The sequence below is a fragment of the Acomys russatus genome, chromosome 4, assembly GCF_903995435.1.
Source record: "Acomys russatus chromosome 4, mAcoRus1.1, whole genome shotgun sequence".
NCBI classification, from domain to species: Eukaryota; Metazoa; Chordata; class Mammalia; order Rodentia; family Muridae; genus Acomys; species Acomys russatus.
This window is the reverse complement of record NC_067140.1, coordinates 63,407,813-63,547,918: the sequence shown is the minus strand read 5'-3', so window position 1 is coordinate 63,547,918 and position 140,106 is coordinate 63,407,813. Positions and strand designations below refer to the sequence as shown.

The 140,106-nt window shown below is 50.8% G+C and overlaps 4 protein-coding genes and 1 pseudogene across 7 annotated transcripts in view; 3 read left to right on the top strand and 2 right to left on the bottom strand.

The window, feature by feature from the left end:
• Window positions 1-16,460: 16,460 nt before the first annotated feature.
• LOC127188163 (coiled-coil-helix-coiled-coil-helix domain-containing protein 2-like) lies at window positions 16,461-16,954 on the bottom strand (annotated as a pseudogene).
• Window positions 16,955-27,305: 10,351 nt separating this feature from the next.
• Prom2 (prominin 2) lies at window positions 27,306-40,425 on the top strand. The gene is made up of 24 exons (XM_051144580.1): window positions 27,306-27,706; window positions 28,223-28,272; window positions 28,651-28,853; window positions 28,955-29,075; window positions 29,316-29,379; window positions 29,646-29,735; window positions 30,046-30,248; window positions 30,564-30,638; window positions 31,557-31,620; window positions 31,830-31,989; window positions 32,259-32,411; window positions 33,313-33,436; window positions 33,820-33,911; window positions 34,042-34,126; window positions 35,922-36,068; window positions 36,924-36,995; window positions 37,674-37,766; window positions 37,892-37,945; window positions 38,216-38,296; window positions 38,461-38,529; window positions 39,234-39,323; window positions 39,485-39,591; window positions 39,908-39,980; window positions 40,139-40,425. The coding sequence occupies exons 1-23, from the start codon at window positions 27,475-27,477 to the stop codon at window positions 39,969-39,971; spliced, it is 2,493 nt and encodes an 830-aa protein (XP_051000537.1). The 5' UTR covers window positions 27,306-27,474; the 3' UTR covers window positions 39,972-39,980; window positions 40,139-40,425.
• A 7,279-nt stretch (window positions 40,426-47,704) lies between these two features.
• On the top strand, window positions 47,705-115,250 carry Kcnip3 (potassium voltage-gated channel interacting protein 3). Of its 3 annotated transcripts, none has more exons than XM_051144581.1 (9): window positions 47,705-47,852; window positions 57,496-57,661; window positions 105,700-105,820; window positions 106,275-106,344; window positions 106,757-106,827; window positions 111,329-111,436; window positions 111,764-111,868; window positions 112,485-112,547; window positions 113,406-115,250. In XM_051144581.1, exons 1-9 carry the CDS (start codon window positions 47,750-47,752, stop codon window positions 113,451-113,453), a joined length of 855 nt encoding a protein of 284 aa, XP_051000538.1. In that variant the 5' UTR covers window positions 47,705-47,749; the 3' UTR covers window positions 113,454-115,250. The 3 variants fall into 3 exon arrangements, with proteins under 3 accessions (XP_051000538.1, XP_051000539.1, XP_051000540.1); XM_051144582.1 differs by having other exon boundaries at window positions 105,696-105,820; XM_051144583.1 differs by lacking the exons at window positions 47,705-47,852; window positions 57,496-57,661 and adding an exon at window positions 88,056-88,576 and having other exon boundaries at window positions 105,696-105,820.
• Window positions 115,251-126,311: 11,061 nt separating this feature from the next.
• LOC127188162 (fumarylacetoacetate hydrolase domain-containing protein 2A) lies at window positions 126,312-135,684 on the top strand. Of its 2 annotated transcripts, none has more exons than XM_051144579.1 (8): window positions 126,312-126,382; window positions 129,673-129,923; window positions 131,233-131,449; window positions 133,406-133,465; window positions 133,725-133,887; window positions 135,090-135,198; window positions 135,277-135,364; window positions 135,487-135,684. In XM_051144579.1, the coding sequence occupies exons 2-8, from the start codon at window positions 129,679-129,681 to the stop codon at window positions 135,547-135,549; spliced, it is 945 nt and encodes a 314-aa protein (XP_051000536.1). In that variant the 5' UTR covers window positions 126,312-126,382; window positions 129,673-129,678; the 3' UTR covers window positions 135,550-135,684. The 2 variants fall into 2 exon arrangements, with proteins under 2 accessions (XP_051000536.1, XP_051000535.1); XM_051144578.1 differs by lacking the exon at window positions 126,312-126,382 and adding an exon at window positions 127,261-127,358.
• Window positions 135,685-135,854: 170 nt separating this feature from the next.
• LOC127188161 (glycerol-3-phosphate acyltransferase 2, mitochondrial-like) overlaps window positions 135,855-140,106 on the bottom strand; it is a 5,487-nt gene continuing 1,235 nt past the window's right edge. Inside the window, 14 exon segments of the mRNA XM_051144576.1 lie at window positions 135,855-135,937; window positions 135,939-135,986; window positions 136,252-136,307; window positions 136,589-136,654; window positions 136,736-136,856; window positions 136,947-137,078; window positions 137,347-137,424; window positions 137,582-137,730; window positions 137,819-138,077; window positions 138,152-138,222; window positions 138,684-138,802; window positions 139,048-139,130; window positions 139,285-139,407; window positions 140,049-140,106. The exon segment at window positions 140,049-140,106 is cut by the window's right edge and continues 155 nt beyond it. Of these exon segments, the coding sequence (XP_051000533.1) occupies window positions 135,869-135,937; window positions 135,939-135,986; window positions 136,252-136,307; window positions 136,589-136,654; window positions 136,736-136,856; window positions 136,947-137,078; window positions 137,347-137,424; window positions 137,582-137,730; window positions 137,819-138,077; window positions 138,152-138,222; window positions 138,684-138,802; window positions 139,048-139,130; window positions 139,285-139,407; window positions 140,049-140,106 (1,432 nt within the window). The 3' untranslated portion in view covers window positions 135,855-135,868.

Genomic DNA, 140,106 nt, shown 5'->3' with positions numbered 1-140,106 from the left:
ACAAAATTAAAATGATAATTGATATTTGAGACAAATCATTTCATGTTTGAAATGTATATATGTGTATTTTCCTTTTTCTTTTTTGGTGTTTTGAGACAGGGTTTCTCTGTGTAGCCTTGGCTGTCCTGGACTCACTTTGTAGACCAGGCTGGCCTCAAGCTCACAGCAATCCGCCTGCCTCTGCCTCCCTGTGTGCTGGGATTAAAGGCGTGCGCCACCACGCCCAGTTTATGTGTTTTCTCAAAATGTCATACCTATTTGAGAGTGGCAAGAATTAGATAGAGTGGGTGCAAAAGTGATCTGTAAACCATTAAGTGCTATATAATCATTAAATATTATTGGTATAATCATTTATGTGACTTGTCCACCTATATCCTTTGTGAAGGAGTAGCTCAATAAAAACGGTGATCAGTGTAATGGAGAGAGTCTCTGTATCTTCTTCTAAGACTAAGTTTCCTTAAGCAGTAGTGAATACAGATAGATAGATAGATAGACAGACAGATAGATAGATAGATAGATAGATATGAATCTTTTGTAATAAGCATATTTTTCATTTTAAAGGCATTTAATTTTTATTTATGTGACTATGTGTGTGTATGCACATATATATATGCCTGTGGGTGCCCACGGAGGTCAGACACCTCAGATCTCTTAGAGCTGGAGTTAGAGGTAGTTGTGAGTTATACAAGTGGGTGCCACGAGTTGCCCAAACCATAGCAATGCCAGAAAGTGGGGTTCCTAGATCATCTGGTATTTCTATTTTATAATTTCTGTGCAGTCTCTATGGTGTTTTCTTCTTCCCTTGCATTTGACTGTATCTGCATGTCTAAGCAAAACACCTTTACTCCACCCAAGAAATCAAATGTCAGTGTAAAATACTCTGTCATGGGGAATTAGCTTATCTACAGTTTCCCCTGCCCTGTTTCCAATCAGTAATGACATATATTGCATTTATTTGCTTTGCCTCTTATAGTCTCTTTCAGCCTAAAGTGGTATTTCTGCCTGCTGTAATTAGAGTCTCAAGTGTACTTCCAAATAGCTCATGTTGAAGACTGGGTCTGCAATGCAACGTTCAGAGGTCAGACTTTGGGGAAGTGATTGGCTCGTGAGAACACTGATGGGTTAATTCATCGATGGATTCATAGTTAAGTGGGTTGAAAGGAGGGGTAGAGCCTGGGGGGCAGTGCCTGACTGGGATGTGTTGACTCAAAGTTTTATTTATTTATTTATTTATTTATTTATTTATTTATTTATTTATTTATTATGTACACAGTGCTCTGTCTGCAGGTACACCTGCAGGCCAGAAGAGGGCATCAGATCACATCATAGATGGTTGTGAGCCACCATCTGGTTGCTGGGAATTGAACTCATGACCTCCGGAAGAATTGCCAGTGCCCTTAAGCGCTGAGCCATCTCTCCAGCCCCTGACTCAGTTTTCCTTACCAAAAGATTTTATTAACAACTTATTGACCGAGCCTACGTCAATTATAACCTGATTAACCAAAATAGTAGGAAATGAAGATTAATTGACACAATAACAAAACCTTAAGGATATCAGTCCTGAGGAACGATTCTCTGATTGGGAGCTGCAGGATTTCTCCCACTGGAACTGGGGGTAACCAGACTCCAGAGCCTCAGCAGAAGCCGGAGCTCTGGAGCCTTTCCTCAAGTGGTTTTCTCTAGGAGCATCTTGAAGGGCAGCGGTGAACAGCCAAATCTATCCCAAGTCTCCAATCCCCGCTGCCGCCAGTTCTGGGCTCATTTATATATCTCCTCCCAGAGTCTGTTCACGGGCTCTTTTTCATCTGGCAGCAATTAAGCTCCTTCACGAGGTGGCTGCTCTTCTAGTGAATTAACATCACCTGTTCTCTCACTAGACTGTTCGATCCCACGCTTGGGATCCTAAAGAACAGGTTTCTCTCCTTCAGGGATGCGTCACTGTGGACACTACTTTGAAAGGTAACTGGGCTGGCTAGTTTTGTAAAGGAAAGAGGTGCACACATGTAACCCCAGCATTCCTACTGGGAAGGGGAGACAGGAGTATCCGCCAGAAGCTCATGAGCCAGCTGACCTGGAGTAAGCCATGTAACAGCAGAAATCAGAGAAGCCCAGCTTCAACAAGGTGAAGAGAGATTGGGCTTGCAAAAATTGTCCTTTGATGTCCACATGCATAGCATGGCATGTGCACACCAACACTCACACATAAACACACACTTTGAGATTTATTTCTACTTCAAGTGTATGGATATTTGACCTGCATGCATGACTGTGCACAATATGTATGTAGTGCCCACAGATACCAGAAGAGGGCGTCAGATCCTCTGGAATTTTAGTCGCAGGCATTCATTAGCTGCTGCAGTCATTAGCTGCCAAATGGGTGCTGGGAATCAAACGCTGGTCCTCTGGCAAGACAGCCGGTGCTTTTAACTGTTGAGCCATCTCTCCACACCTGCATTTACATTTTAAAACTTTTAAAACTTTAAATCCAATTACATCATTCCCCCTCTTCCCATACTCTTCCCATGTCCCTCCCTCCACCACCCTCCCATGTACCCACCACTCCCTCAAGGGGCAAGGGCCGTTAGTTTGGTACCCAGGAGTCACTTGGGGGATTCACAACTATTTTTAACTCCAGATCCAGGGGATCTTCTTCTGGCCTCTGCACTGAACCCATGTGCAAATCCATACTCAGATATACATGTTAAGAGTAAAAATAAAAACGATTTTTAAATGGGCTATCTGAAGTGTTGGCAGGGGCTGGTGGGGATAGAGCTGAGGGCCTCTCAAAGGCTAAGCGTTCAGTCTGCCATTGAGTTACATCCACGGTGCCTCTGAGTGTTTCATCTGTTTTAAATTTCCCATTTTCATTCACCTATGGGAGCTTGGTAGACATACTCCTAGTGTTGCTCTCAGATACAGCCGCGTTTATTTATCAGTATGTGTTCACAGTGGAACATGAAACCTCATGTAGTCCCATATCGTATGTACTTTATTCTTTTTTTCCCCAGATTTTTAAAAATCACTTTACAGCCTGATCACAGTCCTCCTCCTTCCTCTCCTCCCAGGCCCACCTTCACATCCCCTCCGCATCGCCCCGTCCCAGAGAAGGGGAGGCCTCCCATAGGTACCAACCCACCCTGGTAGATCAAGTTGCAGCAGAGCTGGGCGCATGCTCTCCCGTCAGACGAGGCAGCCCAGCTATGGGAAAGGGATCCAAAGGCAGGCAACAGAGTCAGAGACAGCCCCATCTCTAATTGTTAAGGGACCCACATGAAGAACAAGCTGCACATCTGTTACATATGTGTAGAGGCCTAGGTCCAGCCCATGCGTGCTCTTTGGTTGTTGGCTTAGTCTCTGTGAGCCTTCATGGGCCCAGGTTAGTTTACTCTGTGGGTCTTCTTGTGGTGTCCGTGGTCCCTCTGGCTCTCTCCCACTTCCACAAGACTCCCCAAGCTCTGCCTGTTGTTTGGCTGCAGATCTGTGCATCTGTTTCCATCAGCTGCTAGATGAAGCCTCTCAGAAGACACTTCTGCTAGGCTCCTGTCTGCAAGCATAGCAGAGTGTCATTAATAATGTCAGAGCTTGGCTTTCTCCCATGGGGTGGATCTCAAGTTGGGCTAGGATTTGTTGGTCTTTCCCTCGATCTCTGCTCCATCTTTATCCCTGCACTACTTGTGGGCAGCACAAATTTTGGGTCAAAGGTTTTGTGAGTGGGATGGTGTCTCTCTCTTTCTCCTCTGAAAGTCCCACCTAGCTACAGAAGGTGGCCTCTTCAGGCTCCATATCTCTCACTGGTAGAAGTCTCAGCTTGGGTCACCCCTACAGACTCCTAGAAGCCTCCCCTGTTTCAGAGATGCCCCCTCCCCACTCTTGATCCCCACCCCTGTTCCCTTTCCTATCCCTCTCCCACCCAGTAGACATCTACTTCAGATGTCTATTTTATTTCCCCTTCTGAATGAGATTGAAGCATCCTCCCTTTGGCCCTCCTTGTCACTTGGCATCTTTGTGCCTGCAGATTGTAGCCTGGTTTTCCTATACTTCATGGCCAATATCCACTTATAAGTGAGTACATACCATGTGCATATTTCTGGGTCTAGGTTACCTCACTCAGGATGATATTTTCTAGACCTATCCATTTGCCTACAAATCTCATGATGTCCTTGAAATAGCCATGATGGCTATTGCGAATAAAGTTGCTATGAACATAGTTGAGTAAGTGTCTTTGCGGTATGGTGGAGCATCTTTTGGGTCTATGCCCAGGAGTGGTATAGCTAGGTCTTGAGATATAACTATTCCCAGTTTTCTGAGAAGCAGCCAGATTGATAACCATAGTGGTTGTACAAGTTTGCACTCCCACCAGCAATGGAGGAGTGTTCCTCTTGCTCCACAGCCTCACTAGCATGGGCCGTCATTTGAGTTTTGGGCATTTTATTCTTATAGCCTCCCTTTGACCCGTTTCTTTTTTGTTGTTGTTGTTTTTGTTTCTTGAGACAGGGATTCTTTGTGTAGCCTTGGCTGTCATAGATTCGTTTTGTAGACCAGGCTGGCCTCGAACTCACAGAGATCCACCTGCCTCTGCTTCCCAAGTGCTGCAATTATAGGTGTGTGCCACCACACCCGGCTACTTTGGCATATTTCAATTATTGACCTTGTGCTCTAGAGCTGTCACTGAGTAAAAATAAGGGTTCCCTAAATGCAAGCTCTGTGATGCTCTGGCAGGCAACCATAATAACTATGATGGCTTAATGACCAAGAAGTAGTGTATACAGCATGGATACATTGGACAAAGAGGTGATGCATGGTCCTCCTGCGGAGGATGGAGCAGAGGGGCATGACAGTTCATCATGCCACTCAGATCAGTGCACGACTGGAAACACAGGGCTTGATTATTTCTGGGATATTTTTCATTTACTGCTTTCAAGTGGTATTTGAAAGTGAGACTACAGATAGAAGACCCACTATGTCTGTGTTAGGAATTGTTTCCCATCATTCAATTAATATATATGACATATAATATAATATTATATAATAATGGAGGGCCAGTGAAAGGGCTTGGTGGATAAAGATACCAACCACCAAGTCTGATAACACTAATCAATCCCACATTGACATGTGGGTATGTGCCCAAGAGAAATGAAAACACACTTACAAAAGACTTCTGTATGCATGTCACTAGCTTACCATTACAGCAGCCCAGACTGGAAATGGCCCAAATGTCCATCAGCAGTATAATAGAAAACAAATTACAGTATGTTCATGCAATGGACCATTAGTCAAGAATAAAAGAATGAGCCTTTGATACACAGATGGATTTCACAAACATCCTGCCTAGTGGAAGGAGCCAGAACCCGCAGCACAATGCCATACCACTCCCTTCATGGGACTCTCAAAAGGAAGCGAAAGTGATGGATAACAACAGAAAGTAGAAAGGCCGTTGCTTCTTCAGGAAGGACTGTCTGAGAAAGGCATGGCGATCTTTCTAAGGTGCTTCAAAAAGGAATGAAGAAGCCACAGGGTATGGTGGTGTGTCCCTGCTATCTTCACACTCAGGATGTTGAGGCAGGATTGCGAGTTTGTGGCAAGCCTGTGCTAAAAATGTGGCTCTGTTTCAAAAAAAAATATGGAAATATCAATAGTAAAGACCCACGATTGGTTTAACTTTGGAATAACTGGAGCTGCCTGCACATTAATGGGCTCCTAGGATGCTCCCTGGGGGCTCTGTTTTAGTTTGCTGCTTAGGATTCCTATGCCCACGGACTTCCATGTCATTCTCGTAATTGTCACCAGATGGCAGTGTCAACCAGTCAGTCAGACACCGGAGGCCGCACTTGTGGTCTATTCAAAATGCCACAGAGGAAGAGGATGCAGGCAGTCCTGATGAGACTTGATAGGCTGGGGTCAGTTGGTAAGGGAGAAGGGCTTCCCCTACTCTGAGAACTAGGGGAGGAGAATTGGGGGAAGGAGTGAGGGAGGGTGGGACTGGGAGGAACCAAGGGAGAGGCTACGATTAGACTGTAAAGCGAATAAATTTTTAAAAATAAATTTAAATTACAAAAGAAAAAAAGATATGGAAAAAAGTGACTGAAGATGACACATTAGTCACACTGCCTATTTAATCCACCAGTCTCAGCCGGAAATGGCCTGTTTGCCTAAGACGCTCTGGTGCAGGGACCCAAGGGTGCTGTGGAGGGCTGAATAATAGCAGAGTTCACAAATACTCCAGTGACATGACCTTCTTCCTGACAGGTGGCACATGTGCAGCACAGACCCCTGTGAAAAGGTTTGGAAAATGTGTGTGTGTCTTGTGGGACGGGTGGCAGGGGACGGTGTTTCCCTCTGCAGCCAAGAACAGTGGCACATGCCTGCAACCTCAGCTGCTCAGGACGCAAAGGCAGGAAGATCATAAAATCAAGACCAGCCTGGTCTACAGAAATACTCCAATGCCAACCTGGGCAGTATAGTGAGCTCCTGACCCATTAAAAAGATGTTAGGGTCAGTCTGGCCAAGTATCTCAATGGTGGAGTATCTGCCCAGAGTAGCTATGTGTTCAAGTCAGATTCCAAAGCAGGGGTGGCCACCCCCACAGGACTGGTCTGCCAGCCTTCCACTGTGAATGGGGGAAGGGCTCAGAAAGTCCCAGACCTCCCAGAGGAGGTGCAAATACTTAATGGTTGCTAGGAGATAGAAAGTCATATTCCTTAGTGGTCTAGCCGTTGATAAGGTAGCCCTTCCTCAAGTACACACCCCCAATCAGCTGTGTTCGAGGACCAACACTAATTAGATGCAGTGGGGTGCACTCAAAGACAGTAGAGTCAGAAGGGGCTTTTGGGATGGGGAGGTAGAGAGGTTAGGAGGGAGGGAGGGAGGGGAAGAAAAGAAGATGATGGAGGGAGAAATATTATCAAAGTACAGTGTGTGTGTGAGAGAGAGAGAGAGAGAGAGAGAGAGAGAGAGAGAGAGAGAGAGAGAGAGAGATTATAAGAGTCAGTTGTGGTGGCTCACACCAGTAGGATATCCTGAAGAGGTGGAGGCGGAAGCACTACAAGTTTCAGGACTGGTGAATGGGTTCAGTAGGTAAAGGCACTTGCCTCCAACTCTTACCATGTGAGTTTGATTCCCAGAACACATGTGGCAGAAGGAGAGAATCAATTCCTGCAAATTGTCTTTATTTCCGTGTGTACGACAGGGCATGTCCCCCATTAAACATATAAATAATATAATTTTTAAAAAAAGAACTTGTGGGTAATTGCTGGCCATTGTTGAGCACATGCCACGCCCCCCATGCACAGCTGAGATTGCTGAACACACCTGACAGCTTTAAAATGTAGGGGCAGGCCGGGCGTGGTAGTGCACGCCTTTAATCCCAGCACTCGGGAGGCAGAGGCAGGCGGATCGCTGTGAGTTCGAGGCCAACCTGGTGTACAAGAGCGAGTCTAGGATAGCCAAGGCTACACAGAGAAACCTTGTCTCGTCTCAAGAGAGAGAGAGAGAGAGAGAGAGAGAGAGAGAGAGAGAGAGAGAGAGAGAGAGAGAGAGAGAGAGGACAGAAATTAATAAACAACTTTCAAAAAAAATAAAACAAAATGTAGGGGCTATTGATATCTCCATTTTTGAGGCAAAGAAAGAGATAGCCAGGGCTCTCTGTTGTCCACTGCCAGTGGCAGGACAGCTTGGTCCTGATTGACAGGACCATAATCAGGGCAGGAAGATCTGATGTCCTGCTGGCTTGTGGACCGGGAAAACGATACGATACATACTTGACGTCACAGTGTTTTGTGTTCCTTCGAAGCTCTTGAGAAGGTCCCCAGTTCAGCCTTAGTGCCACCCAGGTTCATGCTGACAGGCAAGCCAGGCTTTCCCCGCCAGCCAGAGCAAGCCAAGACCCTTCCAAGGTCTCACCATCATGGCTGCCTACACATGAGCTGAAGAAGGACGGCTGGCATCCCAAAGTGCACACGGGAAAGACCGTGAGGCCTCGACCCTGCACAAAGAAGTATGGCAGCTAAGGGATGCTGAGAGTCGGGGCAATAGTCTTCTCCCCAGCACTTGGTTATCCAAAACCAAATGGTCAGCCCTGGAAACAAGGGCCATTATACAGGTAGCATCAGATGCACAGTATACAAGTCACATTATCCAGACTAAGCGGGCTATATTTAGGAATATGCATATGTATACTCATTTACATATGTGCGTGCAATACCAATTAGTGAAAAAGAGGCCATGAATTTGGAAGAAGGCAAGGGGCTTCTGGAAGGAGGAAAGGGAAGAGAGAAGTGATGCTATGATACTATAATCTCAAAATGGAAAAAAACAAAACAAAACAAAACACCCAAACAAGCCCTAAAAGCAAAGCATGATTCTCTCTTGTGCATTCTTAGCCCAGCTTTGCACCTTGACCCTGTGAACAGCTGCTGCTATAGGCGGCTCGCCGTTTGCATTTAAGGGGTCGGAGCTGCAGAAGCACCCACTATTCTCCTGGGCTTTCAGCCTAGGGTGGCTGCATCATGGGTAAAGGAAGGTGTGTGCTGGCAATGGCCTGGTGATTCCTGGCAAAAGGAACCTGGAATTATTTTTAGCTCTGTAATCCTCACTTGCCTCATTATGGGGGATGGCCTGTTCCCTGATAGACTAATTGTTTCTGAAAGATGCCCTTTCCCAAGAGATAGCTTCCAGTCACATACTTGGCTTTGGGTTCTCTCTCTTTCACACACACACACACACACACACACACACACACACACACACACACACACCATCCTCACTTTGTCCAGGGATTCTTAAAAGGACTCCAAATTATAGCTCTTTGATTTAGCTTTATAAACACACACACACACTCACACACTCACACACATGCACACACTCACATACATATATACACACTCTCACACATACATACTCTCTTACATAATCTCTCTTACACATGCACACACTTATACTCACACACACACACACACACACACACACACACACACACACACACCTTAACTGTACTGGTTTCCTCCCCCGTACACAGCTCAAAGCAGGCTGTTCCTGGTTGACACCCGCAAGCTGTGTTTCTTGGCCCCCATATCTCTCTTTCTGAGCACGGCATGAGCAGTAGCCAGGCCTTCACCAGCAGTTTCCCACAGTATCAGCTCTGTAAATTTGTTTCCTTAGACACACCTAGAGGACTAGGGTTTGGAGGTAGATCCAGCCTAGAGTGAGAAGATGGCAGCACTCGTTGTTCCCTGCTTGTCAGACAGAAAGAATGAGCTCTTGGAATCTTGGGAGGGGCCCTGGGAACGGGGCTGAGGAAGCCCCTCTTGGGACCTCACATGAGACAGTTGCCAGAAGCTCCTGACCTGAGCCTGAAGACTCTGAGCCTGGAAATGGACTCTTACAGTTTGGATCCTGAACATCCACCAAAGGCCTATGTGTTTAATGCTTGCTTCCCAGCCCACGGGACGTTGGTGGTGGGACCTTCAGGATATGAGGGCTAGGAAAAGGAAGTTAAGCCATTAGGGTCATATCCTCAAAGGAAATATTGCAGTCCTGGCCTCTCTTCCCCCTTTCTTTGCTTCCTGGCTACCAGGAGGCGAGTAGCGTGTACTACCTCACCACAGGCTAAAAGGCAACGTGGCCAGGGGACCATAGACTGAGACCTCCACAGCTGTGGGCAAAACAACCCTTTTCTCTTTATAAGTTGGCTTTTCTGTTTCAGGAACAAAAGCTAACCATTGCACAGCTCCTCCATGTGGCCCTGCCCAGCCTGGTCTGCTGCTCCGAGACACACCCTCTTCCGTGGTGCAGCCACTGATAAGTTGCCAGTGCTCCTGTGACTCTCATCCATGCTCCTGTGAGCAACTCTAGTGAAACTCATTAACAAAAAACTAAACAAGGCATGAAAGTAGAGGGGGAAGTAGTTGGGAAGAGGGAGAGATCAGTGTGTGTGTGTGTGTGTGTGTGTGTGTGTGTGTGTATGTGTGCAGGGGAGACTATAACTGGGGAGGAAGGGGAGTGAATATGAAAATAAGACATATATACATGTGTAAAAACTATCACAATGAAACCCAGTACAACTTATAATTAATATATGCTAATAAAACATTAAAAAAATTTTTTTTAAAGAAAGGGCTTCAAGTGGAACTATGGAAAACAATTAAATCATGAGAAAGGAGGTGCATCCAAGCAGATAGGTATTCTGGCACCCTGGGGCCCCAGTCCAGATAGTACAGTTAGAGGCTTAGCTGGCGGAAAACTATGGGAGGGCATTCAGGTCAGGGGACAGCATGTACTTACAGCAGGGAAGAGGCTTAAGGGACTGGAGTGTCTTGGGGACAGGGACAGCCTCATTGTAGCTACTATTGGTGATAGACTGTGAGATTGGCCAGCCTTGAAGAAACCTAGGATGTTTCCCACTGAGAATCCAGGAGTCTGAAGGAGGCTTCAAGGACCAGTTAACTCCAGGCCTTCATCAGCCAGGTTATGTTTCTCTTGGGTCCAGGTCAGTGGCTGATGCTAGTGGTCGGAGGGGAGGCGTAGGCTTCTCCCCTGCTGTCCTACCTTGGAATCAGATTAACAGAAAACAAATTAGTAGTAATAAAGCATGCAAATGCAATATAAGTTTTTTCATGACACAAGAGCCTTTAAAAGTAAATAAAGAACCAACAAAACCAATATATGGGGCAGGCGAGATGACTCAGCAGTTAGGACATATTGTTCCTGCAGAGGACCTGGGGTCAGTTTCCAGCACCCACATGGTGGTAGTGGGGGAGAGGTGTGCCTCACAACTTCCTGTAACTACAGTTCCAGAGGATCTAATGCCTTTCTCTGGCTTCTGAGGGCACCTGCATGCACTTGGTACACACACATAGACAGGCACATAAACCTTTTTCTTTTCTTTTTTTTTTTTTTTTTTTTTTTTTTTTTTGTTTGTTTGTTTTGTTTTGTTTTTGGTGTTTCAAGACAGGGTTTCTCTGTGTAGTCCCAGCTGTCCTGCATTTGCTTTGTAGACCAGGCTGGCCTGGAGCTCACAGAGATCTGCCCGTCTCTGCCTCCCAAGCGCTGGGATTAAAGGTGTACGCTACCACTGCCCGCCCATAAGTATTTTTAAAAAGGGCATGTTTTGCATGGTATAATATTAAACAAGTGAGGCAGTGGTGGGAAAGAGACTAAATTAGTGGGGCGGGGGTGGCTAAAGAAAGACACACGTAGCCAAACAGTCATCTGTAGAGAATTCTCCAGCTGGTGATTCTTCCTTGAAGTGTCTTCCTTTCTTCCTGGTATAAGGGCGGCACCCTCCTCTCCTGCAGGGGTTCTAAATCTGCCATTTTGAGTAGCAGAGAGATAAGCATTCCCTATTCGTATACGCTGTTCTTTAAGCTGTCCTTGAGAGGATCCCTCCGTCAAGGGCCACGCTGTGTGGATGGCATGCTCCACTGCTGCTCCCGTAGACTTAGCTCTGGGAACAGTGAAGAGGAGAAAAGAGGAAGTCTTGGTAGATCCAAGGTAGGGAGAGTTGAGCAGGCGGTGAACAGCTGGTTAAGGGAAACCAACCGTTGGTGAGCAACTGGCTATAGGAGCCAGCTGTTGAGGAGAGACTAAGGAACTGAGGAAAAAAGAAATACTGAGACCCCGAGGCATGTATAGTACAAACTGAAGGTCTTAGAGCACAGGAGGACTTTATCTTTCTGTCTCTCTCACATGCTTACTATCTCTGTAAGATTGGGTCCTAGTGTGACCTGATTCAGGGGTATTGAAATGTTCAAGGGGTAGGGGCCAGTGGGAGGTTACGGCTAGCCACTTCCCACCCCGGTTTCCTATCTCACCCACTCTGTGATGTGATCGTGACTCTAGCAGCCATGATGTCAAACATCCAAAGTGTCCTGGCCAGAGCCAGTGCTGTGCTGGTTAGAGTTTTAGCCTCCAAAACTCTGAACTCAACAACTCTTAGTTGGTTAAAAACCCAGCTTCAGGCATTTCATTACAGTAACAGAATAATACAGACTTCACTCTTGCTTTGCTACGCTTTAGCCAGAGAATGCATTCTTTATTTCAACCAATACACACTGTTCTCCAGCGCTAGCCCACAGTCTCAACCCAGCTATAAGAGAGGCTGTAAGTCCTCACCTTCCCAGCACATGGGAGAGAAGGAAATGGGCCTTGAGGCTTGACTACAGTGGTCACCAAACATTTGGAAGATAACATTACTATTATTATTGTTGTTGTTATTTACATTTTTAAATTATCATTGTTGTTAATGTGCTTATGTATGTGTACATGATGTGTGTGACTGTGGGCATGCATGTGACTCAAAGGACAACTTTTGGGAGATTGTTCTCTCTCTCCATCCTGGTGAGGCAGAGTCCCTCTTACTTCTGCCCTGTTGCTTCCTCCATGCTAGGGGCCTGTCTCCATCTCCAATCTTGCCATAGGAGTGCTGGGATTAATGACATATGTCACCACCTCTGGATTTATATGTATACTCCATATTTTAATTCAGGTCAATCAGGCTTGTGTGGCCAATGTTTTTACTCACTGAGCCACCACCTTATTAGCCCAGACTTTTTTTAAAATTAACAATTTATTTATTTATTATTATTTTTATTTATTTAATTATTTATTTTTTTGTGGTTCTGGCCATAGAGCCCAAGGTCTTCTGTAGGCTGGGCAAGCACTGTACCAATGGGTTTCTTGGTGTTTTTTGAGACAATATCTTGGTTAAGGTTACTGTTGCTATGATGAACCTCCATGACCAAAACTTAGCTTGAAAAGGAAAGGGTTGTTTGCCTTACACATCCAGAGTCACAGTTTATTAAAGGAAGCCAAGGCAGGAACTCAAACTAAGCAAGAGCTGATGCAGAGGCCATGGAGGGGTGCTGCTTACTGGCTTGCTCCTCACGGCTTGCTCAGCCTGCTCTCTTATAAAACCCAGAATCTGGTCAGCCCAGGGGTGGCACTACCCACAGTGGGCTGGGCCCTCCCACATCAATCACTAATTAAGAAAAAAATGCTCCATGGGATTGCCCACAGCCAAATCTTGTGGAACATTTTCTCAATTGATGTTCCCTCCTTTCAGATGACTTTAGCGTGTGTCAAGTTGACATTAAAGTAGCCAACACAGAGTCTCACTGTGTAGTTCAGGATGAACTCATAATGCTCCTGCACCACCATGCCTGGCTAAAGGAGAACTTCATTGTAAGGGCATAGAGTTGCCCTGAAGTGTTTTGAGTAGGAAATGTCGTCACCATATGGCTGCAAACTGTTCTTCATCATGGTGTAGCCAGCACACGAGCATTTAGACCACAGAACAGGAAGGTGCTTGCCCTGAACCCACTGGGCAGTGCAGAGCCTGGAGATGTACCCTAATGTTGCAGGAGCTGCTTAGCCTGGAGAATTTCTTTTGCTGGAGTCCTAGAGAGGACCCCAGAGGCCTCCCTCGCTCACTCAAAGCGAAGTCCACCATGATCAGGGTGCTCCGGGAAATCTGACATCCACCCAGGAGGAACCATATTAGAGCCTGACTTGGTTGAACCTACATCCTTGAGCCTCCAGAGTTCCTGCCCATATCCTGCTGCCTGACTTCCCAGCAGGCCGCGGACCTCAGGCCTGCTTCCTGCTGCCTGGCCTCTGGATTGCCCATTCCTGCGTAGTCTCTCTGGGCTGCCTGCTACCTGCTGAGGCTTGCCCGTGCTGGGGCTCTGGTATCTGTACCCACCTGCTTATCTAGTTCCTGCTGTGGCAGGCAGCTGCCACCTGGTTTGCCAAATGTCTGTTCACTCCTGAACTTGCCACCTCACCACTTCACACTGATTTGGAAGTGATTTGTGTGGCTGGCCACTCTATTCCAAGCCCACTCCCCCCTGACTGCCTAGCTCCATAGCATAGCTCTTTCTTTCCGGCCACTGTCAGCTGATACCCCCATATTGGGTCCCATCTTCATTTGGGCCCATACTTTCCTCACCAAAGCGCATTCCTGGACATCCAGATACCATCTCTTCTGTCAGTTTGCAGCCAGTCACACCACAGCTCCCCATCCTGTGCTCCATCTGCCTGGGGTGGCTTTCCACCCAAAGTCTCTTGGCTTCCTGTCCTGTGCCTGTGGGGCCAGGAGGACCTGGCTGTGAGAGCAAAAAAAAACCTGTCCCGGTTTCCCTCAGCCCTGCCCCATCTGGGAGAACCTTGCTTCCTGGGCACAGCTCGCCCTTCCTAAACCCGAGCAACTAGCCTTTCTTCTCAGTCAGTGAAAACAGCAGTAGTTCTGGAAAGTGGGAGGCCAAACCGCAGAGGTCAGCAAGGTCAGACTTCTGTTTTCTTGGGAAGTTGAGGGTCCTGTGGGTAAAGAGAGCAAAGATATGCAGTAAAGAAGCCTACCTCGGGAAGCCGCAGCTCAGACACAGAGTAGATTTGAGCGCACCACACCCAGCTCCCAGAGCGACAAGCAAAGGGCCAGGCATGTGGAGGTGTCCACTCTCTAGCCCCAAACAAAACCTCCTCATGTTTTCACCAGTTTGGGCTTTCTTTTTCTTTTTCTTTTCCTAAAATAATTTATTTAGTTGTACTTTATGTGCATTGGTGCTTTGCCTGGGTGGGTTTTCAATAACAGGGTCTAAGAAGGAGGAAGACTTAGCACACTGCTACTGTCTGACTGCCTTCCCTCCAGAGTCCAGGCATAAAACCCTAGTGGCTGATGGGATGGTGTTAAGAGGTGGGGCTTCAGGCTCTGTTGGTAATGTTTGCTCAGCGCTAGGTTTGACCACTAGCACATCAAAAACAGGGACAAGGTGGCACATGCCTAGAATCCCAGCACTCAAGGGGTGGGGACCGGAGCTGCAGAAGCCCAGTGTTATCCTCTGCTACATACTAAGTTGGAAGTCAGCCTGGAATATATGAGATCCTGTGGGGGCGTGGGGCGGGCGGAGAACGAGAGACTGGCGGGATGGCTCAGTGGTTAGTTAAGAGCACTGGAGAATTTTCCAGAGGACCTGGGTTCAATTCCCAGCACTCATATGGCAGCTAACTACTGTCTGTGACTCCAGTTCCAAGAGATCCATGCCGTCTTCCAGCCTCCACAGGCGTCAAGCAAGCATGTGGTACATAGACACACACGCAGGCAAAAACAAAACAAAACAAAACAAACAAAAAAAACCCACCCCCACACATAAAATAAAAATAAATATCTTAAAAATTAAATTAAAAAATGATGGTGGGGCTTTTAAGGAGAGATGAAGGACCTCCATCAGGAATCGACGAAGCCCTTATAAAAAGGGCCTTCAAGGTTAACAGGGTTTAACCGAATATTAATCAAAAGGGTTTTCAAGGGAGCCGTTTTGCCTCAGGGCTACTCCTGCAGAGAGTCACACAAGGATGATGTCCACACGCTCCACAGCATACAGGCACCCCAGGAGTGACAACATGGGGAAGAGAAGCTGGAAATGACACAGATTGGATAATGTCATCATCTTCAGACCCCACGCCGAAGACGCCTCCCCCCTCCCTGACCTCCTGGGGCCCTGGGCAGCCTTAAAAGCAAGTTCTAACCAAAGAGATAAAAGTCCAGGGTTTGGGGCCAACGTCTCAGAAGGTTGCTTAGGGAATGTTCCCTCAATCGGTAGGGAGACCAGCTCCTCGCAGCCTGGAATGTAAACATGGTGGCTACAGAACGCGTGGCCAGCTTTCTCCATGAAGCAATCACAAGTTAGACACCGAAGTGTATTTCCCCCCCAGTTCTCTAGGCTGACAACTTCAAGGTCAAGATGCCATCATAGAAGATCACCCAGGCCAGATAGGAGTTGAAGAAGACAGTCCCTGGTGCTTCAGGGGTCCCCCACAGCTGGCCTTCCCTGCTAGTCCACTGCCCTACCCCCTCTGAGAACAGTCCTCCCCGAGTCTACACCCTGCTTGCTCTCCCTTCTGGGTGTGCAGTGCTGGGCCTGAAACCTGGCATTCTGAGGACTTATCCTTGCCTGCCTGTGGTAGACAGGAAGGGCAGGTACAGATGGCCAAGGCAGGAATGGTGTCTTGATAGCCCTTCCACACCCTGTGCAGAAACCTCAGAAGGCTAGGAAGTAGGGTGGCCTTGTTCCCTCAGGTAAAGGCTGCTCCTGGCATGAGGGTCTGTGGTGCCCCAGATCTCGGTCCTCTTCTGCCACCAGAACCCCGCAAAGCCTGCATCCTGACTCTGGAGAATCTCATTTGGGACCTCAAAGGTGACCCTGATACCTTGCAGCTTGGTGAACATCCCATCCCTTCTGTGGCTGCCAGGCCTTCTCTCTGCTCCTGTCCCATCCTTTCTTTCTGCCTGAGCAATTATATTAACCCACTTTATATTAACTCACAAAACACAAGGCCAACCACTTGCCCAGCCACCAACACTGCAAGCCTCAGTGAACATCTGTAGTAAAACTCTTTCATGGCCGTTCTGAAGCAATGGAGCTTTAGAAATAAGGGTCCATATTTGCACTATCAAACTTAGTAACGCCAATTTACATTTCTTCAGTTTGAATTTCTTGATTAGATTAAACCATTTGCAATTCTGCACTGCCAGAGCACCTCGTTGAAGCCCTCACACAGCTTGACGTCACTCTGATTCTGGGCACACTCCAGACACTGCTTGATCTCAAGAGAGCAAGGCCCACAAGACTGCTGGTCCAGCAGCTGGGATCCCTGAGGCTCCTGGTTAAGTGATGTCAGGCTTTGTGGGCTCAGCGTTACCTCCTCCACTGAAGCCCCCAGTGATGGCGTGACCCAGGGTGTGCCCCACGGCAGAGCCCACAGCCACACCCGCTGCAGTGGTTGCCATCTGGGCCATCAGGCCTGGCTGCCGGGGTGCAGCGGCAGGTGAGCCAACTGCAGATGGTGCAGCTGCTGCTGGAGGCTGAGCTGCAGGTGCTCTGCTGGGAGCGGCCCTCATTTGAGGGGCCCGGCTGGCCGGAGGGGCCACCCAGGAAGTGCGGCTTCGGCTTCAACGCGGCATCCTTCTCGCTAGGAGTAACCTCTGTCTTCAGAGACGACTAACTGCAAAACTCCCACCAGCGTCCAGCAATTTCTATCAAGGAGAAAGGAAGAGCGGAGGCGGTCAAGACCTGCTTTTTGACTAAGGATGTGAGGGGCTTTCATGTTGTCAGGGAAGACAGGTGACCTTAGAGGAATGAGTACCTTTGCCACTGTTTTGTGGTCTCAACAGCGTAGAACACTTTGTATTTTGAGACACAGTTTTATGTAGCCCAAGCTGGTCCCCAGCTCACAATGTAGTTCGGATGACCTTGAACTTCTGATTTTTTGCCTTTATGCTGGGATTACTAGTGTGTACCACCATGCCCAACTGTAACAGCTGGCATTTCTTTGGGTAAAGACATATAGCACGGCCGGATGTGGTGGCGCACGCCTTTAATCCCAGCACTCGGGAGGCAGAGGCAGGCGGATCGCTGTGAGTTCGAGGCCAGCCTGGTCTACAAAGTGAGTCCAGGATGGCCAAGGCTACACAGAGAAATTCTCGTCTCGAAAAACCAAAAAAAAAAAAGGACATATAGCATGGAAGCCTCTCCCAATTTCATGTTTTGGGGCGTGGACAGCTGCACAATTCCTACACTATATTGTCACTTGCAGGGGAATGTGCCCACACTTTATGTGTTTTGAGATGGTGTGTTTCGGTGAACAGTTATATCAGATAGGTGTATCTGTCCCAAGAAGATTCTCATTTTGCTGCGTGTGTGTGTGTGTGTGTGTGTGTGTGTGTGTGTGTGTGTGTGTACGTCTCACCCTGCAGAGAGCACTAGCTGCATGGGAAGGGAAGGGCTTCCGGGATTTGTGCCCATCCTCATCAGTTGTGGCCATGATCCAGGCTTGGTGGCCACCAGGTATATGAAGGGGCAGAGGGTGGATGTGAGTACCAAATGAGAGTCGGTCAAGTCTTTTGACTGCATCCAGAAGCCAGCGTGGTCTCTCACTAGCACCTCCCCCACCCACCCCCACCCCCCCCCCCCGCCTTCCTGTCCATGCTCTGGGCCTTCAGTAGCCCCTGTCCTCAGCCCAGGCAGCCTCTCCTGGTTCAGTGCCCTTTGACCCTGCCTGGAGGCCAGCCTGTACCCTACCATACCTTGCCATGGTTATCTGTAGAGTGCACCCAAACTGCATGGCTGACCTGCATCAGACAGCAGCCCTGGCTCTGTGGCCTGACCTGTGACATCTCAGCTAACTAGAATTACAGAGCTGTCTTAGGTGTCTCACCTCATTATTGACTCTGAATTGTGGTCAGCCAATCCATTATAAACTCTGTCTCCACAGACAGTAGACTCTAGAATCTAAGAATCTGTGGTTTGGTCATCGATTTCTCAGGCCTGTATGCACTGCTGTGTGCTTGAACCCATCCTTCCAGTTGGTCAAGATTCTTTGAAACTTTTGCCCTGTCATATGGCTCTGTGCTGTCACATCCACCCACCCCCACTCCCCTGATGGTTTTGCGTAATTAAGCATTAAAAAAAAAAATAATTTCTAGGTGTTGAGCAGAGACAGGCTCTGAGGCTGAGAAGACGGCACCAACAGGAATTTCTTGAGAGATTTGGTGGTAATAGGGTGGTCTGTCTCAGGTTTTCTTCTTTCTTTCTATTCATCCCAGCTGGCTGCACCTAACCTAACCCCCTCACTCTATCTGGGTGGGTTTGTCATCAAGATAAATGCTTTCTGCCAGCCCACTCTGAGAGAAGAACCCTTGCCCCTACATCCTGTGTCTTCCCCAAACACGCCAAGGGAAGAGCGTGTGACCCTTCCTAGCTGTGCTATCACATCTCTTAGTGTTGAACACGGTCAGAGGACTGTTCACATTGACAGTACTCCTGAGAGTGCGAGAGATGCTGTGTGACAAAACTTTTACCGAGAGATGCGACACATACATTTGCTCACCCCAGATAGGGAACCCATGGTGATCAACGTGTGGATACCACCAAAGTCCAACATGGCTGACCAATGAGTTTTATTACGGTTACTTGCAGGAATATAGGTGAGGGATTACTTGCAAGAGCAGGAGTGACTCAAAGACAACTGTATCATCCCAGCATGGTGACAGCTCACACAGCTGGAACACACTGCACAGCCTGCAGGCAGCTCAATAAGTTGGAGTGTTTTCCTTCCAAGTGACTTAATTGGTCTACACCTCTTGCAGGCAACTTCACTGACTTCTCTTTCCTCTAGGCAGCTGGTCTGGTGTCAGAGTCTGCTTTGCAGTTGGGCCTGTCTGAAAGTCTTCTTTGCTTCACTCATCTGAGTGAGAGGGACTTAGCTTTTTTTTTTTTTTAGATTTTTATTTATTATGTATACAGTGATCGGCCTGTATGTGTGCCTGCAGGCCAGAAGAGGGCATTAGATCTCATTATAGATGCTTGTGAGCTACCATGTGGTTGCTGGGAATTGAACTCAGGACCTCTGTAAGAGCAGTCAGTGCTTTTAACCTCTGAGCCGTCTCTCTAGCCCCCTGGACTCAGCTTTTATTGCTTACTCTGGCAGGGAGAGGCTTAGAGAATTTGTTCAGTTTCAGGGACTTCCTGAAGCTATTTTGAGTTATTTACCTTTCTGTTTAAGGAAAGTCCCTGCACGGTGGAACATTGCAATCTTTTTTTTTTTTTTTTTTTGAGACAAGGTTTCTCTGTGTAGCCTTGGCTGTCTTGGACTCGCTTTGTAGACCAGGCTAGCCTTGAACTCACAGCAATCCTTCTGCCTCTGCCTCTGCCTCTGCTTCCTGAGTGCCGAGTCCCGTGTGCCACCACTGCCGGCAAACGTTGCAATCTTGAAGGAAAATTTTACACAACACACAGGCCCAGATTAGAGAAGATGTTGCTATGGTTTCAGTAGGCTTGACTGTTCCCAAGGACTCATATACTGCAAGCTTGATCCCCAGTATGGTAATGGTCGGTTAACAGAGTCCTTAAGAGGTGGTGGCCACATGGAAATGACTCAGTCATTAGGACCACCACCCTTCCTTTAGCACCATTGTGACCAGTAAATAGAAACAACTTTTTAAAAGGAGACAATGGAAATTAAAATTTTTTTATATGCTGGTACATTTCCAGGCTGTTTTACAAAGAAAATTTATGTTACATTAGTATTGTTTTTAACAAAATCTCAATCACTCAGTTTTGCCAACAAAGACTTGGGAGCCAGATGCTGGGGTGAAAACCTGTTAGCTTAGAGAGGCAGAGAAAGCATCCAGCTGGCCTTCCTCTACAACAGATGTCCCAGACTGGGGGGGGAGGGAGCTGGGGGGGAGGGGAGCTCTTCTTTCTCACTCTGGCTCAAAAACCCTCAAATGAATGAATGTCCCTCCCTTCTGCTTCCTGACAGCCTCTCTATCCATACTCCTGACTTCCTTTCCTCTGTTCAGTCCCGGTCAACTGGTTGATTGCTTCTCCTCTTGACCTAGGGTTAACTTTATTTAATCCTGTTTACAATGCCAGAGGCACACCGAGATCCCCAAATCCAGCGATAACCCCAGGCTGCCTCTTTGTCTTTCCTCTTCTGGTCCAAGCTGCTTTGTGGCGGCAGTGTGTGTCAATCACTGTCTCTTCCAACCTCCTGGAAAGAATTCTTTTAAAAAGTGTGATTGCCGGGGTTACCCACATAGGCATTGTGAGCCTGGAGCTCGGCACTCCGCCTCCTCCTCTCCCCTTGGGTTAGGTCAACACTATAAAAAGTGTCTTTCAATCATACATCAGAGGCCGTGGCTGCATTTGCCCTCTCCGTCAATTCATCTTCTAAAGTGTATGTGGCTTCTCTCTTTATCTTTGCCTAGAAGCCATCTTTAGACTCATCCTGGTACATATAGACAACAACTGAGCCAAGATACCTTGCCCCGGCGTTTACCATCAGGCCACTTGACTTGGATGACATCTCCCTCCGCAGGAGGGCCCTGCTTTACACAGTCTTGCCTCAAAATATCCTCTGGAAATGTGTGTCTGAGGAAGACATAAAGCCAACCCGAATGTGAGGCCCAAAACTTGTGAGAAAACCATATCTGCTAGTCAAACCGTCATCAGGAAGCATCACAGCTGTAGAGTGATGACTGTGACATTGCAAACCTTCTATGGAGCTGTCTGATGATGGCTCCCTCAGCTCACAGCTGTAGAGGACTTCAGCCCATCATAGCAGGACGGCTCTACTCATGGTGGTTGAATATGTGGCAAAGGCTGTTCACAGCCTGACAGACCAGGAAGCAGAAAGCAAGGTAGCAACCAGGCACCCATATCCCCAAAATAGCATCACCTGAGAACCACATGTTTAAAGCATGAACCAGCTGGCTACATTTCAGATTCAAGTGGTAGCATTCTTGGATGGGATTAAGGTTGATCTCATGGAGTTAGTTCTTTCAAGAGTAGGCTGTTTTTTGTTTTTGTTTTTGTTTTTCAAGACTGGGTTTCTCGTATTAGCCTTGGCTGTTCTAGACTCACTTTGTAGACCAGACTGGCCTCGAACTCACAGCAATATGCCTGCCTCTGCCTCCCAAGTGCTGGGATTAAAGGTGTGTATCACCACACCTATCTTAAGAGTGCGTTTTTTATATGAGAATGTCTAGTCTCTCCAGTCTCCCATTTCCTGTCTCTCAGTGTGATCTCTTGCGCATGAGCTTCCGTCATTGTGGTGCTACCTGTTAAGAAGTCCTCCCTGGAGCCAAGCAGATGCTAGCACTGTAACTGGAATAAGCCCCTTTTCTTTCTTTCTTTCTTTCTTTTTTTTTTTAAGGATTTAAATATTTATTATTTATACATTTTGGAAACTAGAAAGAGCAGCGAAAACCTAAGCTTCCATTTAAAAGCAAACCTGTCTTTCAGACACTTCTAGCTAGATGTTTTCTAGGATGATTCCACAAACCTGTCCCCTCACAATCTCCATCCCGAAGCCCCTTTTCTTTATAAATTATTTAGTTTCGGGGAATCTGTAATGGCAACCCCAATTGAACTATGACAATGTTAGAATAGACCCAAGGCTCATCTCCAACATGTCTTCATTATCTCTCTTGGGCTCTCAGAGGGGCTGCTGGGGTGGTACTGGACCCTCATGTGGCCCCTCAACCTCAAGGCTCTACAAAATGGACTTCTATTTTTGTCTTCTTCCTCAGAGGCTGTGACTGCAGTGCCAGGAGAGGAAAAGGGCCTGAAATTCGTCTCAAATGTGGCTCAGGTCCTGATACTGAGCCAAACCCTCTCGTGACTGAGAAAAGAGAGGCAGTGAAGGAGGTTCTGGGCAACCAGAAGGACGTGGTCCCAAGCCAATAGCCCCGGAGAGGTCTGGCTTGGGCCAGAAGGTGCTGTCCTCCTATCTGACACCGTTTTTAGGACATGGTGACTGCCTCTCACATCCTAGGGACTCAGGTGGCCATGCTGAGAGTACAGAGCCTACCTAGGGAGCTTGTGCTGCAGGAATGAGGTTTTAGCTGGCCCGAGGCCTCAAGGTCGTCTTAGAGGATCTAGTTGATATTAGGTTGCTGCTTCTAGAAGCTTACACTGCCATGAATAACCAAAGCTCAGCCATTTCTGCCTGCATGGGCCCTGGCTCCCAACTCTGGCCACTATAAGCTGCTATGGCCCCTGCATACCCACCTTCCAGCACATGCTCAGTAACTAAATGGAAGTCACGTCCGGTCTGTAGTTACTGTCAGAGACCCTGAGCACAGTACCCTCTCTTTACTGCCTGATGAGGATATGACGATGACATTCCCAAGGATAGCTGCTTATCAAAGAGTCTCCTTCAGTGCTGCCCACTTGCTTGACCCCTCCCTCACAGGTGCTCTCTTTCATATAGAACTTTAGTCTGGGGCTTGCCTATCTGTTTGATTTATTTGCTTTTAAATTGTGTTTGTTTGTTTTGAAGGAATCTTACTATTGTACCCAGCCTGGTCTCAAACTCCTGGGCTCAGATCATCTTCCTGCCCCAGAATTCCTAGTAGCTGAGACTACACAGGTGTGTGTCTATAGCCAGCTTCCCCCTCCCTTCCCCCGCCCCTGCAGACAGAGTCTCACTGTATAGGCTAGGCTGCCATGAAATGCGCCATCCTCATCCTCTCTACCTCAGCCTCCCACGGGTTAGAATTGCAGCTGCACAGACATGTACCACCTCCTGGCTCTACCATTTATTCCGAACTCACATTCTGTCTGAAGACAAGACAACCCTCCCTTAAGCACGGCTGGATGGAAGCTTTCAATGTCCTGACAGTGTGTAAGGGGACCTGTATAACCATCCTGTTTCCCACTTTCAGTATTTAGCAAGTTATATGAGGCTCAGCAAGTAAAGGCAGTTGCCACCATCCGGTGGCCTGAGTCCCATCCCTAGGATTCACATGGTTGAAAAAGAGAACGAATGCCAGGCAGTGGTGGCACACGCCTTTAATTCCCACACTTGGGAGGCAGAGGTAGGCAGAATTTTGTAAGTTGGAAGCCAGCCTGGTTTACATAGTGAGTCCAGGACAGCCAATGCTACAGAGAAAAGCTATCTCAAAAATAAATAAATAAATAAATAAATAAATAAATTAGGGAGGTAAAGAGATGGTTCATCATTACAGCCCGCTCTTTCAGAGAACCTGAGCTCAGTCCCCAGCACCGTACAGGGTGACTCACCTGTAACTCCAGCGCCAGAGAATCTGATGATGCCTCTGGCCTCTGTGGGTACCTGTGCACTCACTCACACACACACACACATACACACACACACACACACACACACACACACACACACACACACACGCAATCACACACACACGTAATTTAAAATAATAAAAATAAATCTTAGGCAGGTATGATTGTGTATATCTTCAACCTGCGATTAGGAGGTAGAGACAGCTCTCTGAGTTTGAGGCCTGGTCTATATAAAGAGTTTCAGGCCTGCCAGGGCTACATAGTGAGACCCTTTCTCAATAACAACAACAACAACAACAACAACAACAAATCATCTTTTATTATCTATTTATTGATTTATATTTATATTTTGTTTTTGGTTTTGGTTTTTTTTTTGAGACAGGATTTCTCTGTGTAGCCTTTGCTGTCCTAGACTCACTTTGTAGACCAGGCTGGCCTTGAACTCACAGAGATCCGACTGCCTCTGCCTCCCGAGTGCTGGGATTAAAGGTGTGCGCCACCATGCCTGGCTTATTTTTATTTTATGTACATTGGTCTTTTGACTGCATGTATGTCTGTGTGAAGGTGTCAGATCCCCTGAACAGGAGTCATACACAGTTGTAAGCTGTCAAGTAGATTCTGGAAATTGAACTTGAGTCCTTTGCTTTTAGCCAGTGCTCTTAACCACTGAGCCATCTCTCCAGCCCTGTTGTTGTCTTTTAAATGGACTTTGTCCTAGATGCTTTTTCCCAACTGTAGGCTACCTTAAATGTTCAGAACTCCATCCTTTTGCCCTGTGACCCCCACCTAGCCCAAGTATGGCTAGAGTGGAGAAAGTGGGACTGAGCTAGCCTGATAATGCACTATCCCACTAAGGTCTGGCTTTGTTGTGGCATTGGTTCCTGATCTGGAGACCAACTTAGGAAAGTCCTTTCCCTGCCTCAGTTTCTCTACCTGGATTATCTTTATAACCTTTCCTGGCCTCAGGCTGAGGAAGAGGCTTGTATGTTTTGTTTCTTTCCTGGGGAAATCTCACCTTCAAAGTGCTACATTTTTATTACAGGCATTTATGAAAACAATGGTGGCAGGCAGTGATTGTCTTAATTATGATAATTAAGGAGAGAGAGTTGAGTGGGCAGAAGAGGGACCTGCTTATTTACCAAGTCCACAGAGACTCCAGTCTTCCCCTGCCCTCCCCCACAACCCCAGAGCTGCAACACAAATTCCCATACCACTAGTTTACCCAAATCAGAACACACACACACACACACACACACACACACACACACACACACACACACCTCTTTTTTAAATCTCCAATGGCAGCCTCTATTTGTCCAGTAGGTGGATTACGTCGTGTTTGGTAAGAAGCTATTTCCATCCTGCTGGAAACAGGGCTAGAGTTAGATTGTGATAGCCCGGGAATCATCCCAACAGCAGAATCTAGGGAGAAAGGGGACACAGGCTAGCACCGAGGATGATGGCCTGGGCTGGGTGGGAAAACCTGTATTCAGCTTTCCAGCACAGTGGGGGGCATGGGAGGAGAGGGAAAATTAGTCAAGGTGTCTCCCTTTGCATACCAGGGCTCCAGGTATGCTAACTGGGTACCAGGACACCACAACCCACTCCTCACTACAGCCTTGATCTTCTTCTCTGAATCATCCTTTAATGAAGTCCTGTTTTCAGGGTGCACCCCGTTATTAAGTGGACCATGCCTTCCATGACGGTGCACTATTGTCCTCCCAACTCTGCTAGAACTGTGAGGGTGACTGTGGGTTGCTGCTGTGAGCTCAGCCCTGACTCACACTCAGACCAGTCTTTATCAGTAACAGCCCATGTGCCCCACAAACCAGTACTGAGCCAAGCTGGGTGCCCTCCAGGGAAACTCACACACCATCTCCATTACTTTTTATTTGTAAAGGCAGCATTTCATGTGGCCTGGGCTGGCCTGGAACTTGCTATTTCACTGAGGGTGACCTTAAACTCCTCATCCTCCTGCCTCAAACCCTAAGTTCTGGGACTACGGGCTCTCACCAGTTTTTTGTGATGCTGGGGATGGAACCCCGGGCTTTGTGAAAGGCAGTCAAACACTCCAGCAACTAAACTACATCCCCAACACTTCCTGTCACTTCTTTACCCGCCAGTTAACCTATGCTTAAGGCCCAGGGCTGGAGATGTGCAGGTGAGCGGAAGAGAACTAAAAACTGCTGCGATGGGTTAGCAAGGCTGCTCAGCTGGTGCAAGCATTTGCTGCACAGTCCTGCCTGACAGGCTGAGTTGGGACTCCACTTCTTGAAATCCAGATATGGCTGGGAGAGTAAAGGTGGTGGTGTCAACCCTGCTGCTGACTGGAGTCTGATTCCCAGGACTCAGATAATGGAAGGAAAGAACCAACTCCTGCCAACTAACCACCACAGCCCCCCCCCCCACACACACACACACATACACACAGAGTAAATAAATAAATATAACAAAACAATTGGTTTTAAAGCCAGACATGGTGGCAAGAATCTGCAATCTAACAACACTCCAAGGTCAAGATGGGAAGTTGAGGCAGAACTACCCAGACACTCCAGCCTAGGGCCAGCTAGCCCAGAGAGAGCATAACGGCAGAAACTAAAGAAGCCTTGCCTCTCAACAAGGTGGTGGCATCCTGCGCTCATACACACAGAGAGAGGTAGACTGAGTAAATTTTTTAATTAGTTAAAAAAAATTTATATATTATATATGTATATGTTTGTTTGTTTTTCAAGACAGGGTTTCTCTGTGTAGCCTTGGCTGTCCTGGACTCAATTTGTAGACCAGGCTGGTCTCAAATTCAGAGATCCACCTGTCTCTGCCTCCCCGAGTGCTGGGATTACAGGTGTGTGCCACTGTGCTCAGCAGTATAATATACATAGGTTAAACGTATATATTATAATACATGCATTATTATATGTATAGAATACATGTTATATGTATAACTAATCATGATATATATATGTACATATATATATATTCATTCTTTCTACTGGAAAGAATCGCTGTTATGTGTCTTCATGTCTGTAATAACTGTTTGTGCTTATTAATGCATAAAGATCTATCCAGGCCAAAAGGACACTTCTCACTCACTTTGATGACTGCCCGCTGTGTTCTGGGGGATGCTTCTTTCAGCAGTTCCTCAGTCATGGCCTTCCAGGTAGTCCATGAATAATGCTACAAGAAACGTCCTCTTTCCATCAGGAGTATCTCTCCATCACCTGCTCAGGTACAGGATCCTGAGTCCTTCACAAATCACAGATCTTTAGGGACATAACTTCCGTCAAGTTCTTGCCAGTTATGACCAGATGGCATGGCTAGGCCAGAGGGCATCCCTCTGCTCTCCCTAAGGACAGTGCCTGCTCCAGATTGGCCTGGCAGAGGTCACTTCTGGGAACAAAACAGTACCCAGAGGAAGTAGGAAGAGCCATGCTGGTTCCTGGTTTATGGGTCTGGTCTTAGGACCTCTCCTACTGGCCAGGGTTTCACTCCGTGGCCATCTTTAACCAGCCCTCAGGTTGGGCTGCTGGAGTTGAGTGTGGAAAATTCTGTTTGAAATTGGGCGGTCCTAGATAATCCAGAGACTCTAAGGGACCCCCCGGACGGGCTCCAGGCTGCCCCTGCACAGCATGTCGGGAGGGGAGAGAGGTACAAGCTCCACTGAGATCGCCAAGGGCTGCTGGGCCCGGCCCTGCCCCCATCCGGCCTCCGCCCCTGCCCTTCCTACGCTCCCGGCGGACGACCTGGTAGCTCCGGAGCCCAAACCTGTCGGGCCGGTTTGTAGAGCCACGGGGACCGAGAGAAGAAGGCTGTAGAAGGATGCACGGCCTGGCCCGCACTGTCCGCCGCCGGAGCCTGTGCTGCCCACCTGCCCGAACTCATGACCCGCACGCCCGGCTTCATGGTGCCCCTGCTGGGCCTGAGCCTGGCGCTGGCCCTTAGCCTGCCCGGAGCTGTGGCAGCCGACTGCCGGTCCGACCACCTGGCATTCGCTCAGGTGGCCAGGACGCGATTGTTGGCCCCTCGTGTTCGCGCGCCGGGGCCCCTGGACTCCCTCTATGGTACCGTGCGACGATTCCTCTCCGTGGTTCAGCTCAACCCCTTCCCGTCAGGTGAGTGTCCCCTCCCCCAGCGAACATCTTCAGGCACTAGGTCGCAAGCTCGCCTCTGTGCGTCCTGTCCACAAGCATTCGCAGGCTGAGGTTTGCGGAGCTACGCAACCTTCTTCTTGCCCCTACGTTCTGAGATTCCACAAGCCGCTCTCTAACCTTCTTGTTTGACCTTGGACCAACTCCCTTTCCTTTCTAAGTGCAAGAACAGTATGTTAAATCATGTTTCATTGTCCCAGTGCCATGGTGTCAGGGCTCAGGAGGGCCAGAAGAGGCAGGAGGAGGAGGGGGTGGACTACCTGGCCAGCCACAGGGCCTACCCAGAAGGGTCCAGAAGGTCGGCTTGAGGCCTTCTTCTACCAGCTGCCTCTCCTGCAGCGTGATGAGGCCTGGCAAGCTGTCACAGCCACATGACACTGCTTTCTCAAGAACCTTTCTTAGCCTGACAGTGGGGACAGGCGAGACACAAGGACAAGGCAGTGGCTATCCCCAAACCCTCAGCTTGCTTCCTTTCCCTAGAGTTGATAAAGACCTTGCTGAATGATCCGTCTTCTGTGAAGACAGATGAGGTAAGTGTAAGCACAGAGGCACAGGGGCTGGGGACCGGAGTTAAGGGTGAGCAGAAGGGGCCCCCCCGCCTTGCTCAGTTCAGCCCACCTTGCTGAGTGTTTGCCGGAGTGAGGTCCTAGGCACCCTTTTCCCTTCTGAGCTCAAGCCCCATATCTTCTTTTTACTCACAGTGGGGTCTGGAGTGGTCCTCACTGCCCTTAGACCCGAGTTGCTTCGTCTGTACAATGGTAATTAGCAAGGATGCCACTTACCTTGTGTGTCCTGTGTGGGCTCACTAGGGCACAAATAGAGGCACACAGGCATTCTCCCCACTCCTGACTTCTGCTGAAGAAGGAGAAAGGCAGGACAGCCCCCTCATGCCCTGCTGCCTTGCCCAGGTGGTTCGGTATGAGGCAGGCTACGTGGCGTGTGCTGTGATTGCCGGCCTCTACCTCCTGTTGGTGCCCACCACCGGGCTCTGCTTTTGTTGCTGCCGCTGCCGCAGGCGCTGCGGGGGCAGAGTGAAGACGGAGCACAAGGCCATGGCCTGTGAACGTGGCACCCTCATGTCCTTCCTGCTGCTGACCACGCTCGTACTTCTGTGAGAGGCTGCCTAGGTCAGGTGGGGGGACTGGATGGTGGCCCTGTCTGTGCTCCTGGGCACATTGCAAACCCTTTTTCCTTTGCCTCCCCTTCCTGCAGGATTGGTATGGTCTGCGCTTTTGCTACGAACCAGTATACACATAGTCAGACAGGCCCAAGTGTGGAAGCTGTCCCCGAGACCCTGCTCAGCCTAAAAGGCCTGGTCTCAGATGTTCCTGAAGTGAGTTCTTAGTATACACCTCCCGTGTGTGTGTGTGTGTGTGTGTGTGTGTGTGTGTGTGTGTGTGTGTGTGTGTGTGTATGTCCTGCTTCAAGCCAGATGTGGATAACCTTCAAAGCAGAGAGGGTAGCCTTTCCCATGTGCACTTAACTGCCCCCTGATGCAAAGTCCCTGAAATCCCTAACTGTTGGACTTTGTTGAAGGACAGGGAACATGGCTTACTCCCCTGTGTTTGCTTAGGAGTTACAGGCTGTGGCTGAGCAGTTCTCCGTGCCCCAGGAGCAAGTCTCAAAGGAGCTGGATGGTGAGGGTTACAGTCGGTCAACTCCAGGTCCCTCTGCCCTGGCCTTCCTCGGGGGAGGGGGGGGAACCTCCCAGCTCCCTTAACCTGGACTCGGGAGGGGGGTAGAGGGAGGGGACACTTCACAAAGAGGGATCTCCCTGTGTAGCAGCAATACTACTGCAGGACAAGGAGGCCAGGGTTCATGGGCCTCAGCCATGAGGATGTCCTCAGCTCCTGGGGGGTGGGGTGCAGGGGACCAGCCCTGTTAAGTGCCCCATGTTGTGCAGGTGTCGGTGAGAACCTTGGGGACATAATTTATAACCAGCTCAAGAGCACAGTGTACCCAGTGCTAGCCTCAGTGCACAGCCTGGGTCAGGGTAAGTAGGACCAGTGCCCTATATGTGGGTGGGTCCAGCAGGTGTTCTTTAGGAGCCAGTTCTCCCATCCCCCACCCCGGTATTTCAAGCACTTACCCCAGCTCCACCCGAACGTTTCTCCTTCCATTATGCTGGGATCCTGTATGTGGCATCCCTGCCTACTCCCTGGCCTCATGTACCCAGAGGCAGTTTCCATTGTGGCTATTGACAGTTTATGTCCCTTTAGCCAGGGGGAGGGTGCCTCTTTTTCCTGGGCTGCTGAGGGCACCAGGAAGCGAGGAGATCCTCAGGCCATGTGTGACTCTCTTAGCCCTGCAGGTCTCCATAGATGACCTTCGAGCCCTGAACACCACCTCAGTGGAGCTGCAGGAGGGTCAGCAGTACCTGCAACCACCTGTGCAGGCACACCAAAAACGCCTGCTCACGCTGCTTCAGGAGAGCCGGTGCCAAGGGAACTGCAAGGGAGCCCTAGGCCGGGCCAGTGCTCTGCAACTGGGTGCTGACTTTAGCCAGGTGCAGGCCCTGAACAAAGCCACTGGGACTTGGAAGGACTGACCTAGCCTGCACCTTTGTAGCATCCTAGTGATCAGGGGGCCTTCTTTCCTTGGGCTATGCCGTCCTTTCCAGGGTACCCTGGGGGTTAAAGACCCTCCTTTCTTAAGAGTGAGCCAAAGCTCTCTGTGCCACACACTGAGCCCTACGCTTCATGTGTAATAGCTTCCAGGGTTCTCTGGTCCCAGTTTTACATGTGAGGATGCTAGGGGTTCAGAGGCACCTCCTTTCTCCTATAGGGATCTTTCCCATGTCATAGACACGCCCCATTTACAGGTGCCCTCTGTGGATGATGTCCTGCATCAGCTGAACGGTGTCCCAGAGGCCAACTTCTCCAGCATGGTCCAGGAGGTAAGTGCCTGTCTTGGTTACCTGGGTTCTTGCTCCACCTGCCTGGGAACTAACAAGGGAAGGGCTCCAGCTGGTTTCACTCTCTGGAACAAGAAGAACCTAGTTAAGCCGGATGGTGGTGGTGGTGGTGGCCCACATCTTTAATCCCAGCACTTGGGAGGCAGAGGTAGGGGGATATCTGTGAATTCAAGGCCAGCCTTGTCTACAGAGTGACTTCCAGGACAGCCAGTGTTATATAGGGAAACCCTATGTTGAAAACTCCAAAAAGAACCTGCCTAAATTGAGTCCACCCTCAACCTGGGCCAACCTGGGCTAAATAAAGGCTTGTTGTGCCTGTCCCCAGTGCACAAAGTCAGACGAGAGTGGCAAGTCTGCAGCTCAGAAAAAGTTGGGCTCCCATAAAGGATGGGGGTCTTTGGGCCAGAGGGGAGCAGGTGCTTTGGCTGCACCCTGGAGGGCAGGCCTGCTCTCTGGGTGGAGACAGCCAAGGCAAGGCGGGGGTGGTACCCTATGAGTCAGAGCCTGTGACCCAGGGCCTGGAGTTGGGGAATCGGTGAGTCAGTTATGCTGGGAGCCTGGGAAGAAGAAAGCCAGGCTAAAACAGATGTAAGGTTGGAGCCCGGGTGAGGGAGTAGAGCTGGCTGTGAAGAGGGGATAGGTGAGACCGGGCGAGAGAATGAAAACCACCCGTTGTCTAGGAAGCGGCCTTGAGCAGAAGCGGGTATAGGACTTCATAATGTGCCATGTGCGGAGCACCTCAGGCAGGCAGGAGAATCCATGTTTGCAAGGGCAAAAGGAGCACTTCCTTTGCCTGGAACGTTGACTAGCAGCACTCTCCCTCTGGGCCTGTGACTTTGAGACCCCAAGGCAGAATTCCAGGCAGAGAACAATAGACCACAGCCTTGCTTGGCCTTGCAGGAGAACGCCACCTTCAATAACCTCCCGCTCCTGGTTGCACTGCAGACAGCCAATGTGGTCAAAGGTGAGGGGCCTGGCTGGCTGCCTGGCGTGCTACCCCCCACCGCCACACCTCTTCCAGGGAAGGCTTGCTGGGAGAGGAGTGAGCTGGCCAGTGATGGGGGTGGTGGCTATGTTCCCTGTCTGGTGGGCTCTCTGTGAGTCCCAGAGATTTAGCCCTGACTCCTGGGTGCCCTCTATACCTTCCTCTAAAACCCCCGTGACTTTGGGCAGATCTGAAAAACACACTGGCTGAGCAGCCTGAAGGTGTGAGGATGCTGGCCCAGGGGTTCCCAGGTTCAGAGGCGGCTTCCCGTTGGAGCGAGGCACTGGATGGGTGGGAACAGCACAGCCGCCCCTACTTGCAGGAGGTGCAACGATATGAGGCATACAGGTGAGTAGCACTTTAAACCTCCGTCCTCTCCACTTCCCTTCCAGCCTGACAAGACCACTGCCTCCTTTTAAGCCAAGAACCCTAACTCCTATGTCTCCCCAGAATGCGTACACCTAAACCTGAGCCTAAGCTGTGAGACCTCAGGAAATGTGTCTGCACTTCCAACTTCTAAAGACCCAGTCTGGGGCCTAGAGGCCTAGGTCCCAGGCTAGCCCTCCGGTGTCAGCTGGCTTTCTTTCTCAGTGAGCCCCATATTCTCTCTGTGACAGGTGGATTTTGGGATGCGTGCTGTGCTCTGTCATCTTGCTTGTGGTGATCTGCAACCTGCTGGGCCTCAGCCTAGGCATCTGCGGGTTATCTGCCAGGGAGGACCCCAGCCACTCGGAATCCAAGGGCGAGGCTGGAGCTCGCTTCCTCATGGCGTAAGAAAGGGCTGGGAGTAGGGAGGGAGTGGTGGGGGGAGGGAAGGGCCCTCTCATTGCTGGATTGCAACAAGAGTGGACTTTGGCAGGTCAGGAGGATGAACCCTGGTGCTGACCTGGTCCTCACTCCTTGAGAGACTCTGGGTAAAGCAATGACCTCTCTGGGCCTCAGTGTCCTCCTCTATCTAAGGGGATTGGGCTAAAGCAGGGAAAGTAACAGGGCAAGTAACTATAGTGCTCCGCCAAGCCCACACGCAGCTTTAGAAGCCTTCGAGGCAAGTCCCAAAGTCACCAGGAGGCAGCAACAAAGGCAGAATCTGCTTGTCATCCTTAAGCTAGACAGCTTTTAAGGCCAGGGCTGCCATATATGGTTGGCCAGGCTGTTCATTCCACAAGATGCCTGGTCAAAGGGATTCTTAGTGAGGAATTGAAATCTACCCCACCTTTTACTCTCCAAGCCCCCATGGCCTGGCAAGGGGCTGGGCCTCGCTTACAAAGAAGTTCTGTAAGTCGGTGGCACCAGCCGAAGGGTCTTTACTATTCAGGGTCTTTGGAGTATTATCTGTGTAGATTGAGGCATGTCTCACCAGGCTAGTTACTACTTAGAAAGGTTGGCCACTGGAAACTGCTCAATTTCATGGGCCCTAAGTCCAGAAATGGCTCTTTGTACAAGCAAGTGTCCTTCCTCTAGGCTTCCAGGGCAGCAGAGCCCAACAGCAGGATGTGGGTGGCTCAGGTGAGGGTGCCAAGGAGTCACCAGGAGTGATAAATTCTCCTTTGCCCAGGAGGCATGCCTTGTTGCCAACCTATGGCCTATGCTGGATCCAGGATGTGGGTGGGGACAAGCTTGGTTCAGGACAGTCAGCTTCCACATTCCTTCAACCATGTCTCTCACCTCCAGAGGTGTGGCCTTCAGCTTCCTCTTTGCAGCACCCCTTATCCTCCTCGTCTTCGCCACTTTCCTGGTGGGTGGCAACGTGCAGACGCTGGTGTGCCGGAGCTGGGAGAGTGGAGAGCTGATTGAGGTGGGCCTGGGCCTGCTCCAGCTCAGAGGGAGTCGAAGGGTGATTGGGCCAAGAGATTGAGTCAGGAGGAAGGGGATGAGATGCCAGGGAGGTGGGCCAGATAAAGGGATACCCATGAGCCTGAAGCCCCTGAGGTGCTCCCCGGGTCTCAGCAAGGAGTCCAGATGGTGGTACCCACCCTCTAACTCTGAGTCTGGGAAGGATACTGTACCAGAGGTCCTGCTTCCGCTATTGCCAGACTGATGGGCAAGGTACCCAGAAGGAGTCAGGAGTCATTTGAATGAGAGGGCGGGTTTGGTTGGAGTAACAAGGGTGGGCACCAAGCATTAGGGCAGCCTTGCCCCTTACCTCTCTATGCTCCATTTCTTCTGGCCCACCTGCAGTTTGCAGACACCCCGGGGAACTTGCCCCCATCTATGAACTTGTCCTACCTCCTTGGCTTGAGGAAGAACATCAGCATCCTTCAGGCCTATCAGTGAGTGGGAGGCCTGGGCTTGGCTCTGGGAAGAGGAGGAAGGTGAAAAAGCGGGTGTCCCCTCGGGGTGATGCCAGCCCCACCTGCCATCCCCAGCAGCTCTTTGTTGATGTGGATCTTTCTTCCCCAGACAGTGTAAGGCAGGGGCAGTACTCTGGAAGGTTCTAGAGCTCAATGATTCCTATGACCTGGATAAGCACCTGGATATCAGCCAGGTAAGAGCACCTTCTAGAAGGCTGTTAAAACCCTATCCTGCACATCCCTTTACTCTGGAGCATCATCTATGAATTAAAAAAAAACTCTATCATAGCACCCCAAGCCAGAGACCTTAGCAACCAACTCAGCCTGGCCAGGGCTTGAGCTATGGAAGATTCTGGGGGTGTGAGTAGGCATGTGAGGCCATCACTGAGCATGTCCTCCAGGTTATGGGAGGAGAGGACAGTGACAATAAGTGTGTGTATGAGGGGGGGGGTGTCCTGGTGAGGACACATACCAGGTGACATGTTCTAGCTGGGAGTGGCATGGAAGTGCTCCTGAGCTAGTTGAGTGACACTGGTGGACAGCTCTCTGGGGCTGTTGCTAAATTTTCAGAACCAGTTGGCGGCAATGGCAGATTCTATCCCGCCCCTTGTCTGGCCCCAGAATTTCAGGCTGTCTGTCCTCCCAGGACTTAGGTGGTTTGTTTGGCAGCGGTGGTGCAGGGGGTTAGAGTGGAGCTGGGTGCAGAAGTGTGGAAAGGTAGGGTGGATGTGGCAGAGGACAGAAACACTTGTCAATATCAACAAAAGAAAGCTTCAGAACCTGGGAGAGGTAGCACTTTAGACTATGGCTCTAAAGATGTGTGAAACATGCCTTCTTTCCTCACTCTCTCCCTAGGTAAGGTAGGGAAGAGGGCACCTAGGAGCCATTTCTCTAAGCATGTCCTAGGAAACTCTCTCTCTCTCTCTCTCTCTCTCTCTCTCTCTCTCTCTCTCTCTGTCTCTCTCTCCACTCCCCTCTCCCCCCTAAGCCATGGCCAGGGACATTTGCTTAATATCAGCATCTTTTCCCTCCAGTGTTTTTAACTAGACACAGTTGTCCCATGACTGGAGGCTTTGCAGCAGAGCCCTGGGCACAGGAGGTCTTCAACCTTGCTGGCTGGAAGTCATCTCAGTATTAAGTGATCTCAGCCTCAGAAGGGAGTGCAGCTTTAAAAAAAAAGTATGGACCAATGAGGCTTCTGGTTCTGAGGGACCAGAAAGTTCTTTGAGGCTTTGTGATTTTTTTTTTTTTTTTTTTTTTTATCAAATGTGACCTTGAAAAAAAATTCTCAGAAAAGACATCAAAAGGCCAATTACACACAGATCAGAGAGATAACATGGACCATGCAGGGCACCAGAATGTCTGCTGCTCCATGTCCTGTCCCTGTCAGTGATGCCTGGAATGCTGCTACTGAGAGAGCTGGGAACCCCTCCCCTTAGAGGAAGGTTACCTAGTAGGGTGGGAAGAGGTGACCAGAGATGGGCTGCCTTTTCTGATATTGCCGCTGGAGTCATGAACATAAGATAGGCCAGTGCCAGATGTCTTTCCTGAAAATGTGGATATGCTCACTCACTCCCTCACTCAATCCCAAGTCTATAACTTGTATCCCACCTGCCACATGACAGACTCTGCTTCAGATGAGGGGCCTTAGGTAGAACAGTCAAAGTCCCCGATATGATTGAGCTAATGAGCTAGGATTACCAAGTCTAGGAATAAATGATTTTAGAGTATTAGGTGCTGTGAAGACCTTAATGCAGAGGATGTGATAAAGAAAGACCAGAAAGCTATTTTGTATTTGTGGCCATGGGAAGTGTATGCCACAGCCCAGTAGACACATGGTCCCTGGGAGCAGACTGGGACTCTGAGTAGAGATCACTTGGAAGCCTAAGAAGTTTTGTCTAGAGTAGGGGCCCTAAGTGATCCAGGTGATGGCCCTCAAGCCAAGTGACCAGGGCTCAGCAATGTAACTCATCCTGTCCTTTGCCTCAGTATACCCACAAGCTTCAGCAGAAGCTGCAGAGCTTCAAAGTGGATGTGGAAGAGCTCGACCTGTTGACCCCCACTGCCCGCCAGGACCTGGAGGCTTTTCAGAGTAGCAGGCTGGAGAAAATCCACTACAGAGACTTTCTTGTACAGGTCAGTGAGGGACACATCTGGTGCCCCAGCAGGATGTGACACCCAATGGAAGGGCCATTCTGGGTGTGTTTTGCCTCTTTCCAGCTCTCCACAGCCTCTTCCCCCCTGGAACTTAACTCCTGTTAAGGAAGTACATAGGCTTCCCAAGGTCCCTCTAGCCGGGCCATGTGTCGCTGTTCGTGGTCCTGAACCCACTGCTGCTAAGAATGGTGGTGTGACACTGACTTTTTCTTTCTTTTCCCCATGTAATATGGGTGTTTTGCTTGCATGTATGTTTGTGCACCACATGCATGCAGTGCCTGTGGAGACCAGAAGAGGACGGCCGATTTCATGGGACTAGAGTTTCAGATGGTTGTGAGCCACCGTGCAGGTGCTGGCAATCCAACCCAGATCCTCTGGAAAAGCAGTCACATCTCTCCAGCTCAACCATGACTTTTCTTTGAGGCATTCCAGAGGGCATCTTGGGTTTTTTGTTTTGTTTCCATTCCATTAGAAACTCTGAAATACTTCATAGCTTCAGTTTGAACTCACTATGAGACCTCACAATAGACTTACTGGGGCTGGGGATGTGTGTGGCTCAGTTGGTAGAGTGCTGACCTTTCATGCACAGAGCCCTAAGTTCAGTCCCCAGTACTGGATAAAGCCTGGTGTGTTAACACATGCCTGAGAGGTAGAAAGAGGAGGATGTGTAAGTTTGAGTTCATCCTGGGCTATGTGAGATCTTCTCTGATGGGGTGTGGAAATGAATGGGCTTCAGCTGGTGCAGGACACAGTTGACAAGCTGGGAATTCAGAGGCTCAGGGTAAGTGGGGACATCTGGGTTCAGCCTTCTGAGTGTCTCCTGTCTTCCCTCAGATTCAGAAGCCTGTGGTGAAGACTGACGTGGAGCAGCTGGCACAGGAGCTAGAAGGACTGGCCCAGGCCCAAGTGAGAAGGGAGCAGAGAGAGACCCTTTAGCCAGACAGCCATTAAGAAGAGGATCTGGGCAGCAGGGGCTAGGAATGCTGGGATTGGAAAGGGGGCAGGGACAGAGGCTAGGGCCTGAGGCTTTTCACCCTACAGTTGGCCTTGAGAAAGCTCTGCAGCATCAGTTCCCCATTCAGGCCTTACTGTTAATTTTCTGTGTGGCCTTGGACACGCCCTTCCGAATCTCTCGGGGCCCTCTGTCTCTGCATCTCAGATCAGACAGAAGAAGTATTTGGCCTAACCTCACACAGCCGGGCCAGCTGCAGAGTCTACCGGGCAGGTGCCGAGAAGACCCCCTTAATGGGCACATCCACACAGCGTGGGAAGCTACTCTCTGTGTTTACAGACATCTCGAGTTTCTGAGGTTCCCTTCAAGACAGCTGAGACTCCACAGCCACCCTGACCCCCGGTAGAGCAGGGAGCATTGCCCAGTTTTAGCAGTGGTCTCTACAGCTTACTTGGTGCTGTGGAAGATTTGGTGGCATCCAGCTTGGGACGGACCTAGAACAGGACAAACCTGGGCTTGGGGCATGTTCTGTGTGTGAGCCCAGAACTCCCCACTGCCTTTAGTGTATCCTGTTAGAGGCCTACTCTTCTTATTGGCATGGAAACCTTTCTGGTCCTTTTGTCTGCCCTCAGAATGACTCTGTAATGAGGCAGCAGCTACAGGAGGAGGCCAGAGAGCTCCAGCGCCTCTACCAGGAGAAGGTTGTCCCCCAGGAGAGACTTGTGGTAAGTTTGGAGGGAGTCTGGGGCCTGAGGGAGAGGAGAGGAGGGATGGAGAGAGGGGCCAGCCATGTTCTCCATTTCTTGCCTCTGAGTTTTTGCCTGTAACATCTCCGATTCTTCCTCCACAGGCCAAGCTCAACCTCAGTGTCAGGGCCCTGGCGTCCTCTGCCCCAAGTCTGCAGGTAGCTAATGGGAGTGGGAAGGTGGGTCATAACAGACAATAGAGGGAAACAAGATGGCCGCTCTAAGATCTCTGTCCTGTCCTGCCCCATTAGAAGGCCAAGAGGGAGGAAGGAAAGGGGTCAGATCATTAAGGACCTCTTTCCTTGGCCTCTGGGTCCTAGAGCCAGCCCTACCCCTCCTCCACTGAGGTGATATATGTGGTATAATGTAGCCTGGATAGATGGTGAGTGGACATATGGATGGCTGAGCTGGCCTATTGTCTCCTGCAGGTGGATACCTCAGACGTTCTTGGCAATGTCACGTCTCTAAAAGGAGTGCTGCCTGTGCAGATTAGCCACATCCTGAAGAATGTGAGTTGACGGCAGGGTATCGCCCTTAACCCAGGCTTCTCCTCCAGTTCATTTCTCGTTGTGGCTCCCATAGGAGCCAAGCTTGTCCTGATGATGCCAGACATGGAGGGGTGTGGAGAGGAGGCAGGACTCTTGCCAACCCAGTGCTTCTCTATTTCCTGTAGGCCACCGAGTGCTTTCTGAGCAGGGAAATGGGCTACTTCTCTCAGTATGTGGCCTGGGTGAAAGAAGAGGTAAGTAAGGGCACAGAACCCTGCCTGGCCCTCAAAGTGTACTCACCCCAGTGAGCCAGCTGTGGAGCCCTTTGGGGGTGCCGTAGGCCATAGGCCTTTGCATTTGGACCCAAATTCCCAAACCTGCCGTCTGTACTCTTGCTCACAAAGTGGATGCTGCCCACCCCACTTCTACCCCCAGCCCTTAGCGTTCTAGAATATTCCATTGCCCCCCCCCCCATGCCTCTCCATGGATGGGTCCCTCATTCTGCTTGTCTAAGGCCAGCCCTCAAAGTCCATCTCCTCCTGCACACCCTGTGGGCCACAGCTTCCGGGAATGGTCTAGACTTCACAGGGGGTTGGCTTACCTTGAGTATCTATGTATGTATGTGCACATGCGTGTGAAGCCAGGCATGTTTGTGCCTCCCCAGCAAGGATGGCTTAAAGCCATCGTGGGGGACATAGTGAGGCTTACATAAAGGCTGGTGAGTAGATGCAAAGGGTGAGAGCTGAGCAGGATGCTCAGTGTCCCAATCTTCCTGTGGACCCATGACCATTATGTCTGTGCGTGCACCTGCCACTCTGTGTTCTAGTATGAGGTGGCCCCCCAGGTATGCCCCCTGAACGTGTTCCTATTCCTATCAGCCTCAGCCTCAGAATATGGGGTATACATCTGTGAGTCCAGGTGTCTTCACATTACAACTGCCTCATGTTTGGCGCCACAGGTGACTCAGCACATCACCACCTGCCAGCCCCTCTCTACAGCCCTGGACAATGGCCACGTGGTCCTCTGTGACATGATGGCTGACCCGTGGGTGAGTGTCCCCATCCCATCATGGATACAGAGCTCAGTGGAGAGAGGCAGAAGGAAGGCATGAGGCCAGGCATGTGGAGTCACTGCAGGGCCTCTGGGCACAGGGCTGGTGGGAAGGCACCAGGTGCAGCCTGGTGGACTGATGTCATGGCTCCCATCCAGAATGCCTTCTGGTTCTGCCTGGGCTGGTGCACCTTCTTCCTCATCCCCAGCATCATCTTTGCTGTCAAGACCTCCAAATACTTCCGTCCCATCCGGAAACGCCTCAGGTGAGGGGCTTGCCAGAACCACAGTGGGCATCAAATATCCAGGAATTCTTTACAACCAATTGGACCACATCCTGTTCAGAAACCTCCCAGGCAGAGAAAGGTTCTGGCCCGCCTCTAAGGAGTGTTAGGGCCTGACAGTTCCCGCAGAAGCCTGCCACATGGCTTTCTTGCTGTGACACCCGCTTGGGGAATAGCTTCCTGGGACTTCTCCTCCTCTCGGGGATTCCTGAGTCAGGGACACCAAGAACTCCAGTTGTCCCTGTGTCAGGGCCGAGGGCGTGTGCTGGGGACTCATTTTAGTTCTGTGATGTCACAGCTCCACCAGCTCCGAAGAGACACAGCTTTTCCATATCCCCAGGGTCACCTCCCTGAAACTATAGGACCCACTGGTGAGTTCTACCTCCTATAATCCCTCAGTGCCTGAGCTGAAGGGGGCCGAGATCTGGGGTCTTCAGCATCCAGGAGGGCAAAGATACTTAGGGTCTGGGCCTGGGCGCGGAGGGACCCATCTCCCATGACCACCTGTTTCCTTTTTAAATTATAACAGGGCAAGGTAATCCCTGGGGGCTTCCTGTCCTTCTTCCTTGTCTCAGCCTGGACCAGAAGACTGTAACTCATCTCAGAGCCCAGGATGGCCTCTAGGGCTGGCCTGTCCATTCCTCTTCTCCACCCATGGGAGCTCCTTCTCCAGCCTTTGGGGACAGAGACCCCCTCCATCTGCCCCATTTCTTTCTCCCCTCTTCCTTTATAAGTTCTTTCCCCCTTGTCTGAGTTTGGTCCCCTCACCTGCCCCAATGTCCTTCCTGTTTCCTCCTCAACCCTCTGCTTGCTCTCTCCAGGAAGATCCTCCCAGTCCCCCCCCCCCCGCACCCCTGCACCCCACATGCCTTTACCTTGTCCTTACTGCCACCTTGCTGGCTCCCAGGCCTCCTTGCAGGCAGCAGACATCATAGTTGAGGTCATGCCCCTGAGCTTTCTGTAGTTCTAGTCTGGACCTCCTGTTCCCAGTAGGGTAAGACAGGCCTGTTTGAGGGTTGAGCTGTTTGATCTGCACCCTGGGTTACAAACGGCAGTGCTGGCCCCATCTTCTCTCTGAGCATTGCCTCCTAAGAGAGGGGGCTCCCCCTTTGCATGGGTGGTCCCAGTGTCTTGCCCAGGAAGGATCTAGTAGTGAGAACTTCCTGCAGATAGGAATTAAGACCACCCCTTACCCATCTCTGCATGGTCCCTGTGTGTTGGACACTGGGTCCAGAAAGGACAAAGAAAGAGAATATGGACCAATCTCTGTTTCGTTAGCATGTTCTCACTTCCCTAAGCTTGGGTTCTGGGTCCCTGCAGCTGGGTCTCTAAGGCTGAGGCTCAGTATACAATTGGCATTTAATGAGCATTTGTGGGAAGAATTCCAAGGCCTCTCTGACTGCAGGCCTCTTGGGACTCAGTGGGAGGAGCAGAGCTTGCTAGTCATGTGATTCACAGCCTGGTTCTGATGCTGCTAGCTGGGGCACCTCAAATATGTTACATAGGTCCCCCGAGCCTCGATTTCTTTTGTTATAAAATGTATGTAGGGTTGTGAAAGTCAAATATGATGATCGGTGGAGACCTTTGACAGGGTCTGATGCTGAGCAAGTGTAGCTCAGGAAGTGAAAGCCAGGCTGAGGGCCGAGCCAGGGTCTGGGCAGGAAGGAGGGATGATGCCCTTGATGATGGTGATCTGCTCTGTTTCTGGGCCTGTTGATGTGGAATTGCATGTTATGAACCAGCAGCAGTTTTGCTGCTAGAACAGAGTATGGTGGTACCTAGTGTACTAAGCCTCCTGCAAGTATGCTCTCAAACCAGCATCCTGGGAGGTTACACAAGTGCTTTTTTTTTTTTTTTTTTTTTTTTTTGGTTTTTCCCCAGAGGTTGGAAGTTTTTGTTTTTCAATTATTACTTGTTTGTTAACTTGAGGGTGAGGAAGTGACACCCTGTATTTTTTAAATGCAATTGATGAGATTTAAACAAATGAAATAAAAGCAATTAAAAAATCATTCCCAGTTCTCTGTCAGAATTGCTTACCTGAGCACATTAAACCAAGTTATTTTGAACTCGATTCTCTCACATAGATGGAAGCCCCTGGTGAACTGCTCCTAGTGGCTACTGGGTCCCTTGTTTTTGTTAGTTTCATCTTGCCTCTCCTGTATGGTAGAGTTGGTGGAATGTTGGTACTCTTGGATCTGAAAATCTGTCAGAATAGTTGGAGGCCTTGGATGATAGCATCTTCCATGAGGATGTTGTGTGCATCTAAGCAGTGGCGGGGACCCAGCAAACAGGGTCACCTTAATCTGTTGGCAGGGCTCAAATACTTCAAAAATCTCTGGTGAGTGAGTCTGTGCCAACTCTTCACATCCCTAGAATAAAGCCTTGTGGGGCACACCTCTCTCTAATGAGCTTGGCTTTTAACCAGATGTCATTTAAAGCTCTGCTCAGCATCTTTTGGAATGTGAACACATCCTAGGATGGAGATAGCCCACCATTGCTGCCATGCCTGCTTTTATACGATGCTGGGATTCAAACCCAGGGCTTCGTGCATATTAAGCAGTCATTCTGTCAGATGAGCTGCATCTCCATTCCAGCTCCGTGGTTCTCAACCAGCCCATTTGCTCCCTATAACTTAAACAGATATAATCGCAAATGCTCAAAAGGCATATACATCACACATTCTCTTTTATAAGTGGTGTCTAGCTGGGAATTAGTCCTCGAATTGAGCACCCAGAAACCTCACCATGGCCCTTGGACACTGGTTTGGAGAAGGGGTTGTTCAGAGGTACACAGGGACAGGGTGGTACTGGTGTTGACAAAGAGACAAAAATAGCTGTAGAGGGAAACATATGCCTATTTTCCTGGTTTAAAATGCTGGGTGTTACCTGGCTGGAGCTGCTTCATATAGAAACTGAAACCCCCTCACTGTGGCAGTCATCTGCTGTCACCACACTCCAGTTTATTATCTGTGGTTGAGCCTGATGAAGCTCCAGGAAGTTACCTGGTTGCTTCAACGTCATTGAAGTTAGATTCAGGTGCCCTGGGCCTGATCCTGGATGTGTCCTCTTATATTCTCTTCAGGTCTCCATCTCCTGTGTGCACGTGGGAGGGAGGCCCTGTCTCGAGAGGTTTGAGTCAGATGTCCTTTGATGTCCCTGTGGCAGGAGGGATGACAGATTGGGGGCCTTGGGAGTTCTGCCAGATGCTCCACCTGGTCACTCAGCACAGGGCCCTGTGGCAGATTCTGCCAAAGAAGCATCGTGTGGGTTAGGGCATCTGAGGTCCTAGGTGAACAGGTCTGGGCAGCTCAGAGGGTACAAAGTATGGGGCCACATGGCTGGGGCTGGAGCAGAGTGAGGTGAGACTGTAAGCCTGGGAGTGAGCGTACTAGGCACTATGAATTAGCCAAGAGAGAGGCGGGCATTTAGCTACCTGGTTTAGAAAAGAAGACTCAGAGATAAGGGATGGACAGGATCCGCTGATGCTGGTGGCACTCCAACACTCATCGGCGTTCCCTTGGGTCAGCCTGAGGTCCTGCTCGTTGCTGGCCAGGGACAGTGTCCCTCCTAACATTGATCAAGAGGCAAAATCATTCCCTTACCTCTTCGGGCCATGTAGTGAGCTAGGAGGCTGGCAGCCAGCCTGATGGAGCTAAGCCTTTCCTCCAGGCAATTCGTCCTTCCCTGAGTATCTCGGATATGGTGCCCGCTGTGTGGGGAGTACTTCACACTCTGCAATCTTACAGACACTGATAAAGTTGCAGACCTGGGTAAGGGGAGTTGGAGAGGTGGGGAGTGAGACCTATTCCAGGCCTCGCCACTGCCCACAGTGATGCGCATTGAGCCCTCATCTGCATTCAGTGTACCAGGGGAGGCAGGGCCAGTGGAGATTTGAGGGAAGTAGGCTAAGCCTGAGGGTGAGGTGAGGTGCCAGAAGGCGTAAAATTAATTAACTAATTAATTAATTAATTAGAAAAATAAAAAATACTAAAATAAAAAAAAGAACAAGAAGAACAAGAAGGTCAGCAAGATGGCTCCGTGGATAAGGGAACTTACGGCTAAGCCTGATGACTCGAATTTGATCTGCAAGACCCAAGTGGTTGGAGAACCAACTCCCACAAATTATCCTTTGACCACATGTCCCTTTCCTGCCCCCTTAAAAAAAGAGAGCAAGTGGGGTTCATGGGTGTCTCCGCAGTTAACAGATACTTCATTCTTCCTCTACAGGGTCACTGTTAGCTGTGGAAATGGCAGAGCTAAGGGGAGGGCTACTGGTCCAAATGAAGGCGTCTGTGAGAGTTGGCATGGGGCCACATAGGTTGGCCCTGTTCCAGGCCCAGTGAAAGAAACAGGCATCAGGCAAGAGCAGGTGCATCTACCCCTAGGCGTTAGAAGCTGCTTGATAGCCACGATTTCCCGCCAGCCACCTGGAAAGATAGGCCTGCCAATTGAGAAAAGGCCTCCGTCACATGGGCCTGTAGGCAAGTCTGTAGGACATTTTATTGATTAATGGTTGAGCCGAGAGGGCCCAGCGCAGTGCAGGTAGTGCCACCCCTGGGCAGGGAGGTGTGGGTTGTATAAGAAAGCAGGCTGAGCAAGCCAGTCAGCAGTGCTCTTCTATGGTCTCTGTGCTTGACGTCCTGCCATGACTTCCCTTTGTGTTTGACTGTAAGCTGAAGTAAACACTTTAATCCTTCAAGCTGCCTGTGGTTGTGGTATTTTATCACAACAGAAAACAAACTGGGACACCAGGCCCTGAGGACCCGTGGAGCTGCCCATGACAGGAAAAGGGAGGGCCTGGAATTCCACCAAATCCAGAAAGAAGCTTAGCTGGGGCTGACAACCGCTTTCCATGGGAGTAGGCCTCCTGCCTTCAGAAGCTCTGTTTGGTCCCAGTGGCCTCTACTTCAGGCCAGGCATGTGAGGGAGTCAAAGGAGAGCCCTGACTCTACTGTGTGGCCTAAAATGACCAAGAATTGCTGTTCCCTTCCCAGGAAGTGTGCTTGGCCTTCCAGAGTTCATGTGGCTGATGGTAAAAAGAGATTTCAAGGGCCTGGGAAAGACAACAGAATCGTCTTCAGGTGTCCACAGCTCCAGGCTGAGTCCGCTTCTGAGATTTGCAGCACCTGAGAGGAAGGCTTTTTAGGGCAACAGACATCTTTGGAGAACTTGTGAGATTAGACCCCCACAGGTAAAGGCTGTGAGTCATGAGCCCTGAGAGATTTCCCTATATGCTCCCCAGGGTCCTTTGCAAGGACCAGACACAGCAGGGGCCTGAGGGAAAGGCGTGAACCTGGAGGCTCTACAGAGGTAAGTCTGAGAGGGCAAGGGAGGAAGGAATTAAGGTTGAGGCCGGTATGGAGAGGAGAGGTCATGAGCAGGAACTGAGAAGAGTTCAGAAGACTCCAAGGTTTTTGTGGGGCTCGCAGGGGAATTAGCATGGGACTAGCAAGATGGAGCATGCTCAAACCCCAGAAATCTCAAATTTGAGATTTAAAAATCTCATCCTGAGAATGGAAGGTGTGGGACAAAGCTCTCTCCATGTTTCCCAGACTGCCTCTGGAGCACATAACACAACCTCCCGGTAGTGGTCAGTCACCTGACCTCTTGTCACCTATTATCCTTCCCCATGCAAATAGAGCATTGCCAGCATCCTAAGTCCCAGCCAATGAGCCCCGTCTATCCTCAAAGCCCCGCCCCGCTGCCCAAGGTTTCTAAGTCCCTGTTTCTCAGGCGAGTACCGTCTGTTTCACGGAAGGACTACAGAGATTGGCTGTTTATTCCGAGCTAAAGCACTAGGGGGAAGAAGGGCTCGCTCCCCTTCCCTCTGAAGAATTCTTTGCTGGACGCTTGAACGCCACAGCCGGCCTGGCAGTCACCACAGAACCACCTGGCTGCTGCGAGGTTCCGAAGCACCACCTGGTTTGTCCCAGGTCCGGAGCCCTGAGCTCCTTGCTGCCGCCTGGCCTGCTGCTGGCAGCCCAGCTAAAAAAGCAGTAACACTTATTTCGGAGAAAATCTCCTCCCCCTCCCATCCCACCCCCCTCCGGCTGCACCGGAAATTTTGTGACAAGGACCTTCATCCTTTTCCACCCAGAGACCGACCTTCGGGCGGAGAAGTGTGCACTTCCGGCTCGGTGCCCTGACAGTGTCCGGCTGCCCTTCTGGGAGACCCGGAACCACAAGTTTTTGGTTGTGGTTGTGAGTTTCTTTCCTAGAGAGGAGGAAAAGGGCTCCAGTTGGCTGAAAAGATCCCCTCCCTCTTCCTCTTGCAGTCTGCACCCCAGGCCCACCTGAGGAAGCCACAGCTAAAACCCCGTCAACCTAATAGTGCCAAACCACATTGGGCCGCCTTCAGCATCCTAAACCTTTATGGGTCCAACAAGCCTCCAGAGAATCTTCTCAAATTCCAAGAGTTTCTTTTAGGGAAGTTGACCCATGTTCATGTGACAGAGCAAGGCTGAGATCTGCTCAAACCCCTCTTTGGCCCCTTTTCATTCCTGCATCTCTCAGAGTCCCTAGAAATGCCTGGGGCCCTGGGAAGGTTCCCCCAGAGAACCAGAAGAAAGGGGGTTAAGTGACTCGAGGCTCCTGGCAGGGCACAGATGCCCCATGACTGTTTTATGAGGGGTACCTGCTGGGTAGAGGCTATTGGAGAAATGTTGGCTCCCTGCTAGGTCCCGCAGGGGAGGACTCTGCCAAGGAGCCCCTATCTGCGGAGTGGAATCTCGGCAAGGATGCCAACCAGAGACTTGTGACTCTCCAGGAAAAGGCACTGGCTTTGGAGTGGGCTGCTCAGAAGACCCTAAGTCTCCTTAAACCACCATGAGTAAGGCCAGGCCTGTTCTGACCTATGTAATAAGCACTTTCCAAGTTGGTTCCTGAATCTTGGACATGTAACTGATGGGTAGAAAATTCCCTTAGAACTAACTGGCTTTGTCTGAAAACAGCCTGGATCTGCTGCTTTGTCAGGTGGGCAAAGACTCCACTTTCATTAGCATAGACTGGGAAAATGGCCCTTTTCTCTCGAAGCCACTGTGTGACTCCAAGGCCTGGCAGGGACTTGCCTAGTGCAAGAGGAAGACAGCTGGGAAGATTGGCCCAGACCTGGGAGCCTTTGCGGCCCTTGCCATCCCCTTTCCCAGAGAGCCCTCAGGTCTGCAAGAGTCTCTTGCCCAGAGTGAAGTCCTGCTGAGCAGAAGGCAGAGCTGTCACCTCCCCTCCTGGGACAGCCTTCCTACTTCAGGATCAACAGCCCCAGGGTTTTGCCCCGGAGGGTCTGGCAGCTGGAGCTAATTGGCTGACTGAATAAAAAGGGGGTAGGACAGGGTAGGGAGGTCGAGCAAGTGCTCCGGGGATTTCTGGGAAGGAGGGGCCGGCTCAGGCTCTGTTTCCATGGGAACCACTGGCACAGGCAGGCTCCTTAGGGCGCCAAAAAGGGAAACTTGGCGCAGGTTTTCAGCACCTGGCTCCTGGTGGATTCCCTTGGGGATTAAAAATGCCCAAGAGCTTGTCTCCTATAGGGCACCTAGGGATGCACAGGACCCTTGATCCCTTCCTCCATCTCCAGATCCGGTGGCTGCCCAGAATCCCTGAATTTGGTCCTAGCCTCAAGAGCCAGCGGACAGTGAAACCGGGAAAGTGTGAAGAGCTTGCTCCAGCTTGGAAGATTTCCACACTGCAAGGCCCCACTGAGGGGTGACACAGAGGTGACTGAGGGATGGGAGAGATCAGTGAAAGAGGTGGAAAGACCTCAGATGTTACCTTAGTGATGTAATCACAAGGACTCCCCTCTTTGTCTGGGCAGGGACTGGTGGTGGAATGCCCCCCCACCCCCACTTTCCCTGTGACTAGGAAGGGTGGGAACAGACCATGTACTTGAAGGAAAGGGCCAGGGTCAGGGCCAGACCCCGAGCCTAGACAGGGGCCTAGACAGGGGGACGGATAGACTGGAGAAAGAGAAACTGGAAGGAGGGAAGGAGGGATGGAAGGGGGAGGGGAGAGAAGTAGGGAGGGGGGAAGAGGCAGAGGAAGAGAGGTGGAGCTAAGACCAGGAAAGGGAGGGAAAGAGGGAGGGAGGGAGTGGGCAAGGGGGCGGAGGAGAAGCCTCCAGTGACAATTGCGTCTGGGTCCAGGCAAACATGAGGCAGCTGCCAGCCAGACCAGGCAGTCTGGCTTGTTCAGGCTGCAAAGCGGGAAGGCTAGTGACAGTCCCCTTCAGCAGCAGAGATGCAGAGGGCCAAGGTAGGTGCTGAGGGGCTGGGGGCTTGCCAGGACTTGGGCAAATGGGGGGCTTAGGAGTTACTCTTGACTAGGAACTGTTTCCACAGTGGTTCTCCTCCTTCACCCCTACTCCTGCTGACCCTTATAAGGAAAAATAATTTGGGGGTGCATCTTGGCTGGGAGGCTGGGATCCTATGGCCCTTTTGAGTGGAAGAGGCTCTGGGTGTCTGTGGGCAGAAGAGAGGCTTAAGGTTAGCTCCACGGCCTGTCCCGTTCAGTTAGGTCCCTGGGGCGCGGTGGGGGCAGGGTATCTTACCCTGAACTTAGCCTCATAGACCTTAGTGAGACACAGGAGCATGGAGAAGGGTGTCTTGTGTGTGTGTGTGGCGGGGGGGAGGGGGGCAAGCCAATGATCAAAGCTTTCAAGCAATCCTTCAATGAATAAATGAAGAGTCACCCCCGCTTCTTAAACAGTATGAGACCCCAATAGGGCCCCAAGTAGCTCCGCCTCTCCAGAAATGGAGAGGGGAGGCGAAGAGGCACCTGGCACAAAGTCTAAGAAATAGTAACGAGGTGAAGGGAAGGATGGAGCCAAAAAAAATAAGCTATGCCCCGGCTTAGCATTGACCCTCACAAAGTCTGGCCTGGAGCCCTGCGCGCTGCCCACAAGTCCGGGATGGTCTTGCTTAGGGGAAAAAAGAACCAGATCCAGTTGAACGCCCCAAATAAGGAAACCAGGGTCTTGTTTTTAAAAAGAAGAGATATTGGGCCGGCATCTTGCAGTCTTTCCTGCCGAGAGATGGCTTCCCGCCCCCCTCCCCATGAGGAGGTGAGGAGGACAAGCAGCCCAGAGAGGGCTGGCGACTGGTTTCAGGCCATACTGCCCCAGAGTCCAGGATATTACCCCTGTCCTGTCTGGTCCATTGCCCAAGATATCCAGAAGGATCAGCAGACAAAACAAAGCCATTTGAGCCTAAGAACAAGCCACCTTGAAGGGTACTTTCTCTCTTGACAAAAGTGTCCCTAACCACCTCTGGGCTGGCAGTGCAGAAGCATACCCAGCCCTCTGTCCCACACTCACGTGCACACTCACATTACAAGCACACTGCATGCAGCACAGGCTGCGCGCACCCACAAGCATTGGTATGAGCGTGGACCTTGCAGGCGTGTGAGCACAGTCACGTATACCCTGTGACTGTGCCCCTTCCCCAACAGCAATGTGGCTCTGTGTGTCCAGAGATGCAGAGGTTTTCTACAGCCAGGTGTGTGCAGATGTGCATACAGCTGGCTCTGTCTGCCAGCTGGGGATAGCCCCTTTCTCTTATGCCTCTCTGGTGACTCTGATCCCTAGAACTCTCCCTGGGACCCTAACTACCACTACCCTACCACATGGGCAGTAGCCAGAGTCCCTCGGTCCACCTGACCATTCTCTTGGCCACTCTGACTCCACTGTACCCCAAATCGGCTCCTGAGCTTCCCACAGAGCTCTTTGTTTATGCCTGCCCCTGGACTCCCAGGATGGAGCCAGCCCCACAGTTACACTGCTTCTGGGTGAAGTCCCCACTGTCTCTTACCAGTAGGAGATTATGAAAGTGGCACAGGAGGGACAACAACCAGCATCATCTGGGAGCTGGCCCCACTTGTCACAGTCAATGGCTGCTGCCAGCTCTGCCCATCTTCTCCTCAGACACTCTCCAGCCATTCCTCTGTTGACCCTCACTTGGAGCTGCAGAACAAGCACTACCACCCTCATTCAAATGCTACCCAAGCTCAGAGTAGGCACTGACCACAACGCCAGGCCTCCTGAGCCAAACCCTGGGTCAGGAAAAGTGAGCCAACAGCATCCAGATTCTGAGGTGGTGTTCTGGATTAATCCATTTGGCCCTGGGAGCCTCTCCAGCTTCTTGAAAGAGGGGCCTTAATTTGCCCTGTTTTCAAAGGCAGTCCTTGAGAACATTGGGTGGGAAAGGGTGTGGCCCACCACATAGGTCTTGGTGGTGGTCTCACTCTACCTGTGAGGAACATAGGAGGGTCCTAGACTGCAAGCAGTGTGGGGACTAGAATTGAGCTGTTTTGTCTTCCGTAGCACAGCACTGGGTTGGGCATATGGAGAGTGACAGGAGCAAACTCAAGGGGAGAAGGGCATGCCTTTAACCAGGCAGCCAAGGAGGTATGACTCTAGACTTTGTGACCTGTTTGTGCCTTCTTATCTTGCTACTTAGTGATACAAGTGACACCACACCTGCTGCCGGTTAGCCCCTTTCTGGGCTGTGGATCCAGATGTGTTCTGTCCCTCCTCCTCTTCCTCCTTCTTAGATTTTATTTAAATTTTCTGTTTCTTATAGCCAAGCAGGTTTTGCTATATATCAGGATGACTTTGAACTTCTGATCCCCTGTCTCCATTGCCTCAGTGGTGAGATTACAGGTGTGTGCCACCTTACCCAGTTCATTCTGGAACTCAAACCCAGGCCTTCATATATACCAGACAAGCGTTCTACCAACTTAGCTCAACTCTGACCAGTCTCCTTCCCTTATTCCCATCTTCCCCAAAAGTAGAGAAGTATCTGAGTACCTCAGACCGGCCTTAGGGGTGCCCTCCGTTCCCTCACCCCACTGGTCCTGGCTTCTGTGAGGGCTTTCAAGGCAGAGAAAAAAGAGGGGGACAGCGTTTGCCTTGATCAGCCCTGCCCCAGGCGGGAAATGTGCACAGTGTGGGTGACTCACAGCACTGCTCCCAGCCCCAGCTGACTGATGTCCCCCACCCCACCCCCACCCCTTGAACAGGTGCATCTGTCAGCTGTGATCAGCCCACATCCTAGAACACCACATAGCACCCATGTGACAATGCCAGGGTTAGAGCAGGGGGAGCTGGCAGGCAGGAGGACAGCCAAGAGGGGCCTGGCCTATCTCAGCACTCTGTCCAGCTGCCCTTCATCCGGCTTCGGTTCCACTCATGCTCAGTGAGGCAGAGCAGAGAGGCTAGACTGAGAACATCCTCTCAGTCCTTGCTGTCCCCTGCCTCCAGCCTGTGGGTGACTTATGGGACAAAAAGGAGATCCCTTTTCCTGGTGACAGTGCCCTTACCTGGCCTTGTGGCAAAAGCCTCTTTCTGGGCAGGCACTCAGGGCAGTGATCCTAAGAAACTCAGTGCTAGCTAGGTCTCTGTCCCCATGCCTCTGAGGCAAACTTGTTCCTCTCTGGGCCTCCAACTTCTCACTGGGGACTAGATATGCCCAGAGCCTCTGCCTGGGCCCCAGATGGGCTCAGCCCACTGTGCTGTGCAGTGGGCAGCTGGAAAAACCACACTGCGCCTCTCCCCATTGCCCCGTAGAAAAGCTCACTAGCCCGTTAGTACCCCTGTAGCCCTGGCCACAGAGGGAGTGGCCCGGCGAGGGCTCAGGGATGCCCCTGCTGTCTGTGAGCCCTGGCTCTGCGTCATATGGGCTGGGGCTCAGCTCTACTCCTTCATATATCAGTTGTGTGGCCACAGACAAGTTACTTAGCTCCTCTGTGCCATGGCCTCATACCACCAGCCCCCCAGAAGGGTAAAATCCTCATTGTCAAGGACATGAGGACCTCACGTCCTGGCAAGTTGGCAGGCATCAGACACAAGACCAGGACCACCCAGTGCTGGCCTCTGCTGCTGCAGCACCCTGAGTATAAGGCCCAGGGATGTGTGCATACACACATGTGCACATGTGAGAGTATATATATTCTGGTGTGTATGTGCATGCTCCCACCTACAGGGACATGTGACTGTCTCACCTTCCCCCATCAAAATGAGCTACCTGGCTCACATCTGTCTGTGCCCAGCGGTGGGTGGAGAACTCAGGCTCTCAAAGCTTCCAAGTCTCTGGGGGGCCTGCACGACACAACACCCACCACTGCTTTCTGCCATCTGTCCTGTTCGATGGAAATAGAGCAAACAACTAGTGGGTGCTGGGTGAGCCAGCATGCATCTAGGCAGTCCCTATAAAAGGAGGGGTGCAGGTTAACCCCACAGCTGTCTCTGAGCCTGGCCTCAGGACAGTCTTTATGGGAAGGCAAGGGCTTGAGAGCCTGGAATACGGCCTCTCCTATCATAGACCGGAATTTTTATCTGGTCAGATAAGTACTCTAGGTCTCAGCTGCATTCTAATGCTACAGAGGAGAGGTTTTTTGAGGGGGTGTTGTTTGTCTTTTAATAAAAATGTGGTCCCCAGGCAGCAGACCCCGCCTGTCCAGGTGGACATGGCTATTTAGATCTCCTGACACAGTTTTTCTGAGTTTGGGTTTTGTGGGTTGCTCTTTCTCCCTTGCACAGGCAGTAAGACCCCTAACTTAGGGCCATAAAGGCAGCGATACTTGCCACGGTTGGGAGCTTCTCTTTGTAGTCATTACTTCTACATTTCCCATAACTTTGGGAGGGCGTGCTGTGATCTCTATCTGCAGATGAAGAAACTGAGGCTTGGGGGGGGGGGCAGTTCAGTACTCAGTTCAGGATTTCCCAGAGAGGACATGAGGGCCCAGCCTTCAAGTCTCTGCCTAGCTGGCCACGGGGCCTCTTCCCTCTGCTCTCAGCCTGTCCCAGATCCCACCCCCCACACCAGCCCAAAGGAGGGTATGGCCTCTGCACCAGCATCCAGTGACCTGGTCACTTTTAGAAAACTACTCACTGTTGTTTCCATCCATGAGGCAGTGTGCTTGTTTTCTTTAGTGTTTGTATGCATGTGCATGCGTGTATGCATGTGCATGCGTGCATGCATGCATATGTATGTGTGTGTGTGCATATGTGTCAAAGCACTTTGCATGCTCATTTAGCCTAAGATAGACCTCTGGAACTGCTGGATATTTTAAAGAAGCTTGTCAGAACTCTCCATAGTCTGCAGCGAATGCAGCCCACCCCATCTGGGTAGCTATGCCCACTAGATACCTTAACTAATCTCCTGGGCTGATATTTGGGGTTCTCTGGGGCTAGAGACTATGCTAGCTCCCAAGAGCCTTTGGGACCCCAGTAGTCTGACTCCATGATTTTTCCAGACAGACCCTCAAAGGAGAAGGTAGTCCCAGCAGGTCGTGAGCAGTGTGTTGGGCAACTGTCCCTGGGCACCATAACTTTCAGGGCACCTGTGTGGGGTGAGGGACTGTGCAGTGGGGTGTTGGGATCAAGGACCTGATGTGGCGAAAACTCTTGGGACAACTGTGCCAAACTGGACTGCCATGGGCCAGATAAAGGCGTGAGGCATTCTGCTCCCTGTGTCTCCATGGGGACAGGTTTCTGGCCCTGACACCCGCATCACTGCCCACAGCTCAGCACATCGTAAACATCTGACATTAACCCCTTTGCTTCATTCCACACGCACAGGTATGCAGGCCAGACAACAATTTGCAGAATTCAGTTCTTCTACCATGTGGGTCCTGGGGATTGACCCCAAGTTCTTTCAGCCACTAAAGCCATCTCATCAGCCTCCAAGGAAGCTTTTGTTTTGTTTTGGTTTGGTTTTTGAGACAGGGTTTCTCTGTGTAGCCTTGGCTGTCCTGGGCTCACTTCGTGGATGAGGCTAGCCTGGAATTCACAGTGATCCGCCTGCCTCTGCCTCCCTGAGTGCTGGGATTAAAGGTGTATATCACCACACCTGGCTCCGAGGAAACCTTTATTCAATTAAGTATGGTTAAAAAAAAATAGACCCCCATGTCCACTTTGCCCAGTTTTCCTGGGGAAAACTCAGACAATACTGTCATGTACCAACAGTCTCAGTATCTGGGAGGTAGGAGCAGAAGGATCAGGAGTTCAAGAACATTCTTAGGAAGCTGGATTTGATGTCAGCCTGAGATATGAGAGACCCTGACTTAAAAAAAAAAAAAAGGCAAAGTGTATATTGGGTGTACAGCGCAGGCCTTTAACTCAAGACAGCTAGGTCTAAATAGACCCTCTTTAAAAACAAAACCCGATTAGTACAATATGACACTCATGGTATGGACACTGATGCCACCACCAATGTCACCCAAATTGCCCCAGTGGCCTATGTGTACCTGTGTGGCTGTTAGAACATTGTAGTTTGTGCATCTACCATTGCCATCAAGATGCCACAGTAGCTCTGTCCCCAAAAGGTCCTCCTGTTGCCCTTTCATAACCACACCTTTCTCATCCCTCCGCCCTTCCCCCACCCAATCCTTGGCTTTTTAATCTGCTCTCCTTTGCTAACACGCCGTCATTTCAAAATGCTATGTAAATAGGCTCATGTGGCATGTGACCTTTCAGGACTGGTTTTTCATTCAACTTCACTCTGAGTCTTCAGGCTGTGACGGGTGTGCAGGTCCTCTCTGCTCGTAGTTGGGAATTGCTGGGACAGCCATACCACCCCTGCCGTCATCATTCCTCCACTTACACATATCCGGCTGTTTCCAGTTTGTGGCTCTTACAAGTAAAACTACCATAAATATTCAGTTATACACTTTTGTTTGAACATACATATTCAGCCACCTGGGACATCCACTCAAGAGTAAAACTGCCAGGCTGTGTGCTAGCGGTGTGCTCTGTCTGCTAGCGGCCTGCCATGTTGTTCCCAAGAGTGGCTAAAGTATCCTGTGTTCCCAGGGCCAGGTAGAAATCGTGTTTTTCATGGTAGCGGTCTTTAAAAAATGTATTTGAGTGTGTGTGTGTGTGTGTGTGTGTGTGTGTGTGTGTGTGTGTGTGTGTGTTGTAAATAGGTAGGTGGATAGATAGGTACAGAGGACAACTTGGTGGAATCCATTCTCTCCACCTTTGTGTGGGTTCTAGAAATTCAACTTGGGTCCTTAGACTTGGAAGCACGTTATCCACTGAGCCATCTTGCTGGCCCTCATGGTGGTTTTTGATGGGCATTTCCCTCGTGGCATTTCCCCAGGTGCTTCTGTGCCGTCTCTGTTCTCTTTGGTGACATGTCTGCGCGTCTTTATTCTGGATGGATGGTTTTTTACTGCAGAGTTTGGGAAACGAAGGACTCCTAGGTGCCAGGTTCTATGATAGAAAGAGCAGTTTACACAAGTGTATACACACACAAACACACACACACACACACACACACACACACACACACACACACACACACACACACACACAGAGTCTCAGTGTTGACATTCTGGAGTGAACTGAGAAAGCAGGATAATAAAGCCATATGCCATGCTGCCAGGAGGTGCAGCAACAGAGGCTGAAACGGAGGCACATGGGAGTGACCTAGTTAGAATAGTATTCTAGGGGTCTGACACCTGAGGGTGGCCTTGAGCATCCAGGGGACAAGTGTCCAGTGCAGGGATCAGTAGATACCCAATACCCAGGCAGTGCTGTGGAGAGAGGAAAAGCCTGTGAGGAGCACAGTGATCTGGGGGCAGGCGTGTGACATGGTGTGATTTGCAAAGTGACAGGAAGCCATCAGGGACTCCAAGAAGGGGCAAATGGATGTTTAAATTCTGTTCCATTGTCCTCCCTGACCCAGCAGCCCTCACTCTGTCACCTCCCCTCCCAGTGAGGAGGCACTGGGGTCACCTCCCTCCCCTCAATGCCTTTGAGCCTGGGAAGCAAGAAGAGGGTGTCAGAAGAGCCATTTAACATCCCTTGGCAGCTAATCATCAGACCCTCTCCCAGACAGACAAGTGTCAAATATTCATGAGGATGACCCGTGCTCACCTCACCCTGCTCCTCCCTCCCTCACAGTACGATGGGCCCAGGCCACAAGCTGGACTCCTCTGTGGGAGTATGGAAGGCTCCCTTCTCTCTGTCCTTCCTTCTCTTTAGAGATCTCTGCTACCTCAGGAAAGGAAACTATCACAGCCCTTGCCTTGAGGTGCTTAAGTTGAGAATTCTGGCCACTCAACCAGGTAGAGGAAGCCAGTCCAGGGGTCTAGACATCACTCTGACTCTTTACCAGGAGAAAAAAAATGCACCAGGACACCTTAGCCAAGGACATTCATAAACAGTTACTTCTGAAGACTGTAGATCTGGTTAGGGGAGGCTGGGGTCCTCAACTCCCACCTTCTGAATCCTCTCCAAAGACCTGGTCCCATGAACAAAGTATTCGGAAGCCTGTGGCCAAAATAATCTGAACTTTGAAGTCAGAATGCCACATCACAGCATGGCACGTACCAAACTCCTCAGGGACTTAGTTTCCTTGCCTGTAAAAAGATGGTGTGACCCACCTCACTGGGCAGTGGCGACAAGATGACTTCTAGCTCAGACCAGGGTGCTCTAAGGGGTCTCAGGCTGCCCTGGAAAATCATGGGATCCACCACACCTGTCAAGGATTTGAGTCACTGCAGGTCGGGTTAGTGGCTGGGTGGCAGCAGTTCTAAGGAAGTGGCACTGAGGCTCTTAGGTCCATCTCAGTGTCCTCTCTCCTCCCTACGTGCAGAGTCTTCAGCAACGAATTCATGAAATACTGAAACGCCACCATGCCAGACCCACCCTGCCCCCGCTTCTTGACCAACATACAGATTTTATTCACCGAGGCCATTTCTCTCCTGAATGAGATGTTTAGTAATGTAGAGGGCGCTTCTGCTCTAGCCGGGGCTGGGTGTGTGCAAGTATGTGCCTGTGTGTGTAGGTCTGTGTATGCATACCTGAATACATATGTATATATATTGGAGCATGCACAATATGTGTGTGGAGAGGCCTCTTTCCACATTCCTGGCACCTCCTTCCCTTCACACTGCCAAGTGAGCCTTGGAGATGGGTGTTGCCGGGAAGATGATGGATGACTGACAACTGTGAGCCAAAATCAAACCTGTCCCATTGCTGTGCTGGCGGGAGACAGGGCACAGACAAAACAAACCAGATGCCCAGAGGGCCTGTCATGGCTGACTGCAGCCTGCCCAGCTGGGAGCTCCCCCTGCCACCACTAGGGACTGAAGGTGGCAGAGAGTTTGACAGCCAGGATTGAAAGGGTCAGTCTTGCCATAGGCAAACAAATCTCTGCTCTGACCATGGCTCCAGGGTGACCTTTTCTGATTCATACCTGCTCAAATTTAGGTCCCACTGTTTCTCAACATCCCCCAGGTCCCCCTAAGTGGCTGGCCAGGTGGCCACGGGCATGCTGCTTTAGATCCTCAAGCTTGGTGGGTGTTCTGTTCAGGAGATCACACAGATTTTCATCCACTCTCGGGTCACTTCCAGTCAAAAACCCCACCCAAGCAAGGCCCTTACTGGAAGACAGGAAGTGCACCCACCTCAGCATGTCCCCTGTGCCAGGCATCTCTCTTGTTGAGGCTTCAGTCAGTTCTCTATGGAGCTACTCATCTCTAGCAGCCTGGCTTGTGAAGGGATGAGTTTGAGATGAACAAGTCTGGGCTCACTTCTGCCCTTGCATTTCGGAGAACCTTCTTCCGGGCCCCACCCTATGCCCGAGCCTGAGTGCAGAATGGAAAGAAACTATGAGAGTTGGTGGGGGCAGTAGGGCCCTGTGCGTGGGGTTCATGGTCAGGAGTGTGTGTGTGTCATGTGGGGGGAGTTGTGTGTGTGTGTGTGTGTGTGTGTGTGTGTGTGTGTGTGTTCCTCCTGCCAGCACTGCTGTAGCTTATAGAGCAGGCTCCTCATAGGGTTAGGACTGACATCACCCAGGGTATCAGAGTGGCCTACAGGACCCTCTGGCGGTCCCTCCTGTGAGCCTATGCTCAGGAGCCCCCTACCTAGCCCCCCCCATTCCCTCTGCAGGAAGCAATGAAGGCATCGGATGGCAGCCTCCTGGGAGACCCTGGGCGCATACCGCTGAGCAGAAAGGAAGGCATCAAGTGGCAGAGGCCACGGTTCACTCGCCAGGCCCTGATGCGTTGCTGCTTGATCAAGTGGATCCTGTCCAGCGCTGCCCCACAAGGCTCAGGTAGGACAAAAGTGACTGAGGTCCAGAGAGGGAGGGCATAGATCAGCCTGAGCCCTGGCCTTCCTGAGGCCACAGAGGCTACGCGGAGCCATCTTGCCTCCACCTCTGTTGAGAAACATGTCCCCATTCTCCATTCAATCACACCCTCCTCTCACTGATGCCTTGTTCCACACAGAGACCTGAGCTCTAACGCATGACATGGGCACAGAGGACCAAGATCATACACAGGCTTTTCAGAGAGTGGATGGGAGATAGAGGCAGGCTGGAGGCTGAGAAGCCAGGGCTCTACCTCCAGCACGTGCCTGGGGAGCTGTCTTGAACATTTTGAGCATTCTTTCTAAGACCTCTGTAGAAAAAGGCCCTGGACCCACCCACAGGGCAGAGTTGAAGACACCCTAATCTAGCCCCTCCTGCTTCTTGCCCCATGTACCCAGAGACTGAGGCTGGCATCCTGGGGTGTTCATGGTGTGGAGCTGGGGCTAGCAGCAGTAACTGTGATGTACTTATTCTCAGCTACTTGGGGTAGTTACCAGGAATGATAGTATAGAAAAAACAGAGACAACCGCACAGAGCCCCCGGTAGTCTCTCACACATGCACACATGCACCTTTGCACATACACAAACATGGACATGCACCATCCATGTGGAAGCGCAGCCCCATACCAGGATGCCAGGATCAGTTGCAAGGTCCATCTCCATACCCAATATGTTTTTGATGGCGCAGAGGCATGTATGAGAATCTGTCACCGGGACAAGAGACGTGCTTGGCCTGGAGACTGCTTTGTGTGTTTTCTTTTGCTGTCTCTTTGTCGGACAATGGGTACAATCACGGTTCCTAGCCTCCCAAGTTGGATGGTGCACATGAGCAGAGCTGAGATAGCAAGCACAGTGGTCTGCGCAAGCATATGCATGAGGGGACAAGGCTGTCGCATCCTGACCCCAGTTGTAGCTGCAAAGCCCACCCGGACTTGCTCGCTGCTCTGTGGCTCTATTCCATCCCACGAGAGCCCTGGCCCTTGTACGCTGCTGTCACTCTTAGCTGACATTTGTCTCCAAACCTTTCCACAGAAACACTAACACATGTGGGGGAGCCTTCCCAGGCCCCAAGCTGTTCTGTGGCCTTGCAGGCGGCAGAACTTGTTGAAGCTACCCTCACAGAGCCGTGTGATTTGCACCAATGTGAAAATGTTTCCCATTGTCCACCAGTGTGGGTGCCAAAAGCAAAGAGAGCAGTGGCACTCTGGTGTGGCTTCTGAGTGCATCTGAGGGACTCAACTCCATCCTAGATGGCTCAGCTTTCCGCCCCCTTCAGACTTAGAGTGCCCCCTGCCGTCTGCCATCTTGAATTTTCCTGATGACAGCTAGAATCAGGGGCTTGCTGAAGCCCCTTGTTTTCTCCATAGACGCCCACTCTGACCGGCAGCCCTATCTACTGGGGCTCTGGATGAGGCCAGGATGAGTTGGGTGGAGAGTCAGAGAGCGATCAGGGTGTGTTCACAGTCACGGTCACCACAGGATAGGAACAGCCACACTATGGCCCCGCCCCATTCAGGGTGGCTTCTTAGAGGACAGGGCCTTTTCTCAGTCACACCCTTCAGAGGTACACAGTGGAAGGTTAGGCCAGGATAGCATGGACCAGTCCAGCCCAGCCTGAGTTTGCGTGGATGGCGTGTTTATCAGAGGTTGCCAGGCACTGAGAGAAGAAAGGACTGATGGGAGGCAAGCGGTGTTCAGCTGTGTGAAGCCAGAGCCACAGCCCACCCCCTCCCCCTTGTTTCATTTTACTTAAGAGTCCACAGGTGCTAAAAGAGATTACATGGCTTGCTGGGTTTCCCAGGCATTGGAGCCCAGAAGCACTCTGACCAGGGGACCCCACAGACTGAGGAATGGAGATCTCATATGCCCTGTCTCCCTTGGGCAAGGTCCTGAGTCCCAGTTACTCAGTTCAAACACATCATCTGTGGCCCTTAAGGAGGACTCCATCAGTGTGGTCACACCGCAGACTCTGTGTGCATGTGAAATGCCATGCTGCAGCTGATGAGTCGGCTCCTCGGGCTCTGGGTCCACAGAACAGTAAGCATCATTCAGGGCTTCTCCATCACATGTCCAGCGAGGCCTGCCACAGTATCCTGGGCACTGAGTGCCCGTGGCAGGTCAGCAGCCAAGCTGCTGCCCTTCTTGTTGGAGTTTTTTTCCATTCAGCAGTGAGATCAGAAAAGCAGCTATCTGGGATGGCTGAGAGTGGAGGTCAAGGCCCAGCACAGCATTCCCCAAGACTTGAGTGAGTTGAGACCTAAACCCAGGATGGGCAAGACTCGGGGACCTCAAAGTGGGAGTGCAAGGACTAGGTCCAGTTGTAGCTGTGTTAGGAGAGGGACAGCCACAGTGGTCTCTAAGGTGCATGGGTTCAGACGGTAGGGTAGGGCAGGCAGCTTGACTGCCCACCCAGAAGCACCATTCTCAGCCCAGGACCCTAGGGACATCTCAGTGTGCCAGAGCTGTGACTCTGGCCTGCTCTGTGGGTGGCCCTTGCTGGCAGAATGCCTTCTGAGGTGTGGTTTCAGCTGTAGCTGATGCCACTAACTTGTCAGGCCTGCTTCTCAAGTTGGCTTCCCCAGGAGGTCTGCAAGATTATCTAAGTTAGAAAAAAAAAATCTTTCCCCCTAAATGGCCTGTGGTCCTGGCTGCCCGAGTCAAGCAGAAAGCCAAGCCTCTGAATCTAGGGGAAGGTCACCGAAACACTGGAGGAGCAGGGAGCCAGCATGCGATAAAGCAGACATTGTTGCAGCTGCCACAGTGGGAAATGCTTCCTGTGCTGGGCAGCTCTTGCTTCTGTGTCACACAACACAGCCATTCATGGAACCAAAGATGCCCTTCCACACCCCTCCCCCGACGGGTAGACCCGCAAGCTCGTCAGCCATTCAAGTCACAGGGTCAGTTCGGATTCAGGAAAAGACAGATGGACTCTCCGCTCCTCCAGCTGCATCGCAGAGTAGCCATCTTTAGCTCGCCCCAGAGCTCCAGAGCAAACCAAGCCTTTGCTCCTTAGAGGTCTATACCACCTGGGACCTGCCCCTGTTGATGAGTGTCATTAGGATTCCCAGAGAAGCCACTGTGCTGAAGTGCTGTCCTTCTTGCTGCTCTGTGTCGCCACCCCCAGGACCAGCACCACCACCTGGTTCTTGTTAGTTACTCTCTGAGAAGAGCAGTCCAAAGGGACTAGGTGACTCATAGCCTCTGGAGCAACAGCCCATGGGTGTCTCCCCTTGAGGTTTCTTCCTCTGGAATCCAAGTCCTCTCACCTGGAACCCAAAGCATTAGAGACAGGAAAACACTTAGTGGGTGGGGTGATTGAAGGCCCACCTCCTGTTTCTCCTGGTCCCTGGGCTGCCTTCTGGACAGAGAGGCAGATCGCGTTTAAGTGCTGTGTCCTGTGTGTATGACTGTGCCTGACTCTGGCAGCTGCGTCTACCCTTTCTCTGTCTTTAGTGGACATCTCTACTGGTCCGGCTGTGGCAGGAATGGGGACAGGGAAAGAATAGCAGGACATGGACCAAGCCCCTTGGTCAATGACAGTGATGTAGGTGACTTCCGTGTGTGGTGCGCACAGCAGTTGGGGTGCTGGAGGGTCTTAAGCCAGGGGCTAGTCAATCCAAGTGAGGGGATTTTATTAAGAGTGGCCCCTTGTCCCTCAGGGAGGCAAAGGCAGGTGGATCTCTGTGAGTTTGAGGTCAGCCTGGTCTACAAGTTGAGTCCAGGCCTACACAGAGTCAAGGCTACAGAGAGAAACCCTGTCTCAGAAAACCAACCAACCAACCAACCAAAAGAGTGGTCCCTTGTCTGCAATTAAAGGATGCCACCTGCTGGCTAACTGGGCACATGACAGTAACAGCTGCCGCCACAACAGCCAGGAAGGGGGAGGTTTGTCCCTTGAATGCTGAGTAACGTAGGTCAAATGGGATAAGTGGTAATTTGTTTATGGACAGGTGCCACCATTGCTAGGAGGAGAGGCCACCTGGCTCCTAGGCTGCCAGGCACCTGTTCAGCCCTGGCACCTTCTCAAAAGCGTTTAGAAAGGATTTATCCCCCAGATGGGTCCTTCTCCGACCATGTCCCCCTTCCACCTCCCTGACACCTGACCCCATGGTTAACCACAGGCCATGATCAATGGCAAACGCTCCATCAGGCCACCTCTCCTTCCAGCATCTACAGCTTAGGAAGCAGTGCACATAATAGTCTCCTAGCCTTGAAGATGGGAAAGAGATCCCTTTCCCCTGCCCATGCCCTGAGAGGCCTCACTGCTTGGTGTCACCTTTCCTGCCACTCTGCCTGTCGATCACATGTGAGTTCCCTCCTCAGTCTAAAAGACTCCTGTGAGAAAATCAGTGTGGTTGAGAGGAAAGACAAACAACAGGGCTGAATTGTCTGTCTACCTGCCCACCCCTCCCCCAGCATCATTTGTCCTGGCTTGGACCTTACCCACATCAACACACCTGGTGATAGATACACACACACAATCCACCAGGCCTAGGGCCAGAGGTAGATGCCTAGTGGGGGTAGGGGGTTAGCTCAGGGCTCAGGGCTACCAGCACCTAAAATCTTCAATCCAGTACCCAACAACTAGCTGTATGCAAAGGTAAAAAATACTGTCAAAGAAACATGCTTTTCTGGAAACTTGAATGCATACAGTTCTCTTGTTGGAGATTGCATGGACCTTGAGGGTGCCACAACTTGCCTGAGACACGTTTTCTATAGTCGCTGAATACACTGGGTCAGTAGACCCAAAGCCAGAGTTGCTGCCTGCTGGGCCTGCTACACAGGCTTTGTGTGTGCTCAGTGAATAGCTCGGAGCAGCATACGTGAGCAGGTACACAAGTGTCAACAAGCGTTGCACTTTCTTCGCCTGGCAGAATGTGCGACACAAAGCAGTTCACCTTCTGCTTTGGAAGTGGCCATTTGACTTCCCTACGTTTGTAACAGAAGCCCTGAGCAGCAGTTGCTCCACTTGAGTTAGGGAGTGACTTACAGCTGTTTGCAAGTTCGGCTCTTTGGCCTTTCTCCTTCTTAGTTTCAAAGTGGTTACGTCACCTCTAGTCATTTCGGCAGTATTCCAGGCAAAAGGAAAGGAAAGACACATGGAAGGAGAAACTGCTGCCAATTGCATCAGTAAAGCAACACGTGCATAGAAAGTTCTGGAAGACCGTTTATGTTTCACTGGCCGGAACTAAAGCACACCGACTGCAAGGAACATGAAAGAATGGCACTATTGCTTTCTGTTTGGCTTTGAGACAGGCTCTCATATATTCCAGGTTGGCCTCAAACTTGCAATGCAGCCAGGGATGACCTTGAGTTTCCTCCAATCCCTCCTGAATAGTGGGATTAAAAGTGTTATCCACAGCCTTTTTGCTGGGGATTGAACCAAGGGCTTCATGCATACGAGGGCAAGTGTTCTGACTTTGCTACATCCCCAGCCCTAGAATAAGTAAAACAAAACAAAACAAAACCTGGCCCTATTTCTCCATTGACAGGTCCTGGTGTCTGTAAGTAAAACCAGAGAGAAGACTGGGTGCCTCCTTGGTAGCCAGGGGACCTCAGCAAGTGGTCTGGTATTCACCAGGTGCCCAGTAAAAGAAATGGGGAGTCCATAGTTTCTGCTCCAGCCGTGCTCCTCATGAGAGGGACCACTTCCTCTCTTCATCTGATACTTCTCAGACACTCAGATAGGATGGGTGCCTGAGCAGTAAGGAGAAGCCAAGAGGAAGCCAAAGGCTGGGGCAGGGTGAGAGCAGGCTGCAGAAAGGCCCTGGGCCTGTGAAGTTCACACCCTGAGCTGCAAGTCATACGGGGTGCCACCTCCTCCAGAGGTGCCAAGAGCAATGCCCACCCCCATCCAGGCTTTTTGCAGCTGCTGACACTGAGCTCCTGGGTCCTGGAGGTTGAGGAGATAGACGCAGGTACCACTCAGGCTCGGGGAGACATCGCAGGTCCTGGGCTGAGAGCTGAGAGGCTGTTAGTCTTTTGGCCTTTCCTGAGAGCAGGAGATAGCAAAAGAGAGGCCACAAGATAAGCTAAGACCAAGAGAGACATTGAAAGAGAGCGACAAGGTAGAAGCCAATGTGCGGAGGGCAAGTCGTCACAAAAGAAGGGTGCTGAGCCTAGGGTTGGGAAAGGCAGGCAGAGAAACAGGACCTGGGCAGCAGCCATGTCAGGGTGTGGTGACTACCCAAGACTCCAGGAGTGTCAGCATGGCTGTAAGAAGCACCTGGGTGACATCATCAGCTTCTTCTTCCGCTTCATCTCTGGGAACCTGGCTCGAGGTGAGGGCTGCCTTGCTGGGGCAGGGATACCAGGTGATGGAAGATGCCATTTGGAGCTGGGGACTGTGGTCCCTCTTCTGTGTGTGTGGGTAGGGGGGCAGGGATAAAGGGGCTGAGGGTTTGGGACTAGGATTCATCCCTGAGCCTTGTACATCCTCATAGGGACCCCTGCCCCTCAGAAGGCCAAGCTGAGGCTCCCAGATTTACAAGCCTGGAGAGAGATGGGGTGATCAGGGACGATCTTTATCTTCATAGTGGATATAGACCCAAGCCTTCCTAACGCTCCAGAGAGCCCTCCCTGCCTTGCCTAAGTGGGCTCCCTACCCCTTACTGCTCCCCAGCTTTCTGTCTCTCCAGGATTCCTCCTCCATCAGAGACAATAAGAACCTATCACGTCATGCAGAGGAGAGAGAGGAAAGAAGGGAGCCAGTGTGTATTAAGACAGCGCATAGAAGATATTTATCAATGACAGCCTTCAATTCCTCAGAAGCCCACTCTGGAAGGCTTGACAGGAGGCCTGCCCTTGATCCGGCCTGGGGGTAGGGGGTGGGGGAGGGGGGAGCGTCACAGTAGTCTGCTTCTAAGCCACTCCCTCTGCCTCTCATGTGGGCTTGGCAGGCCCTGCTGGCTGGCAGTGGGCACTTCCAACCCAGAAGGGGAGAGAATCCTGCAGATGGGGATCTGAGAACCGGGATGTTAAGACCTTCAGACCTAGAACTCAGAACCCCCTGACTCTTTTGTCCTAGCCTGTTACTGGAGGAAAAGGACCCCTGGCTAAAGTAGTCACGTGATTCCCCAAAGAGACTTATAATCAAATCCATAAAGCAAAGATGAACCGTCATGGGTGTGTGACACACAAAGCAGCCTTCTGCTTCAGGGAGATGCCAACCACCCAGAGAGGTGACATGCGAGCAGTGAGCAAGCCAGACTGGAGCAGTCAACCTCACTTAGTGGGGTGGAGCCTGTCACCTGTCTTCTGTCCTGTCCACTCTGGGGCATCTACAGGAGAGCCAGGTACATCTAAGAGCTGTCAGGGTAACAAATAGATAGCACTGTATTGTGGTTGTTGCTGTGTGTGCACACGCAGGCTCGCAGCTTGTGCATAAGAATCAGATGGCAATCCTGTGGAGTCAGTTCTGCCTTCGCCTTCTAAGTTCATAGGAGTGACACACAGAGCTAGAAATCAAGAAGCCAGACTCATGTGGCGAGTGCCTTTACCCACAGAGACACCCCGACAGCCCACAATGAGCAGTTATAAGAAGAAAAATGTGAAATGCAATAGATTTGCCCATCTCCAAATCTATGGAATAACAATGGCTTAAAACATCAGAGTGGCAAGGAAAAGACAGGCGTCTGCCACCACGAGGTGTCTAGGGAGAGGCCAGAGTCTGGGCCACTGTTGACAGCTCAGATGTCTGTGATGAGGACCTAGGAGCCCAGGGTTACCAAGCCACCTAATTTTTTCAGAAGAAAGGGAGTTTTTTGATGTCTTGTGTCACTTGGTAGCTTTTCCTCTCCAGAAGTTCTTTTGAGGGGAGGGTGGAATTGAAGATAACAAGACTAGACTAGTCCCAGGAGAGACTCCAGGGAGCCAGGACCAAGGTAGAGGGATATAATGGAGGCCACCAAGCCACTGGCCACGACCTCTTTAAGAAGGCATTGCTCCTGCTAACTCTTTATCCATATGTATATTTTTTCTCCAGGAGAAGGGGGAGGGAGAGGGGGGGAGAGAGAGAGGGAGAGAGAGAGAGAGAGAGAGAATATGAATGTGTGTGTTTGTGTGTTCAGAATGCCCCCCATGGAGGTAAAGGGTGATCAGCTTCCTTGCCAATAGACAGTCTACTGTATGGCCTAGAAGTTGTGGGTTTTGTACATTTCCCCTGTGTACACCAGAAGGCTCCAGCAAGCCCTCTTGTTCCCTCCTCTAGAAGTCCTTCTGTTCTTCCCTCCTTTCTTAGCAAGAGTACAATGGCTTATACCCAATTAGAAGGTTCAGCCAGTAATGTTACTGGAGTTATGAGGGTCAGATCCTGAGGCCCCAACAGCTAGGCACATCCACCTATCCACAATATACAATTACAGAGACAAATGAGAGTGAAAGGTTAAAAAGGAGATTAATGGGGGGGGGGGGAGGAATGGGAGGATACAAGGGATGGGATAAACATTGAGATGTAACAAGAATAAATTAATAAAAAAAAAGAAAGAAAAAAAAGAAAAAAGAAAAAAAAAAGGAGATTAATTCAATGTGACCACATTTGAGACGAGGAACAAATAGAAGCTCAGCGCCCCTGAGTCCATCTTCAGGGTTCTGACAGGAGACTTAGATTAAACTAAGGACAAGCTGTAGTCACAGTTAAGCAGCCCTGGTCAAGATGTGGTCTGGCTCATCATCCACCCGCCCAGTCTCAAGTGCCAGTCTCATCTACAAGATGGTCTAGCAGATTGTCAGAACCGTGTGGCATCTCTTCTGAGGAGGCAAGCTCTTCCTTTGCTTAGCACCAGTCTTCAGCCTGTTCCATCTCCTAGCACAAGATTCCTGGGGAAATTCCAACTCCTCGGGAGCCATTGTGTCAACAGTGCCAGCCAAAGAGAGAGAGGCACAGTGTCTGTCTTTAGAATACCCTCACTCCTGCCAGTGTGGTTATATAAGGCTGTTCCCTAGCTCAGAGCAGGCAAGCGGAGGGCAAGAGTCTGGGTATGCCGCTCCTAAGCCCCACCCAAGCCACCTGTTCTGGCAGATGGTTGTGGAATCCTGGGCCTTGAGGGGGCTCTCTGGAGTAGGGGCTGAAGAGGCCCAGGGCAGTCTGGCTTTGACTACAGCATTCTATGCAAGGCAAGGAAACAAACGTCTCTAGACATCCTGGCTTAGTGTCACCTTTGACACTTTCTTCCTACTGTGGATGAATTTGTGTGCAGATCCTGTGGTTATTTTGCTCGTGTTGGACCCCCTCCACCTGGTGCTGTGGTCAGGCCAAGGCCATCCCCACAGCAGTTGTGGTTCCCTGTAGTCCTGCCTCCCTGCTGAGATCCCCCCTCTCCAGACCATATTCAGGGGAATGAGAGGAACTTGGAAGATGAGCCTGGGCTCTTTTTCCCCAGGCACATGAGGACTCTGAAGAGCATGTCCTGCTGGGTCCAAAGTGGTAGCAGGTATGCAGGCTATACCATGAGCAGCCATGGTAGCCCCAAACTTGCCTTGACCCTGTTCCAGGTGTAGGCCAGACCCCTCACCCTGGTCTCACATTCCCCCCAATTCCACTCAGGTCACTAAAGGGCTTAACTGGGGAAATGGGAAAGTCCCATTTCCCAAAAGGTAAGACACAGCCCAAAGAGCGAGGGATGAGCTTTGTGCAAGGCCCCTCAAGCCAGAGCACTTCAAGACAAGATAGGTACAGGGCAGAGGTCAGGCAGCGCTGGCAGTTAAAGCAACGGAGCCCATCTGACTTGAATTATCCAAGGATAATTCTGATGCACTAAACATTCTCCTGCAAATAGACATGAGCATATACCCAGGTCCTATTCAACTCCTAAATGAGGATGCCAGGCAAATGACAAAGCTGATTCCAATCAGAAGGAAGCAGGGAGGAGCGAGAGCTTGGAACACTCAGGCCACATGCAAGGTGGCTCCATTATACGTAAGTGATGGGAAACAGAAGACCAGGGGCAGTGAGGGGCCATCCTTAAGGGCATCTTCTCTGCCAGAGAAAAGAGGAAACTTACTGCACATGTGCATCGGGGTGCAGCCTCTCACCACATCAGTGTCTTCATCTGGAAGGTGAAATGGATAGAAGAGTGAGGCCATTGAGATGGTTGTGTCTGGTGCCTGTGGAAGGTTCCTGGATTGGCTCTACTCTGTACTGATGCTGGACCTTGGGCAAGACCCTCGGTTTACTCATCCATCACACGGGACACAACAGCATCTATAAAGGACCGTAGCAGTGGCTGGGCAACCAATAATACAGCGTGACTTTGTGGCCTTGAGCTAAAGTTTCTTGCTTTCTCTGTGTCAGTCACATTTCCTTGTCTGTGACCGAGGACAGAGAGGATGTGATTTCTCCTCATTCCACTTCCCCAGGCACAAGGTCTGTGGAGCTGGGTGTGTTGTAGCTTCCAGATCCCCACAGGGAAAACTGCCTTCTCATCTCTCACCTCCTGGTAGCCCTGTCCCTAGCTAGCTGTCTGAGTTCTAGAAGGTCCTGTGCTTCATTATTGTTCTGTGAACCTGCCAAGCCTTCCCCAGGTTCTTTCTAGTGAGGTGGAGCCCATTAAAGCCCACCACAAGCAGTAAGGATGGGTTTTCCCGGCTCATTGGGCTACGGTGGTCCAGGCTTCTTCCTGCTCCAACCCCTGTCCATTCTGCCTCCCTCCTCTTAAGGCCCAGATAAGGGCGAGAGTGGGGAGTGGGAAGGGGGATACTGGAGAACTGGCTGATGGGATAGGCGTGCTGGGCATTTGGTCTCAGCATCAGCACCACTGGTGTATATAGCTTTAAGTGCCCAGATCTCTGCCTCCGAACTGGAAGGCATTGAGGAGTCTTTGAAGTGATGGGAAAGGAAGATGGGATGGAAAAGAATGTTTGGGGATGCTCTGTGTGAAGGCAGAGCCACTGTGACAGAGGAGGTGGCAGCACTTACTGTCCCTAGGCAGATACCCGCGGAAAGCGGAGCCTGGATCCAGTTGACCTGGGCACTTCTTAGGAAAGTGCCCCTAAGCCCTTCCAACCTCCCTGTCCATCCCTCCCTCCCGCCTTGGGCCACTGGATCCAAGCCTCTCTCTAGTCCCCAACAGTACACACACTGTTCAAAGGACTCACTTAATAGGCATTTCTCTATCTTCCCACCAGGGGGCAGCAGAAGCTGAGACAGAGAGCCTCTGGGACCGTTTTTTTTTTTTTTTTTTTTTTTTTTTTTAACCTTTTAGGATGGATCTTAGACAGGCTGTTAATTTCTGACACACACACACACACACACATCTACTTCACACCTTTGAGGATTAAAGGCACAGGATCTGGTGTTTCTGAGCTGGTAACTCTCTCTTAGGATGTATTCTGGCTCCCCATCCCCTGAACAGAGCCAAGAACAGACCAAGCGCCTCTTGCCGCTGGTAGCCCACCCTCCTAGCTGTGCATGAAATCTCTGCTCTTGTAGTTAAAACTCCATGTTCCTAGGAATGGCAGTGGCCTCGTTCTGTGCCACCCCATAGGCTTAAAGTGGAGAGGGCCCTAAGATGTTGCCTTCAAAGGCCTGCTTTTGCAGTACTCCCCTTTCCTGTGTGGATAAGTGGGCAGGCTCAGGAATGGGGCCCGAAAGTGTCAGGAGAAAAATCTGCATTTACAAATCCTTTCCCAACACACAGAGCATGGCTTCCGACCTTCAGCCCTTAGACAGACAGGTCTCTGAGGAGAGGAGCAGTGAGAATCCTCCAGGAGTGACCTACATCCCCTTCCAAAGGCTTGGCTCTTGCTCTCTTTGGCTATGATGTGGAAAAAGTAGTTGGGTTTTGTTGTTGTTGTTGTTGTTTGTTTGTTTATTTTTTGTTTTGTTTTGGCTCGATTTTGGTTTTTTGAGACAGGGTCTCTCTGTATAACCTTGGCTGTCCTGAACTTGCTTTGTAGACCAGGCTGGCCTCGAACTCATAGCGATCCGCCTGCTTCTGCCTCCTGAGTACTGGGATTAAAGGTGTGCACCACCACACCCGGTGGAATTTTTGTTTTTTGTTTTGTTTTGTTTTAAAGACAGTATCTCTCTGTTATGTATCTCTGACTATCCTGGAACTCACTGTGTAGAGCAGTCTGGCCTTGAACTCACAAAGATCCGCTTGTCTCTGCCTCCTAAGTGTAGGGATTAAAGGAGTGCACCCCTACACCAGGCTCAAAAAATAGTTTTAATAGCTTCATATTGCAAACAAAGGCACTCTTATGGACTTTTCCAACATGGAAGAAAATAATGAGAGGGTTTCTCAAAGCCCAGAGACAAAGTTCAGAACACTTGCCTGACCAAGGCTGGGCCAGGAGATTGAAGAGAGTTCCAGAAGCTGGCTTAGTGACAGGCAGCAGCTGGGGCAAAATCAAGGGAAGTTTCCCCAGCCAGGTGCTGCAGAAGACAAACCAAGCCTCTGCAGAGTGCAGGGTGTTGCTAGGCTGGATACAGCCATAGCCCCTCACTCCCATGGTCAGAAAATGGCCCTGGGATTTAAAAAAAAAAAAAAAAAGTGAGGATGTAGGCCTAAGCAGTGACCAGAATCCTGGGACTGGCCAGGGATCAGCTGGAGCTCAGCCAGAACGGACAATGGCGGCAGCAGAAGGTGCAGTGGTTAATTCAGCAGGGACAAATGAGCATGCTACACAGTCCCCAACTTTCAAGAAGGGCCCAGTGACAGGATGGATTTGCAGGAACTGGGCCAACCAGCCAACAGCAGCCAGAGGTCTCTCTGAGAGCAGGGGAGGGTTTCAGGCTGGGGGGTGAGTTAGGGATCCGAGAGGCCGTTGTCTCCTGCCTGCAGCACACACAGGAGTTGACCTGCAGTTGACCATAGGGAGATGCCTGGTTCTGTAACCAAGAAAAGCGATGACCAAGGTGAGCAGGGAAGGGGAGTGAGATGAGTGTCTGCTTGCTCTGGGCCAGGCAGATACTGGTGCCCACACCCATGCGATCAGCCACCATTACTACCACCTTCCATGGGGAGAGCTTAAGGCTTAGAAAGGAAATGGTTAATCCATCCATTCACTTATCCATAGGTCCATCCATCCATCCAGCCATCCATCCATCCATCCATCCATCCTTCCTGCACACACCCTTCCATCTGTCAGCTCATCCATTTACCTGTTTATCTATCTTTCCTGCCACATGTCCACCTGCCCACCTATCCACACATTTGCCTGTCCATGTATTTGTTCACCCACCCATCCATTACATACTTGCATAGCATCTAACACAAAAGCCTGACACAGACCAGGCCTTGAGTCTGGCTAAGAAGCACAAAGGTGCCAGGAAAGCCTCCTTTTTTTCTAGTCTTCACCAAACAGGTTTTTTTTTCTTCACCCCAGACATGTTTGTAAGCTGACTGTGGTGGGGAACTTGTTGCTAACTGTACTGGACAGAGTCTCCCCATCCCTTTGGAAGATCAGGGCAGAGGCAAGGACATAGGTAGAGTTTATCCCTTGGCCCTTTGTGGGGATCTCAAGCCCCTACATAGTCCCCTCTGCAAGCTTCATTGATACTGGGGAAATGACCAAACGTAACAGCAGGCTCCATTTACCCTTCCCAGCTCCTGGGCCTTTGTCTTAGACCAACTGAACCCAACACAAGGTATCTGAGGTTGTGTGTGTGTGTGTGTGTGTGTGTGTGTGTGTGTGTGTGTGTGTGTTGAATAGATTGTACCACATGCAGTGACATGTGCAAGAACATTTGAACACACACACACAAATTTTTACAGGCTCAGGGCTAAGTATGCCTGCAGCCTGTGTGTTGGAGACTAGATGCTGCTGTGGCAGCATTGTCAGTCCATGATGGAAGGGTTCTTGGATATCTGCTGCATGGCACAGGGGCAAAGTCTGGCCTATATGGGCCCCTTAGTACCAGGAGTCAAGGGGCTGCTGTGGGGTGGAACCTTGCAGGCATAAATGGAGGTGAGGCTCCCTTTCTGCCCAATCTTTAGATGTACCCTCTGGCATGTGGACTAGAAAAGAGTTGCCTCTGAGAGGAAGAAAAAGGGGGGGACCCCAGAGGAGGATGGGGGAATAGGGAGTAGATGGCCCTGGAGTTAGCCCAAGAGTTCCTAGGAAGGGTGGGAGAGGCCTTGAACTGTTGCCAGATGGCCTTGCGCAAATGGTTTCATCTCTCAGCCTCTGTTTCCTCATCTTTAGGATGGAAAGTGCTGGTAGGACAAGCTAACTCCCCGGCTGCTGGTGGGTTAAGTAAGGCCTAGCAGTGAGCCAGGATACTTGGCGCATGTCCTGGTTGGCTTCTCTGTTGCTGTGATAAAAACATTCTAACCAACCTTCCCCTGAGGAAAAGGTTATTCGGCATACATTTCCCAGGTTACAACCTCCCTGACAGAAACAGTTCTTCAGCTGAGGTTCTCCCCCCTTATCAAGTGACTGAGTTGTGTTGAGTAAAATGAAAACTAACCAGGGCCAGTGACAGCAAGCCTGTGGTGACCGCCATGGCGCTGGGTCAAGGCGGAGTCTTAGAGCCGCCCACACAGGTTGTCTCATACTTAGGCGGCTCCTCTACGGAGATATAAGTAGATCCTGTTTTAGTTAAGCCCGAGGCTTGGAACAGGAGCAGAGGGCCAGGTATGTGTCTCCACCTGTGGCCCTGCCAGTCTGCAGGCCAGCATGGCTTACACTGCTGCATGTCGGGGCTTACTTACTAACAAGTATTGAGGTGAGCATCACCAGACCATTTTATAGGTAAAGACTGTGGCCGAGGGAGATTAACAATATCCATCCATCCATCCATCTACCCACTCCCCCAACTCCACCCCTATCCATCCACCCACTCCTCCGACTCACTCCCCCAACCCCACCCCTATCCATCCACCCATTTACCCATCCCTCCATACGTCCGGCTGCATCAGGCTACTCCAGACAAGCTGTGTCTGACCCTGCACCTGAGTGCTTAGGGAGCTTGTATCACAGGGGCCCCCTCACAGGTCTCACACAGCACTGGTCTCTAGCTGCCAAGGAGGCGGGGAGAAGGGAGGGGACTGAGACTGGGCCTCTTTGGCAAGCTCGGTGCAGGGTTGGATACAGACCCCTCTGTAGAGTGGGTGGGTGGCTCACATATTTTACCGAGTAAATATTTGCAGCCATTATGGCAATTGATCGCCTTCGATCCTGTGCGCAGCTGTGAGAAAGCCCTGCTTACTCATGCTTTCTTAAAAACAGCTTCTTCTCTTGAGCAGCTTTAATAATTCAGCTCCTAATTGTCTCTGAGCACAAACTTGAAAATGCCAACTCAGGGCCTTCTCCCCCCGCCCCCCACCTCTCCCCTCCGCCCTGCTCCTCTCTCTTCCCTGCAGGGTTCTCACCTCTTTGCTGCTGCAGACCTGACCCTCCTGGACTGTAGCCAGGCCGTTCTGGGGGAATGGGACCTGGTGGGCTCTGGTGTCCTTGCACTGTACTGAAGCCAGGAGGAGAGCGGAGTGTAATTGAGCCTTAGAGCCAAAGCCAGAGGAGCCAGCAACAGGAAGTTCTAGCCACTGGTCCCCAGGGCACTTTGAATAGCTGCGGGTAGCAAGAAGACAGGAGGCACCTTAAGGTGACAAGGAAACCCGGTGCTGAATAGATGCTGAGCCAGGCCCTCAGCCAATGACCACACCTGCCACAACTGGGGCGTCAGTGGGGGAGACCACATGAATATTGACATTGTGGCTGTGCATGCTGCCATTCTCCTGGTGGGTGATGCTCTCCAGTGCCTTCCAAGGACTGTCCCCATCTCCATGTAGGGTAAGGTCCTGGGAAGAGCTCCGTGTCCTAGCCCTGTCCTTGTAGCAGGAGAACCAGGGGTCACCTATAGCTCTGCCCTGAGCTCTGCTTCCCTGTCGAGACAGGCACAGCAGGGTAACATAGTGAGTGCCCTGGAAAATTCTCTGTGCCTCCTGCAGAGCACCTGGGTGGTGTGAAATCTCCCTAGCCAAGGGGCCAGGCCTAGCTGAGGCCAACACTGAGATCATACACTGCAATGGACACACACACACACACACACACACACACTCCCTCTCTCTCTCTCTCTCTCTCTCTCTCTCTCTCTCTCTTTCTCTCTCTCTCTCTCTCTCAGTCCCTGTGAAGCTACAGGGCTGTCCATCATGGCAGGAATTACTACTGCCCAGCATAGACACCTGGCCTGTGCTTGGAACATGCGGTCCCTTCCTAGACTTTTTTAAAAAAAAGATTTGTTTTTATTTTATGCATGTGGGTGCTTTGTCTGCATGTATGTCTGTGTACTGTGTGTGTACAGTGCTTGCAAAGGCCAGAAGAGGGTATTGGGTCCCTCAAGAACTGGAGTTACAGATACGTGTGAGCCACCATGTATGTGCTGGGAACTGAGCTCCAGTCCCCCAGGAGCTCAACAAGCACCCTTAGCCACTGAGCCATTTCTCCAGCCCCTCCCCTCTCCATCTTAGACTTTTTGACAATGGCAAAGGCCTGACTTGGGATAAGAGGCTGTGACACACAGGCCTGGTGACATCTGGTAGCCCAGGTTCCAGACAGGTAGAAGGGTAAGGAAGGGTGAGGCTGATGTGCCGGAAGTCAGTTGTGCATGAGAGGTGATGGTGAGGGTTCACTCTTTGATAGCTTCAGTCCTTTCCCTCTATGGTTTGGGTTCAGGTCTAGTAAATCCCTTTGGCTGAGCAAGCTCAACCGCTAACCCATAATACAGCTGCTCTGATGGGAAGAGGACATGTTTGCAGAACTCAGGCAGCCAGGAGTCCAAGGGATGGTTGGCATTTCTTGACCTAACACCAGGCTGCATGAGCAGGCCTAGAGTTGGCAGGTGATGTGGCCTTCATGATCAGGATAGATATGGCCCATGGTGGCAATAGGATTCTGTTATAAGCTAAAAAACAATAATAATAATGCATTCCTTTAGGTTCCCCCATGAAATGCTTATTGTTTTTATTGCTGTTGATTGTCCCACTAAGAATTCCTACCCCACCCCCACCTATGTTGGGCTCAGGGAAACAATGGCTTATGGAATCAGATCCCTGCCCAGCCAATGGCTGTAGGTTTGGGACTTCATGGTTTAGGGTCTGTCTCTTCCTATTGAACTCTTGGGTTCAGACTTCTGTGAGGACCCTCACTTGGTATACCACTTGCACAAATGGACAAATTGGACCTGTAGAGTCACATGTGCTCTGCTCAAGACAGACAGACAGACACACACACACACACACACACACACACACACACAGAGCTGAGTGAGTCAGCTTGCTGCATATAAACCACACATACACACACACACACCCAGAAGAGGAGCATGACAGAGGCTGAGCGCCAGGTCCTTGGTGTGAGCTAGGTTGGGAGTCTCGAGATGGGTAGAGGAAACACTGGGAAAGATGGGCCAAACAGCTAGAGGGGGTGAGGAAGTGGTACCCCACCCCCATCTTGTGGCCAGAATGGTGAAGAAGATACACCTAGTGAAACAATAATGGGATCACACTGAATAGTGACTAGTGAACCCAGCACTAACGCGCTCAGACAAAGCTGCAGCCTTCAAATGTGGGCAGGTGACCACAGACAGCAGAAAGGGCACAGATCTAGAAGGTCAGAATGTAGGTGGGAAGGCCTCTTGCCTCTGTCTTTGTAGGTCCTGGAGGTAAGCCATGGCGCTTGGCATATGCCACCTATCCACCCTTCCTCCATGCCCTCTGCCAGGTCAGAGCCACAGGGCATTTTGATATCTGGATGCTCTCTCTCTCTCTCTCGCTCTCTCTCTCTCTCTCTCTCTCTCTCTCTCTCTCTCTGTCTGTCTGTGTTGTGTGTGTGTGTGTGTGTGTGTGTGTGTGTGTGTGGACTACTTCATATGTGCACATGTATGTGCACATGTGCATGTGGAGGTCACTGCTGCCTTTCTTAATTACTTTCCAAAGAAAGTAGATTTTGCAGATGAGGCCACAGACAGATAGACAGAAACTGACATTTCTCCAGCTCCCACAGGGACATAGGCTATAGCCAAGGGCTGCCAGGAGCCTGGTTGTTTCCATGGGGTCACTCTGAGGCATGTCCCCTAAAAACACACATGGTGGACAGTGTTCCACAGTAGAGTGCAGGATGGCCTCAGCCTTGGGCAGCCATTCCATCTCATCCTTGTGGATTCGGGGGATTACAGGCGTGATACCCCCGTCTCCCATATCTGGCTATAGATACTCTTTAAATGTCCCAGTCAGAGTGGAGTGACGCTGTGGTGGAGAGCCTCAGGCTCTCGTCCCTATCATGTTGCTGTGTGACCTCGTAGCCCAGGCTGGAGCTTGTCTGTCCCATCTGGCCTATGAAAGTCAAATGGCAGTCATAGCAGATGCTGCCTTTCTGGTCACACTGCCATTAAAGAGACCGTTAAAAAATAATTCCTAGACCATATGAATGCCTGATGGCCATGGGGGGGAGGTGGTCCAAAGCCATCTGGATGAGACTCCTGGCTTTGCCACTTCCTCTTCCTTTGATCTACAGTACTAGAGACCCCCAGGCCCCAGCCTTCCCCTGCTCCCACTGTGTCCCTGTCCTATGCTCCTGGGATCCTCCTTATGCCACCCTTGACTCTCACTTGAGCATGGAAACCTCCCAGCTCCCTCCACAAACCTCCTCTAACCCCAGCAGCTTCTCCTACCTTCTCTGTCACAACCCTTTCCAGGTCAGTGTCCTCTGGAGTGGAACTGTTCCTCTGGGACCAGGGCTGGGTCTGGTAGACACAGGGGAGAAACCCCGCAACTATCTCTTAAAGAAATATGTGTGTGAATAAAAGAAAGAAAGAAAGAAAGAAAAGAAATATGTGTGTGCTTAGATGTAAGATTCTAGAATCTTATGTCTGTCTAGACCAAAAGAAGAATCTAAAACCACTGTCCCTCTAGATTTCACTATCTTCTCTCTACTTCCTGAAAGACCTTGCAAGTCCCACCAGCTCCCCTGTCCTCTGAGGAAGAGGGGACAAAGCAGTGCCCAGTATTGTCAAAGCACCTCTCTGAATCTGATGTTTCTGAGACAGGTTAGGGCAAGTCCTAGAACAGTGTGAACGAAGCCATGGCTGGTACCTGATGGTTTTTTGTTGTTTTTGTTTGTTTGTTTGTTTTTGTTTTTGTTTTTTGTGAGTTCTGAGGACTTCACTTGGGACATATAAACAGCAGGCAGTCACCGTTGTCTAACTTCCACACTGCCCTGGGCTCTACACAGTCTGAGGCCTCTCAGTTCACTGAGGGCCAGGGATGAGGCCTCTACCTAAGGCTTGCTCACCTCCACTACGCTCTCTGACATCTCCCTGTAGAAGAGGGTGAGGTGGTTTGCAGCCTCCAGCTGATGCAGGACCTCTGTAGGAGCTATATCTCACTGAGCTGTCAGAGGACACCGTGGGAGTGGAGATGCTGGCAGCAAGCATCCCAGATGGAAATTCCCCAAGACACCCCTGGGCCCTCAGCTTCAGTTCCAACAACGAAATGCTCGTATCTTGGACATCCTCACAGATCAGCACAAGATTGGGACTTGAGAGCACTTTGTGTCAACGTCATCATCCTGAGGATTGATGGCGATGTGTAACTAGGATGGATGCCAGGGGCAACAAGCTGATTCTGAGCCAGCCAGTGAGGCTTCCTGGGCATCGTTCATGCTCAAGGTTCTAGCCTGGATTCATGGGGGGTTAAATAACACTGCCCTGGTTAGCAGGAGCCCGCCTGCCCCTCTACAGAGCTCTGACATGGGCGGAGATGCATGGCTCACTTCCCCAACTTTGAAGGCGAGGAGCAGCTTAGCCTTAGGCTCGGTCACCCTGGCTGTGATCTCCAGAGTCATCAGTACCGTATCCTATAACCAGCAAAGGGATGGGAAAGCCTAGTTCACGCAGGAAACAGAAATGTACCCATAGAGACTCACAGACCAACTTGGTGAGCTATACAAACTTGGATTCCAAGTGAAGCTGGTGAGGAGAGCGACGGCTGGTCTGACCCTGTCATACTGGAGCTGTTTAGTCGCCCGACATGAGAAGTCTTTCAACTGAGAGAGAATCAGAGAGTTCTCCATCACAGGGACCCGGGGGACAAACTGACTTCATGTCCCTCCTCCTAGCACCTATTCTGTGATGCTAGGTTCTCATGAGGATAGACAAGGCTGGATATGTCCTGAGGGATGGAGACATGAAAATGGATCCTCTTCTGCTTGCCCGAGGGACAAACAGGACACCGGTGTTCTCGGTTCCTTTCTGTTGCTGTGATAAAAAAAACAAAAAACAAAAAAACACTCTGACTATAAGCAAATCTTGAGGAAAGGGTTTACTTCATCTTACATGTCCAGCTCACAGCCCGTCCCTGAGGGAAGTCAGGGCGGGAATGTAGAGACCATGGAGGAATATTCAGCTGTCTTTGCTCACAAGTTTGATTGCTTGGTTGTTGTTGTTGTTGTTGCTTGTTTTTTGAGAAGAGGTTTCTCTGTGTGATAGTCCTTGACTGTCCTGGATCCACTTTGTAGACCAGGCTAGCCTCAAACTCACAGTGATTTACCTGCCTCTGCCTCTGCCTCCCGAGTCCTGGGATTAAAGGCGTGCGCCACCATGCCCGGCTTTTGTTTGTTTATTTGTTACTTTATTCATTTTTTTTTTAACTATGAATGACACTTTATTCAGTCATTTTCTTCACAACTGAAATTCTGAGAATTCCAAGTTAACATCCTTGCCTGTGAGCTTCTTGTACACACCAGAGAAAAGTTTCCACCTTATGCTCCACATTGCTCTGCTGTGCTTTGTCTGAATGCACCTTTGTGATCTGGCTGCCATCCACTTTCACACGGATCCTTTTACCCACAATTTCACTTGGGAAGATCAAGTCCTCAAGGATGGCATCGTGCACTGCTGTCAGGGTGCAGCTTCCAGGTGCTTCTGCTTACTTTCCGAGTGGTTTTTCCGGCTTGGCTTGGGCAGAATCCTCCTCTGAGCAATGAAAACCACATGCTTCCCACTGAACTTTTTCTCCAATTCATGAACTAGCTGGACTTGGATTTTTCTGGAAAGATTTCAGCTGAGGAAGGGGTAAGGGGTAGTGGAATATTTTTAGATACAGCTGGACCCTCAGCCTAGGCTGGCTGGCCGGCCTTGAGTCAAGCTGGACCCTCAGCACTGGTACAAAATTTATGATAGCTTTCCGATCCCCACCAACTTCAATGTCCTTGGCTGTAGTGAGTTCTGGGAGCTGCGCCTTGAGTTCATCTCCAGCTCGGGCAGCACGTGGGAGATGCCGACTCGAATTCGTCCCTCCAGCTTCCCACCTTTGGGTTCCACAATCTTGGCGCTTGAGCTGAGCATGGCTTCATCCTTAGGGAGTGCCGGCTTAGAAAGAGACTGTGTGTATCTTTATTATACAGCCTGGGGACACCTGCCTAGGGAATGCCACCACCCACAGAGCCCTGGGTTCTCCCATAGCAATTAACCATCAAGGGAATCCCCCAACTGAGATCACCTTCTCAGGTGATGCTGGGCTGTGTCACAATAAGAGTGTTAGCTAGCACACCGGACAATGAGAGCACCCTCCTTTAACCTGGCAGTACTGGCCCTGGAAGCACAGTGATGTTTGGGGATATGCCTACATGGTCAAGCCATCCAGTCCTCTCAGGCCTCTTGGCCGTGAGAAACATGGGGACCAGAACCACTTAACAAGTACTCATCCGTTCCTGAGGCAAAATAAAAATAAAATAAAATTCTGATCGTGAGGATGGCTTTAGAAAGGAGTGTCCTCATGAATTAAGAGGGTTTTCTCACATAATATGCAGACCAGTGGCCAGCTTGTCCCTGGACACATGCAACATTATCTTGCCACCTGGCAGGTTCTGTCCGTATGACAAGGTATGTACCTTGTTGACAAAGGAAGACAGCTGTTGTTTTAGATGAAAAATCCCAAATAGTTCTGTTTTACCAATAAAGACTTGGGAGCTAGATGCTAGGGTGGAAAATCTTCTAGCTCCGAGAGGCAGAGAAAGCACCCAGCTGACCTTCCTACTCAGTTCATGTCCTTATGGAAAAGGCCCAAAAGGCTCACTAGCTCAGCTGACAGCCCAGGAAGAAAAGGCCAAAACATCCAAGAGCAAAGGCGTGCTAGCTCAAAGTCCCAAAAGCCAAGGAGCTGAGGAGCTAAAGAGCTGAGAGCCGAAAAGCTAAGAGCCCAGAGCTGAAAGCCAAGGAGCTCCTACTTCTACATACTCTTTTTTTTTTTTTTTTTGGTTTTGGTTTTTCGAGACAGGGTTTCTCTGTGTAGCCTTGGCCATCCTGGACTCACTTTGTAGACCAGGCTGGCCTCGAACTCACAGCGATCCGCCTGCCTCTGCCTCCCGAGTGCTGGGATTAAAGGTGTGCGCCACCACGCCCGGCTCTACATACTCTTAAATGTCTCTCAACCCAAAGTCCTGCCTACTCTTTAATCCCTGTCAGCTGGTTTCTTGCTCCACCTCTTGACTTAGGGCTAACTTTATTAAATCCTGTGTATAGAAAGCTCTTGATTAAAGGTGTGCGCTAGGGCTCAACCACACCAAACAAAAGACAGATTTTTATAGTTCACAATCTCAGAGATCACAGTGGGATCAAAAATCCTGCAACAGACAAGAGCTTCTGTGGAGACCGTCCTCTGAAAGCCTGTCTCTTGTCGCTGAGTGTTCCTGTTCCTGTCTTATCCCCCACTTAAGAATTTCTTCCTAATCTTGAAGAAATGCTTCATAGAGCACTGGTGGCGCACACCTTTAACCCCAGCACTTGGGAGGCAGGGGCAGGCAGATCTCTGAGTTCAAAGCCAGCCTGGTCTGCAGAGCAAGTTTCATGGCAGCCAGGGCCACACAGAGAGAGCCTGTCTTGAGGGAAAAAAAAAAGCCAGGTGGTGGTGGCCCATACCTTTAATCCCAGCCAAGGTTACAGAGAAAAAGAAAAAAAATGAGAGAGAGAGAGAGAGAGAGAGAGAGAGAGAGAGAGAGAGAGAGAGAGAGAGAGAGAGAGAGAGAGAGAAAGGAAGAGAAAGAAAAGGAAGAAAGAAAGGAAAAGAAAAAAAGTCAGTCAATCCTTGGACACATGATGGAACAAGGATAAAACTAATGTTCCTCCTCCACTTTCTCCCCCTCTTCCTCCTCCTGTTCCTCTTCTTTTCATCAAGAGTCTCACATAGCTAAGGCTGACCTTAAAGTCCTGATCTTTATGCCTTCCTCTCCTGAGCGATAGGATCACAGACATGCACCACCACGTTTGACATCTTCTTCATCTTGGAAAACACCCTTATGTTGGCCATTTATTTTTCCTTCCTTGGGCATTTTCAAACGAGTTAGTCTTTTGCAGTCTGGTCTGTTCTTATCTTGTTGTGCATAATTGTGTGTGGGGTTTTTTCTTATTTTTCCTGACTGGAATTTGTTCAGTTTATTGATTCTGTTTGGTATCTTTCAACAGTTTCTAGAAATTTCTTCAAATTCTGTTATTATTTTTTCATATTTTTCAAGGGTTGTTTTTTTTCTCCCTCCGTCCTTTTCTTCTGGGACTCCAACTATACATTTGTTTTCTAGACTTTAAAATTTTTGTCTTGTATTCATTTCTACATTTCTTCTATTCATTTTAGTCCATTTATACTTAATGTAAAACCCTCAGATGGTTGGACTTACAACTGAAATGTTTTCTTTGTGCTCGTGTCTTCCTCTTTTATTGCCATGTCTTGTGTTTATACTCTCTTATTTCCTGGCATATATTATAATTCTTTGTTGAGTAGTAGTCTAGCCATACATCCAACTATGATGTCGTCTTCTGCTCCAGGTGATGGAGTTTTCCAGGTTCTTTTCAGAGTTTTGATTCTCAAAATTTTAAACAATATACTCAGAGATAGTGACCAAACGTTAGTCAACTTTCCAATTCTGCCAGGCATGGTGACGTACACCTTTAATCTCAGCACTCAGGAGGCAGAGGCAGGCCGGTCGCTGTGAGTTCAAGGCCAGCCTAGTCTACAAAGCGAGTCCAGGACAACCAAGGCTAATACAGAGAGACCCTGTCTCGAAAAACAAAACAAAACAAAACAAACCTTTCCAACACTATAACAAAATACTATGGTGACTAAATGAGGGGAAAGATTTACTTGGATCATAGTTTTGAAGATTTGAGTCTATGGTCACTAGGCCCTGAAATTCTGAGCTTGCAGTGGCGCTGTGTGTCATGGCCAGAGCCTGTGGCAGAGGAGACCTCAGGAGAGCCAAGGAGCAAAAGGAAGAGTGTGTGTCAGGATCCAAATATGGACATGAGCATCCCCTACTACTTGGTGCATGTGGGCGGGGCAGGCAGGTTGGAAGGTACTAGGGACTGAACACCCAGGGTCCCCACACACCACTGAGCTGTGTCCCCAGCTCTCTACCACTTCACAGCACCGTGAGCTGGAGAGCAAGCCTTCACCACATGAGCGCCTAGGGAACATCCACACAGTAGCAGAGGCAGACCCCAGATTGTTCTTCCGTGCTCCAATTTGTGCTGACTAAAAACACATTAATCTGCTTAGTTCCAACATCTGGGTAACCCCTGGGTTCTGAGTCGACATCATGACCAGCTGCTTTTTCATTCTCACATCTAGAGATCTTCTGTTATATGCTGGACATTGCGATATAGAGGCCTGAGATTAAATTATTCCCCTATAAAGATTGATGGAATTGGGGGGGGAATGCTGGGGAGATAGTTTACTGGGTAAAGTACTTGCTGTGGAAGCATAAGGCCCTCCCTAGTACCCACATAAAAGCTGACAACTACCCCAACATTGTGGAGACGGACAGATGGATCCCAGAGGCTTGCTAGATAGTCAGTCTAGCTGAAATAGTTAACTCCAGGTTTAGTGAGATACCCTGTCTCAAAAATACTGCAGAGAGCATTAGATGAAGGCATTTAACATCGACTTTCATAGATTCACTTCACACATGCTTGTACACACGCATGCATGCATGTACACACACACACACACACACACACACACACACACACACACTGAATTTGGGGCTGGGAATGTAACTCTTTGGGGAAGTGTATGCATAGAATGCATAAAGCCCTGGCTTCAGTCGCAACCATTGCATAAACCAGGCATGCTGGCACATGCTTATCATGCAAGTGTTTGGGAGATAGAGGCCGGAAGACGAGGAGTTCAAGGCCAACCCTGGCTCCATGGGATCATCTTCAATTTAAAAGAAAATTAAGGGAGAAAGAAAAAAATATTAAGTTTATTTTATTTTATTTTATTTTATGTATATGAGTATGCCTGCACACTGGAAGAGGGCTTTAGAGGGTTTTAGATAGTTGTGAGCCACCATGTGGTTGCTGGGAATTGAACTCAGGACCTCTGGAAGAACAGTCAGTGCTCTTAACCGCTGAGCCATCTCTCCAGCCCCTAAGTTTTGTTTTTACTGTTGTCAAATTCCAGGCATATAGGAGGTGTGGCCTTGTTGGGGGAAGTATGCCACTGGGGGTGGCCTTTGAGGTTTCAAATGCTCAAACCAGGCCCAGTGCCGTTCTGTCCTCATGCTGTCTGCTGACCCAGGTGTAGAGCTTGCAGCTACCCCTCTAGCACGTCTGCCTGTGTGCTGCCATGCTTCCCACCATGAACTGTAAGCCAGCCCCAGTTAAATGTTTCCTTATAAGAGTTGCCGTGGTCGTGGTGTCTCTTCACAGCAACAGGCAGGCCCTAATGACATAGTTTGGTCCATGAAGCCCCATCTCCTCAATGTCCCACCTCCTCAATGCCCCCTTGTCTCCCAGTAGCACCATAGCAGACAGGCGACCATACTTTAGCATACAGGCCTTTTAGGTGACATTTACCATCCATCCTATGACACTGTGGCTCCCTCCTTCCCAGGTTCCCATCCACTCAATCCATCCCTGAACCCTGATCTCTAGTTCCTTCATCTTTGTGAACGCCAGTGTGAGGCGGTTTTGACCGCCATCCTTTGGGACAGTGATGAATGTGAGGTTCTTTTCACATGCCCCCTTCTCACGAGGACCACTATCCTGTGCCCTCTGCTGTCCAGTGCTCTTAGAGAGCTGCTGGTGTGGCCTGTGTAGTCTTGAAGGGTGTCTTCAGTCCTGAGCTAAGTCTGCGGTTGTTTACTCTGTTGCTTAGGGTCTCCTTCTCTGCGGTCAAGAGGGTGGAGGTACCAGGGGATGGTACTTGAATGATGAAAAATACAGATTTAGGGCTGGCAACATGGCTCAGTGGGTAAAGGTGCTTGCTGCCAAGACAGATGATGACCTGAGTTTGGTCCACCAACTTCTGAGAATTGTCCTCTGTCCTCCATACATATGCTCCAGCATGTACACATGCACGCACGCACACACACACACACACACACACACACACACACACACACACACACACAATGTTGGCTATTCTACTTCAACACTCAAGTGAGCATCCCAGGTGTGTGGGGCCCTGCCCCATGCAGCTGTCCAGCGAGATCCTTTCTGCCTTGTGGCTCCGTCTTCCCCACCCCTGGTCCTTACAGTGATTGAGCTGCATGTCCAAGGCCCTTCTTCAACATGTGTGGGTGCCAGCCAGTGGGAAATCTCAGAGAACAGGAGGGAGACTGACCTACTGTGTGGTTTATCTTCATTGTCAACAGGGCTGAGTTGGGAGTCACCTGGGAGACATGCCTGGGAGTATGCTCGGGGTGTTTCCCGAGATTTAACTGAGGGAAGAGCCACCCTGAGTGTGGGGAGCACCATTCTATGCACTAAAGGCCTTGACTAGATAAAAAAGAGGGAGGAGGCAGCTGAGAATCACACTCATCCCTCTCCCTGGGCTCCAGAACTACAGTTCTGTGTTCTTGCTGCTCTGTGCACCCCCCCCCCCGTTCAAGAGCCCTGTCTTCATAACTAATAAGTAATGTGTTAATTAGGGTTCTCTTGGCTACAAATAACAGCAACCCAACTCAAGTTGTTGGCCTAAGCAATAACCAGAGGATTTCCTGGCCCGTATAACCAAAAGGTAGAGGTGTAGAAGTGCCATCCGGACAGCTGGACCCAGGCACACAGCAACTACAGCTGGTCTCCTCTTCCCTCTTATCTCCTGAGGGGGGCAACATTCTCAGGCTCCCTGCTGCCACCCTCAGGGTGCCCGCTGATTCCATAAGTCTTCTGTAGGGCTCTTGTGGTCCTGGTCCCATCTAACGTCCAGCCTGAGCTGACTCTGTAGTGGTAGAAGGCTGAGCAAAGAGGGATTGATGCTGCTCCGTTCACATCTCCAAAACCACTGTCCTATGGCTCCAGGAGCAAAGAGCCTGGCAGAGGCGACTGGGGTGCAGTCACCAAGTCTGGATGGGGATGAGGAGCAGATGAACACAGCCTGAGTTGAGGTAGAGCCACAGTCAGAGGATTAAACGTAAGGAGGACAAAATCCCATGTTCGTCTTGAGATAGTGGCTTTGGTGGCTGAGTGGAGCAGTGGTCAGCAGAGCTGGGGATCTGTATTGGGAGTCCAGGAGGGAGGAAAGGCGGAGGCATGGAGCTACCATGGGAGGAAGGGTGGGACAGGGAGGAAGACTGGGACAGTGTTTGTAGGGTGTGCTGAGTGTGAACCCAGGACACTATGCCATGAGAACAATTAATTGAATAATGCCTGTTCTGCCCAATAGAAGGCACTAGAACTAAGGGAGCCTTGTTCCTCAGAGAGCTGGGACTAGTACAGTCAGCTGAGCTGTTCCCAGGGAACGGGTCCCTGAGACAGCACCGGACCAAACCCAGAAGAGTCAGAATCGACTCTGGGCCAGCTTGGCATATGGAACAGGAAATAGCATGCCATGTCAGTCAAACTCTCAGGTACCCAGCCTTGAAGAACTAACAGCAGAGCGGTGTGAGAAATAAGAGACAGAGGGACATAGGAGGCTGAGACAGGCTGGAAATACAGCAGAGGGAATTCAGGAAAAAGCCACCAACCAGGACTGGTGTAATCTCGGTGGGCTTCCTGGAGACAGCATGGAGAAGCAGCTTCATTATTCCAGGCCAAAGTGCATCCTTTCTGGACTCCAACCAGCTTTGTCTGATAACTCCCTAAATTAGATCAGGCTTACCGACACCCCTGAATGCCCTAGGCACCTTCAAATGAACTCCCTTCCTCCTCTTTAACATCTTCCCCTGCAGAGATTCCCCAATTGTACCCTTGCCTTCCTGCCCTTTCCCCAAAGACTAGGCAAGTGCTGCCACATGCCAGGATGAGGCCACATGCGTGGGAACATGCCAGGGATGAATGCTAGCCAAAGCCGACAGCCCTCAGGGGGCGGTGCCGCCGGGAGGGCGTAGCCTGGCATTTCCTGGCCAAGAGACTGCGCTTGGGGCACTTAGTCTGGGGGAAAAAGAACGTGAGAGAATAGTCACCTACCATCAGTGGACCTCAGTTAGACCTGGTGCTGGCTGAGCCCAACTCAAGCGAGCAGGGGAATCAACTTCCATCCATTAGGCCTGCAGCCCAGGCTGTTCAAAGCGCGGGGCCGCTACGCTCTCGAGCCTCGGATCCACTTAGGCGTCGTTAATATTTTACACAGGGGATCAATGACTCGCTTATAGCTCAGTGCTTATGGGCAGCCACTGACACTTCCACCAGCATCTGAAGATGCTCAGGAACATAAGGGAAACTGAGGCAGGGAGGCAGCAGTGGGTGCCAGCCTCGAGAAGCTTCTCATGCACACTGGTACACCTGCCTTACCTGGGACAGCTGTCTTCCTGCACAGCTGGGCTGAGTGCAAATCACGGGGTGGGGGGAATTGGAGCTCACTCAAATGCCACTCGTGGTCTCGCTGGATCGTTTACGAGCTCTTGGAGAAGTTAGTCACTGTCCCCATTTTACCGATGTGGAAACTGAGGCTTACAGAGGTTGTAACTCTAGGGATGTCCATCAGGACTTTGACTCCATATGGAAACTAAGTGGTACCTAGGCCGGGTATTTCTTGGTTCGTAAGTGTATAATTTACATGGTGCAAGAGACCTTTGATCTGGCCTTTTAAACATTTTAGTGAGTCGCATTCTCCAGCAGAGCTGTGGTGATCTTGGCCTCTCTGCCTAGCCCTCTGGCCTTGATCAATGGAGATTGCAGCCTGATTAATCTGAACTAAAAGCCTGTGCGCTTACAGCTCCTTAAAATTGATGCCCAAACTCAGGCTTTTGATCACTCAGGTGAAAAACAGTGAGGCTGAAGGCTGTGAGGCACCGGTCCAGAATCTAACCGTGTTACTGTGCCCCCTTGAGCAATTCACCCTCTGGGTCTTAGTTTTCTTATGGGTAAAATGGGAGACCAGGGACGCCCACTGCAGGAACCCTTTAAATATATCCAAGGGCTAGGCCCAGATATGTGAACTCTCGAGCAGACGAGGTGTGTGTAAGGGTTCTGCTATGGTTTCCAGCGCCACCTGAGTGTAGAGTTGCGTTTAGGACTAAACACAGTGTTGATGTTCTTTAAATGAATGGGGTAGTAGTTTGTAAACTCCTAAAGGCAAGCTGAGGTTGTTCCGGGCTGGAGGTGGAAACAGCACTCAGGCTCTTAGGAGGGAAGCAGCTCTCAATTTCTCCTGCTAAAATAGCAGGAAGAGGTTAGGATTAGCATCAAATTCCCACCTGGGATTCCCACCAGACCCTCTAAATCTGGCGAGGGCTTCTGCGGCGCACGGTGCCCGCTAGAGGGAAGCAGAGAGTCAGAATTCCGCGCCCTGCATCAGGGGGGAGCTTCGCAGCAAGGAGCATCTGCGGCTCCGCCCTGCCATTCCCCACCTTCCCCTCCTCCTTCCTTTCAGCCCCAAAGGGAAGAAAACCATCCACAAACTAATTAGCACAGCTCTCAGCTGCAGCTTAGATCTTCCCGACAGTCAGGAAAGCAAATCGTCCCTCTGTGGAGAAGGCTAAAAGTCCGAGACTCGACCAAGATCCTACAGCAGTCAGAACTTGAACTCAGTTCACTAGGCTCAATGCCAAAGCCCCTTCCTCCTAAAGCCTCCGGAGCACAAGCAGGTTTCCAGAACTGGAGAACTCAGGATACTAACTTCTCCATCTTCAAGGAGGGGTGGATCAGGATCAAGTTGACTCTCAGACTGTGGGCTGAGTTGCAGGAAACATCCTGGAGAGACAGGGCTTCCCGGATCCTCTGCACCCCTCCCACTGACTCTCTTGCAGGGAGTGTGGTCGCCGCGCCCCTCCTCCTGGGCACCCGGCTCCCTCCAGCGGGTGGGGAAACCGCAGACCGCGCGGCCTCCCCGGGGGCTGGCGGAGTGGCGGTGGCGACGCGCCAGGCTCAGTCTGAAGCTGGACGATGTGGGCGGGGCCTCATCCCTCCCATCTCTTCCTGGGCCCGCAAGGAGGGGCCGCAAGGGACAAGTCCTGGAGTGGTCGCTGCGCCTAGGCCAATGAGCGCGCGGGGAGCCGCGATGGAGCCTGGGGCGGCCAGGAGCACCCGGGACCCCCTATCGGTGTGGCCCCGAGCCCTCGGAGCAGGACAAGGGGCGACAGAGTCTTGGTGCCCCGTGCGGGGAATGGGGGCACTGCTGGCTCACACTGGTCCTGGGAGCTGCGTCCCACGCTGCAGCCGTCTCCGCTGCGCCTCGAAGTTTGGTGGCTGATTTGGAAAGTTGCGCCGGGGCTCCAACATCACGGCAGGTTCTGCTCACTGTCGCTTTTCTCCTCCGCGGGGTCCCAGCCTCACCAACACCCGTAGCCCCGCCTGCCCGGGGCATGTGAGCCACCGCCCCTGAGGCCGGGCGGGAGGCTCCGGGCCCGGTACCTCTAGGCTGCACACCACCGAGGGGTGCGCCCCGGTCCCAGCCGTACTCGCCATGGGCATCCAGGGTATGGAGCTGTGCGCCATGGCCGTGGTGGTGCTGCTGTTCATTGCCGTCCTCAAGCAGTTCGGCATCTTGGAACCCATGTCCATGGAAGGTAACATGTGGCCACCCGCCCCTCTGTGGCTCTTCCCCTTCCCTAGGAGGCCAGGGGTCTGTAGAAGGATAACTGCCTAGGCTCAGATGCCGCCCCCTCCTGGCTGCAGAGGGCTGGGTCTGGGACTAGGAGGGCTGAGAGAGCTCCGCGGGCTGACTGACCCAACCGGACCGCAGCGTTGGCGTAGATGGGAGGGATGGGCAGGGTGACATTTTGAGCGAGCATTCCTAGCTGACCTAGGCCTGCGAGTCCTAGCTGCCTCTGGCTTCGGCTGCCCAGAGGAGGCAGGTGACCCAGGGTGAAGGTGCTAGGAAAGACCCGCAACCCAAGGTGACAGTAATTGGCGAACGGTTTGAGACCTTTGGCAGTGGTGCGACTGTCCCTTTCGCCCTCCATCTGGTGTCCAGTTCCCTATCTTCATGCAGAGTCCCTAAGATCAGTAACCAAATCCGCAAATCTGTCCTAATAAAATATTAACAGAGGAAACAGAATGCTCTTAAGTCAGTCCTGACCATCTCTTTGGGACCCCCAACAAATAAATACCCTCGGACATGAGTAACAACTGCAGGCAGGGCCCTACCACTTCTGGGCAGACTAGGAGAAGAGAGAGACCCCCCCTCTCTGGACACATAGTTGGGCTACGAGAAGGGAGTACCAGAGATACGACTTCCTCAGCTGGTCCAGGAGTTCGAGTGCAGCCCTGCTCCTCGGAACTGAGAGAAGGGGGCTGGCTTCAGGCCACCTAGGCGCCTTAGCTGCTTCAAGGGAGGATGAGCACCCTGCTGCTGCTTCAGCGCCCTGGCGACCTTGCCAGGCATGGAACCCAGAAGCTGGGGGAGGGAGGTCCGCTCCTGTCTCTGAGCTGCCCAGCATCCTCTTAGACGCAGGGACGGATGGATCTCAGTCTCTGCGATGGGCTCCCTCACGCCCCTTCTCTAACCCTGTGAATGAGGACCGAAAAGAAAAAGTTGCTTAGATCGCTACCACCTAAGGCTCTTAGGCTCTGGTGGCCAAAGTTGCCCAAGCTTGCCTGTCTGGGGATGGACCCTGGCACTGAACTTGGTGGAGAGCGATGTGAGGGTACTTGGGGGTTAGTGGGATTTGCATGCCCCAGAAGACTTCCTGTACCTGTCATCTTCTGCACACAGTCCACTGGAAGCCTGGGGTGTGTGAGGTGTGATGCCAGGGGAAGCCGTGGCCATTCCGAGTTTCCCGGGCCCTCCTGAACCCTCACCCCTGCCCATGCCCAGAAACCTTCGTCTGCTGGCAAGGTCTGGGGCAGTCTGAGGTTTGATCCTGTGAGTTCTCAGGAGAAAGACTGTAACCGTTATAAGGTGGGCAGTGTATGGTTCGTTTGACCTGCTAAACAGTCTCCTTCAAGCTCAGAACTTCCCCCTTTTCCAGCCCACCTGTACCTTTGGGAATTCTGGAATCTTGATGCAGGCAAGAGAGCCAAACATCCTAAGCCAGGGAGGCCTGAGAGGGAATCCTGTCATCCTTACAAACTGTAAAGCCCCCTAGCCACACAGAGTCTCTCCTGTGCCCATCCATGAATCAGGGCTGAGGATTTAACTTCTGTACCTCAGTGCTGGGACAGGCTTCCACAGCCAGTGCCCTGCTCGCTGGGAACCATGGCTATCCCCAGTAACCAGCAAGGAGTGGTTACTCATAATAACAGAAGTGATTCAGGGTTGAACATATTTCTCTCGAGTAGACAGCTTTCCCCTCCCCCCCTTCACCCTCTTCCCCCCTCCCCCCTCCAGCTTGGGTCAGAGCCGGGAGTTGTTAAGTTCTAGATGTTCTGTGTTGATGGGGAGTGGTGCCAGCTGAGGGCCTGAAGTACCTAGTGGCCAGCAGCGGCTAAGGGACCGTCAGATGTGCTGTGTGAGTCCAGCCATCTGACTGGGTATATGCTGTTCTGCACGCTGCTGGGGCGAAAGGCCGCTGCTGCTCCAGGTCCTTGGCCCCTGCCACATGTGCGCATGTGCAATTGGAGGTACGGCCTGTCTTCTCTGAGCCTCCGTGGTTTTCGTCTGTAAGAAACCAGAATTCCGAGTCCTTCGGGATTGGTAGGAACTGAAGAGCCTGGCGATTTTCAGAGGGCCCTGAAGGGGCCTCTATTTGGGCATTGAGACCAGGACCCAGCATGGGCCGGGCTGAGGGCGTAGAGTTCATTTGTAAGTGGGGTCTGACAAGTATGTTCTGTTCCTGGCAAGTCCCTAAAGGTCCTGATGTTAAAGCAATAGTGCGGGCTTGGTGGTTTTAGTCCCAGGTTTCACCCCGAGGCTCTTCACCGAGCCTTGCTTGAGGGACTGGTGGGGGGGGGGGTGCCGGGTTCCAGTTACTGCATCTCTGAGGTACTGGTAAGGCGACATACTTCTTTGCCTTTCACCGCAGAAGCCTCAACCCCCATACACCCATATTTCCTCGGAGCCCCACACTCACTTAAGGCGTCGGATGTCTGAGTTCCTTCGTTAGTTTGTGAGTTGTCTCTGCCAGGTACCAGCAGCGTGGGGGCGTGGCTATGTGTTACCCACTGTAGTTCCTGTGCCTGGAACCATGCCTGGTACCAGACAGCAGTTTGGTGAGGATTTGTTGGATCTGTGAGGGAGTCTTCTCGACAAGGAGAGAAAGCTGGGGCCTTCTCTCTGCCTCTAATCCCTGCTGCCACCAAAGGCTGAGACTGTGTCCCAGGAGACATACTGCTCAGATTGGCCATGAAGGGGCTTCTAAGTGGTAGGCACCTCCAGCACAGAGGCTGGAGATGGTGTCTGTTCATGTCAATGGGATACATGTGCCTGAAGGAAGAACAGGGAACGTGGTATAGGAGGCATGGGGACAGGTTATATGGGGTGCTGGTTGGCATTTGAACGAAAAGCTTTTAAATAGGGCCTTGCTAGGTATCTCAGACTGGCCCCAAACTTATGATTTCCCTGCCTCTTCCCCCTCCCACACCATGCTGGGATTACAGATGTGCTGACCACCATGCCTGGATGGGACATTGGTTCTCAGTGGGGCTGTCCAGCATCGTATCCATGGGGGCGGGGCTTCAAAAAGCACACTTAGCATGTGCACCCTGGCAGCCGGGGGTCTCTAGGCATGCTCCCTCTAGGGGCATTGCCTTCTGTTCTCAAAGAGGTCTGGAATCTGTGTGGAACTCCAACACTGAACTCTCAGGGGCAGGCAGGGTTGAACACACAGTTATGAGACCTTCAAGGAGAAGCAGTCAGTGTTTCTCAGTGTGTCAGAGGTGAAGGCAGCAGCATCAAGGACTGCCTAGGCCACAGTCAGTTGAAAGCCAGGATGGGCAACTTGATGAGACCCTGTCTCAAAATAAAGCTAAAAACAGACTAAGGGTGGATCTCAGTAGGAAAGCATTTTGACTAGTGTATGTGAGGTCCTGTGTTCAATCTCTGCTACTGCTCATGCACATGTACACACACACACACACACACACACACACACACACACACACACACACACACTTGCATCTTGATGTCCTTGCTAGACCTACAGGGTTTGATGTAGGACCCAGCAGCTTGTCTCTTATGCATCTCGAGAGACCCACTCGGCGCGTCCCAGTTGGAAGACACAGCTCTGGTTGGGCATGGTCTTCTGCAGGCATATTGACAGCCATCCAGAGTCATGGGCATTTCCAGGTAGAGGAAGATGCCTGGGATTTTAGCAAGAGTCCCAGCTTGCCCATTAGGAGCAAACAGGAGGAGGATCAGGGCCTTGGGAGCAGTATTGGTCCTACCGGAGGCATTTGCGGCCATCCTAAGGGGGTTACAATGGGACTGGGGGAAGTGGGTAGGCTCTAACTGTGTCCGATGCAGGGCTTCTAGGACTCGCTGTGATGTAGAAGGTAGGGCTACCAGCAGGGCATGGGGGAGGAATACACAGAGGAGGTGACAGGTTTGTGGGGATGCTCTGTGGTTCCAAACAGACCTGGGAAGTTTTTTTTGGTGGGGATGAAGCATTTTTTACTGCAAATGTAATACCTCGAACCCTCATAAAGTCATGTAACCCTCTACAGTTCTGTAAGCCAGAAGCCTGCACAGATCTCCTGAAAGTGACACGGGGGGAGCAGGGCTCTTTTTCTGAAGGCTCCTGGGAGTAATATTCCCTTGCCTCTACCTATTTCTTTTCTCTTTTATTTTATTTTATTGCTTATGAGTGCTTTATCTGCAGAAGAGGGCATCAGAGCACATTAAAGATGGTTGTGAGCCACCATGTGGTTGTTGGGAATTGAACTCAGGACCTCAGGAAGAGCAGGCGGCGCTCTTAACCACTGAGCCATCCACTTCTACCTATTTCTTGAAGTGCCTTGTTGGTTCGTGGCCTCTTCCTCTGCTTCAGCAACTTCAGAAGGAACCTTCTGTCTCAGCTTCTCTCCCAGTTTCCCTTCCACTTTACTCCAAGCCACCTGCATGATCCAAGTTCCATCCCTGTTTTAAGGCCAGCTGAGCAGCAACATTAATTAGCTTTGTCTGCAGCTGGAATCCCCTTCTGCCATGTAACCAGATGCACCCATGGGTTCCAGGCATCAGTCTTGGACTATTTGGAGGGGGCTGGAGGTGGGGGTGGGAAGAGCCACTATTCTGCCTAGCACAAGGGTCTAGTAGAACAGAATCAGGAAGGAGGTAGAAGCTGTGTGCACCCATGGGGTGGCCTGATGGGAGGTTTGCTATCAGCATACGTGAGGACACAGCAGCGTAGGCTAAGGTAAGAAGGAACCAGGCTCAAGGGCTGGACCGATGCTGGTGTTAACAGATTAGAGCAAAGCAGCAATCAGAGCAATAGGGGAGGCAGGGGACATTGGATGCTGCCGCCAAGGTGGTTGTTATGGGTCCCATGCTCATATGAGGCTCTCTGACATCTGGGGAAGTCACCCCATCACCAGCCAGAGCTCCTCCCAAAGTCCCTGTGATCACCCGTCTTGCCTTCCTTGTCTTTCAGGCCAGCTGGCCTGTTCAGAGAACTCCACCTCCTTGCACATGTCATACCTCTAGACCTGTCTAGGAGGCTGGGCTCCCCAGGGTGGAGTTGATACAGCCTAGACACCTCACAGGAGATCCCTGGCTGAAGCAGGGGTGTGGCTTGTCCATTCTGTCATTTTGGAGGTTTCCAGCAGTCTGTTTCCTACACCTGGAACTCCTCCATCTAGGACCCCCACCACTTGGGTCAGTGGTGAGGTCCTGGAAGTGTTTGGGAGCGTCAGAGCCTCCCAGCTGCCAGGGCTATGTTCTTGCTGGGACATGAGGTGTGTTCCAGCCAACAATGAAGCCCTGGAAATAAAATGAAAGTGCCGTGATCAAGACAACAGAAGGGTGAGGCTGTGGAAGCCCCAGAGAAAGAGAGGCCCCTCTCATGAAGAGGGGGTGGGTGGGTGTTTCCAGCACCTGGAGCCTGACAGGTGCCAGAGAAACAGGAGCTGTGGATGGGCACTGCCACGGCCTACTGTATACGCACCCGATCACAGAAAGGCCATGAAGTCAAGAGAGGGGAAGTATTGCGCTAACACTGAGTGTTCAGCGCACAGGTGCCCCTCACAGCAAGGCTGGGCATACCTCTCTAGGTTCCAGGCCCTTCTTACCTTATTTGCTCATTAGCTTGCTGTGTGCTTTTAACCTGAGGGCTCACTTTGCTGGTCTTTGAAATGGGAATCAAAGGAGTCTTCCCTGTGTGTGTGGTTCACTGGGCTGGGGCAGACTTTTTAAAAAAAAGGTTTGAAAGAGTGGAGGTGGGAACTCAGGGTCAGGATCCCTGGGGGTTGGGGTGCAAGGTTGACAGAGCCTTACTCCCAGCCCTTTGTCTACCTCCATGGCCCAGGGCTTGGCATTAATGCTGTGTCTCAGTTCAGATCTACTAAGTTCTAGAGTAGCGGCTTCTTTCTCCCTAACACTTGGTGGCACTACTGGCTTCCAGTGGAGCAAGGCCACTACATATCCTGACAGACATTCTGGTTAGATGGCAGCATAGCGTAAGATGAAACTTGGTTCTGGAAAGAATGCTGGGTAGTGCTGCCTGGGCAGCAGTGAGATGCCACCGTTTGAGCCCACTCCTCATCTGTAGGGGGCTTTGGAGAGGCCTGTCTCCCCTGGGATGTCCCTGACCCTTCCTTCACAGGACACACCCATTTGTGGGCTCATCACCAAGGGCCTCAGTGTGCCCAGAACCACCTGGCAAACAGCAGGTATCAAATAAATTAGTTTAATGTCTGTCGCCAATATCACAGTCCGGGGGAGTTATAAAGACAGAAGGCTGTCTTACCCTTCTGCTCTGAAACTTTCCAGATTGAGGTCCGTCTGGTGATGGGTTCTTGCTGGCAGCATCCCCCTGGGCAGTCCAAGGCACTGCATAGAGAAAGACAGGAACCTACGTGTATTTCTCTTATGGTCTCTTCCTTGCAAAACCACCAGTATTTCTTACTGTGGGCATTAAATCTCACCGCATGAAGCCTGAAAGGGATTGATGTAGTTTTCATGAGTTCCCGGTTAGTTCCCAAAGGAAAAGAAACAAAAGCAAACCTGACTCGGAATCTCTGCGGCTTCCACCATGGTATGATGCTTCCGGATGAGCCCTCACCAGAAACCATCCTGTCTGGATCCTTCAGTTACCAGAATTACTCAGATCTCTTCATCAACCACCCAGTCTTGAGGTTTTTTTTGTTTTTGTTTTTTTTTTATTTTTTATTTTATATGTATGGGTATTGTGGTGATTTGGATGAGGCATGGCTTTGTTGGAGAAGGTGTGTCACTGGGGGAAGGCTTTGAGGTTTCAAAAAACTTACACCACTACTCCCCCTGTCTGCCTCCAACTTTTGGAACAAGATGTGAGCTCTTAGCTGTTTCTGCCACCATGTCCTTGCTCCACCATTACAGACTCTAACCTTAGGTATCATACGTGCCCAATAAGCTCTTTCTTCCATATGTTGCCTTGGTCATGGAATCTTATCACCTTCAATAGCAAAGTAACTAAGTCAGAGTTGGCACTCGTGGGCTTTTGCTGTGACAGATATGACCATGCTGCCTTTGGGAGGAAGGTGGAAGACTTTGACACTTCAGATTGGAAAAGCTGTTGAACCCTGCAATCAGGCCTTAACGGGCAATCCTAGAAGGAGCTTGGAAGACAGTGGTATGGTGTGGACTGTGGGGGCCCAGCTCAAGAGGTTTCAGAGGGGGACAATATTAGTAGCCGGGCCAGAGACCATTCTTGGGGTACTCTGGCAAAGGATGTGGCTGCTTTCTGTCCTTGTCCTAAGAATCTGCCTGAGGCTAAGTTAAAAAGGATTGATTTCCCTGGCAGAGGAGACCTCGATATAGCCTAATGTTGACTCTGCTGTGTGGTTATCAGTGATCACTGTTACAAAGGTCTTCAGTGAGGAGGAGCAAGCAGGGCAAAAAGAAATATAAAACGTACAGTTTGAAATGAAAAAGAGCCCCAGGAAATTTAATGCTGGAACCAAGGCTTGTGGGGAAAAAGATGAGAAGATTAAAGGTTTGTTCCAAAATGGTGTAACGGGGGGGGGGGGGGGGGAGGGGGGGGGGGGGGGGCTGGGATGGGCGGTACCTTCAGGGAAAAACCCCACTTCACCTAAACTTCCAATTTGTGCAAAGGAGAGACCTGAGGAATAACATTCTGCTCCTAAAACAAAACAAGGGAAAGATGCTGCAAGTCCACAAGACCCCAACGTGGGCAGCCATAGTTGGCAGTGTCATCCATGTGGTTCAGGCTTCAGAGTAAAGGGCTTGTGGAATCTTCCTCCACTGTTAAGGAGAGCTGCTGAGGCCAGGCATGTGTGTTGCACGTGGTCTAATTTGTCTGTTTTCTGGCGAGGTCAAAGGAGGCTCAGGGAGGGTGAGTAACTCTCCTGAGGTTGCAGGAAATGGCAGAGCCAGGACCTACCTTTTAGAATGCCATACACCAGCCCTAGATGGATCTCTCACTGGGAGTGGGGGTGGGGTGGCGGCGGGGGCAGGCATAGAGACCGCTGAATTCAGCCATGTGTGTCCCAGACTCTTCCAGGATGGGGGTCAGGATCCCAAAATGGAGTCAGCTCCTTAGATCCAAATCCCAAGTGGGAAATATCCCTGGCTAGGCATTGTGAAGATTAAGCCTGGCAATGTGTACAGAGCTTGCAAACAAGGCCAGATGAGTAAGCACACTGATGGTGTAAGCTCTTCTGCCTGGCTCAATGCTCTCTCGTCAGAATCCCCACCCCGACCCCCACCCCCCACGGTGCCACATCACTAACTGTAGTAGAAATCTCATGTTTTAAGTAAGTTTGTGATTTTTGTATTATATTACATTTATAGTCATCCATAACCTTGTATGGCCCAGGGGTTGGTCATGCCTAGAGCGTTCACAGAACTCTGGGGACTAAGGAAGGGTTGAGACTCAGCCATCATTTCAGGAGTTGGAAACCTCTTACTTTCCACGGCCCAGTTATGTAGGCCCAGCTAGCGATCAATTAAGACACAGACATTTGTTATATTTTAAGATAGCCTTAGTTAACCTAGGGCAGGGCAGATATCAATCCTCTGAACTACCTCCCATAGTGGGGCAGGCATGGGATTCCCTGTCTTAATCCCATGCCATCTGCTTCCAGTAACTTTTATTAAGCTACCTCCCATCAACAATCCCATATATTTGTTAATGTTCTTTATCTGGGCTGGATTCTCCATCCACACCGCTGTCCATGTGCTTCTCTTCCAGCTAACCCATGACAACCTTACTCTCTTCACTTCAGGTCTTTCTCCTTCTCCTTTCTTCTGGTGGTGGTCCTTCTTTTTCCCAGGATTCCTCTCTCTCCTAGCCCCACTTTTCTCCTGCCCTACCCAGGTGGGATGGCTTTTTAATAAGCAAAAGGTAAATCACAGAGACTGTAAGCAGTAATTAGCATCAAAATACAGCAGACCACCCCCCAACACAGTTATGTCCTCCAAGAGCTGAGATTTGGAATTCGTCCGGGTCTGGGCCCTAGGACTGTGGTTAGGGCCACTTTCCTCCCTACTCACAAGAGTCCTTACTTGGTTTATCTCAAATCCACCAGCAGTTTTCCTCTGCTCTCCATGGTGTGGGATGACGTACAGTCACTGATGTGGGGACCATATTAGAGACTTTAATGGTGACACCCCAAAGTAAGTGAAATGAAACTTTGTACCCAAAAGTATCGTGTGAGTGAGCTCTCCCCATGATGACCGCTAAGATGTTTTAAACACCAGATTAATTCTAACTATGCTGAGTGTCCATGGTGACTTGAGGGAGTCTGTTCGCTCTGCCAGCTCTGCCTGCCCCTGGCCAGGCACAGTTATATGCAGGTCACTATGGGATGCATGAGCATACTAAAGCAGCTTGAGGGGCCCTAACTCAATAGCAGTGGGGAGGAGGGAAGAAGAGAATATTAGGAGGGTTGAGGTCACAGGGATTGGAGCCCCTGAGTATGGGGGTACCTCTGGAGTTTGCTACAAAGAAATAATTCGGGGATCCTCAGAGGCTCCAGAGAAAGTTTGAGGGAGGTTCTGCTTCTGTTTCTGTCTCCGCCCCTATTGTGGCAAGCTGCAGGAGCCTTTAGGACAGCTGCTCAGAGGTGTCAGTGACAGCCCAAGGAAGCTTGGATGGGTTCAGCTACTGGGCCAGGCCAAGGAGGCCCCTCCCCCAGCCCTTTATGGGTCCACTCAGTGAATTCGAGATCTAAGTCACGTTTCCCAAACCCTTACAATTGGGTGGTGGACAGAGGGAACCACACAGAGGAGGCAGGGCAGGACCCTGGTCCGTACTGTTTATGCACTGGTGAGGATGCCCAGCTTGAATTTGAGGGTCATTTGACACTACCATCTACCATGCTGTCAATCATCATAATTGGTTAAGCTGATCTGGCTGGCTAGGTCGGGTGTCCCCTTCTTCCCTCACAGTTTTATGTGTCTCTCCTGCATGCTTGGTCTAACAGGATGGCCTTGGACCAAATAGAGGAGGAGCCATCTTTAGTCCAGGGCACACGAGTAGCTGTGTTCATTTCTTAAACCCCTAGACTAGCTCTCACAAAAGCCCCGCCATTAACATCCCTCATGTCATGTGACTTTGGACTTTTTAAAACACCAACAAAAGCTTCGAGGCTAGAGAGATTGGTAAAGTATTTGACTTGAAAACATGAAGACAAGACATGGATTTGAATCCACAGTGTTCAGCGCTGTAGCAGGGACAGGGAGGTCCTTGAGACTTGCCAGGGCCTGCTGGGAAGAGGCAGAGGATCCAGGTGTCCTGGCATGCTTGTGGATGTGTTGATGGGCAGTGTGGGGAGACCCTGGAGTTTTGCATGACATTGGAAAGCCATATAGCTCTCTCTCCCTACTCTGGCCCATTTTGTGGCTGGGAACTGCCACATCTTGACATCTTTTGTTGGGACCAAACCCTTGTGTGTGAGAGGAACACACTCATGCAAACCATAGCAATGACCTCCAGCATACCCTGTCTCCAAATATGGCCACATAGACCATTAGGGCTCGGATGGGTGGGATCCAGTCCATAGCACAAAACCCAGAAACAGTCATATGCCAGCAAGCCACAGTCAACCCAAGGAGTAAAACTAGCATGGGGGTAGATAGCAGGGGGTTGTCACCTCTGAGAAGGTGTCTGAACATATATGAGCAGAGGCCCAGTGGGAGATAGATTTTCAGGGATATGGGGCAGTATGGCTGAGTGGAGAGGGAGGGGAATGATGCCTGAGGTAAAGTGTGAGCAGGGGGTGGGATATAGACTGGTCACTTTGGATTTTATAGTAGACATGGGGCAGGTTAAGGGGCAAGCGTGTCTCCAGAAGCTTCCTCTGGCATTCTGGGAAGAAGCAGCTGCCTGGTCAAGGACAGACACAATCTAAGAAGAAAATGGGACCCTGGAGAGATGGAATGAGTCAACCAGACACAGAGATGAAATGTGTGTGTGTGTGTGTGTGTGTGTGTGTGTGTGTGTGTGTGTGTGTGTGTGAGAGAGAGAGAGAGAGAGAGAGAGAGAGAGAGAGAGAGACCAGAGGTCAGTCTCAAGTGTTATTCCTCAGCCACCTTGTTTTTGAGATAGAGCCTCTTGTGGACCGAGTAGGCTAGACAGAGAGCTCCAGGAATCCCCCTGTCTCACCTCCCAGCACTGAGATTCCAAGCATGAGCCACCTGACTTCACTTTTTATGTGGGTGCTGGGGACATAGCAACCACTTTACCAACTGACCCATCTCCCCAGACCCTCACCCTGGACTTCTGGTTGGGATTGCATTGACTATGCATATATATGACTTTAGGGGAAAGGGTGTGTTTGTACTAGTGCCCAACTTTGTAATATTATGTCACTATCACGTGGTCCTATGTTGCGTGGAAGTTTATCTGTTTACACAGAGGTCCTTTGAGTGTTCTTTACTGCTTCAGTAAATCTTTTAGATTTACTCCTCATGCAAGTGTTACCTGTTATTTTTAGTGCATTTTCTAGGTGGCTATTACTGGTACAGAAAGCAGCTATTGATTTTTTCATGAATTCATCTCCTCCCTCCCTTCCTCCTCCTCTTCCACCTCATTCTCCTCAGTTCTCCTTTTGACACAGGCTGACATAGTTCAGGTTGGCCTTGACCTGCAGTGTAGCCAAGGCTGACCTTGAGCTCCCATCCTCTAGGCTCTGCACCCCAGTGCTGCCTCACAAGTGTGCACCATCACATTTGGTTATCAGTAAGATTTTCACACAATTTTCCCTTCTTACAATCTTCCAAGTCTTAATCAACACACACACACACATACTCACACACATACACACACATACATACACACATACACACATATACACACATACATACACACATATACACACATACATACACAACACACATAAACACATATACATACACATACATATATATATACATGCATACACCACACACACACACACACACACACACACACACACACACACACACGGGGGGGGGCAGGTAGGGGGAAGCTGGGCACACCTAGCTAACATTTTGGTCAAGATTTTGAGTCTTGAGTAAAATGCCATTCATTTTCCCTCCTAATGTTGCTGTTATGAGACTTTGAGACCAAATCACCATGTCAATCAGCAGTATGACAATTGCTAGAGGTCCTCTGAGAGCTGTTGAGAGCTGGGGGTCCTCTGAGAGCTGTTGAAAGCTGGGGGTCCTCTGAGAGCTGTTGAGAGCTGGGGGTCCTCTGAGAGCTGTTGAGAGCTGGGGATCCTCGAGAGCTGTTGAAAGCTGGGGGTCCTCTGAGAGCTGTTGAGAGCTGGGGGTCCTCTGAGAGCTGTTGAGAGCTGGGGATCCTCGAGAGCTGTTGAGAACCTGGCCTTTTGCAGGGTCAGGGAATCTAGTTGTCTCCTGTTATTTGTTTCTCCAGACACAGCCTCACTGAGTAGCCGGAGCTGGCCACAGACTGACTGACTCCCTGTTAGGCCTTCCCAACCCTTCTCTGCCTCCACAGTGTTGCCCACATATCACCATGCCTGTTGACATGAAATCATTCTCTTTTTTTTTCGGTTTTTGGTTTTTGGTTTTTGGTTTTTCAAGACAGGGTTTCTCTGTGTAACAGCTCTGGCTGTCCTGGAACTTGCTCTGTAGTCCAGGCTGGCCTCGAACTCATGGAGATCCACCTGCCTCTGCATCTGCCTCCCGAGTGCTGGGATTAAAGGTGTATACCACCACCGCCCGGCGAATCATTAATTTTCAATCCCTGCACACACACACACACACACACACACACACACACACACACACACACACACACACACCTCTCACAACCACCTGTGACTTTAGCTCCAGGAAATCCAGGCCCCTTTCTCGTCTCTGTGGGTACCTGCACACATATGGTACACACATGCCATACACATGCACAGACACATGTCAGATAGTCCCTTCTGGGCAGACCCAGTGATCTTCACAGACTTAGTTTTAGGCCTTGTCCAAGTACATCTGTGTTTATCTTTCCTTAGGTCTGGAACAAATTGTCTCAAATCGGGTCCTGCAGCCCATGTGGGGTCATGTTACTGAGTGTGGGGTTGAGAAAAAGCCATCTCATTACAACATTTTGAGATGGCCTTGTGTTGCCATGTGTGAGTGGATCCTTGTTCAGTTTGTTTTGTGTTTGGGTTTTTGTGTGTGTGTGTGTGTTTGTTTGTTTGTTTTTGGTGTTTTGAGACAGGGTTTCTCTGTGTAACCTTGGCTGTCCTGGACTCACTTTGTAGACCAGTCTGGCCTCGAACTCACAGTGCTCCTCCTGCCTCTGCCTCCCAAGTGCTGGAATTAAAGGCGTGCGCCACCATGCCCAGCATCCTTGTTTTTGTTTTTTGGTGGGTTTTTGTTCGGTTTTGGTTTGGTTTTGGTTTTGGTTTTGGTTTTGGTTTTGGTTTTGGTTTTGGTTTGGTTTTTCAAGACACAGTTTCTCTGTGTCTTGGCTGTCCTGGACTCGCTTTGTAGACCAGGCTGGCCTTGAACTCACAGCGATCCATCTGCCTCTTGAGTGCTAGGATTAAAGGTGTGTGCCACCAAGCCTGGCTTCCTTGTTTGGTTTTAATAGAGAATGTTTTCTTTTATAAATAGCAGGCCACACTTCTGTGCTTCCATTGACTGGGCAGCTGTCAGTTTTGTCGCTGAATATGCTAATGGAATAAGGCTCCTTTGAACTTCCTTGCACACGTCTTCCTGTGGACTTCACATATCTTCATTTATCTCATTTGATCGTGGTCATAAATTTGATAAGCGTTTCATAAGAAAATGCCAGCTGGGCGGAGGTGATGCACTCCTTTAATCTCGGAATTCCAGGCAATTCTTCTGTCTCCACCTCCCACCTCAGCACAGGGGTTCAAGAATTACAGAAAAGTGCCATACCATAGCTGACGTTATATGTGGCTTCTCGGAGCCAAGCTTCAGTCATCAGGCTTGCATTGCAGAGTGGCTTTACTCATGGACCCACCTCACCGGGCACATGCTTGCTTTTTTGTTGTTGTTGTTGTTGTTGTTGTGTTGTTGTTGAGGCTGAACTAAGGCCCTCATGACCTCATGGTGAGAGCTTTGCCGATAAGATATTTATTTTCCTTACATCCTAAAAAGCTTGGACCTAGAAGACTGTATAATTGGTTTGCATCCTATCTTCTTTTCTTCTGGGTTTGTTTGTTTGTTTGGTTGGTTGGTTTTGGTTTTTCGAGACAGAGTCTCTCTGTGTAGCCTTGACTGCCCTGGACTCACTTTGTAGACCAGGCTGGCCTTGAACTCAGAGCAATCCTCCTGCCTCTGCCTCCCAAGTGCTGGGATTAAAGACATGTGCCACCACTGCTTGGCTTCTGCTTTTATTTTGTTTTGATGGGTTTTTGTTTGTTTGGTTTGTTTTTCAGATAGAATTTTACTCTGTAACCTGGGCTAGCCTGCAACTCATAGCAGTCCTCTTGCCTCAGTCTCCTGAGCGCTGGGATTCCAGACACGGGCTGTGGGGCCTGAGAGCCTAGCTTCTTTCCTGATACAAGAGCTTGGAGGCCATGGCGCTCTCTCGGGGCGCAGCTTTGCCCACACTCAGCAGATCTTGGCACCCCGTGTCTTCACCATCACTCAGTGCAGACCTTACCCGTGCAGTGTTTCTTCTCTGACCTGAGGGCTCGCTACAAGTGTGTGTTGTTTCATTTCCAAACACTTACATTTTCTTCTAAACATTTCTTATTTGAATCTTAACTTATTACCACTGTGGCCAGATCCGTTTTATGTACCAGCATCTGGTATACCCTGGCAACCGCACGATGGGCTTTTGAAAAGAATGTGTTTTCTACAATCTCTGTATAGTGTTCCATAAATATTAATTAGATGGAATTGGTTGATAGTGGCTTCTGAATCTTTTATATCTACTTGTGCCATTTGCTGAAAAATAATGTTTGCATCTTCAACTATGGCTGTGCCGTCTCTTCCTGTAGTTCTGATTTTTTTTTTTTTTATATAAGATTTCTTTATTTGGGCTGGAGAGATGGCTCAGTGGTTAAGAGCACCGCCTGTTCTTCCAAAGGTCCTGAGTTCAATTCCCAGCAACCACATGGTGGCTCACAACCATCTATAATGTAACCTGATGCCTTCTTCTGGCCTGCAGGTGTCCAAGCAGACAACATTGTATACATAATAATAAATAAATCTTTAACAACAACAACAAAAAGATTTCTTTATTTATTTTATGTGTGAGTGCTCTATCTGCATTTACACCTGCAGGCCAAAAGAGGGTGTCAGATCTCATTATAGATGGTTGTGAGCTACCATGTGGTTGCTGGGAATTGAACTCAAGACCTCTGGAAGAGCAGCCAGTGCTCTTAACCTCTGAGCCATCTCTCCAGCCCCTACTTGTGACTTTTTATTTACTTATTTACTTTGCTTCAGGTGTTTAACAGCTATTTTTTAGTGATAAGATGTATTTCGTCTTTTCCTGACTTCTCGAGGAAATAATCTCATCGTGAAGTGTCTGCCTCTCCCATCCTCCCTTTACCCTTTCACTCTAACCCAGCCTGTGCTTTTGTCTTAGGGTATCGTTTCTGACAGCTTGGTACTGGGCTTTCATTTTGTTTGTTTTTATCGCCCAGTCTGAAAAGTCTACCTCCTAGTCAAGGCCAACTCTTGCTTCTGGCACTCAACGCTGCTCTGTGAGGTCACACTGCAGACCTCTTCTGCCTGGGATGTGTCCTCCACATCTGTCTGCCTGTCCTACTGTGACAGACTAAGATGTTTCCAGTTCCCCTTCTGATAACAAAATGAAACAAAAACCCTCCCGCTGCTATGAGCATCCTTGTACAGGTGGCCCTGTCCGGGGACCAATCCTTATGGGACACCAACCAGAGCGGCATTGCTGGTTCACACGGGCTTGCCAAGGCTTCCTTTGGTAGGTAGCTAGATTTAACAGTGCCCAGGGCTTGGGTAGGGAACAGTGGCAGAGCACTCGCCCAGCATCCTGCATAAGGTGCTACAATTCAGATTCAGTATAACAAACGTTTTTAAAGCCCAGTATGTCCACACGAAAACGAGAATTACCAGAGAGAAGGGGGGGGGGGTGGTGGTGATGGAGAAGATATGGAGAAAAGAATTAGAAGGAACCCCCAGGCTTGAAGAGCAGGACCCACTGCCCACATGGGAGGGGTCACCTTCACTAGGCGCAGGGCCACCGCAACATGGAGTAGGAATGCAGCCTACAGGTAGGTGGCCTGGCAAGCATTTCAGGGAATTTCCCTCTGGGTGCATCTTCTAAATAAAGCAGGAACACACTACCAGAAACACAAGAGAAGGGGGAGAGAGCATTTTTCACCCAGGAACCAGGGTATGAGGTTGGCCAGGGAGCCTCAGGAGCTTCTACCCCCAGGCTGACCCATGTGTGAAGGCTGGCCCAGGCCCCGCAGGCATGCTGGACAGTCTCTGGCCTAGCTTGTTGCCAGAGACACGGTTGTGGTCGGCATGACATGCTCTCAAAATGCTACGCCTTCCACTGACACAGGTGACAGTTCTCTTGTCCCCAGCTTTGTAAACGAGCTGTGTTACCAAGAAAATGTATGGTGGGAAAAGGGGGACATGCCCGATAATTAGGAAAGCTCACCAGAAGTCTCATTTCACGCCAAGGCAGCCCTCCCTCACATTCCGGTGTGCTGTTTTGTTTTGTTTTTTGTTTAACAGAAATAGGAATGATGACCCTGCCCCTAGCCAACTAAGCAACAAGCTCATCAGGCTGGGGTGGACCCAGACAGTTGCCTTCCCCATCCTGGTGAGGTCAAGGAGAGCCGCATGGAAGAAGAGATAGTCTGAAAATAGCATCTTGCCATGAAGTCTTCCTCCTGTGTCTCCCTCCTGCTCCCCTCCCCCATGTGGCTGAGGAATAGATATGCACGGGTGACAGGGCTAGAGAAAGACTTACACCACGGGGGAAGAGAAACTCAGAACGTCCAACAGCTCCTAAGGGCTCCATTACGTCACAGCCCCCTCCCTCTGTGCCGCACATAGCCCAGCATGGCTGCATGGGGTGGTGATACAAGGACAGACCCTCCACTCTCCCTCTTTCTGCCTGTGTCCCGGTTCCTGCCCACACCACATGTCTCTCTCCCTGCTGGGTCTGTGTCCTCCAGACAGCAGTGACAGTGAACTGGAGTTGTCCACGGTGCGCCACCAGCCAGAGGGCTTGGACCAGCTGCAGGCCCAAACCAAGTTCACCAAGAAGGAGCTGCAGTCCCTTTACCGAGGCTTCAAGAGTGTGAGTGTCCCTGTGTCCCCATTAGAGTCTCTAGAGAGAGCCTGACCCACCCTCCTGTCTACTCCCGAGGAAATCTAGAAATTTCTCCAGAGTACAGTAAATATCCTAGGAGATCTTTTGTGGGGCAGGGGGGAGGCTCGTATTTGGTGGAAGAGCTACTTGGGGAGACGAGGTCATCGTGACTATTGTGAAAGCCACCACCCTCTTCTAGCAGAGCCTCTAGTGCTGTGCCAACTGGGAAAACATTGGTGTGAAAGGGACAGTCTGGCAACCATGTCTACTGTGCCTTCTGCCTGCCCTACAGAAGGCTTCCCTAGGCCAGGGCTCAGAGGGGCACAACTGTGCCACAGGTAGTGGCTTCTACCCTAGAGAGTAGAAAGAAGTCAATTCTATGGAGTCAGGCGTAGAGCCAGGAATAGCCATGGCCGCTGAGGGGTCTGACTTTCCACTGCAGGAGTGTCCCACAGGCCTGGTGGATGAAGATACTTTCAAACTCATTTATTCACAATTCTTCCCCCAAGGAGGTAAGTCCAAGGCTGGGCCTTCCCACCCCATCCACCCGCATTCCCAAACCCTGACTTTACCCCTTTTCTGGAGTGGGAGCCCTATGACCACTCCCATCTTCAAAGCTACCCCTTCCTTTTTGGAAGGCCTGATGCTGCCCTCTGACCTACCAGAGAGGAACTCCCGCTGGGCATGATGCTCTGGGAGGGAAGGCTGTGTGAGACTGGGACAGTCTTCTGGGCAGCCTAACTTGTTCCAGCCTTGCTCTCCCCCCATCCCATCCCCAAGACAGGCTTGGCTGTCCTGGACTCACTTTTGTAGACCAGGCTGGCCTCGAACTCACAGAGATCTGCCTGCCTGTGGTTCCCCAAGTGCCTGGATTCCAGGTGTGCGCCACTGCACCCGTCTCAGCTGCGCTCTTTCTTCTCCCAGATGCCACCACCTACGCACACTTTCTCTTCAATGCCTTCGATGCTGATGGGAACGGGGCCATCCACTTTGAGGTAAGTCCCTGCTGACCCACATGTCCTGTCCCTGTCAGAGGATAACTTGTAGGAGTCAGCTCTCTTCTGTTGTGTGGGTCCAGGGGATTGAACTCGGGTCATCAGGCTTGGTGGCAGGTGCCTTTTGAGACTAGGTCTCTATATATAGCCCAGGCTGGCCTCAAACTCATAATCCTCCTACCTCAGCCTCTAGAGTACTAGGATTACAGCCATGAGCTACCATGCATGCCTGGCTCTCAGATGAATCAAGGTTTAATTGTAGGTTTCAAATCCTTGGTCCCTGACCTTATTGCTAAGCAAACAGGTCAGAAACATCCAGAAAACACGTTAAGTGAACCTGAGGCCTCCAGGTTGTCATCCTAGCCAGACACCATGAGTGAAGGCCAGTGTTGCTCAGGGTGAGGAAGGAGAAGCCAGCCGCCCCCACATCGCTCCAGACAGCCTGGGCTCCCCATGGGCAGTGGTATCATGGGTTCCTCCCAGGCCTGGCCGCATGCAGTCATTTGAGACAGGCCCTATCTGTGGAGCCTAGGCCCCTAAAAATAGCTGCAGGCGAAAAGCTGAAACCTCTTCAGAGAGGACCTCACTGAGAGCTAGGCTGATCGATAAGTGCCCTATCTTGGCTTCCAAGGCCAAGGGCGGCCAGCAGGGAAGCGGTCTAGCAAGCACACAGCTCAGAAAGGCCATGGACAGCCAGGCTGGGGTAAGAATAACTCGTCAATAATGCCACTGGGTTATTTTTACACAGCCCCAGCCACACTGATACACTGGATGAGCCTGGGAGCCTGGGGTTGGTTTCTGTGACCACAGCCCCCGCCCCAACCAGAAGAGCCATCTCCTCTGTGTACACACGGCAGTGGTGCCACTTATTTCCATTTAACACCTGAAACACCGAAGTCATTGCACACAGAAAAGACAATAAGAACAAAGAGTTAGCTGGGAACAGTGTGACCTCCCCGGGCTTCCCCTGTAACCAGTTTCTGGGGGCTAGAATGGTGGCTCAGAGGTTAAGAGCACTGCCTGCTCTTCCAAAGGTCCTGACTTCAAGTCCCAGCAACCACATGGTGGCTCACAACCATCTATAATGCGATTTGGTGCCCTCTTCTGGCCTGCAGGCATACATACTGACAGAACACTGTAAATATAAATAAGTTTTTAAATAACAAAAACCAGTTCCTGGGGTTCCCCCCTAAGGCCACAGAGAAACATGGGAAGGAATCTAATGAGAAGTGTCCATGAGCACGTGGGAGAGCCTAATTTATCCATTGATGAGCCCTTCCATCAGTTTCCAAGGATCCCTTTGTGTGTGCATGGACCAGAAAGTTCATGATGCCTATCCTCTCCTGGGATCATCACATGCTGACTCTGTGGGCCCTTTGCATATGACGTAGAGAGGGTTTGGGCGTAGGTAACGTGTCTGGCAAGCACGGTATGTCAGTGGCTGAAAAGGGGCCTCTGGCACCTTCTCAGGTCACCCAACACTGGTATCTTCCAGAGTCTTCTGCATGTCTCTCTCTCTCTCTCTCTCTCTCTCTCTCTCTCTCTCTCTCTCTCTCTCTCTCTCTCTGTGTGTGTGTGTGTGTGTGTGTGTGTGTGTGTGTGTGTGTGTGTGTGTGTAAAATGAAGCCCCTTGGCTTCAGTCGCTGAGGAACTTCCTGCTTGTGGCATTCTGCTCTGGGAAGTTTGCTGCAGGAAGGGAGGGGCACATCTCAGCACACAGAGGCTCAGAACCTTAGAGGGAAAAATATATATATATTTTTTAACAACTTCCCATCCCTTGACAACATGAGAATGGCAGCAACAAAAACAGTAAAAGTATTGAAACCCAGTAGAGCCAAGTGGATGTCGTCCCAGGCCCCTCCCACCTGCTGTGGATAGTGCAGAACTTGGAGGAGCCTGCATGGTCCAGGCCATGAAGGCCCCTTTCAATTCAGCTAGTTCATCTTACCAGAGAGGCGCATTGCTTTCCACACACCTCAGTAACTGTGGGTACCTCCTGGTTACCCAGCTTGGAAGTGGCATTGGAGGAGCTACTCATTTAGAGAGTGGGGCCACTTCTTTGTACTATACCCACCAGCCCTAATCCTATAACGGCTTCTGTGTTACTGACCAGGTTGGCCTCCCTAACATGGCGTGAACACTGCCATTACAGGTTGGCCTGCAGCCCACCCTTAGCTCTCAGCAGCTTCTCTGTGTTTATTCTTGGGATCTTGACTTGGAACCCTGGGTGCCTGCAGTTAAGACTGGTGATGGTCACTTGCGAAATCTCACGGTGACAAATGAAGCCCTCAGGTGGCGAACTGCAGGACAAACAGTCCTCTATTAGCAGTGGGTTGTGTGGCCAAACACAAGACTTCTAGAAGATAAGAGGGTGCTGTCGCCCTCTTGTGGTCTCCTTGAGAAAGCGCACGCCCCAGCTAGACACCACACCTCTCAGCCTCCCACAGGAAAAGTCTGTGGCATAGGCAGGGTGGAGATGGGTTGTCATGACTTCAGGGATGACTTTGAATCTTCCTTGCTTGGGTAAACCACACCCATACTTTGGTGGTCATTTCCCAAGCTCAAGGGTGTAAAAAATATCACCTTGTTTCTCCTTTGAAATGTTTTCCTGACTTCCAAGACCAGTAGACCGGCAGGGAAGACTTTGGGAAAACCAGGTGACCGCCCCCCAACCAAAGTGTTAGGGCTCCAAGTCTCCTTGTAACGTGTTTCCATGACTCTTCTGGCCATCCTGTTCAGATCTAGTGTTTTGAGCCTCTCTGAGCACACATCTTTCCCACCTTTCGTTTGCCCCCTGACTGCGGGATTGTCATGTGACTCAGTGAGTGTCCCCGGCTTTAACAGGTCCCCTTAGACCCCGAGTCCTCTCCTCAACCCCCACCTCCTCCTACACCCCCACCCCCTGACCGCACTTCATCCTCCTGTCAATTCCCTTATGGTCCCTTAGCTTCCTCTTCCTGGCTTTGCTCTCTTTTCAAGGCTGTATCTTCCAACAGCTCCTAGGAAAGAGAATGTGGGAAGTGACTTTTGAGCCTCTGGGTACCAGAAGTTACACTCAGCTCCCCTCTTGCACAGGCTGCACAAGCTAGAGCTTTCAGGGAGGTTGTTTCTCAGGCCTTCTCCTTCCAGGGCTGCTGTTCAACAGGTGACTCTGATCAGGTGTGCGGGGGCCTTATTGACAAGGATGGATGATTGATGGATGGATTATTGACATTGATTGGTTTTCCCAGTTGGCTTTGTGTTTCTCTCTGGAAACACTCTCTTGGCAGTCAGATTTGCTAAGCCTCGCCAGGACCTGTGCCCGTGGCTTCATCCATAGCTGATTTTACACACTGTGCCAGTTCCAGGTTGGGGGGGGCTGGGGGGGGCCTGGCAACTTAGCTTTGCCTTTTGGGAAATCTTTCTCGATTTCTCTGACTCACTTTGCTGCATTTTCTCTGGTTCTCCCTGAAGTTTCTGTCCCCTGCACACTGTCCCCTGGGAGCGCGCTCTCAGTCTCTCTCTCTCCTCCTCCTCCCCACCCCCACACCCCCATTTCCAGGAAGGCCCCACTAGCTCCTCCAAACCTTTATTCCTTCTTGATCCCTAACAACTAGTTAGCTCTTTCTGAGCTCAGAGCGTTTCTCTCTCTTCTCTTTTGAACAGTGTTCTGTTTTTATTGTAAGGCGTGCCAGGTTCTAGCCCCTGGGTCTCCTTGTTTGTTTGTTTACTTCTGGACTGTTCTGTTCCTTCCAAATTGCCTTTCTGTTTCCCCTAGTCCCTCCTTCTCATGGGACAGGCTTCCTGGGAATGGGGACCTAGTCCTTGGACGATTTACTCTGTCCCTCTGCAGCCTCCATTGTCACCTCTGCAGGTGTCCCCTTCCTCCCAGAATAGCCAGAGGGGACAGGGCTTGCCTCTCAGATCTTTCAGGAGCAGAGGGAAGATTGTGTTTTCTTCCTTAATTCACACACAGCAGCTGTGTGAACAGTCACATGTGGTCATGCCATCCGTCACACCCCACAGGTGACAGGAGCCCACAGGTCTGACACTGAATATGTGTACTTAACTTGTTAAGCTGAAGGCATTGAAGGCCCACTGACATGCAGATGTTTAGTGGCCTGAAAGAGAGCGCGCCCCTGTATGGAAAGAGCGCCCCAAACTGGAATTGCACAGAGTGACCACAAGATGCAAAGCTAACAGTTGAGTCTCTTTGCCTGACTTAGTGTTGACTACCATACACACACACACACACACACACACACACACACACACACACACACACATCTGAATTGCCATGCACACAAGCGCAGTTATGTATGTGCTCATACACATAAGGGCACATAACTTCACACGTGCATACACCCCCACATGCTGACCACTGGAATAGACGTATCTATCACTCATCTGTGGAGAAAGAGCCTTATTTAAAGAAGTGCGACTTTCAGTGGGAATCACATGGTGGGCTGGAAAGGGAACCCCATCCATATCTGCTCCTCCTCACCCTCCCTCTCCTCTGCAGGACTTTGTGGTGGGGCTGTCCATCCTACTTCGAGGGACGGTCCACGAGAAGCTCAAGTGGGCCTTCAATCTTTACGACATTAACAAGGATGGTTACATCACCAAAGAGGTACTGGGTTGGCAGGCCGGCCTGCTCCTCCTCTATCTCCTGACGCCACTAACCTGGTGATTCTCAGTCCTGCCTTGCAACCTTGCCACACAATCCCACAGATGGCTGGTTTGGCCCAAACGTCTTTATCTGAAACTGTCTCTGTAGCTGCTTAGTTTGGAGACAGCTGCATAAATCTGTTTCCAGTTTCTCTTGGGAGTCATTGGATAGCAGACAAGCCAGCTCTCCCTCCACGGGCCCCTCAGACTCACTCAGTACTGCCCTGGGGGCAGCTTGGGCCCTTGGAGGCATCCCTGCCACAGGCTCACGTAGCCCTCTGTCCCTCAGGAGATGCTGGCTATCATGAAGTCCATCTACGACATGATGGGCCGCCACACCTACCCCATCCTGCGGGAGGATGCGCCCCTGGAGCATGTGGAGAGGTTCTTCCAGGTGTGTGAGCCCTGGCCTTCTGGGAAGGGATCCCTAGTGAGCCTCTTGCCCTCGCTGAGCCTTCAGCCCAGCCTAGTAAGGAGATGCAACTAGGCTTCCACCTTGGCTCATGGTCTGAGTCCCTTGAGGAGTGAATGAGACCCAGGCCCTGTCCCAGTGAGCCTCATGTGGAAAATCAAGTATTCTGGGCTCCTAGGTGCAGAAGTGGCCAACACTCACCCAGAGACCAGTGTTTTAGTGCCTTTCAGGACATATTTGGAACCCTATCTGAGCGGTGTTGAAGTTGCCTCCATTCTGAAGGGGCTGAAGGAACCAATGGTTTCCATTTAACTGTGTCATCCTGGGCCTCATAAGCTCTGGCTTCTGTCCCAAAGTGGAGGGATTAGACAGGCACAGAGAAAATGCTGGGAAGCTAAGCTAAGGTCAGCCATCATGGAGCCCACTAAGCAGGCCACCTGAGGAGACACCAAGGGTAACATTGGCTGGGGAGGGTGGGAAACAGAGGGACCAGTTGAATTGGAGGGAGGCCCCCACCTCTGCCCCAGCAGTGTCTCAGGCTGGAGTAGGGAAGGCCCTAAGGGAAAAAGGCTCACGTTGGGTGTGGCTTGGGTTGCAGAAAATGGACAGGAACCAGGATGGAGTGGTGACCATTGATGAGTTTCTGGAGACTTGTCAGAAGGTAGGTAGCACTGGAGGGCTGGACATAGGGCCGTCTGTGCTGTCTGTGTCTATCTGTCTCTTTGTCTGTCTCTCTCTGTGTCTCCCCTGTCTCTGTCTCTCTCTGTGTGTGTCTCTACTGTCTCTGTCTCTCTGTGTCTCTCCTGTCTCTGTCTCTCTCTGTCTCTGTCTCTGTGTGTGTGTGTGTGTGTGTGTGTGTGTGTGTGTGTGTGTGTTCCTATCTCTCTGTTTCTCTCTCTTCCCCTCCCTCCCTCTCTCCTCACATACAGGGCACTGTTCCTGCTGGGGCACATAGAGGATGCCATTACCTGTCCTCAGGTCTCACTGGGAACCTTCCATCTTCCCTGAGTCCATCTCCTTGATGTCCCTGAACTTAACCTCCCTCACCCAGTACGCACCCCCAGACCTTCTCTCAGCTCTGCTCATGGCATCTCCAGAGAGCAGACATGGGGTCAGCAGGAGGGTGATTAGCCCAGTGTCCACCCCACCCACCCCCCACCCCCACCAAGGCAGAGCCTCCCTGACTCTATTTCTGGGAACTGTCCCCTCCTCCCAGAGGACAGGGACACACTCCATTGCCTCCCGCCTCTTGCTCACTCCTGGTCTCTGATTAACTTGCAGCCCAGAAGTTTGGGGGCATCAGTGATGACCAGACCCTGCAGTCCACCCCTAGGGTGACAGGTTATACCTTGCCACTTGGGCTCCGGGGCCAGCTACTCCCCACTTCACACCTCTGCTCCTCAGTACCCCATCTACCCAGTGAGACATAGTCTCTGACAGGAATCTGCAGTTAGTGGGGATTGGAGAATACCGCAGCCCTGCTCCCAGCTCCTGACCCGCCTCTCCTTTCTTCATACAGGATGAGAACATCATGAGCTCCATGCAGCTGTTTGAGAACGTCATCTAGGACTCGTGGGAGGGGACCCTGGGTGGCCATTGCTTCTCAGCCCGGAGAAGCCGCAACCCTGCCAGGAGTAGCCTCTATGAGAAACATTTTTCTAATATATTTTCAAAAAGTGAGTTTACTTCCAACACACACACACACACACACACACACACACACACACACACTTCCTCTGGCTCAGCAAACAAAGTGGCAGCCAGGAGGCACCGCCAGCTATTCCCAGGCCAATACATGAGGCTGCCTCTGGGGTGGCCAGCCCTGGATAGATGTTACCCATAAGGAGCTCAGAGGCCATGAAGGCCTGGTCTACAAAGCAAAGGTCCCCTGTGTCTTTTCCACCACTTGGGAGACCAGGCTACTCCCTGCCATGGATCCATGCCCCTAGGAAGCACCCAGAAACCCTGCAGGGCCAAGAGGGCTCTGAGTAGAGGAGAAATGGTGATAGAAGCTGAGCCTGCAGCCTCATGCTAATGCTTATCTGGGGTCCTGGAACCCCAGTGCCAGGCCACCTATTATGGGGTGAGCTTAGGTAGTGAGGTGCCACTGGGCTATGCCCTCCTTTAAGAGCAGGGCATGACATTTTGGAGAAAATGAGGGAAACAATGTGTCCATACCACTGGGTGAAGACAACTGGCCAATGGGAATGTGGGGGGTGGAGCTCTCCCAACTCCCAGCACCAGGCTGGCCTCTCCAAGGTCCTCTTTGGTTCTAGGGAGAGGTCACCTGGCTCAGGGACTGATCACCAGGGAGCTGGACTGTAATGGGAGAGGCCTGGTAGGGAGTATCTCCTTCTTCTTTCCTGGCTACTTGCCACCCAGGTCCTTGGCACAGTGGATCAGCCACACCTCTGCGGCTGCCCTTCAACAGGTCCATCCCAACCCACACACAAAAAAGCACAAACACGCTAGGAGCTCAGGCCACGCCCACAAGGGAAGGCAGGGGTCCCCTGGTTGGGGAAGGTCTGGGTCCCCATAGCCCTGACTCAGAGGCCTGAGGAAGATGCTTGGTAGTCCATCCTGTGCGTCAGAGCCTTGGGGCCTCCTCACAGACCTTTCCCAGCCCAGCTCGCCAATATTCTAAAGCACAAAACCTAAGGACTCTGCTTACCCGGGGCTGCACCCTGGGGTTCGGAGTCTGTGTCAGCCCTAAGCTGGGGCTAGCCATGAAGGCTGGGGACCTGTGATCAGAAAACAGGTTGGCAGACCCTCAGAGAATAGAGAGAGAGAGCTGCTCCTGCCTCCCCCCAAAAAGGGATGTGTCCCAGGCAGCACGTTCCCTGGAGGAACAGTCCCACAAAATACATTCCATCAACTGCAGCCCAGTCTCCGCTCAGTCCCAGCTCTGAGAGTCCATGCGCGTTCCCCAGAAGGCCAGCCCCAGGATAAGGCAGGTCCTTAAGAGGAAAGACAGGGTGACTATACACAGGTGGATCCCCCCTCAGGGCTGCACTGAACCCCATCTCCATCCTGACTGGGGCCCCCCCTTTACCCCATCTAGAGACCATCAGCTTCCCCTGGCTCAGGGACCTCCGCTACCCCAGCCTGACCTTTCCATTGGGGTCCCTGTGCTTGTGAGAAGCTGAGGCCATGGGAGAAGCCTACCACTCTAACCTGCTCCACCCCTTAGCCTCTGGCTGCACGTCCAACCAGAAGGGGGTCTGTCCCCTTTGCAGGGACACGGACTGGCCGCATGTCTGCATGGCAGAAGCGTCTCCCTTGGGAGCAGCCTGGGAGGGTGGTTCCTGTCTCAGTGCCCACCAATATCCAGTCCTATATATTTTAATAAAATAAACTTGACAAAGAAGACTGACTCTCCTCGGCTTTATCTGAACGGCCAGTCAGCCGTTTCCTCTCTGCTGCTTTTAGCCATTGTTCCTGCGTGTCGTTTGCTGGTGACCAATGACAGACAGCTTTGAGGAAGGAAATGCCCCCAGGAACTCTCAGGCTCCCAGTATGACATCACAAGGAAAAAATGGCGTACACCATGGGCCCTGGGGACCTTCAGTTGATCCTCCAGTGCTGGAGCCATGAACACATAAAACTGTGGGACACGGCAGCTTTTTGAAATGTCATTTATATTTCATCACTGGATCATTTTTCTTCCCGACTCCAGAAGGTTACTGCTGCATGTCCTTTGGCAAGGAAAGGCAGGTCTTGTGGGAAAGCAGAAAAGAGATGGCAACGTAGCTTACTTGGTAGTGTGCATACCTGGCATTCATAAAGCCCAGAGTTTGATATGTAGCGCCACATAAACTAGACATGGTACCACGTGCTTGTAACCCCAGCATTCAGGAGGGAGTGGCAGAAAGATCTAGGTAATCCTCATCTCTGTGGCCAGTTTGAGTCCAGCCTGGTCTGCATGAGACTTTGTAATGTATATGCATGTGTAGTACAGCAGAGAGGGGACTTGTTTCTTCTGCAAGGCGGGGGGGGGGGGGGGGGGGGGGGGGGGGGCGGCGCTAGTTAGAGGATGATGGGCAGGTGGTGGTTGTGGCTGAACAGATAGATGCTCGGAGCAGGGAGGTGATGGGAGATATGGTACCTTGCAAGTGGCCCCACTGGACAGGGGATGGGTGATTGGTTGAAAGAACAAGGCGAGGAGGACTATAAGGTGATCCCAAAGGGTCCCTGAGGCACCCCACAATATGTGGGGTTCATGTCTTCCTGCTCCAATAAGATCTTCTTTGTCTCTGAAGGACATGCTCCCCAGAGGAACCGACTACTCTCCACACCTCCTTCTGCCTGTGCCACCTCACACATGTAATCTCAGCCCCTAAGATGCTGAGGCAGGGGGATTAATCCGAGGAATTTGAGCACAGCCTGGGCTACACTGACTCCCAGGCCAGCCTGTGCTATACAATGAGACCTGTCTCAGACAGGTGGACAAAGACTGTCTTTCCTGCCCAGTGGGGCTGTCCTCCGCCCAGTGTCTCACCAGCCTATGGATTGGCTGCCCCTTGGGACAGATTCAACCAGCTCTGGGCAGTACGCCCCACTCACTGACCAGCACAGAGTGTGGGCAAGAAGGTGGTAGGCGTGGGCCACTGAGGAAGAGCTGCTTGTCCTTGCAAGGCGACCCTGAAGGCAGGAAAGGAAAATATCTCCACAGTCCTGGTAATTTTTCTTTCTTTCTTTCTTTCTTTCTTTCTTTCTTTCTTTCTTTCTTCTTTCTTTCTTTTTTCTTTCAAGATAGGATGTCTCTGTGTAGCTTTGGCTGTCCTGGACTCACTTTGTAGACTAAGCTGGCTTCGAACTCACAGAGACCCACCTGCCTCTGCCTCCCGAGTGCTAGGATTACAGACATGCGCCACCAGTCTGGCCCCAGTCCCAGTAATTGCTTAACTTTGCCCTTAAAGGCCTTTGACATCTAAGGCATAGGCCCCGTGCTTCTGCTCTGGAACTTTCTGACTTATGCTGAGTATGTCACTGAATCTCAATTTCCTTACCTGGAAAGAAAAAAAAAATCCCTGATTCACACTACTTTGAAAATTGAGGGCTGTCTGTTTTGAAGCAGGGTCTCACGGTGTAGCTCAGGCTGGCCTCCCAACTCAGTGGCAGATGTATCTGCCCTTCCTATGCACTGACATTTTTATGTATTTCCCCCACTCTGTAGAAGCACAGCTCACACTGATAAGACATCAGACAAAGGACATCTGTGACTGTCTTCGGTTTCCCTGGTCACTCCACTCACATGTGGGGATTGGCCTGCTAAGGTGCAGCAGCCCACACCCATCAGGCTATAGCCAATGATACCATATCCACGTGCCCCACCCCTGGTACCACCCACCTCCTCATCTGATCAAAGCAGAAAGAGGCAGATTAAGCTCAGACCACTGGGGACCTGACCTGCCTCCTCTCTCCCACCACGGCCTATGACATAGGCCTCTTGTTACCTTGATAACACAAAATGAGGAAAGTGAGGCCCCACCTCTTTCCCCACTGGGGCTCAGGCATACCACTTCCCAAAGAAATGGCCAGCCAGCCATTTAGAGGAGTCTCCTCAGGATATCTCACAGGAGCCTGCAATCGGTTTGCACTTTCTAATGTTGTGTCCCCTACTGACCACTAGAGGGAGACAGTGCCATTTCTCTTTTCATTTTCTCTGCCTCAAGGTCCCAGGGGTAAGATACGGAAAGGAAACATCCCGTCATTTCCTTCAAAGTCCCAAAGACATGTTCCTATTTCTGCCTCATCTTTCTCGGGGCTTAAAAAATAAAAAGCACCACGCATAAAGTGTATGAAGAAATCATTCCATAAACGCAGCCACAGTAAACCAAAATAGGTGCTGGGGAAAAGGGACCCATAACTGTGTCTGCCCGTTTCATTAGAGAACTTCTCACACACATAACCTCTTGGCGTTTTTTTAAATTTTGCAAGGGGTGGGAAACATCACGATAACCCGCCTCATACCTGCCAGCTGGACCTTTATAAGCTCCAGGAGGCAGGAAGAAGACAGGGGTCCTTGGGGACCCTAGGAAGGAGTGTCAAAGAGCTGAAAGGCAGTTTCTTTCTCACAGGCCTGAACTATAAAACATCTGCACCCGCCCCCATCCCCCACCCTTCTTTACCCCGCCCCTGGGAGGCAGAGTTCTTTATGCCATCCATCACAGGACTCTTGGGCCTGACCTTTGTTAAGTAACTTGGGACCTTCAGGAACACCAGGACCAGCCTTGGGCCTTCAGAGTCAGAGAGGCTGCACAGCCACAGAGCTGCTGCAGACCTGGGTGCCTTCCAGTGTGTCCCATCGCTGGGGCTCTGCTCTGCCTGAGCTTTCTACATCCTTCCGATCCAGTTCCCCCTTCCTGCCGTCAAGCTGCGGTTCCCAAGAGTAAACTAAAGGGGCCACTGAGTTAATTTACTAGACCCGTCCACACACTAAGCCATAGCATGAGGAAACCTGGGTCTATGAGCTGATCTCTGCGGCCAGGAAACTCACCGGAAGTGGGTAAGGAGGGCCAAGGCTGTGATTACGATGGTGAGGAAAGCACCTGGACTACAGATTAGGGGAACAAACTTGTCAGGGACTATTCGAGAAGACCCGTCTTCCCAAGAGCCATATCTAAACAAGATCAGGCACGGGGGGGGGGGGGGGGGGGGGGGGAGGGGGAGAATGGTTCAGTGGGTATAGAGCATGTTAGGCTAGCATGAAGCCGGGTTTGGGTCCCAACACCTACATCGAAAGCTGTTTCCCCAGCCACTTCCATGCTTGGAATCTTTAATTGTATAACAATAACTTCAGTGGGGAAAGGGATCCATCTTGAATGACAGGGTTAGGATAGTCCTTGTCTTTCACCAAGAACGAACATCCTGTAATGCAGACTGAGTTGTTGTTTTATACTCAGCTGTCCAGCATATCCAGTTCTAAAAGTCGGCAATGGTAGGAAATGTATGTGTTTCCAGAGGGGTCAAGTAAGTCCTAGGAAAGGTAACGTTGTCTAGTTCTGACTGTCCCCTCCCTTCAGGCATCTCTGTGACAGGAGCACTGGGGTCCTGCTTTCTCCATGGTAACTCAGGAGTCTCACTAGAGCGATACTGTAAAGAAAAAAATGTAAATGTTTAAATGCTTGTGAATCTCAGAACTTAGGTTCCTAAAATTGTACCTGTTGCGGGGACAATCTGATATATTTTGATGCTAGTTACTGCTTGCTGTCTGACCCACCTTTTGCTTAATAAAAAGCCATCCCACCTGGGCAGGGCAGGAGATAGGTGGGGCTAGGTGAGAGAGGAATTCTGGGAAGAAGAAAGACTGCCAGGAGGAGAGAGGAGAGAGACTTGAAGGGAAGAGAGGAAGGCCGCCATGGGTTAGATGGAGGAAGCTCATGGCCGGCGTGAATGGAGAATCCAGCCCAGATGAAGAACATGAGCAAGTATATGGCACTATAGATGGGAGGTAGCTTGATAGAAGTTATTAGAAGCAGATGGCATGGGATTGAGACAGCGATCCCATGCCTGCCCCACTATGGGAGGTAGTTTAGAGGATTGATATCTGCCCTGCCCCAGGTTAACTAAGGCTATCTTCAAATATAACAAGTGTCTAGCGGGGCCTACTGGTAATACAGATAATTTTAAAAACAATAGTACCACTCGGTTGGTTGTCAGAGGCCTATTTGAATCAAGCTTGTTTGATTGCAGCTACAGGACTGGTGTGCTGGGTGGCACTAGGGCAGCATGTGAAGGCTGAAAGCCTGAGTTATCACTTCCCTTCCCCAGTGACTCTGTGACCCGAACATTGACTTTTTTGATGGTGCCAGTTTCCTGTGCGTAAAATATGGCAAACAATCTCACCCTTTCTGTGCAATCGGACTATCAGTGAAATGAATGCAATTTACAAATTTTCCTGGAACACACACACACACACACACACACACACACTGGAGAATAGTAGAGGAAAACCTGATGCCAACCATTGGCCTCCATAAGCCTGTGGGTACATACACCACACCCACACACCCACACACACCAAGATAAATAGAATTTGAGTAACTAGTTCAAGGTGAGAGTCTGTGGAGCCTCTCTCAGGACAGGAAGTGTTTGTGGCTCACGTTCAGAGCGCTGTGGGACCCTTTCCCCTGTAGGATACGTCCAGGAGGCACAGGACCACTGACTAGGCAGAGCTTTGAGACCCACCTCTTAAGACTGTAGTGGAAAGTAGTTTTGGTGTCTTTAAAAACTCAGTTTATCTTATGTAAACATGGTTTTGTTTCAGTCCCAGGTGTGGGATATGGGGCTGATTCAGATTGTCCACAGCGGCAAACTATGTGCCCCATGTGAGCTCTGAAAGGGGCTCTTAGCCAGCTGCAGATAATTTAATTCTGAGGACTCTGGGGGAGGGAATAAATGCCAGAGCCCAGGAGGGGTGAGGGGCGGGGGTGGGAAAGGGGGCGGGGGTGGGAAAGGGGGCGGGGGTGGGGATGGGGGCGGGGGTGGGCGTAGGCTCTGGGAAAGATGACCACTGGTGCTCCCCCCTCTGCTTCTCCTGGTTGCTGTTGCTGCAGTTGGACAAGAAGTTGGAGATAATCCCGAAATGAAGATTGACCCATGGAACCCAACCACTCTAGCCAGAAGGAAGCAGCCAAAGAGAACTCCGCCCCCCTTTCCTCTCTAACTCCGCCCCCTTTTCCTCTCCAACTTTTTTTTTCCTCTCTCTCCTGCCTAGTGTTGGGGAGTTGGAAAGGAGGTAGATAGATGTACAGCAAATAAAATAGGTTAAAAATAAAGATGCCTGCACAAGGCCTCCACGACCTAGGCCCTACCAACCTGCCTGGGGCTCTGTGTTTCCATCGCCATTTCAGGCCTCGAGCCCCTGGATTCTGCCACCAGCCACAGGAGGCGCTCTACCCTCCCACCAGGGAAACTTCAAAGACCAACCATCCCCAGAGAGGAAACTGCTGGGTATGGCATGCAAACTCCCTCAGTCATTTGGATTTGTCCAAAGCAACTGGTTATGAAAGGTATGTGCAGAAGGACAGCCTGTGGGCCACCAACACGCAAAGGAAGTGTGTGGTGTGGGTCCAGAGGCAGCGTGGCCCGAAGTAACCTGTGCCTGAGGAGGACCAAAATGTAGAGGACGCTCTTTACCTTACCTCACCTTACCCCACCCCCACTCTTACTCACCATGCTAGAATCTAACCAAGGCCAAGCGCAGAGCAGACCTGGCCTACCTGGAGGCGATGGTACTGTGAGTGGACCATCCAACCCACACCTTTTCCTGCCTGGTGCCAGACCTGCTGAGGGCGTCAGTCTTCGGACTGGGCTCCCAGGCAATCAATAGGCACCTTTGTTGGGTCCTCTTCCTATAACCCAACTTCCTTCTCACCTGCCCCAGCCTCACTTCCTTTCTGCTCGGGGCCTCCTCTGTTCAACTCCTTTGAGCAACTATGAACACCATAGGACCGTCAAGGCTAACCCCACAGCTATTCTGAGGGCTAGAGTCAGCCTGAGATAGGGTAATTGGCCGCTGCACGTGTATCCTATGAGCCCCCCTCCACAGTGCTGCAGTGTACTCAGTCAGTCTCTGTAGACCGCAGCTTTTTTACACTCCTCTGGGACTGCCGCTCTAGTGAGGACAAGGGAAGGCCTCCTGATGTCGCCCTAGTCTTGGGCCTCCACACACACGTTTTCCTCTCTGCACTAAACAGGAGGCTGAGGGCTAGCCCTCCCCTCCAGCAGAGAACAAGGTCAGGCCTGAGCTAATCTGTGGACCCTCTTGGACCATTGTGATTGGCTGAGGGATGAGCACGTGAAGACTTACAGCTGAGGAGGCCCAGGTAGCCCTGAGCTAGAAGGCTGCCGAAACGGATGCTCTCACTGTAGTGGGTGGTGCCATTTTACCATTCTACAGGCCCAATGAGGGAAGAGGTACTGTGTCCCAGGGAGGACTCATGGTGGGAAGGAGAGAAAGGGGGAGCCTAACCCTCTGGGGTAACGTTCAAACTGTACTTTAAGTGCCTCTCTCTCTCAGCGTCTGTAATTTTCACTTAGAAAAGCCCTTGAAAGTGTTCCCTATACCCACCCTCCGACACAGCCTGTTGGAACTGGGTGTCCAGCCTCTTAGCTGGAAATGTTTCAGCTGCTAATGTCAAGGTCAGGGTGCTTTCCAGACTCCGGTGGCCCAACTGAAGAGGGGGAGGGTCAGGCCAACTATTCCGTTTGTGGAATGCCTTACAAGTAGGAGGGGCCTAGGACTGCCAGGGTGGCAGAGGCACACACCAGAGCCGTGAGTGCTGCACACCTGAAACGTGTGCCCACACGCACAGCCTGGGCAGAGTTCCAGGGTGAGGCTGAGACACCCCCGGTCAGGTCATTTTCAGGTCATGGGGCTAGCTAGATTTGGGACCTTGCAGAGGCAAGTCTGCAAGGCTAGCGGGCTGCTCGTACAGCTGGGCCTATCTGCCTCAGCACCCTCCCCGGAAGCCCTGCCCAGCCCTCCTCCCTACTCTTCCCTTCAGTGCACAGCACACTCATGAGGCATCACTTTTTCCTCGTTTTGAAAAATCACCAAATACAGTAAAACATCCAGAAACTAAAAATACGGCCCCTAAAGAGCAGGTCATCATTTAGTTCCTGTCAGCCAACCAAGGCTTGAAGGCCCGAGTCGCTGACTTTGTTTACAAACTTTCCTAATCATAAATACAAGTTTCTCTTGGGTAGAACACATGTGGCTCAGAGGCCAGGGGTGCTGCTGGTCTCAGGCTTGTTTCTCTGTCCGCTCTCTTGTTTTATTTGCATGTGATGCCATTTGCTGCTTCTCTCTTCCCCACTTTTGTCTCATATAAAAGCAGTTATGGCTTCATGGAATGTTTTTGGCAGCACGCTATGACTGGGGGGGAGCAGGGGGGTGGTGGAAGCTATCATGAGAAAAGCAACTCTGATTCAGTTTGTCCTGCTGTGAGTTCACAGCGTCTGGTCAGTGCGGGGTCTTCTCGCATAGCAAACAAACAAGTGACTTTGCAGAAGAGAACATCACCTGGGGTAGGTGTCCTCATCCGATTTAAACAGACACAATCTGAAGACAGTACCTGAGAAGCCCCTCCTGACTTCACGTGCCAGTTGTGAGCCAGTGCTCATTTTATTTATGAATCCGACCGAAGGACCCTGGTTCCCTGATCCGCTCCTTGGATTTGGTTAATTTGCTTGAGTGGCTTACAGAATTGAGAGGAGCACACACGGCTGGCTTAATGTAAAGGCTACAGATGGTGCTCTGGGCCAGGGATAGGAGGGTGGGGCATTGAGACTCCCTTGCCAAGGACTGTGTGATGGTTTGGGCCAAATGGAGGCCTGGGGATGGAGGGGCGCTGTCCCAAGGCTTACCAGGCATTTTGTTCTGACTAACAGTAGGGATGAGCAAGTCATCTGATCATCCCTGAGACAGTGGTGGGAATTTGGAAGGTCTGTGTCTGCCCTTGTCACAGGTAGACAAGAGCACAGGCACCTCGTTCAAGTACGGTGGCTCTTGCTAGTAAACTGGTTTTGGAGTGCAGACGATGGAGAGTGTTTGAAGTGTGTTTATGTGCACACATGAGCTGGTGCCTGGGGAGGCCAGCAGATGGCCTTCCACATCCTGGAGCTGGAGTTCCAGACAGTTGTAAACCATCTGATGTGTTGTAAACCTGAACTCTAGTCTTGCAGGATCAGCAAAGGATCTTCGCTGCTGAGCTATTTCTCCAGCCCTGGGGTTATTGTCCCTATTTCTAGGAGCACAGAGCAAAGGTAACGTTCAGTATAGTAGGCACACAGGAGAGAAATGGCAAGATTACGCCTGAGTGGCAGTGCGGCGGCGGCGGTAGTGCAGGTGCTCCCTCTATGGGGCAAGGTGTGCCAGTGCGCCCCTTTAACCTCAGCCCTGGGAGTTTAAGGCCCGCCAGGGCTACAGGAAGGAGACCTTGTCTCAAACAAAGAGTTCTCTTAGGAGTTAATAACACAGTCATCAGTGCATAAGGCTTCGAGCACTTCTAAATCCTGTGGACACTTGAGAAAAGGATTTTTGGTCGCTTTAGTAGGTGTACAGTGGTGTAGTACTGTGACGTATGTGTGTATGCTTTGCATTTTTATGATGGTCTGTGCTTAAATATCTTTTCTATCCTAATTTTCTGTGTGTCCTCATTTCTAAAATTATCTGTATAAATCTTTTGCCTAACAATCCATTCAGTTTGAGTACATTCACTTACTGACGTTTGAGAGTTCTTTGTATGGTCAGGAGACAAGCCTTTTGATTTGGTTTTGCTTTTTTGGATTGTTCTGCCCCCACCCCCCAACAGGGTTGTCCTGGACTCACTTTGTAGACCAGGCTGGCCTTGAAGTCACAGAGATATGCCTGCCTCTGCCTCCCAAGTACTGGGATTAAAGGCGTGTGCCACCATGCCCGGCTGAGCTATTTCTCCACCCCTGGGGTTATTGTCCCTATTTCTAGGAGCACAGAGCAAAGGTAACGTTCAGTATAGTAGGAATACAGGAGAGAAATGGCCCGCCAGGAGACAAGCTTTTTTATTGTCGTTTGGGGTTTGTTTGTTTGATTGATTGTTTTTTGACACAGGGTTTCTCAGTGTCACCTTGGCTGTTCTGGACTCCGAACTCAGAGCGATCTGCCTGCCTCTGCCTCCCAAGTTCTGGGATTAAAGGCGCGTGCCACCACACCTGGCTAGGAGACAAGCTTTTGTCTGATATTTGATTTGCAGGTATTTCCTTCTCTTCCACGGTGTATATTTCCAGAATCTTTTGGGCCCAGACTTAGCGGGGGGTTTCTATGAAGTTCTGTTCATAGCGCAGTCTCAGCTACCTCCATGGGTTTCCTTTATAATTAGGCTTAGCATCTTTAGGGCAGGCTGAAATGTCTCACTATGGATTCCTGTCTCTCACCACAAACATGAAGTGCCTTCAGATGTCCCTCAGGTATGAGACCTGCAAGCCTATCCAAAACTGGGCTTGCTCCTTATCCTTTCTCGAACCCACCACCCCTGCAGAAGCTGTGTTTCCACTGAGGGCAGAGGCTCCACCAGCTAAAAAACTAGTAATCGGAGTGGCATCTCCTTCCGTCTCAGGCCCTGGTCTTGTCATTGAGGACAGCCATTTCTTCCCCCTGGACATTCCTCAACACTTGCCATCTCCACCACACAGCACAGCTCCATTGCTCTTATCTGCTCTGCTCTTGCCCAGACATCCCTTGTTTCAAATTTCTCCAGTGCGGGTCTGGCCACGGCACTTCAGCTGACTGAGTGTCTTCCAGTGACCTCATGTGCATTTAGATCAGGCTCGAGTAGTCGGTATGGCAAAACCTAGAGTCACTCAGAAGACAAATTTCCGGGCATGTGTGTTAGGGATTATCAAGATCACGTTAGTTAAGCAAGGTGATTAGACCAACTATAACTGAGGGTGAGGCTGTGCTGTGACCTAGGACCCTGGGCTTCATGAAGGGGAGGGGGGAAGGAGGGGAGGAGGAGGAGGGAAGAAGAGGAGGAAGGAAAGAAGGAAGGAAAAAGAGGAGTAGGATGAGGAGGAAGAGATGAAGAAGAGGAGGAGGAGGAAGAAAGTTGAGCACCAGGATTCATCTCTTCCCTTATTGGTTGCTGACACAGCATAACCAGGTGTCTCAAGTCTCTGCCACCCACTTTCCCTGCCATGATGACCTGTACCCTCAAATTATGATTAAATATGTGTCCCTCAAGCTTTACGCCAGCTATTTTGTTATAGTGGCGAGCAACTGGGGAATTTGATAAGCTTCTCCCTCCTATTCTCTCTTTGCAAATTTTTGTTTTATTCTGTGTAGGCAGGTGTTTTGTCTTCATGCACGCCTGGTACCTGTAGAGGCCACAGAGTCTCAGAGCCCCCAGAACTGGAGTTACAAGTCATGAGGCAGATGTGGATGCTGAAACTCAAACCCAGGTCTGCTGCAAGGGCACCGGATGCTCTTAAACTAAGCCACCGCTCCAGGCTGCCACCTTCCCTTCTCTTTCAGCCATTCTTCCATGACAACAGAACGGAACACGTGACTGTCCTGGCTGATATTGTCAAGAGCACCACAGTGCCAAAGAGAGACCTAGAGCATGGCAGAATAATCTGCTCCCATCACATCAGTTTGGTTGTATTGCACGGATAACCTCAGCTGGCATCATGGACTATGAAGAAGCAAAGAAAACCCTGAGGTTCTTTTTCTAGGGTTGTAAAACATTCGTGTTTAAAAAAAAAAAAAAAAAAAAAAAAAAAAAAAAAGGAAAGTGCCTCAGTGGAAAAAAAAATTAAGAGAGAAAATATAACTAATACAAGGCCTGTACTTCCTCCTAGGACAACTAATGATCTGATGATCTCTTTGGACCTTGATTTAGGAGCTTCTTTCTCTGTGTGCCCTTTCTATTGTCACATGCCAGAGGACTCGGACCTGGAAGCCTGCTGACTGGACTTCTAAAACAAGGCGTGTGAAGATTAAAGGTGCTGCTGCAGGTAGGTGTTGGAGCCTGAGCCCTGGCTTAACAAGCTAGACGTGGCCACCAGCCGTCCTCATTATGTCAATTATAGAAACAAGTTAACAGTGAAGAGCAGACCAAGACTTCTCCAACACTGGGAGGAATTACAAATAAAAGGTTCAGTGACTCCCCAAAGTCCATCTTTCGGGTCCTGTCTGACATGAGGTTTAGGTTCTCAAATAGAAAGCAAGCAGCACCCATAACCAAGCAGTCCCGAGCGCAGTGTGGCCCTGTGAGCTGCCATGACGTCAGTTCCAGTATCTCCTACGCCGTAGTCTGACGCGTTTCCCAAACTCCGCTGGCTGGCACAGGCTTCATTCAGCTTTTTCCTTTGTCCCCACGACATTCCTGGGGCAACGCTCATTAGCTGAAGAGAAGGATGCGAGTCGAAGGTTTTGTATTTAGCATAGCTTCACACCTGCCAGGACAGTTAAATAATGGGCTGAACTGCCCCTTATTGGCACAGGGGTCACCATGGGCAAAAACACTCCTGGCCTTTACGCTTTCTCTATGAATACAACAGATAGAGCCATCCCTCTCCTTGGTATGCCAAGAGCAGAGAACAAAACTGTAACCGTCCACCAGGCTTTCTGGACAACTATGATTAGATGCCTGGTCCAGAAGCAGGGCCTGGACGGAGGCGTTGCGCTCTCTCCGGGTCTGGCTAAGTCCTGGGTCACCCTGGAGCCAGCGAGGGTCTCCCCAAACCTGCGAACCAGACGCTCGTACCGAGCTGGGTGGCTACAAGAGGTAACTAGCAGCAGAAGCTCTGATTTCCCGGAGGAAGCAGAAGTCCACCTATTGGACGGCGTAGTCGTGACGTCATCACAACGCGACCGGGGGGCCTTATTTCCCCTGCAGAGTAGCCGCTAGGTGCCTGCCGCGGTACTGCCTGTGGCTTCTCCGTCCGCTGACAGCGTAGTGCGCTGGCCAGGTCCGGCTGCAGCGGCTAGGTAAGCTGAGGCTATACCATAGCGGGAGGGACGTGAACCAGGCGTTGGGAAACCGAGCGGATGATCTCGGTTCCCGGAGAGTGAATGCCCTGCACCTCAAACTGCCCATTCCTGTGCTGTTTGCTAAGGCACCCTTGTGCTGTGAATCATAGTGATTCTTACAAAAACACCAGCGCCACCTTAACAGATGACTACTTCACGAAGCCTGTGTGCTGCTTTTTGTGGAATAGACCTGCGCGCGCGCCTGTCACAAGTTTACAATCAGTGGGGCTTGGGCTTATAAGCCAGCAGGTGTTCAGCCTTATCTCTGATGCCACAGTCACTGGCCGCCCCGGGGCATGACTAATGACCATGGGCTGGTATCTGTTGGGGCTTGAGAGAAGTGGGCGGGATTAAAACTAGATTATCTTGCTTGGGAAGTACCTTGCTTCTGAATTGAGAACTTCAGTGTCATCTCGCCGTGGGTTCAAATACCAGCTTTCTCTTAGCTGTATGACCCTTGAACCTTAGGTAAACCCCTTGCCCTGTCTAAGCTTTGGCTGTAAAACTGGCTCAGCAGTACCTGCCAGGCACAGTCAAGAGAATTAAATCAGACATCACAGGTGGAGCACTTGGCTTTCCTCAGGACAGTTACTGCCATTTTAGTGTATTGTGTGACTGATCACATGTGCTGGAACAGCCATTAGACTGTGGCATGGTGGCCCTTGGATAAGACAACAGAGCAGGAGATGGAAAGCCTTTGGTTTTCTAGCCAGACTTGCAAGCTGGCACTATGGTGAGCCTGTACAGGGTAGGTTGACCTAATCGGGTGAGGTCCAAGAGGCCAGAACTAAAAGAGCTACCTCTACATTTTTTAAAAACATAAAGCGTGTGTGTGTGTGTGTGTGTGTGTGTGTGTGTGTGTGTTCATATGCACAGGCCTTAATGTCCCTCAGATGACAGCCACCTTAGTTTTTGAGAGAGACTGGCAGGCTAACCAGCCCCAGGAAGCTGCCTGTCCCCACTTCCCCAGCACTGGAATTACAAGCATGCACCCGCGTGTACAAACTTTTTCACATGGATTCCGGGGATTTAACTCAGCCTTGTGTTTTCAAGGGAAGCACTTTACGAGCTGGGCTGTCCTCCTGGCCGCTGGTTTTACTGATTTTGAGAGCAAGATATCCTGAGGGGGGAGGACTTCACGATGAGGAATGAAGAGGAGCCCTACGTTAAGACAAAATAAGGGAATGGTGGGTGCAGTGTAGTTTAGCTGGGATGTGGTCCGGCAGGTCCCCTCCAGGCCCAGCACCCGAACCGTAAGAACAAAGGAAACAGGAGGATGAGGCTTATCTTTAGGTGGAGCCTAGAACTTAAAACAGGTCCTGGCCCTTTTTTTCTGTGGCATGGTGGTCCTTGGATAAGACAACAGAACAGGAGAGGTCTGGGTCTCGGGAAAGACGGCATGGCCAGCCGCTTCCCAAAGCGGACGTTCATCAGGCTCTTTCAAGAAGTGAAAAGCGAAGCCCCTTGCATCGTCCATCTGTTGAGTGAACAGGGGCAGTGCAAGCCTGCGCTTCACACACAGCGGCAGTACTGTGGGCTCTGGAGTGAAAGAGACAGACAGCTACTGAACCCAGGGAGATGGCTGAGCATCGTGTTGTACGAACAGGTCTCCAGCCTCATGTCACCCTGAGTCTCCTGGTACTCCAACAACAGAAACTGGTGCCTACCAGAGAGGGTGGAGGGCAGCCCCTGGGCCAGGGCAAACTGCTAAGGATTCTAGCATCAGCCTGTGAGACGTAGCAATGTTTAAGTCAGAGCGCAACAAGATCAAGTCAGTACTTTTTAAAAGCTGAGTGAGGCAGCTGGGAAGCCATTTCTAGTGGTAGCCATTTGCCTGACTTGGGGCTGATTCCTAGTCCTGTACTTTCAGCCTTCCCCAGTTAGAGGGCTTCCCCAAAATCTAGGTAGAGGCAGCTGCCTGGCCATCTTCATAGCACCATCTCAGTATCTGAGACCTCTGTACATCAGTTGCTCATATCTGTCTCCCCAGCATGCAAGACAGCAGGGCCGAGTTGGGCCGCTGTGTTTCCCACTTGCCTGTGACAGTGAGAACTTTCAGGAAACACTGGTTGAAGAAAGGCTAGGATCCCTGGGGCTGCCTTAAAGCCTGGCATCCGCACTCTGACTTTTTGAAGTATAACACGGTGAAATGACCCATGTGAGCACTTCCCAAGTGGCATGCTGGGAATGGGCGACGGAGCAAAGGAACTAAGGGATCTTTGCAATGGTTCTACAGCCCTCTGTCTCCTGGGGCTTGCATCTTTCCTTTTAGGCTTTGATGCTGGGGCCTGGTAGAAGGAGGCTGTTCTCAGCCCTGCTGCAGGTTCAGAAGAGGCCCTTTCAACCCTCCAGAGACATGAGACTGGTCCAGTTCCAAGCACCCCACCTGGAGCAGCCTCACCTGGGCCTGGAGTCAGGGATTGGTGGCGGAGTCGTGGACCTAAACACCTTTGACCCCACCCTCCCCAAAACGATGATGCAGTTCCTGGAGCAGGAAGAGACTGCACTCTCAGTGGCACGAAGGTCAGTCAGCAGGCAGTCTCACCCTCCTCCCTCTCCCTCCTCCCATCTCTCTCTCCCACCCTGAGAATCAGAACCAGTAGGTAGTTTCTCTTCAAAGGAGCAGGGGGGTCCCACTGTTTCTCTTTCACTTGGTCTTTTAGTAAAGAGATAACAGGTGTATAAATCTTTTGGGTTTTGAGACAGGGTCTTGCTATGTAGCCCAGGAGGGCTTTGAACCTCCTGCCTCAACCCCTTAAATGCTGGATCTGAATTACAGGTGTATATGTTGGTACTAGCAGAAGCCTTGGAAGTCTTATATAATACCACCTTCAATTTACAGAGAGGGAAACTGAGGTTCAAGGAGGATGATTAATTTATTTGACTGTGTAGCCAGAACCCTACTTAATTATACTGCCTTCTTGAGATGCTAAGTTCCTTCCACGGAGGAGCCTGCCACAAGGTCCTAAGAGACCTCTTGGAGATGATGGGGCGTGGCTTAGACCCTTAGAAGAAAGAGACTCCTGAGTTTGTGCTAGATTAACTGGGAGTAGCCCTGAAGCCAGCCATGGAATCAGTCTAAAGAGTGAAAGAACAATCGATTAAAAGCACTTTAAGGTGTTTTCACATAGTAGAGTGGCAGAAATAGAAATGTTTGACAGCACAGTGTCAGAGACACTATGGTCCCAGATGGCCATTTTCTTAAAAATTAGAAGCCACTTCCTTTCCTGGAACCAAGTATGTGTCAACAGTGTAAGATAGTAGCCAGAGGAGGAGGAGGATGCCTTTCCCCAGCACTCAGAAGGCAGAGGCAAGGAGTTCGAGGCCAGCCTGATCTGCAGAGCGAGTTTTAGGACAGCTAGGGCTACATAGAGACTCTACCTTGCACTCCCCCAAAACGGGGGTGCTCTGTGTTCTAGGGGAACACCAAATATATGTTAAATTGTTAAAATGTATAATATGCTCTATCGTTCATATACAGAACGATGAGATGAGAGGGTATTCCACTGCAGCTGGAATGAGCTATCCAGGACACAGGAATTGTCTCCAGGGAAGACAGTGACTAGAAGGGTGAGAGGCCTTTCCACTAACTCCCATTGGCACCTTCACATCCTTCCACATGAACGAGAATTACCCAAGTAGGAAGGAAGTAAGGACCACTGTGCTCTGCTGTAAAGGACTGTATGTAGCTGCCTTTGAGTCTTTTACACTGATAGGTGAAATATAGAAAAATGTAAGAAGCAAAAGTCGTAACTGCCGTGGGCTCTCCTCAGCCTACCCTGGGATTCCTAACCTGTTCCCAGCTAGCCCCTCTCCTGCTTGGTCTCTACAGAGCCCTGGCTACCCAGTTGCCAGTCCTCCCTCGGTCACAGGTGACCTTCTTGGCCCCTGTCACCCGGCCAGACAAGGTGGTGTGTGTGGGCATGAATTATGCAGACCACTGCAAAGAACAGAATGTGCGGGTGCCCAAGGAGCCCATCATCTTCAGCAAGTTCGCCAGCTCTATTGTGGGGCCCTATGATGAGATCCTGCTGCCGCCAGAGAGTGAGGTTAGTGCTCCTCACCGCCCAGCTCGCTGTGGCCAGCACAGGCGGCATTCCCTTAGACTTAGAGCAGTGGTTCTCAACCCTCCTGATGCTGCAACCCTTCAATACAGCTCCTCATGGTGTGGTGACCTCTGGCCATAAAATCGTTCTGTTGCTACTGCATAACTAACTTTGCTACATTGTAATGGAAATATCTGCTATGCCAGATATATGCTATGTGATCCCTGTGGGAGTTGTAACCCAAAGGTTAAGAACAGCTGTCTTAAAGCAACCTGTCACTACACTAGAGAGGAGTATATTGTACTAACACAGCTCTGGGTGTAGGTGACAGGAGGAATTAACTGACATCTTTTCCCATTTATTAACAGTTATCTTCTACAATGAAAGTATATTAATAATCTAGACAAAGCTGCCAATATTCCTGCTGCCACACCTAGGTATTCACACTTTGCTGCATATTCTCCTGGTGTTGTCTGTTCAGCTGCATTTCTACCACACAGGCACCTTGTTCCCAGTCTCCATCAAGAACGTAGTCACTCTATTTGGTCTTCCCCCTGTTGTCTGTCCTGGCTGTGTCTCTGCCACACACATACCTTGTCCCAATTCCATCAAGGAATTCCAGCTTTCATCCCACTTGGTCTTCTCCCTGACACATTTGAGGTTGCCATGTGGTCTGCTTTCCTGACACTTTTTGAAGAACTGTTTCCTCATAGGGTGCCCTGTGTTCAGTTTTGCCTTATTTCCTTGTGATCAGATTAAGCTGAAGCTGAAATGTCCTGTTTCCCATTGCAGCCTGTCAGGAGGCTCATACGTACGTTATGTTCAGTGTGGCCATTTTGTTCACTTGATGTTCATTTACCCTCTCCCCTAATTGGCCTGTGGAAGCTAGAAGAGGGTGTGGGACTCCCTGGAGCTCGAGTTAGAAACAGTTGTGAGCACCTGGTGTGGGTGCTGGGAAACAACATGGGTTCTGAAAGAACTGAGCAGTCTCTCCAGCCTCTAATCTGTGGTTGATTCATATTCATTCTCCCATTCTCCCTTTCTCTCTGCCCCTCTGCCCCCTCCATCCCTTTCCTCCCCACCCCCCCCTCTCTTTTTTCACAGTCTACCCTGTTGAGGCAGGCAGGGTCTCTTGCTTCTGTGCATACCCCAGACAGACTAAACTTCTGCCTCACTATAGGAGTGCTGGGGTTACAGATGTGTGATGCTCCTGCATCCAGCGTTTTGCATGCATTCTAGGCACTGAATTTGGGTCATCAGGCTTATGTGGCTGAGCCATCTCCCCAGCCCTCCCTCTGAACTTAATATTTCCTTAACTTGTCATTTTTCCCCCTCCTCAATCTGGATGAACCCGGTTTAGCCAGTGGACCCGCCCTGCTGGGTGCCATTCCCCTTTTAGCATGACCTGACTTTCTGGTCTTCACTGAGGACTCTTGTGCGTCCTCCTGCTCTGTCAGCCATTTCCCTGAGGAGTCTGCTTCCTTTAGTGTCACTGGTAACACAAACTGGCACCTGGGCTCAGGTAAACTTCTGCCACTTTTTGTCATTACCATGATTAACAGCCAGGAAAGACTAAATTGTTCTTTCAAGTTGCATTTTGCTCACTTGGGGAGAGGCTGGAATTTGTTAACATTTGTAGCCATGTGCATTTCTTCCTTGCAAGTTGCTTAAGACCCTTAAATACATTTGTTCTCAGATCTCATGATCTAATGAGTTAATACATAGTGTCAGAAACACAGTAGCTACATGTTACTCTTGCTACCTGGCATCGCTCTTTATTGCAGGTGTCAAGAGTGACTTTTAAAGTCAGTTCCCCAGACATGTATTGATCTCCTCGTCACCTCCAGTAGTGCTTCTTGCCACTGCAAGTCCCACCCACATGACATTCACTTCACCCTGGTTCCTAGGAGCTGAGGCCTTATAGTCACTGCAGCTCACTTGTCCTCTCCCCCTTTGCAGGAAGTGGACTGGGAGGTAGAACTGGCCGTGGTCATTGGGAAGAAAGGCAAACACATCCAGGTGAGGTGGAAGGGAGCTCCCAGGCAGGCGGAGCAGCAGACCCAGATCCTGCCCCTGCCGGTACTGACCATCCCCTCCCCAGGCCTCCCCAGTGCTGTCTCAGGATGGGGCACATTTGGCACTTCACTCCCTTGCCTTTCACACACCACCTTAGTCTGGCTCTGGTGCTAATGTGTGATAATGGCTTTTGAGATTCTTTGTCCTCGGGGTTGTGCCACCTGTGATGTAACCTATCTGAACAAATCTCCTGCCCCAACAGGCCACAGACGCCATGGCTCACGTGGCTGGCTTCACTGTGGCTCATGATGTGAGTGCTCGAGACTGGCAAATGAGACGCAATGGAAAGCAGTGGTTACTGGGAAAAACTTTTGATACTTTCTGCCCCTTGGGCCCTGCCTTGGTTACCAGAGACAGCATAGCAGGTAGGTTCTTGTGCTCTCCCATGTACAATACCTAGTGTCTGGAGAAAATAGTGTTCCAGAAAGGACTATGGCTACAACTGTATGCAGAGCTGCAGTATCACTGCTGTTCCCACAGAGAACAAGTGAGCTAGCTCTATGCACTTCCTTCCAGAGTCTCTTTGAGAAAACACAGCTGTAGCTGCTATGAAACTACATCCGTAAAATGAATTACAAAGGCCACTGCACTTGGCGGTTGGGGCATCCTCCATCTGTCCCCATCTGGAATAGTCCTTAAGCTGGAAGGAGCAAGGCTGGCTGAGCATGGCTGAGATGAGGCCTGTTCATTTTCTGTTGTGGGGAAAGGACCTTGCACATGCACTGGGCAGGCATCCATGGGGGATGACTTGGCTACATGGGTGAGCCCCTCAGGACAGTGGTACTCCAGAGGCTGTATTCCAGGTGCTGTGAGGGGTGCAGGATAGTTTGGGTACCCCATTATCTGCTGCTCTGCTATCCCTGTCACTTTGGAGTTATTTTCCATCTACAATGATCAGCCTCTGTTGAGGATCAATGCCCTTTTTAATCTATTTTATTTTTCTATTTTTATTTTACTATTAAATGTTTTATATATGTAGAGACTAAGTAGAACTATATGAATGCACTATTTTAAAAACATTGTATATGTATGCATGCCATGGCACATGGATGGAGGTCAGAGGTCAATTTTTGTTGTTTTGGGGTTTGGTTTTTGTTTTTTTTCCTCAAGACAGGGTTTCTCTGTGTAGTCCTGGCTGTCCTGGGCTCACTTTGTAGACCAGGCTGGCCTTGAACTCAAAGAGATCCACCTGCCTCTCTGCCTCCTGAGTGCTGGGATTAAAAGTGTGCGCAACTGCCCCAGGTCAACATTCAAGAGTTGGTTCTCTTCCTGAGTTCATATGGCTCTCAGGGATTAAACTCAGGCCCCCAGGCTTGGCAGTTAGTGCCTCTACCCGCTGAGCCATCTTGCCTGGCCCACATGCCCATTTTCAAAGGCTGTTTTCTCCTTGTTCAGAGAGAACATCCCTCTCCTTACTTGATGGGGGAATTCAGGGGACCAGTCTGTACAGGAAGTCTCAGAGTAAAATGTTAAGCCAAAATGGGCAGACATGCTCCCTAAGTTTCCTCTTTCCTTTGGGGCTGGATGTTGGGTGTGGATAACCCCACAGTATTATTTTGAATTCTAGATCCACACAATTTAAAGATCTGCTGTCGAGTGAATGGGGAAGTGGTCCAGAGCAGCAACACCAACCAGATGGTGTTCAAGACTGAAGATTTGATAGCCTGGGTCTCCCGGTAAGTGTCACAGTCAGCCCCACCCTTGCCATACCTGGAAACAGCCATGCTCTTACTTGACCCATATGCTTTCCCTAGGTTTGTCACTCTTTACCCAGGGGACATCATCCTGACTGGGACTCCTCCAGGTGTTGGTGTGTTTAGGAAGCCTCCTGTTTTTCTCAAGGTGAGTTAGTTTAAAACAGGAAGTGGTGGAAAGATGAGAGCTAGGGAGGCCTGGGGGTGTGTAATGGGGAGAGCCTGTCCTAGAGTCAAAGGCTCAAAACCTTGGGACCTGCTGTGTTACAGAAAGGTGATGAAGTCCAGTGTGAGATTGAAGAACTTGGTGTCATCATCAACAAGGTGGTTTGATGCTGTCCCTGTAAGCGCTGAACTTGAGACAAGGTGGGCCACCTAGCTCACTGCTGACCCTGCCTACTTGAGGCTGCTCTTAGGTAGGCCTCAGAAATAAATGCCTCAAAACTGCAGCTTAGCTTCTGCTGTCTTTTACACACACATTCGCCCCCGAAGGTGGGCAATTTTCACAGGACTGAGCAAGGAAGGAGCAGATATTGGATGAATACTTCAGGCTTAGGGAAGAAACTAACCTGGTCTATTTAGCACACCAATGAGGAGCAAACAGAGGTTTTCTAAGTCCAGGCTAGCGGTGTTCAAGTTCTACACTCTGGTTTTAATTACAGATGAACTGTCGGATAAACTGTTCCAGCTTGTCCTGGTTGGCGCGGCTGGCAAATGCCGGGGGCTAGGTGGAGCCGGGGTCCTGTGGGGCTGGGCATCTGCTGCAGCACCTGCACAACACAATGGACTATAAGCACCCTGCTGGGGACAGCACCCTCAGGGCCAAACCTACCCCCTAAAACCTGCAGTGATGCCGCAGTGCCTGAGTGTGACACTACCTGATATAATGGTGGTAGGGGAAGTCAGGAAAACCATCCACTCCTAACATTAATCTGGATGGGATGGGGGAACAAGGTGGTTCCCCCTGAGCAGTTCTATCAACCCATGGGGCTGAGGGTAAGGTCAGGGACAGGACAGTGAAACCACCTCTCTTACCCCCAGGTCTTTGAACGTCCAGATAGCACTGAAGGCAAGGTTTGGGTCTGCATACTCTGGAGGGAAGAGAAGGACAAAGAGTCAGGCCTACAGAGTAGCCACGGTGGGTCACTCCTTTAATGCCACAACACTGCTTAAGATCTGAGTTTGAGGCCAGCCTGGTCTACAAATTGAGTCCAGGACTGCCAGGGGTCTGTTACACAGAGAAACCATCTCAAAAAAAATCAAAGAGCAAGGCCTACAGGGAACCAGAAGCCCTTTCCCTGAAGTCAGGCAGGCTCTGCCCAGCAGGGGGCAGCACTCACCAGGGAGCCTGGGGATCGGGCTTGAAACTCACCAAAGATCCCTTCTTCCTGGGCACAAGCCTGTAAAAACTGGAACAACTGCTCCGAGTAGCCCACCTCTGCAAGAGAGACTAGACCTAGCCCCAGCTCTGTGGGACTGAGCCCCCACCTGAACACTGCAAGGGAGGAAGGGTTTTTACCTGAATCTGGCAGCTGCCCCACATGGAGGAAGATAGCTGCCTGTGCGAAGGCCTTGAGTATCGGACTGAGCAGGCGGCAGAGGAAGAGAAGGAAGTCAGGGCAGCGAGACTGTTGGCTAAGCTGGAGTCAGAGAGACCAGAGAGAGGAAAATAGGCTCCCAGGTACCTTACCACCTCCGCCTGCCTCCTGAGGTAGCTTTTCCAAAAATACCCTGAAGCACCGGCCTCCTGGCTCATCAAAGTCATCACTCTCACTGTCAGTGAAGTCCCCACTTGGTTTCCACAGTAGCTTTGCACTCAGATGCTGTCTTCCTGTGTCACAAGCTGGCCCAGAGCCTGGTGTCTGGGGGGCGGGGGGTTGAGAGTTATTGGTTTGGGAATCCCAAAAGGATATTCAGGACTACTAGGGCCAAGTACCCAAGCTCACTAGGAAATGTGAGGCAGTACATATAGAAGGAACCTTAGAGCTACACATGCCAAACTGGCTGGCATGAGACACATAGGCCCAGTGCAGACAGGTTTCCATGTGGTGGCCAATGGTAGTACACTCCCAGAGCACTTTTGGGTCAGAGGAACATCTCAGGGCGCTGACCCTTGGGATGGGAGCTTACCTCCTCAGCAACCAGGAGCCCACACTGGATGAGCCGGTCCAGCACTTCCTGACAGTAGCAGTAGGAAGACTGGCAGGGCTGTAGAAGAGAAGCACCGATGCCCTTCAGAACCCCCACGGGGAAGGAGGGCTGCTGGCAGAATCCTGACCAGAGTTCCTTGGAGGCCAAGATCACCACCACAGGAGGCCATAAGGACAAGGCCCAGGGTCCTGCTGAGCTGGGGGAAGAGTCTGACCTGGGGCAGCAGAAGGTCCTGAGGGAGCAGGTGCAGCAGCAGCAGGATCTGGCAGTACAGTTCATTCTGACTCAGGAGCTCTTTGCCCTGCAGTTCCCAGGGCCCCTCAGGTGCCACTCTGCCCGCCAGCAACCCCCACACTGCACAGGCTGGCAGAGAAAGACGACAGCATAAGGAGGTAACCATTCCCCTCTCCCCTGCACATGCAGCCACACCCTGCCGAGCCCACTGACTCACCACCCACAGCTTCGCTCAGGAAGGTAGGCAGCAATGCCATACTCAAGCGTGCCAGATGTGTGAGGCCTGGGCCAGGCCGTGGCACCACCACCAAGTCCCCCTGGTGGACACGCAGCAAAACCACATGTGCCCTCAACAGGCTCAGTGTATGCTGGGCCAGGCACCGCAGCTGCCCAGAGAAGCCCACATCAAAGCCACGCAGCAGTGTCTCCTCTGTCAGCCAGGAGAACTCCCCCAGGAGCTGTGACAGGAGCACACCCTGGAGACAAAACAGGCCTGAGCAGAGAGGGCCAAGCGCTGCCCTTCCCAGGACCCCAGCATGCAGTGCCTTACCTTTTGGTGCTTCAACAGCAGCAGTGTTGCCATGATGGCTGTGCTCATCACTGCTGAGCTGGCCACGCTGGCTGGGATGAGGAGGGGAAGCATGAGATGTAGGGTGCTGTCAGGGGTCGGCCTCGGCCTGGAGAGGCTTGCTCTCCCCACCATTTGACACACAGCCCCAACTCCACCCCAGCAGTAGACCATGTGCTATGAGTCAGGCCCACTAACAGTGTCCCACAGAGTGACATTTGAGACGGCATTGACAGACCTCAGTGCGTGCCCCTCTGTAGGCACATGTTGCTACTCAGTTACCAGCCCCATTTACAGCTAAGGATACCCATCAGGGGCCATCTGAGGTAGGGTTGGGCTGGACCTGGCATAGATCTGCACAGTGGCCTTAGAGTCAGACATTGTGTTCATCTGCTCCCCACCTCCCTGGATGCTCCACTCTTCTGGTGTCCCAGTATGCTACAAAGTGGGTGGGTGGGGGTCAGGTGCTGACAGCAAATCACACCCCAAAGGTACAGATCTGGGTTTCCCTCACCACTCAGGACATGCCAGCTCAGTCTTCTGACCAGGAGCTGGTCCTCTTCTTTGAGGGCCAGGAAGAGACTAGTTGACGGGGTCCACTCCTGCTCCTTCTCAGTGTCTGGAACAACACTACTGAGATAGAGACAGATCAACAAATGAAACCAGACCAAAATGTCATAGATGTCTAAAGCTTTCCAAAGTGACAGCTGTTTCTCCAAGTCCTGGGAGAACGCATGTAACCCTCTCCCTGCCAGGCTGTGTGCCATCCTATTCCTGGACTGCAGAGAAGGTGAGTGTCCTGGTGCTGGTGTTCTGGGGTGCTGGGAGTTGAAGAGCCGCTTGCCTCCCCCTGAGACCCATACATCTGTGCTCCTTACCATTCACCTAGCACAATGGGCTGCAACAGATGCTCCAGGGTCTGCCTGCTACCCCAGCAGCTTCTGGCATTGATGGTGTATTCCTGCCCAGGATAAAGACTTGTGGTCTGCTCTTGCCACGCCCCCTCCCCAGGAAACCTGCACACAGACCATCTAAGACAGAAAATATCCCTACAATGGCTTTAAAGGCCAAGCAAACACAAAGGCTGTCCCAGCTTTTCCCAACTGGTTTCATACCTGGAGGGAAAAAGGCTGGGCAAGGTGCACCCGGACACAGACTCTGTGGTTGCAGCCCCAGCAGTTATACAGTCTCCGAAAGACAGCCAAGGCTCCTGTCCATAGCCCCAGGGGAGCCGAGTCCTGCAGGGAAGAAGCTCAGCATGCATTTTCTTGGACAAGTCTCTGGGCTGCTACTCTTTCTGCCCTCCACGCTGTTCACTGGTCCTCTCCATGCCCTGTGACAGGGTGTGCTCCTGTCACAGTTCCTGGGGGAGTTCTCCTGGCTGACAGAGGAGACACTGCTGCGTGGCTTTGATGTGGGCTTCTCTGGGCAGCTGCGGTGCCTGGCCCAGCATACACTGAGCATGTTGAGGGCACATGTGGTTTTGCTGCGTGTCCACCAGGGGGACTTGGTGGTGGTGCCACGGCCTGGCCCAGGCCTCACACATCTGGCACGCTTGAGTATGGCATTGCTGCCTATCTTCCTGAGCGAAGCTGTGGGTGGTGAGTCAGTGGGCTCGGCAGGGTGTGGCTGCATGTGCAGGGGAGAGGGGAATGGTTCCATGTCTTTTCACCCATGACCTCCCTTGTGGGGTCATCTGTAAGATGGTGATGGCAAAGACCTTGGGAGACAACTGTAGGATGGTGAGTGTAGGAACAGCTACTTTACACACACTTTGCATTCCAATTCGACCTCAGCCCTAAAGCAGCCCAGCCACACAACTTATTGTGCCACCCAAAAACTGGTGTCTGCTTGGTCCCCAGGAGCAAGAGGGTCTCACGTGGTTCATGTTACATGGTGCATCTGGAACCAGGTCATAGGCAATGGCAACAGGTACC

Excerpts from the sequence above, each read along its gene's own strand:
- Prom2 (XM_051144580.1), top strand. The coding sequence starts at position 27,475 with ATGACCCGCACGCCCGGCTTCATGGTGCCCCTGCTGGGCCTGAGCCTG. Across the intron at positions 30,249-30,563 it reads TGGGTGCTGACTTTAGCCAG|GTGCCCTCTGTGGATGATGT; the intron begins GTGCAGGCCCTG and ends CCCCATTTACAG. Across the intron at positions 30,639-31,556 it reads TCTCCAGCATGGTCCAGGAG|GAGAACGCCACCTTCAATAA; the intron begins GTAAGTGCCTGT and ends TTGGCCTTGCAG.
- Kcnip3 (XM_051144581.1), top strand. The coding sequence starts at position 47,750 with ATGAGGCAGCTGCCAGCCAGACCAGGCAGTCTGGCTTGTTCAGGCTGC. Across the intron at positions 111,869-112,484 it reads ATGTGGAGAGGTTCTTCCAG|AAAATGGACAGGAACCAGGA; the intron begins GTGTGTGAGCCC and ends CTTGGGTTGCAG. Across the intron at positions 112,548-113,405 it reads TTCTGGAGACTTGTCAGAAG|GATGAGAACATCATGAGCTC; the intron begins GTAGGTAGCACT and ends TTCTTCATACAG.
- LOC127188162 (XM_051144579.1), top strand. The coding sequence starts at position 129,679 with ATGCTGGGGCCTGGTAGAAGGAGGCTGTTCTCAGCCCTGCTGCAGGTT. Across the intron at positions 133,466-133,724 it reads AGAAAGGCAAACACATCCAG|GCCACAGACGCCATGGCTCA; the intron begins GTGAGGTGGAAG and ends CTGCCCCAACAG. Across the intron at positions 135,365-135,486 it reads AGCCTCCTGTTTTTCTCAAG|AAAGGTGATGAAGTCCAGTG; the intron begins GTGAGTTAGTTT and ends GCTGTGTTACAG.